The sequence below is a fragment of the Macrotis lagotis genome, chromosome 1 (assembly GCF_037893015.1).
Source record: "Macrotis lagotis isolate mMagLag1 chromosome 1, bilby.v1.9.chrom.fasta, whole genome shotgun sequence".
Taxonomy (NCBI): Eukaryota; Metazoa; Chordata; class Mammalia; order Peramelemorphia; family Peramelidae; genus Macrotis; species Macrotis lagotis.
In genome coordinates this window covers 914,259,908-914,381,803 of record NC_133658.1, presented here as the reverse complement: position 1 = coordinate 914,381,803, position 121,896 = coordinate 914,259,908, and the positions used below count along the sequence as shown (strand labels likewise).

The 121,896-nt window shown below is 40.3% G+C and overlaps 3 protein-coding genes across 7 annotated transcripts in view; all 3 read right to left on the bottom strand.

Annotated features, from left to right (window-relative positions):
* Nucleotides 1-289: 289 nt before the first annotated feature.
* On the bottom strand, nt 290-67,716 carry LOC141509828 (uncharacterized). The gene is given in 9 exon segments (XM_074219649.1): nt 290-10,366; nt 22,873-22,907; nt 36,785-37,063; nt 37,066-37,191; nt 37,194-37,478; nt 59,722-60,525; nt 64,193-64,267; nt 64,832-64,958; nt 67,126-67,716. Coding segments are annotated over 9 exon segments (3,000 nt in total). The 5' UTR covers nt 67,162-67,716; the 3' UTR covers nt 290-9,133.
* Nucleotides 67,717-75,857: 8,141 nt separating this feature from the next.
* On the bottom strand, nt 75,858-93,665 carry LOC141509816 (uncharacterized). Of its 3 annotated transcripts, XM_074219616.1 has the most exons (6): nt 93,557-93,665; nt 88,343-88,663; nt 86,503-86,591; nt 81,212-81,338; nt 80,587-80,670; nt 75,859-79,229 (listed from the first exon to the last, which is right to left on the bottom strand). In XM_074219616.1, exons 2-6 carry the CDS (start codon nt 88,374-88,376, stop codon nt 77,554-77,556), a joined length of 2,010 nt encoding a protein of 669 aa, XP_074075717.1. In that variant the 5' UTR covers nt 88,377-88,663; nt 93,557-93,665; the 3' UTR covers nt 75,859-77,553. The 3 variants fall into 3 exon arrangements, with proteins under 3 accessions (XP_074075718.1, XP_074075717.1, XP_074075719.1); XM_074219617.1 differs by lacking the exon at nt 86,503-86,591 and having other exon boundaries at nt 75,858-79,229; XM_074219618.1 differs by lacking the exons at nt 81,212-81,338; nt 86,503-86,591; nt 88,343-88,663; nt 93,557-93,665 and adding an exon at nt 81,109-81,198.
* Nucleotides 93,666-115,282: 21,617 nt separating this feature from the next.
* The window catches only part of LOC141509822 (uncharacterized), a 14,361-nt gene continuing 7,747 nt past the window's right edge, over nt 115,283-121,896 (bottom strand). For 2 of the 3 annotated variants that reach the window (XM_074219630.1, XM_074219631.1), the window contains one exon: nt 115,283-117,496. In XM_074219630.1, coding sequence (XP_074075731.1) covers nt 116,556-117,496 — 941 coding nt within the window. In that variant the 3' untranslated portion in view covers nt 115,283-116,555. The remainder of the gene's footprint in view (nt 117,497-121,896) is intronic. The other variant, XM_074219629.1, reaches the window with a different exon arrangement.

The window sequence follows — 121,896 nt, the reverse complement described above, 5'->3', positions numbered from 1 at the left end:
TCAGCTACTGTGCAGAAAACAGCTCCTGCCCTTAAGGAGCTTTCATTTTAATGGTAGAAGACACCACTCATAAGGAAGGTGTCTAATGTAGGGACATGATGGGAAAGTCAGGAAGGTTCAGCAGGGTGGGAAATGAAGAAGGCAGGCTGGGTGCCCTCCTAGAATGGAGGTACTGGGAGGGAGGGAGGGACTCTATCCAAATGGAAATTGGTACATTAGATCCATAGCTTCAAAGTTAGAGGTTTCTAGGGTATGATGAAGTCCAAAAGGGGGCAGCTCGGTGGGAAATAGCAAAATAATGAGACATAGCACTTTTATTTTTTAATTCTAAGATTTATTCAAGCAAAGATACATAATTAAGCAAAGATATCCCTGATGTGGACATAACCAAAGTGGCTTTGTGCAGTTTCCAGTAGTTTGCACGAATCTGAGTGTCTTGTCATATCTGGGAAGCTATTGGGGAGCTAGCCAAGGGCTTTTAATTGGTTTAAATTATGTGTCCCTTAACCAAGTCTAATTGTTGGCATTTCCATCAGTGAAATCAGCTGTGGGTCTCAAAGCAAAAATTCCTTCAGGCTTAATGGAAAACATCTAGTGGCCTACTTTAGTCCTATTTCTGTATCTTGTCATAGGACTAAGAACTAAGCAACTTCTCCCTTAACAAATTTGGTCTAGAGCATTGGCTGCCGCTCACCTTTCTTGTGTAGCCAGACACCACCCATTTGGAAAGCATCAGCTAGTAAATAGCTCGGGGAATAGACATAAGAGCCTTAGCTCCAGGTGTTCAGTAAGGCCTCTTTATCCCTATAAACTCCTATTATTCTGCATTAATAGTTTCTTTTCGGTATGTTTTTTCCTTAGTGAGAGATTTTCTGACTAAAGATTCCTGACTAAAACTAATGTTTTCCTCAAGTAAAAATTTGTGGAAGATCAATAAAAAGGCCTTCATTGAAAGCCTTCCCACATTAATTACATTTATAAAACTTAATTATACTATGCATTTTGTTGCATGAATATCAGTTTGACAAGCTTTTGCCAATAAGCCAACATGAATCAAAGAAACAGGTTTTATTATAGAGTGGCATATCCCAATTACATTTGATGGGAATGTATGTCATTCATAATTCAGCTAGTAGTATTTATATATTACATGAAACAAAGGAAAAAAGATGACTGCTCATTATAGTGGAGTTGGATATACAAAGGAAATGTATATTGTTAGCTTTAAGGAGACAGAAAAGGAATGTGCCCTTGTTAGTATAGTTAGTTTCACTAAGTCTACGGAAAGTACATAATCAGGGCAAACGAGCAAATTCCGGAGACTAGTGAGTCCTGTTTTAAAAAAAGAATTTTTTTTTTTTTAGCAATTAAGTCTTTCTGAATCAATTATAGAAGGAAAGATATTGAAGACAACAAGCTGTTGCAGCTAGTGTTTCAGCTCAAGCAAGCATCATACACAGCAAAATTTCAAATGCAGAATAAAATGGAGTGAGTTATAATTCTCCCAAATATTAACTTTTCACAATCCCCTTTGTCCCTAGACAAACCTAGTGAGGATAAGAGTAAGTCAGCTTGTATAGCAAACAGGCAACTTGGTCCAAGGAGAGTTATAACGTTTATAAAAGAAAAATATGCAGAGAACAAATCATTCAAAATTCAGAAACTAATTATCAAATGTGAATCAATAAATGAATCAGTCACACTCCAGTAAATCTAAGAACAAGAAAATTAAGGAAAAAAACACCAGGGCACTGTTAAGATATAATGGAGAATAAATCTCTATTGCCAATGGGGAAACCAAAATAGGGAATGCATCAGAGCACCCACTTACAAAACAGGCTTCTTTCCATCATTTTCAGTTAGCTGGGTAATCCATTAAGTCATCTGCCTCTGGAAAACACTTTCTCTAGGAAATTCTGTGTGAAAGGGGTCCAATCTTGACACTGTCCACAAATTGTCCAGCCTAATCTACTTAAATTCAAAAATGTGCATCCCTGAATCAACATATTTGTGTCTTAAACTAAGGTGTTAGTTATCAAAAGTAAATGGAGGGGCTGCTAGGTGGTGCAGGGCCGCATCAGACACTTAATAATTACCTGGCTGTGTGGCCTTGGGCAAGCCACTTAACCCCATTGTTTTGCAAAAACAAAACAAAACAAAAAGTAAATGAGAGGCAGCCAGGTGGTACAGTGGATAGAGCACCAGCCCTCAGGAGAACCTGAGTTCAAATCTGGCCTCAGACACTTAAAAAATGCCTAGCTATGTGACCTTAGGCAAGTCACTTAACTCCATTGCCTTAAAAATTTTTATTTTAAAAAAAGTAAGTGGAATGGGCCTTTTCACCTTCTTGACAGGGTGGATTTGTAGAGGTATTTCCAGGTTCCAGGTCATTTATGGAGATTCTGTAGATAATTCTGTCTTAAACCTGTTAATGATAAGACTTTACAGTTTAGTAAGGCTTGACAAAATTAAATACATTGGCTTTCCAGTACTTAGTGGCAAAAGTCAGTAAAAGTCTTACAGAGTTAACCTTATTAACATTAGCCCTTTAGGAAGCACACCAAATTATATCACCTGTAATTCATCTGAAAGTAAGAGTTTTTTAATATTCACAAACTATTTTTCTTTAGATGTTTACCTGAAATCTGTACATGGTTGAAGTAGACATCACTACAGACAATACTATTTGTGGGCTAGAAGAATAATATTAAAAGTCTTGAGTACCTGACTTTGTAAAATAAGCCCTTTTATCTCTTAATATTATCAGAGACCTCAAATAAAAATGGAGAAAAAAACTTATCAGTCATTTAGGAATTCCCAAAATAAGATACGAATGTTTTAACACCCATTTAACCATCTTGCTCAGAACAAAATGCTTTGGAGAATAGTTTATTTAATATGTGAGCTTCAACAAATTGAGGCAAACTTTTTTCTAAAGCTAAGTGCTATAGTTTTTTTTTTTAGTAAGTGCTTTAGATTATGTGACTATAAAGACCTGTTATGTTTAATGAGCCTATATTCAACTTGTATGAATTATAGCTAAACATATCAAGGGGATGGGAAGTGATCTTTGGCCAACTGTTTAGGACAAGCAGCAATTTGTACAGAGGAACATTTCCCTGGATGGTTAAGCTACTGGAGCTTTAGTTTTGATGTGTAAAACCATAAAAATATATTGCTTCTAGAGAATGGCAGTATATTTTATCTAGTCACCTTTCCTTTTTCCAGAGTGTCAAATTAATGCTTTCAAAATTTCATTGAGGGGCGGCTAGGTGGTGCAGCAGATAGAGCACCATCCCTGGAGTCAGGAGTACCTGAGTTCAAATCAGACACTTAATAATTACCTAGCTGTGCGGCCTTGGGCAAGCCACTGAATCCCACTGCCTTGCCAAAAAAAAAAACACCCAAAAACCAAAAACCTAAAAAAAAATTACATTGAACTCTTCTTGACATATTATGTGGTTTGTGAAGGACCACAACTATTGCTCTTCTCTTTTCCCAATATATGTAGATATAATTTATATATTTTCAGATATAGTTGTTTAACTTGCTTTTGTAAAGGAAATAGATAACTATTTCCTCTTTAACTTTTCATTTAAAAAAACAATTTAAAGTTTCTTGACAACTAAACAATTCTATAGAGGGAAAAACTCAATTCAACTTGACATATAAACAGGAGATTTTCCAAACATTTAAAGCCTGTGTATTTAGGCATTTGTACGGACAGGTATCTGTGAATGTTGAAATGGACTGAAAGGTCTTATTATTTCCAGGATAAAAATAGAAATCTATCATTTAGGATATCATCAATCCTTGACTTTTCCATTAGTTTTCACTGGCACAACAGCTAAAGTCCTAGGGCAACTAATACAATTACAATTATTGTGAGTCTTTAATTATTTCTTTACCCATTGGAAATCACTTGAAAGTCAATCATACATATCTCAATTTTCAAATGTTTTTGTTGCTTTTTACCAAGTGAAGATTAGTATTTTATTAAGTATTAAAGCTTTTATATCTTTATCCTATTCCACATAATTCACCCATGATATATTTTATTTTTATATAACTCAGAAAGAATGTGACATTTTACGAACATGATCTTATGTATGAATATTTGTTTTAAAACAATAAGCAAAGAATTGACAAGTCTAAGAACTGATTTCTCATAGTAACTTAGATTAGAAAGTTGAAATGAGTAGTGGCCACCCAGTCTAAATAATAAAAATAAAAGCAATAGGGTCCTTCCTACTTGCATTCCAGTATAGCAGATCAGAGATGTTTGAGGATTGTAATACTGAGATTCATTAGAAAACCTTTATAGTTCACCTACCATAGGTACAGAAATTTGCTATGAAAGGGGAAAAAAGGCAGGCCGTGGTTATAACAATATTAAGACATTCCCTCCAGTTTAAGCCTAAAGGCACAGACCGACCTATCATAAACATAGTAGGATAACGTTTTCATTGTTCTGATTTTGAGTAATTTTCATAGTAATATTTTGGGATAGTCAATTATGAAAAAGTTCACGTTATTCACAGGGTATCATAGTCAGACTCAATTTTAACCAAGTGGGAAATTTTGCTATTCTCAAAGAGAACTTCCTGGTATTACCCTTGAATGGTGAATTATTGGCTGAGCAATAATTCAGTTATATCTGAATTCAAATGATAGTCCCAAGAGGTTTAACTCCCTTAACATAGCAAATGCCATCATTCACAGCTTAAGGGAGGACACAGTTCTTGTTGTTGCAATAATATTCAATTAAAATAAATAATTTTTAACATTGTTCCTCAATACTCATCATGTACATACAAAGTACATGTAAAAAACCCAAAACTTTCATTTGTGTGTATGTATATTTTCAGACATCTTGATGCCACAACCAAGTGGTAAATATTAAGAGAATATTCACATTCTGAGGTTTTTATATAAAAAGTGAATGTTTGATACAGTTCATTCAAAAATGAAAAGGTCAGTGGCTTCTGTCAACTTCTAAGGCAAAAAGAAAAATATTCTCACTGGGACTTATACTACAGTGATTCAGATATAACTTCAATGCCTATTTTTCCAGATATAATTTTCTCTAATTTGTTTTTTCTAAATTTCATAATTAGTAATCCAATTTATTATCTTAGAATTTGCAAAGTTCTTACTTGTCACATAAATTCTTTCAACTCTTTCTTCCATGGAGCTAAGATTTTATGATCCTGCCCAAGTTACAGAAACATAGGTACTGGCAAGTCCTTAAAGAATTTCAGAGATAATAAAAATTTACAAGGTCTTTAGGTTTTTGCCAAATTTCAAATAATTTTCATTATTATTCATTTTAAAGCAAAAATATAACCAAGAAATGGTTTTTTTCCCCCATAATGTTAAGAAACTAATACATGATAGCTCAAATTCATCATTTCATTCCATTCAGTTAATCTCCTAATAATATACAAGTGTAGTTAAGTATATTCTAGGTAACATTTATCAAATTAATAGCATTTCTTATATGGTTTTCCAAAATCACAACACAAAAAAATTAGTAACATCATAATTTTTAACAATATTATGGACTTAAAACATGAAATAAAACATTGCCAGCCAAATAACATCAACTCAGTTGGATGCATTCCAAATAATCTTAAAATGAAAATCATTTCATCTATCAGTTTTGGCATTCTATATTAGTTGCATTCAGATATAAGTAGAGAATAATTAAAAATGGAATTATTCTTATAATACAAAGATGGCATCAATAATTACCATTCAGAACACAGATCATGTTGTACTTTCTCCTGATTTAGCAAAAGCCAATATAAAAAAATTTTTAACACTTAATTTCAAATTTTGCCACATGATTCCAGTTACTTTTCTAAATGAACAAGAATATAAAAATTGATGAAAAAAAAAGCTTGGGCAATCATGACAGTCTTAAAATTTACTATCTGAAGAGAAAATAACTACTTCCCTAGATGTAACAATCATTTTAGAGGCATGTTGATTCCTCTAATCTAGACTAAGATTTCACTTTCTATAACACTTTGTTATCTTATTGGTTTTTCTTTTGACCTAGGTTGGGCATCTTGGTAGTTGGCAATGACAAGGACCATACAGTATGGCAAACTAGGTAAAGAAAAATAACTAGTTTTATATTCCTACTCTGAGAAATTGTAACTCTTAATTCCCATTGCCTTCTCAAACTTTATATCCACACTGTATAAGCACAAATGGTCTTCAAATTCCTTTAAATTTCTGTTTACTTCAAAACCGAACCTTGATTTCCAAAGTGATTCAACCCTTCCCTTTCCTTCTCTACTTTCACAATCCTTCAGATAGTTTTCAATATTATCCCACTCCATCCAAAAAACTAATTATTTTTGGTTACTAAAATCTCTCCTTTCTAAGTTAGCATAAGTTTTATTTTACAATTCCAATTTACTGCAAAATTTTTACTTTTTTCCTGATCAAAATTGACAATTTAAGGTCAATCCTTAAATATGCTTAAGGGCTTTCAAATACAATCAATTCTAATTCCTTTTTGAGGGGACTTTGCTTCTAATTAGGCAATTAAACTTTATTAAGTAATTCACGGAACACAGAGGTAAAAGTGAAAACTTTTCCTTAAAATGAAATTATGCTAATTTAAACAAATATTTCTTTCCAAATTGTATAGAAGAGTTAATAATTGCACTACGTGGTTCTTAAGCACCAGATATTTGGAAACAGAAGATTTCAAAACCATCTTTCCTTATTTCTTTTTTTTTAACTATTTAAGTCTTTCTTAGATTTCTCTAGTCAGTGAAATCACCTTTTATTTTTACTTTAAAACAAGAAATCTGTCATACTTCAAAGAAGAGAGTGGTAAAGAGACCTGAAGTGCTGTTTGTATGTGACTTTAACAAAGTTATCATTTTTTTCTTTTACATTACAGAAAGTATCAATCCCCAAAGTTTAGGAGGATATTTCAGCCTTTATAAAAACATCCAAACAATATTTTGGAAATTCACAGTAAAGAAATTACATTTCAGTCACAAATTTAGTTTCTAACTAGTTTACAATAGCATCAATTTATGTAAACGGGCAAAGGATTTTCTTCCCTCTTGTCTATCTCTGAGTGGTCACAACCTAGTTAAAATAAGAACACAGAAATGAAACTCTTATCTTTTAAAAGATTTGAGATGTGGTGTTTTTTTCCTCTTATTTTCTATGGAAAGTTTATTTGGAATGGGACAATTTAACGCTGAAACTGACTATCTTGGATCTTCTGCCAGTGCCAGAGGTAATGACAACACTAACAGATACTAGTGAGAGTTGATTTAAATTCTTTGTCCCCTTCAAGTTCTACAAAATAGAAGTCTTGATCAGAATTCCACTGCAAGGAAGCTATAAGTTGTATCTAGTGATCTTCCTGCATTTGAGTCTCACTCATCTTTACCATTCATTGAAGATAAAAGGATCACACAGAGAGGTTTTGTAAAGGACAATGTTACTATCCCTTAAGAAATAGTATTGCTAGAGAGGAAATGTTTGAGACAAGTGATGGAGTACTAGATAGAAAATGTGAAAAAGAATGCCACAATTCATCCTCTGGAGTGGACAAAGATTCATAAACTTTTCATAATCTGGCTGGCAAAATTTATGCATTTCAGGATATACCCAAATAAATCAATAATACATTTGTTTTGTTAAATAGACATCTATTTTTTTTCCCTCTAGAATTTATAAGGTTTCATGATCATATGGCCAGGGCCTTTCAGTAGATTTAAGTATCTGATGGCCATTTAGTTTAAGAAAGAACAAATTCATACTTGGAGACTAGAATTTTTTTTCCAACTCATCAAAATGGATCTGAAGATTCTCTTCCAGAACAGAAATATCAAACATATCCCATCATGATGATTGACTACTCAAGGCAAAAATGAGGCTTACATCAGCTTTGTATCATAAATGTTTGGGATTTCCCCCCCCCTTCCCCAATTACCTGAGTTTATGGTTAGATGAACTGTTCCCTCTGGCTCTACCCTACCAAAGTACAGTTTTTCCAAAGGCTTCTTGGTATCTTAGTGCCAGATAACAGACCAGATTAAAATTTTAACCAAGAATTTAGATAGGAAGGTTGGCCAAGTCACTGGGTCAAGCACAAAAGACACAGAACCAGACACACAATACAAAAATACACAAAACATTCACCTCTCTCTGGGGAGCACAAAATTGTTAGATTGTGCTCTCATCAATCCTTTCAAGTTTCCCATCTCTAGAGGTTCCTGAATTGGTGAACTCAGAGGTATGTGGCTGGGCAAAGTTCTTAGAGACGGGGGGATCCAGTACCAGTTTGTCTAGCTCTTGCCAACTGACTAGCACAAATCAGAGAAACAGGTTCTACCATATACTCAGAACAACACACTTCACAGTACGTGATTCAAATGTGTCATTTGCATTATTTATACATTGCATGAAACAAAGGAAAAAACCCAGATGGCTGTTCATTACTGTCCATTGGATGTTACAAAGAAAAAAATGTACTTATGAAAGAAACTGTATATGATTAGCCATAAGAGATGGAGAAGGGATGTACCCTTTTTTTAGTATAGCTAATTTCATTAAAGGGAACTACTTGTCAGGCTAGAGAAGGGAGGAAGACATTCCAAAGAGTGGAGTTTTTTTTTAAAAGCAATCAAGTCTTTTTGTATCAATTAAGAAGATAAAAGAAAACACTGAAGAGAACCAACTATTGTAGTTAGTCCTACAATTCATGTGAGGATCCTACACAATGGCCAATATAGAACAAAATGGAGTCAGTTATGTTCTCCAAAAAATTCACTTTCAACAATTCTCTTATGGTAATTAAAAGGTCATAGATATTTTAAGCCCTTCCCACATTGATTACATTTACAGGACTTCTCTCCAGTATTTTTCTAGTATTCTCTATTGTATGCATCTTGCTGGAAGAGCTTTCCAAAGTTCATTATAATGACAAGGTTTCTCTGAGTTTAGAATGGATGTTTTCCCACATTCACTGCTTTTGTAAATATTTCCAGGCATCAAGGAAAGTGTACTACAGCTGAAAGCTTCGAAATATTATTAAATTAATATTTCCTTCTACTACAAAGTTATCTGAGAGATAAATAAGCAATTCACTCTATCAAAAAGCTTTTCCATATTCATTATGTTCATAAGGTTTCTCTTCAGCATGCTTCTTCTGGTGGGAAGTGAGCTGTGTACGGAGTATGAAGCCTTTTCCACATTCACTACATATATAAGGTTTCTCTCCAGTATGAATTCTCTGATGGTAAAGAAAGGATGAATTGTGTCTAAAAGATTTTCCACATTCATTACATTCATAAGGCTTTTCTCCAGTGTGAACTCTCTGGTGGTTAGTAAGGGATGATCCAGAGCTAAATGCTTTCCCACATTCATTACACTCATATGGTTTCTCTCCAGTATGAATCCTCTGGTGGAAGGTGAGGTGTGTGCTATGGACAAAGGCTTTCCCACATTCATTACACTCATAAGGCTTTTCTCCAGTATGAATTCTCTGATGGGCAGTAAGCTGTGTGTTCACTCTGAAGGCCTGCCCACATTCATTACAAACATAAGGTTTCTCTCCAGTATGAATTCTCTGGTGGTAAATAAGAGATGAGTTGGAGCTAAAAACTTTCCCACAGTCTCTACATTCATAAGGTTTCTCTCCAGTATGAATTTTCTGGTGGGAAGTAAGATGTGCACTCTGAATGAAAGCCTTCCCACATTCATTACATTTATAAGGTTTCTCTCCAGTATGAATTCTCCTGTGGTAAGTAAGGGATGTACTAGAACTAAAAGCTTTCCCACATTCATTACATTCATAAGGTTTCTCTCCAGTATGAATTTTTTGGTGGGAAATAAGATGTGCACTTTGCATGAAGGCCTTCCCACATTCATTACATTCATAAGGTTTTTCTCCAGTATGAATTCTCTTGTGGAAAGTAAGCTGTGTGCTCTGATTAAAGGTTTTCCCACACTCATCACATTCATAGGGTTTCTCTCCAGTGTGAATTCTTTGATGGGAATTCAGCTGTGTGTTCCCTCTGAAGACCTTCCCACATTCGTAACATTCATAAGGTTTCTCTCCAGTATGAATTTTCTGGTGGTAAGTAAAGGATGAGTTGTATCTAAAAGTTTTTCCACATTCATTACATTCATAAGGTTTCCCTCCTGTATGAATTCTCTGGTGGGAGTTAAGCTGTGTTCGAAGAATGAAAGCTTTTCCACATTCATTGCATTTATGAGGCTTTTCTCCGGTATGAATTTTCTGATGGTACATAAGGGATGAGCTGAAGCTAAAAGTTTTGCCACAGTCTTTACACACATGAAGTTTCTCTTTAGGATGGATTTTCTGCTGCTCAGGATGATCTTTACCCTCCATTAAGTCTTTTCCAAATTCATTATAACCTTGTGATTGATTTACATTATATAGTATATGATCCTGAAAAAGGTCTGAATTACACTTGAATGATTCCCCACATTCATTTTGCATAGAAGGTTTCTCAGGATCATAATTCCAAACTTTTCCCAACTTGGCAGACTGGTAATCATCGTTTGAGTACTGTTCCTGGGATGATTTGTCCATAACAATGTCAACGTTTGAAATGGATTCCTTTGTTTCAGGCTCAGTTTTCCAATCTGAAATGAATAAATTAAATACCAGTATTTACATGTTTTTCATAATGACAGCTTATAATGTGCTTTCACTCACACACACACATACACACACACACACACACACACACACACACACACACACACACACATATAAAATTTCATGTAATCCTTTCAACAATCCTGTTAAACAGACTGGGATAGCAACTGTGACATTCAGTGCAAACTTAACAAATCTGGAGAATGACCAAACTGCTAATGAGGGTTGATTAGGATGCCACTGCAGATATTCCCACTAGCTTAGTCTCTGGATCCTTCTATGCCACCAAATTGCTTCTCAAGCATTATATTATAGGAAGTCAATGTTGAGAGATACTATATGATCAGGTATTCAAAGTGAATATCCAGAACCAAAAGGATTATATCACAGGGCACCTAAACAATCTGCCAAGGTATGCTAATTTCTGAAGAATCATGAAGAACAACTATGCTTCTAGAAGAATTTTGACAGATGTCCTATTTTTTTTTATGGAGAAAGAGATAGATTCTGAAAACCACAAATGGCAGGCAGTAGCTAGCACTCAACCTGAAATCAGAACAAGTTATTAAACATTTTAGGTTCAGTTTTCTAAGCTACAAAATGGGGATACCAAGAGCTGGAGGGATGTTGTAAGGATCAAATAAGATTAAAGTACTTCAAGTGCTTTGTAGAATCTGAAAAGCCATATAAAAATCACTTACTCCTTTGATATCCATGTCTGATCAAATCATAGAACACATTTTGTTTTGTTTTAGGTTTTTGTTTTTTGGGGTTTTTTTTGCAAGGCAATGGGGTTAAGTGTCTTGCCCAAGGCCACACAGCTAGGTAATTATTGTCTGAGGCTGGATTTGAACTCAGGTAATCCTGACTCCAGGGCCGGTGCTCGATCCACTGTGCCACCTAGCTGCCCTCGCAGAACACATTTTGAAAGTCATGAAGAAGCAAAAATTCAAGCCAACCATTCTTCATTCCTTTACAGATGAGAATTCATTCTATTCTATCAGGAAGGATGCTTTTATCATCATGGAGTTAAATTTCATTGACATATCTGACAAAAATCTTTATATTATCCTTGTTGATTACATAAGGAATGTGTGTAAGAAATCTTTCAGTTATGAGATCTGTGACTGATTGAAATAACAAATCTAATAAGAATCAAATTACTAAGTTTGACAATAATGTGAAATGAAATATCTATTACTACATATACAACAGATTATATAGTTTTGCTTTCTCAAGAGAGTATCCAAACATACTAGATGACATAATAAGGATTTAAGAACCTAAAAAAAATGGAACTATTTGCTAAATAGCTTAAAGTGATTCAAGGATGTGTGGTTTTCTATGTGGATACAGATTACAACCCCTCTATTATTTGGTATTTCACTGTCTAGCATTTTGGTAACCCCAAAATTCAGCATCAGTTCATAGATTATCTGGTGAAGATTTTTACTGAAGCTGCTAGAAAGATCATATCTACAAAGGTCAAGGCTAGACAACAGAAGATTTTCAAACTTAGCAGGATCCATCACAATTTACCCTCCCTTGGCACAGGGTGCCGAGGACCACTGGCATATACTGATGGAAGTATCAGTATAAAACTTCAGTGGAGAATCTCAAGAAACAGGATATGAAATTTAACTGAAATTGATTAATCTTAAAGATCTATAATAATTTAAAGTTCCATGATTCATTCACATCATTTAAAGATGGGTAAAACTTCTAGGAGACAGCTCAAGTGAATCAATAACTATCTGGTGGTTTGATATAATAAAAAGCACAATACACAACAAAAGATAAATTTACATTATTATTATTATTATTATTATTATTATTATTTAGAAGTGGGGGGGAGGTAAGAAAGGCTGTTATGGAACTACATTCCCCTTTACTGGTCAGAACACAGCTGCAGAGGCCCACAATTTAAGAAAGTGACAAAGCAGAACTGGATGAAGATGGGGAAGTTAGTTGAATGATCAGTTCACCATAACTTGAAGACTGGCTAAAAGCTCTGAGAGGTACAAAACTTCAAATAAGGTGTGACTGTTCTTTTAAAATATTTGAAGAATAAGCAACTGGTATGATGAAAATAATAGGAGGAATAGGAAAAGGAATTAATAGCTTGGTACCAGAGGTAGAAAACCTTGACAAAGCAACAAACTCCCTGAAAATAAAAACATGAAACAACAAGAAACATTAAGATAGTCAAAGGGTTGAATAAAACAGAACAAAGCGTAAAGTATCTCACTGTAAAAACTCACCTAAAAAAAATCAAAGATAAAAAAAATTTAAGAATCATTAGACTATCTATCTAGATACCCTCCCTCCCCCTCAAAAAGACTAGTTATCATAGTTAAAAAATTTTTGAGAAAACTGCCCAGATCTTTTAGAATCAGAGGACAAACAAAAAATTTCTGCCTGTCACTTCCTGAAAGAAATCCCCAAATAAAAGCTCCTAGGAACATCAAAGTCAAAATTCTGGGCTTCTTAGTCAAAGAAAAAAATACAAGTAGTCAGAGACAAAGAATTCAAATACCAAGGAACCACAGTGAGGATCACACATGATTTAGTAGTCATCACTAAAAAGGAACAGAGAATTTGGAATATGATACTTTAGATGACAAAGTACCTGGGCTTATAGCCAAGAACAACTTACTCAACAAAACTGAATATAAAGCTACAGAGGAAAAAAATGGGACTTTTCCAGAAACAAAAGATTTCTAAGCCTTCCTGACATAAGGACCAAAACTGTGGAGAAAATCGAAATTTCCACACAAAAGGGAAGAGAAATATAAAAGGTAATGAATGAACAATGACAAAGGATTAAATAAGGATAAAATGCTTACATTCAAATGTAGGGAGATAAAATGTGTGTCAGTCTCCTGAGCCCTATCATCATCATCAGGGTTTATAATTAGACTAGACCTGACAGTGGTTCTGTTAGGTCTTGATGTTCTTTATAAAAGAACAGAAAGTGGGCAACCTGGTGGTGCAACGAATAGAGCACTGGCCCTGGAGTCAGGTGGACCTGAGTTCAAATTTGCCCTCAGGCCCTTTGATACCTTCTAGCTTTGTGACCTTGGGCAAGTCATTTAACCCCACTGCCCTGCAAAAAAAAATTTAAATAAAAAATAAAGAAACTGAAAGAGATGAAAAGGAATAGAGGGAGGGGATGAGGGGAGAAAAAGGTAAGGAAAATTTTCTTATATACTAAGGGTATACAAGTAAACATTTACACAAATAAGGTCAAGAATGGCCAGGGGAATCAGTTGACATTGAACCTCACTCTCATCTGAACTGGTCAAGAGAGAATACACATACTTGCACATACAAGAAGATACTGAAATACATTTTACTCAATGAGGAAATAAGAGGCAAAGGAAAGAAGTATTAGGAGGGTAGATTAGAGTAGGGGAAGTTAGTCCTAAGAAAAATAAACCAAGAATATGCAAAAATATTTAGAACCCTTCTTGAATAGGCAAGAACTGGAATCTGCTAAGGTGCCCATAAAATGAATAGATGAACAAGTTATGATATATAAATGAAGAAAATCCTGCTGAACTCTTTATCAATGTTCAACCAAGATTTTAGATGACTAATGATGGAATAAGCTCCCCGCTGCTCCTGAGAAAGGAGGACTCAGACTGCAGGGACAAATGTTATTTAGGATATGACCAAAATGGAAATTTGTTTTGACTGACTATTCATGATTGAACTTACCAAGGAAAGAAGTCACAGGGAAAAAAAAAATCTAACCTCCTTAAGGAAGGGAGCGGGAAGGATTAAAGAAGGTAACACTGTTATCTATATCAGTTTTTAAAAAGCTCATGAACAAAGTAGCATCATGGTTTATTGAAAAGGACACAGAATTAAGACTACAGAGACCTGGTGTCTAGTTCTCATACTAAATAAGTATGGGGCCCTAAATGTCACTCACCTTTACTGAACTTCAAACTCCAAATGTGAAAAATGGCCAGGCTATTCTCCAGCACAATTTGTCTCATATGTTCTTACAAGGAGAAAATGAGATTAAAACCATGAAAGTATTTTGATAGGGGAAAAATCAATCAGATAAGCTAAGGATGCATGGGAACAGAGATAAGGAAATGATTTTGCACAAAGCAGAGCTGGAACAAGGAAAGACAGAATACCTCTGTGCCCGTGGAGCCAGACTCCTTTTCCTGCAGAAGGACTGCTATCCCTGTAATCCAAACAAAGATTCCTAGGTCTACACCCGAGGCCCACAGAAGACTAGGATTGCCATCATCTAGAGAAGACTCCCCACATTTTGGGCCCATCAAAAGAACCAGACCCAGTACAACCTACAGTTCCCAGAGGCTCCTGCACCCAAGGCCCACTGAGCCCTTGCCTACAAAATGTTCATCGAGGTAGGAGGAAGCCCCAAGGTGAGGCCTGTAGGAGATGTTTCTCATAGAATGGGAGATTCCTTTAGAACACTCCAGTCAGCCCAAGTCTTTGGACAAGAGTGCATAAGACTGGAAGCAAAAAGTCCAAGAATTTTCCCTGGCAAATGTAGGGGAGAACCTTAGTGGTGTACAAATCCCTATGGCTGGGAGTGAAGTGCAATGGGAACCATTACAACTGCTCATGTCCTGGGGGGTGCCCTCACGATCTAGGTTGAGAGTTGCTGTCCACCAAAAGTACATTGTAATGGATGGACTGGCTCTAAATATTTTGTTTTTTACAAGAGTAGAAAGAGAAAGGGAAAGGGGGGGGGGATCATTTTTATGTAAGATATTGACAAAAATGAACTGGTTCTCCCTGGAGTAAGGAGTACCTGGGTTCAAATCTGGTCTCAGACACTTGGTAATTACCTAGCTGTGTGGCCTTGGGCAAGCCACTTAACCCCATTTGCCTTGCAAAAACCTAAAAACAAATTAAAAAAAAAAAGGAAAAGAAAAGATTCTTTACACAGTGTGTAGAAAGAACAGAGGATTCACACTTGCACTATCTGATGATGGCTTTTACCTTGAGATTAATGGAGGGAGTCAATATCAGAGGTAAGTAAAGTGGGAGGACTCAACCTTCCTGGGCTTCACACCTTTAAGTTCAATTAAATAATATATCCAGCCACCCTTGTCACATACACTCCTCACCACCCTTCTAAACATGGGGACTGTTATTTGGTCACATTATATGGGGTGTTTATGTCAGCAACCAAAACCTACCCTGTTATGAAGTACAGAACAGAGAAGAGGCAATACAGGGAGTCCTTGCTCTCCCCATCTGGCAAGCTTAGAGGTCCACAAATGAGAACTGAGGTCTTAGGTCAATGGCTTTTCAATTACAATCACATTCCTGGATGAAAGGTAACTGTGCCCAAGGGATCCTGTAGAATACTAGACCTTCCTCCTCTTTCCCATACCCTCCACCTTGGGAGGTTTAAAATTGTATATTCCCTCTTCCTACAACATACCCTTCCCAACTAACTACTATTTATAAAACTCCCACTTGAATGGGGAAAAACAATGGCCCACTAAAACAATCTCCCCCCAATACTTGTACCCCTTCTTGTTCCTCACCAACCCCTCCCCTCTGCCCAGCACTTAAGAGCTTGGACTCTTGCTCTGAAGTTGCTCAGCAATGGTGTGGTCTTGCTTGGCTTGCAGTTGTTTGGTGCTAGAGTGGTCTTGGGCAAGTCCAGAAATGAAGGGAATCCTGAGGGTGGGACCTGAGAACTGGGAATCTCCTGTGTACCTCACATTCTAAGAGAGAAGATGTCAAAAGGTTTTGATAAAGGCCCCAAATCACTGAATCCTATGTTCAAATGTCTCCTCCTCCACAGCCCTATTGATCTGTGGGACAATGGCAAGTCAGCAAATCTGAGTTTCAGGGTCCTCACCTTCTAAATGGATAATGACCTAGGTGGCTTGGGTAATGCTGAGAGGCAGCAAGGGTATGGCTTAGAGTGGTCTCCATCAGACAGACCAGGACTTAAGATTCTCCACTAACACATCGTAGCCCTGGAACCTCTCACTGCTGGGGACAAGGCCTGGACTGCTCTGAAAAAGGGAGTTTCTTCATCGGTCCAGTTGGAGATCCAGGAACCTTCTCATGTCCCAAGGTCATGAAGAACCTGCAAAAGAAACTTCCCCAACCAGACAGCAGAAGAGAGATGTCACTGCTGTGATTCTGATGCATGTGGTATGTGCGGCCAGCTTCAAGCCAAGGAGCTGAGAGAGCTCAAGCTTCTATTCAAGAGCAATGCTTTGTCTCCTTGTCTAGGAGTTAAAATTCCCTTGCAGGGTCAGAGATATTTTACCTCTGCGATTCCTAAACTACCCTCTTGTTTTTGAAGAAAGATCATGGAAGGAGACAAGTGGGGGCAACAACCCCAGATGTCCTGCTACCAGGGCCTAACCCTGCCAAGTTCTAGAGGCTTGTGGGAGATGTCCTACAGGAAGGAAGCACAGGTCCTGACAGGAGCCTAAGGGGAGGCTGAAGGAGCTTGAGGTCACCCAACCAGGGGCTGGGAATGAACTGAGGAGAATGAATAGCTGAGCTCACCTGTGTGAAGGAGGGGGTGGCACCTTGGGCAGAGGGGAGGAGGAGGAGGGAGGAGAACAACAGAAGAGACAAAGAAAGCAGGATTATTCAGTTTTTCATTGGATTGTTTGCTGCCATTAAGTCAGAAACCAATTGCTCTCAAAGGAGCAAAGAGACCAGGGAGATGTGTTGGGTGTCCCAAGGCATCTTGGATCCCTGGTCTTCTTCAGAACCTCACCTGGGACAAAAGAGAACCACATGCTGAGACAGAGGCTTAGGAGGGTCTGCAAGGACCTAGGATGTTCAACCTGCAAAGAGAGGCCCCAAAAGCAAGAGGAGAAACAATGCTCACATGGAAGGGGCACGGAGGCCACACTGGATTCCATGGAGAGAACAAACAGGGAGCCCTGAGAATCCCCAAACTGGAATGGGGAAGACTCATCACTTCTCAGCTGGGTGCTGAAAGGGATTCCCAGCAAAGAGAGGGTCAGCTCAGCTTCCTGCAACTTTGGAGATGGGGCTGTCAGGCCAGAGCAGCTTTCTTTGAACGGCATGACCCAGCAGATGGAGAAGAATCATCAGAGAATGGGCTTAGAGCAAGGCCCTGGACCAAAGCCCTCATGTCCACCAATTCCAGATGTCTTGTGGACCAGATAGCACAGAATGACAACTTCAGATCTGGGGGAATGAGCAGATACCAACTGTGGAGCAAAATGGATCAACATCCCCCTGGACTAGGGGACAATTACAAAGGACGGCAAAGGAAACCAATGATGTGATCAGATGTGGGGATGATGAGGATGATGTGCCAACAGGGAGTCTCAAGGTCTGCAAAGTGCTTTAGAGAGGTCTCCTGGAGGCAGATGGAGGTGAAGGGACCTGTCACATAATGAGAGTTTGAGCTCAAGTCTCTCTGGCTGCCAGGCCATGTACCTATCAGCCGCCTATATAGGAAATCCAGTTATCAAAACATTTCAAAACAAGTTTGCTGACCCCAGGTTAAGAGGCCCTGTTTCAGAGGTTGGTCTCCAGTGGAGCACCACATACTTCTGCCCTGGACTGTCAGGTACAAGAGGTTTAGGCATGGCTATTTTGGAGAGAGGTCCCAATGCTTATCAACTCTTTGGAAGGCTCAAAGCCGGCAGAGAATAGTTTGGACAAGAGGACCCAGATTGACTAAGGTTTCAGCAACTGGGTACAACAGGTCAAAGTAAGATGAAATTGAATCAGAAGGAATGCAAAACTGCATAAATGAAGTTGTGTTTTTAAAAAAATATCCACTGAAAATCAGTATGGCAGAAACTATTAGATAAAGAAACCAATATCTCACATTTTGTACTAAGATAACAGCAAAATGGATACATAATTAAGACATTAAGAGTGATACTAGGGGCAGCTAGGTGGTGCAGCGGATAGGATACCAGCCCTGGAGTCCAGAGGACCTGAGTTCAAATGTGACCTCAGATACTTAATTACCTAGCTATATGACCTTGGGCAAGTCACTTAAACCCATTGTCTTAAATAATTTTTTTAAAATAATACTAGCAGTGTATTAGAAGAGCAGAGAATAATTTACCGTGAGATCTATGGATAAGGGAAGAATTTAGGGCCAAACAAGATAAAGAAAGTATTATAAAATGCAAAATGAATAATTTCACTTATATAAAATTAAACTATTTTCGCATGAACAAAACAATTGCAACTAAATTAGAAGGAAAGCAGAATAGGGGAAATTTTTTAGAGCAAATATCTCCAATAAGGACCTCATTGATCAAATATGAAGAGAATTCAATGAAATTTTTTTTAGGCTTTTTTTTTTTGCAAGGCAAATGGGGTTAAGTGGCTTGCCCAAGGCTACACAGCTAGGTAATTATTAAGTGTCTGACACCGGATTTGAACTCGGGTACTTCTGACTCCAGGGCTGGTGCTTTATCCACTACACCACCTAGCTGCCCCCAATGAAATTTTTTAAGAAAACAAGTCATTCTTCAATTGATCAATGGTCAAAGAATATGAACAAATAGTTTTGAGAAGAAGAAATCAAAGTTGTCTAATAGTCACGTAAAAATGCTATAAATCACTATTTATTGCAGGAATACTGACAAAAAAGGAAAATGATGGATATTGGAAGGGACATGGGAAAATTGAGACACTAATGCCTTGTTGGTGGAGAGTAATTTTGAATTATGCTGAAAGGGTTATAAAACTAGGCACACCCTTTAATCCAGCAATCTTCTAGGTCTGTATCCCAAAGACATTTAAAAAAAAAAAAAGGAAAAGAAAATGTTTGTACAAAAGTATTTAAAGCAGCTCTTTTTAATGGCTAAGAATTGGAAATTTAGGGGATGCCCATCAATTCATATGAGTTAAATTCTTCATCAATTGAGGAAGGGTTGGACAAGTTATGGTGTATGAATGTAGTGGAATATTACATTCATAAATTATGAACAAGACTGATCTCAGAAAAACCTGAAAAGACTTACCTGAACAGCTGCAAAAATGAGCAGAACCAGGAGAACACTGTATACAGTATAAGCAACGTTATATGAAGAACTGTGAACGACTTAGCTATTCTCAGTCATACAATGATCCAAAACAATCCTAAAAGACTTCTGATGAAAAAATGCTATCCACCTTCAGAGAATGTTGTCTGAATAGACTGGAGTCTACCATTTTCACTTCTTTTTTTTTGAGTAATGGGGAACGTTCTACATGACTGCACATGTTTAACCCATATGAAACTGCTGTCTCTGGGAGAAGGGAATGGTGGCACAGAATTTAAAACTCAGAAGTTTTAAAAAAAACAAATGTTTTTACAGGGGAAAAATATTTTTTCAATTCTTTAACATTTCTATTTGTAGTTTTGAGTTATAAATTCAAACAGGGGTTTGACACAAACAGGGTCAGGCGTGCTCTGTAGATCTCAGGGATCCTCCCCACCCTGCTTTTTTCTGAGTTACAAATTCTGTCTTTCCTTCCCTCCTTGCACTCTCCCCTCCCCTAAGACGACAGGCAATCAGATACAGAAAAATGAAATAGCATTTGTTCAATAAAATACCGGTTGAGATGGAACAACCCCTTAGGAATAAAGCCAATGCTAGGGCACCCGCTCCATCCATTGAGCCTTGTGGTCAGCAGCTATTTGGCTTGTTCTGAGTTTCCCAGGGAACTTGGTGAGGGCCACAGCACGGCGTGGGAGGCTGGCAGGGGTCTGGGCGGCCCCCAGCAAAAGGACCCGCCTCCCCCAAAGCGGCTCCTGCCCCTTCTGGCAGCACCCCGAGGCCCTCCGGAAGCATGGTGACCGGCGCCCACCCCGGGATTCCGGAGGCGGCCGGACAAGGGCAGAGGGCAGGGACCCAGGCTCCGAGCTCCGGGGGGTCCCTGAGATCCACGGCCCCCCACTCACATGCGCAGGGTCACGCGGGCCGAGGAGGGGGAGGCCGAGAGGAGTGGCGGGGCTCAGAGGCGGCCCCGGGCGGCCCCGGCTCCTCACCTGGCTCCTCCAGCATGGGGTCCAAGGCCTCCATGGTCCCGCTGCCCGCGGGCCTCCGCAGCTGCGGGCCAGGAGTGGGGGGCGGGGCGTCCACGGGCGGGGGACACGGACGCACCCCCGGCGGCCGGCCCCTCCGAGGCCGCCCCCCCGCCCCGGGGCCCGCTTCCCCGAGCTCCTGAAGCAACAGGGGCCCCCACGGGCCGGGGCTCCCGGGGAGGCGCGCCTGCGCACAAGGCGGCCTGGGGGCTCCCGCTCCCCATCTCCCCCCTCCCCCCGCGGACTGGGGCAGGAAGAGCGAGACCCGCCGCGTGACCGGGGACCCCGCGCGGGATTCTGGGAAATGGAGTCCTGGGCCTCACCTCATCCCGAGGTTCTGCGGAGCGGCCCAGGGCCGAGGGCCGACGGCCGCAGGCGCCGCTCCCGGAGGAGGCCTGCACCCGGCGGCCCGCAGCCGCCCCAGGGAGACTTCTTTCCGCTCTCCCAGTCGCCTCCGGGGACTTAGACCGGAGCCGAAGGGCAGCCCCGCGCCCGGGCCCCTCCTCTCGGCGGCTCCTGATTGGCCGGGCGGCCTCGAGCCCTTCCTTCCACGTCCGAGGACGCTCGCTCCTGATTGGCTGGCAGCCTTGCCCTTTGCAACTTCCCGCTCCGGGCCTTCATGTGGTTGGGCGCCGCCAGGTTCCCCAGGGAACCCCTACGACCGTCGTTTGTAAACAGGAGCGTGGCCGGACCGCTAGGGGGCGCAGCGGCGCTGCAGTCAGGAAGCCCCCTGGGCAGCGCCCCCGCCTCTGCCTGCCTCAGTCTCCCCGCTCTTCGGAGGGGGCGCCGAGCCCCCGGGAGGCCATCAGGACGAGCGCCATGGCGCAGCAAACAGCCCGGGGCCAGCCGCTCCTCCTGGCCGGCCGCGGCGGCCTGGCAGGGAAGGGCCGGGAGGAGGCTGCCCGCGCCGCGCAGGCGCAGTGACGCGCCCCGGACGGACCCTGGCGGCAGCGGCTCGGCATGCTAATGAGCCGGCGAGTCACGTGGTCACGAGGCCGCGCCCCCCCCTTCCCCTGGGGTGCGGGTGCCGCGAGGAAGAGAGGACGGCGCGAGGAGGGCCGCTAGGGGGCAGTGGGGAGCGCCGGCCTGGAGCAGGAGCGCCCGGGGTCGGACCCTGAGCGTGACCTAGCCGGTGGCCTTGGCCCAGTCACTTAACCCCATTGGAGGAGGGCCGCTAGGGGGCAGTGGGGAGCGCCGGCCTGGAGCAGGAGCGCCCGGGGGCGGACCCTGAGCGTGACCTAGCCGGTGGCCTTGGCCCAGTCACTTAACCCCATTGCCTTGCCAGAAAAACCAGAAAAAAGTCAGAGAATGTCAAGTCTGGAGGTTCCGAACAGTAACTTAGTCACGGTTACCTGTTGGCTACAATGTGACTGTTCCTTTCCTCAGCGGGCCCTGCTGACCTCTGGCGTCAGTTCAACTGAATGTTCCAGATTTCTCAGAAACCTCCTCCATTATTTCTTTTTTTTCTTTTCTTTTCTTTTTTTTTTTTTGCAAAAACTGAAAAAGAATACCCTGGTTTTTTAAAATTTTTCTTGATTCTTCTTAGATTTACTGCAGTATGAGCGGCGGCTAGGTGGCGTAGTGGATAAAGCACCGGCCTTGGAGTCAGGAGGACCTGGGTTCAAATCTGATCTCAGACACTTCATAATTACCTAGCTGTGTGGCCTTGGGCAAGCCACTTAACCCCATTTGCCCTGCAAAAACCTAAAAAAAAAAAGATTTACTGCAGTATGACTGATTCATTTATTGATTGAAGTTGGATGAGTAGCTTTTTAAAAATTGTTATTTATTTAAGGCAATGGGCTTAAGTGATTCACCCAAGGTCACAAGCTAGACTTATTAAGGGACTGAGGTCAGATTTGAACTCAGGTCCTCCTGACTCCAGGGCTGGGGTTCTATCCACTGCTACCCCTGTTGATTAGGTTTCTTTTTAGGTTTGTTTTTTTTTTTTCCGGGTAAATGGGGTTAAGTGGCTTGCCCAAGGCCACACAGCTACGTAATTATTAAGTGTCTGAGGCTGGATTTGAACCCAGGTACTCCTGGCTCCAAGGCCGGTGCTTTATCCACTGCACCACCTAGCCGCCCCCTGTTGATTAGTTTTTAAGAGAAATTTCTGAATTTAGTATGATTTGTTAACTTCGTGTTGCTGTTTCATAACTGCTATAACCTCTTTTGGACCAAGATGCCTATTTGATATACAAGCTGACTTAAAGTCATCTTCATATTAGGTATCCCAAAGAAAAAAATGATTACATCTAGAGACAGAGGAGGAATTGTTAAAATGAATATTTGGGAGAGTTTAACTCCCTCCATTTCATTTCGCATTTGCAATTTTGCTGTGTTTGATGCATGAACTGAAAGACTAAATGCAACATTTGTCATCTTCAGGGTCTTCTTTCCTTTTATAATGGATACAAAGAGATTTAATTGTTTAAAAAAAAGATAATTTTTTACAAGACGACTCAATAGCCTTTGGAACATTTTCCCTTATCTGCCCCGATAGACAATTCCCTCTGACTCAGTGATACTAACTATGCTAACAAGGGCACATTCTTTCTCTAGCTCCCTAAAGCTAACAATATATACATGTTCTTTGTATCACAAGCAGCACTGTAACAGAGTCAGGAAGACAAATAGAAACCTCCAGACCCATCTTTTTCTTCTTTGTTTCATACAACATATAAAATACTATTACTAGCCTACTTATGAATGCTACACATTCCCATCAAACGTAGCCGGGGTATGCCACTCTGTATATGCAACCTATTTCTCCAATTTGTACTGGCTTATTGGCAAAAGCTCGTCAAACTGATAAATTCATGAAACAGAATGCAAACTGTAATTAACTTTTACAAATGTAATCAATGTGAGAAGGCTTTCAATGAGGTTGTCCACCTTATTACTGAGCTCTCAAAATTTTTTACTTGAGAAAAATATCATATTGATGCAAAGGTCTTTAGTCAGGAAATCTCTCACTAAATACAAGACATACTGGAAAGAAACCCTATGAGTTGATGGGGATAAAGGGGCCTTACTGTACTTATGGAGCTAAGACTCTTATGTCTATTCTCCTGGCTTTTTAATCAGCTGATGCTTTACAAATGGGTGGTGTCTGGTCACACAAGAAAGCTGAGCAGCAGCCTATGCTCTAAACCAAATTTGTTAAGGGAAGAATTAGTTCTTGGTCCTATGACAAGATACAACAATAGGACTACTAAAATAAGTCACTGGGGGATGAATTCCTTTAGGTCTAGGGGAATTTTTGCTTTGAGACCCACAACTGATTTCACTGATGGAAATGCCAGCATTAGACTTGGTTAAGGGACAATAACTTAAACCAATTAAGAGGCCTTGACTAAGCCCTTAGTAGCTTCTCAGATTAGACAAGACACCCTGATACACCCTGGAAACTGCTCAGTCACCTTGGACATATTCACATCAGGGAGATCTTTGTTTATTAATTATGTATTTTTGCTTGAATAAAACCTTAGCCTTAAAAAGTGAAAGTGCCATATCTATCTCATTATTTTGCTATCTTCCTTACAGCTGCCCTCTTCTGGACTTCAAAATGCCCTGGAAATAAACCTCTTTAGTTTTCAAGAGCTAGACTGAATGTACCAGTCTTCTTCATCCCTGAAGCCCCTCCCAGAACCTCCATTCAAGGAGGGCACCCAGGCTAGCCCTTTCTTCATTTCCCACCCCTGACTCTTTCTGATTTCTCCATCATGCCCCTGCATTGGACAGCTTCCTTATGAGTGGTCTTCTCCCATTAAAATGAAAGCTTCTTAAGGGTAGGACCTGTATTCTGTCTCTTTTTTATATTCCCCCAACACTTAACACAAGACCTAACACATGGCAAATACTTAATGCTTACAGACAGACTCTAGGAAACCACACGCTGGTCCTCCTGATCTCTAGTACAGATAAGGAGTCAAGGAGGATGAGGCACCATACCTGGCAAAGGGTAGAACTCAACCATATCCTCTCTCTATCCCAATATTCATGAAAAATCAGCTGTAGTTTGAGTTTACATGATGACCCCATTATACATTCACAGTGTTGACCAAGGAAAATCTGAACCTTTGCCAGCTGCCATAATTTATCGTCAGTGATTTAAGTGAAACAACTACTAATATATTAGGAAGACCAAGGATATGACATTCCATTGTTCAAAAGAAATTATATTTATACTCCTGGAGGGGGGTGCAGCTAGGTGGCACAGTGGATAGAACACCAGCCCTGGAGTCAGAAGGACCTCAGACATTTAATAATTGCCTAGCTGTGTGACCTTGGCCAAGTCACTTAATCCCATTGCCCCTTAAATAAATTCTAAAAAAAGTAAAAACAAAAAAACACATATGCTGAAAATGAAATATAAAATAGAAGTTTCTGAAAGGAGGATGCTAGCAACTAGAGGAACGAGTGGTCATAATAGGCTGTGAGTTTTGATTGAAGTCAGTGATTCCATGAGATGATGAGAGGAAAAACTGCATTCCTGAGATGAGGAATATGGGCATGCAAAGTCATAGAGAAGGGAAACAATGTCCAGTACAGAAGATGGAGTGTACCCCAGCCCAAATTCCCTGACTCCCCACCTAGAACTCCATTAGAATAGAATAGCAGGCACAACTGGACCATAAATCACAGAAGAATAAGTAGACCAGTTTAGGAAGAGCACAGTGAGAGTGAAAATCACGAGAATGTGATGAATCTAGAAAGGTAGACCGGAGCCAAATTATGAAGGTGTTTAAAAGCCAAAAATGAGTTTATACTTGGGTTTTGAGGGAAGGAGTCACTGGTTCTTAAGAAAGGTAAGAACTCTGCTTTAAGAGGATCATTCTGACAGTTAGGCTGAAGGTTTGAAAAGGAGAGCCCAGATGCAAGAGACAAAATAGGCTATTGCAATATCCCAGGGCAGAGTGGAAAAGGATAAAATTAGAATGGTGGCTATGTGAGTGGAGAGAAGTTATCTAATAGATAGACCTGAATCGGGTTTGTCTGGTTGTTCTGGAATGAAATGAGACATCTGTATCTATCTTATAAAAATTGGTTTGTGTAGCCATATCAGGAAAAGATAACAAGAGCAGAAAAATGTAGCATGCCCTAAACTCTCGTGGTAAAGATAAAGCTTTGATAGTTGGATGTAACTTCTCTGTTGTCAATATGTTGTTTTAGCAAGCCAAGTGAGGAGCTGGTAAATCATCATATCCTAATTTTTGTGTCCATAGGCCACCAGGAATAAGTCCACACCTTTTAAGGAAAGACTATCTTAGACTGCCTTAGGTAGAGACTTGAAATTTGATCCTATTACATTATATCCCTTGGTGGTAAGATCCCAGGGGATATCCCAGCAGTGAAATCTCTTTCTTTCATAGTATCTTCCAATATAAACTGTTAGCACTAAACAGGAGCAGCACCTAGAACATCAAAGGTGCATTGCAGATGAGGACCTTGTTGCCCAGTTACTGAGCCTCATCATTCAATGGAAACATTAAGAATGATTTTTTTAATGATCAAATTCTATCACTTTTTTCACCCATCTTTCTTGACTTCTCTGCAACCTGGGATACTGTAAATCACCTCTTCTTTAATACTCAATTTTCTCCAGGTTTTAGGGATACTGCCATCTCCCAGTTCTTTAATCTATCTCCAGCTTCTTTGGTGAATCTTCATCCACATCAAGAGATTCATTGAAATAAAATGATCATTTTAATTAATCAGAGTTCAATTGCCCTTTAGTCTTGTTTTCATTTATGTATATATATATATATAGCTTCCTATATTTCTCTAAATGCATAATTTTAATGGTCTAAGACTTTATTTGTAATTTTAAAAATTAATATTTTATGTTCCCCAAATTGCATGTAAAAACAATTAACATTTATTTTTAAAAATTTTGAGTTACAAATTCTCTCCATTCCCTGACCCCTTTATGAGAAGGAAAGTAATTTAACATAGACTATACAAGTATAGTCATGCAAAGCATATTTCTATATTAGTTATGTTGTGAAAGAAAACAAAACTAAAAATACAAGAAAAAAACAAACTTTTAAAATATATGCTATGTATGAAAAATTGCTCTAAATCATTATTTATTAGAGAAATGCACATTAAAGTATCTCTGAGATACCACCTCACACCTCTCAGATTGGCCAATATGACCAGAAAGGACAATGATCAATGTTGGAAGGGATGTGGAAAATCTGGAACACTAATACATTGTTGGTGGAACTGTGAACTGATCCAACCTTTCTGGAGAGCAATTTGGAATTATGCCCAAAAGACAACAAAAAGTGCATCCCCTTTGACCCAGCAATACCACTACTGGTTCTATACCCTGAAGAGATGATGAAAAAAAGTAAAAACACCACTTGTACAAAAATATTCATAGCAAAGAATTGGATGGTGGCAAAGAATTGGAAACTGAGTAAATGTCCTTCATTGTTTTAACAATCTGTGGTATATGTATGTCATGGAACTATTGTTCTATTGGAAACCAGGAGGGATGGGAATTCAGGGAAGCTTGGAAGGATTTGCATGAACTGATACTGAGCAAGATGAGCAGAACCAGAAAAACATTGTACACCCTAACAGCAACATGGGGGTGATGATCAACCTTGATGGACTTGCTCATTCCATCAGTCCAATAACTAGGGACAATTTGGGACTATATGCAATGAAGAATACCATCTGTATTCAGAGAAAGAATTGTGGTCTTTGAACAAAGACCAAAGATAATTACCTTCAATGTAGGAAAAAAAACCCCATTATCTTACTATGTAATTTTGCTATCTCTTATACTTTATTTTTCTTCCTTAAGGATGTGATTTCTCTGTCATCACATTCAACTTAGGTCAATGCATACCGTGGAAACAATGTAAAGACTGGCAAATTACCTTCTATGGTGGGGAGGGAAGTAAGATCAGGGGGAAAATTGTAAAACTCAAAATAAATAAAATCTTTCTTTAAAAGAAAATAAAATATATGCTATGATTTGCATTCAGATCCCATAAGTTCTTTCTCTAAAGGTAAATAGCATTTTTCTTCATAAATCTTTCAGAATTCTCTTGGATCATTGCTCTTTTGAACTTCTTTTATATGAGATAATTTACCCCCATTCAACCTCTTCCTTTCCTTTCTCCCAATACATTCTTCTTTCTCATTGCTTGATTTTATTTTTCTTGGATATCATCCCCATTATATTCAACTCACCTCTGTGTCCTCTGTCTTTACTCCTAACTGGAGTTACAAGTATCATCTTCCCATGTAGGAATGAACACAGTCTAATCTTATTGAATCCTTTATGATTTCCTTTCCCTATTTACCTTTAATGCTTCTCTTCAGTCTTGTATTTGAAAGTCAAATTTTCCATTTGGCTCAGAGTATGCTAGAAATTCCTCTATTTCCTTAAACATCCAATTTCCCCCAGTAGGATTATACTCAGTTTTACTGGGTAATTGATTCTTGTTTACAAACCTAACTCCTTTGCCTCCAGAATATAATAGTCCAAGCCCTTCAATCCTTTAATGTAGAAGCTGCTAAATCTTGTGTTATATTGACTGACTACACAATATTTCAATTATTTTTTCTGGTTCCTTACAATATTTTCTCCTTGGCCTGGGAGCTCTGGAATTTGGCTATAATATTACTGGGAGTTTTCATTTTGGAATTTCTTTTAGGAGGTGATCAGTGTATTCTTTCAATATCACTTTTACCTTCTGGTTCTAGAATATCAGGGCAATTTTCTGTGATAACTTCTTAAAAGATGACTTAGTTCTTTTTATGCTCATGGCTTTCAGGTAGCCCAGTAATTTTTAAATTCTCTCTTCTTGATCTATTTTTCAGGTTAACTTTTTTCCAGTGAAATATTTCTTATTTTCTTCTATTTTTTCTTTCTTTTGATTTTGTTTAATTGTTATATATCTTTTGACAACTAAAAGACACCTGATAAAGTTATCAAAAAATAATTTGTATGGTTCAATTGATGTATTTTCAATATCTTTTAAAAAACACTTTGGGGGCAGCTAGGTGGCACAGTAGTTAGGGCACCGGCGCTGGAGTCAGGAGTTCCTGAGTTCAAATCTAACCTCAGACACTTAAGTTACCTAGCCGTGTGACCTTGGGCAAGCCACTTAACCCCATTTGCCTTGCAAAAAACAAAACAAACCACTTTGAATTTCTGGCAGTGAAAATAATTGTTTCATGATCAAAAATTGAGATTCTAATCAATGAACCATAGGAACCATCAGTTCACAATTGCTCTATTTCGTTTACTTCATCTTTCAAATATTGTTATTTATTCAGTAGCAAATTTTTTTTGAGTTTTTTTGCAAGGCAATAGGGTTAAGTGGCTTGCCCAAGGCCACACGGCTAGGTAACTATTAAGTGTCTGAGGCCGGATTTGAACTCAGGTACTCCTGACTCCAGGGCCGGTGCTCTATCCACTGCGCCACCTAGCTATCTCTCAGTAGCAAATATTTGAATAAAAGTTTAAGACATATGTAGATTCAGGGGGAAACACCCCAGTAAATTTTCTTGATCGTTCTTTACTTACATTGTGAGTATTAATAAAAATTCATGTTTTTTTGTAATGGGATCTGAAAATAAGCCATAATTCATGGCTCCCTACTTTGTTTCTAGAATTTTTCATTAATTTAAATGCTTTATGAATATTGAGATGTAGCATTCCCTTTGGCATACTCCCTAAACTCTCACCCCAAAATTCTGTTCCCTAGGGCAGGTCTGCATGTGGGCCAGCCTGTGGTTTTACTACAGGCTTTAGTAAAGGAAGCTGAAGCCAACTACTGCAGAGCTCTCACTAAAATGCCAAATCAAAATATATTGTTTAAATAAAAATTTTTAAAAGTAAGGTGGGACAACCCTGCCCTAGGGGATGACTATCAGAGGTTCAATGAACTCTTAAAACTATTTAACAAGAACTCACTCCATTTTATTCACTTTTAATAGTAAGCTAATCAACACAATTTAGTTCAAGACAAAAAAAAACATTAATGGACATGGTTTAGAATGAATAGCAGTAACCATTTCCCCCCCATAAACCTGGAGTGTACTGTCCCACAAATATATACAGCATCAGTAGAAAAAGAGATCCCACACAAAGAGCACACAACTAGATAGACACTGGGAGACTATACTTGATTAAAATGATTCACATTTACAGAGCCCTAAGATCTTTTCACATGGTCTTTTCTCCTTATGTATTGCTACCCTGGGTCTACTTCTCTTTGCAATTCATCCTGGAAGAGACACAAGGGAAAAGGTGGAAAAATAATAGAATCTCCTGGACTTGATTCTGTCACCATAATTGGCTACCATCTTGATTTGCAGCATTCTTCTCTCAATTGATTTCCCAGATGACACTCAAGGTGTGGTTAAGTCTTGTAGACTATCATTAGATGGAGTCTGTAGTAGCTTCCTCTAATTTTCAAGATCCTATGATTCTTTTTTTTTTTTTTTTTTAGTTTTTGCTAGGCAATGGGGTTAAGCGACTCACCCAATGTCACATAGCTAGGTAATTATTAAGTATCTGAGGCCGGATTTAAACTCAGGTACTCCTGACCCCAGGGCTGGTGCTCTATCCACTGCACCACCTAGCCGCCCCAAGATCCTATGATTCTACTCTAGAAGAGTAAAGAAAAGTCTGAAAGGGACACAGTTTTGTCACTCAGAATATGAGCAGCTCTAGGTATTATACTCTCTACAATCTGTCAGTGGGCTACTTCAAGCTTTCTGTCCAAGAATGGACCATGCTGAAGGACCATTGAAGATCTGAAAAGGAACTAAGACTGATGTGGTCATTGCCTGCTAACAACCTCTGTGTTTGACCAGTAAGGAAACCAGTAACAGATGAAAAATACCAAGAATCATGCTGGTTCAGAGTCCTCAGTAGAGGATGTATTCCCATTATTCTACTATCTCCTACCTGAGCCAGTATCTATGAAACATGCATGTGTGTGCAATACACATATACCCACATAGAGATATTAATGCACATATACATACACACAGACATTTACACAAGTGCATATGTACACATATGTATATATTATTATTGACTCTAGTTTGTTCTCATTACAGTAATTTCAATTCTTTGTGCTTCTCATATTTAGGAAAGCTTCATTTATTCCTATGCATTTTAGCATTTTTAATAAACAGGTGTGCTGTCTTGTCAAAAATCTTTTTATTGATTGACATTTTTTGTCATTAATGTGGTTAATTATGTTTTTAGGAAATTTAATATCAACCCAGATATAGTTGGAATATATTTGGGGTAGCTAGGTGGCGCAGTGGATAGAGCACCAGCCCTTGGAGTCAGGATGACCTGAGTTCAAATCCTAACTCAGACACTTAATAATTATCTAGCTGTGTGATCTTGGGCAAGTCACTTAACCCCAATGCCTTGCAAAAAAAAAAAAAAAGAGGAATATATTTACAATGGGTTTTTTTTTTTAGGTTTTTGCAAGGCAATGGGGTCAAGTGGCTTGCCCAAGGTCACACAGCTGCATGATTATTAAGCATCTGAGGCTGGATTTTAACTTAGGTCCTCCTGACTCCAGGGCTGGTGCTCTAGCCACTGTGCCACCTAGCTGCCCCACAATGGTTTAATAAACTATATATTACAATCTGTATTGCAGAATTAAATGACTTGAACTTGGAATTTATAAGGTAGTTTTTCTACATTTTATGATGCACATTAAAAAGTACTTTTCAACCAAATACAAAGATGTTAAAGAAGTTTATTTACATCTAAATGAGCTACAATTCAGAGGTACTTTAATTCAACATGAAATATGGAATCCTACCATAATCTAGGTGAGATGCCTAAATTTCTACAGTATAAGTTTAACCAAGCCCCACTGGCTCCATCTTGCCTTGAGATTTGGCTTTTCAATCTCTTTACAAGATGATACCAGATACTTTTCCAGATTTAATACATATGCTCTATTTACTCTAGGTTCTAGCCAGACTGGCCTACTTTTCTGTTCTCTATACACGAGTCCATCTCCATGGTTTTGCACAGCCCACCCACCATGTTTGGAATACAGCTCTTTCTCCCACTTCATGGAATAATTGACGTCATTCAATACTCAAGTGAGATGTCACCTTTTATTAGGGAGCCTATGATCACCACCACCCTGGTTGCTGATGTTTTCTCCTGAGAAACTCATTTTGAATTTAATTTTCAGCTATGTAGTTTATTTCCTCACTAGAGGGAAATTCCTTGAGGATGGGAACTATTTCATTTTTTCCCCTTTGTATATCTAGTAGCAAGAACCAGAAACTTTAGTTTTTAAGGTGCATGGAATATTCAAGGACAACATGGACTTCTGATGTAGAGCTTGCTGAGCCTTTTTTGGCTGCTCATCACCATTGGCACTTAACTTTCTTTCTTTCTTTCTTTCTTTCTTTTGGTCATTGCAAGGCAATGGGGTTAAATGACTTGCCCAAGGTCACACCGATAGGTAATTATTAAGTATCTGAGGCTGGATTTGAACTCAGGTCCTCCTGACTCCAGGGCTGATGATCTATACATTGTACCATCTAGCTGCCACCAGGCACTTAACTTTTACTTGTGGCTACAAGAAGCTATAGTATGCACAGTGGTCATACCCCAGTAAACTGTCTTGGGAGGTAGTTAAAACAGGCCAAGGATAACTAATGGATCTCAAACCCATTAGTGAGCTAAGAGATGGAATGGGTGGATAAGAGTGATTTATTCCAACAGATGTGAAGACAGTTGAAGCAGGTGCAATGGAGAGCTTACAGCTTGGTCAGACATTGAAGATTCCAAAATTATCCTCTGCAACCTGGGGTACTGCCAGTCATCTCAACTTTTGTCTTGTCACTGGGCTTTGATGATTATTTAAGAAAGAATGAGGTTGATGACTTTGAGCAACAGTACCTCACAAATCCAATGCACATACAATTCAAGACATCACCTCCTAATATCATTGGTTGTCTTTGAAAACAAAGGACAGATGACAGTATGTGCCGGCAGAGTTGTCTATATAAATTCTTTTGAACAAATGAAGGTCATCCTGACAGTTTCCCCAGTATAATCAGTCATTTCATTAAATGCCTTCACAACAAAATGGCAACCAACTGGAGTCCAGATTTCCCTTGGATAACAGCAAAAATATATAGTGCAGGTCTTGTATGGAGGGATAATGGGGCTGGATTTTCATAGTCATGGGAATAAAGAAGAGGATATGGACAGGCTCTAACCTTCACCAGCCTGTTGTGGTACCTCTTCCATGACTGTTAGGGTTTTCTAGGGGAGAACAGGTGGACCACTGTATTGAACCCCCTGGAGTCAGACGTTTAATGAACATTAAAACCTTGCTATTGGAAGGCATTGTGCCAGGTACTGTGGATACCAAAAATGGGGGGAGGGGGTGGGGGAGATAGTCCTCTACCTGAAGACATCAAAAAAAAAAAAGAAAAAAGGTGAAAAAGGAGTAAGAGGGAAAGAAGTCTCCAGGACAATGGCATGATAGTGCAGTTCCACTTTGAGAATCTCTCCATTTCATTCACATCTGAACTCTTCTCACCCAAAAGAGGTGCCAGAGTATCTAACTGTACAACTTGTTATGAGAAATAGCCAATCCTACATTCTACAAATTCCAACTCTGAAACTGGGTGAAACGATTACTTGCCAAATTGATCTCAGACCAGCAACTCAGACCTTGACAAATCACTTTTTGCTCCAACTCCCCAAACCCTCCCCTGCTCCTCAGTCCTTGAAACCTATATAAACCTACCTTGAATGAATCTTTGTATCTTCAGGGGAAACTTTCCTCCTTCGCTCAAATTCCATTTCTTGGGCAATGGAGAAGTTTTTTTTTTTTGGGGGGGGTGCAATGGAGGAAAGAATAGATAGGCTTGCAAATGGAAGTTCAGGCAGGAGCCCTCCACCATTCAGAGGGAGAAATCTTAGGGGCAGAGGGTAGTCATAAGGGCTGAAGTAATCTTAGAAGTTGAAGAGGTTTCTAGGGCATGATGAAGTTCAGAAGAGGGCAGATGGGTGGGAAATAGCAAAGGAAGGAGACAGACATGGGACTTTTACTTTTCAATGCTAAAGTTTATTTAAATAAAGATGCATAATTAATAAGCAAAGATATCCCTGATATGGACACATCCAAAGTGGCTTTGTGCAGTTTCCAGCAACTTACATGAATCAGGGTGACTGGCCCCATCTGGGAAGCTGCTGGGGGCGGGGGGGGGGGGTTCTGGCTCAGGAGATGCATTTGATTTGCATTACTTATCCCTGCACCAACTCTGGATATAAGATCCCAGGATTCCTACATAAATGACTGTAAGAACTGGATTCTACTACTTTTATGTGCTGCCAGTATGGAACAAATAAGGAAATCTGGACAAGGTATTACTTTAGGGGGAAACAGGTGCTGCATTTTGGCAATACTGAGTTTGAGTTATTATATTGAATTTGATGGTTTGAGATATCCAGTAAGCAGCTGGTGACATAAGATTAGTGGTGTATATACATAAACAAAACAAGACTTCAAAGAAATGCCTTGATGGTCTTTGATAAACCTAAGAATAGAAAGTACTATGGGAAAACTCATTCTTATGAGTAAAATAGAGGAAAATAGATTGCAGTTAGCAGAACATAGATTTAGTTTACTACATAATACATAACAGAAGGAATCTCAAAGGAATAAACCAAATAAATACAAAAAGGTACTCTATAAAAAGAGTAGGGTAGAATAGTAGGATAGTGGATAGGAAATGAATGTGTAATAAGCCATGAAATAAAGACAATTTTAAAAGATGAGAGAATTTTAATGTATGCAAAAGAAAATCAACACTAACAAAACTTGTGCAAATATAAAATCCTTGCAGCTAGAATAAGAATGGATTGGTCTTGGGATAATGTTTGTAATAAATATCTCTGTTAAAAGTCTGACTTCCCTACCTCTCTAAATAATTGACTCAAATTACAAATCTTAATAAATCATTCCTCAATGGATAGGAACAGTTTTCAAATTAAAAAAGTAAGCTATCTGTAGGTAAAAAAAGTTTAAAAACTACTAGAATCAAGAAAGTACAAATTAAAACAATTGAACATTATATACATCAAAATGGGAGATTTGTAAAAATGGAAAATTCAACTTTGGAGGGGATGATATGCACAATAAATCTTATATAAATAATATAGCTGATGGCCTAGTAATACAATCACTGGTCTTTCTTGCACCCTACGAAAGTCAATGATAACCTCAGACACTTAATAATTACCTAGTTGTGTGACCATGGGTAAGTCACTTAACCTGGTTACCTTGCAAAAAAAACCAAACAAAAATAAAAAAAAAGAAAGTCCATGTAAAAATACAATCTCTTATGTATAAAAATATTCAGCAGCATTAATGGTAATAGCAAGAACTTTAGCATAAATAAATATTGAATGCCATCTAATTGAAAGTGTTGTTAGCCCTAAAAAACACAACAAAAACAAAAACTAGCCATTATATTTTTCTGCTAATCTAGTCTCACATAGATGTGAGACACCCAATGTTAGAAATTCTTATACTTGTACTGAATGATTTATACAGTTTTGTATAATTTGTATGTTGCCTAAAGATCCAAGAACACAGATACATAATTCATTTTTCCAAAGGCTCCTTATTATCTCAATGCCAGACACCAGACTAGATCAGAAAGGCAATTTAACTAAGAATTTAGATTGGAAAATTGGCCAGGACACTGAGTAAATGTGAATAAAAGAAAATCAGACAAAGCAATACAAAAATACACAAACACTATCTTGTCTCTATAGATCTCTTGATTTGGAGCACAAAACGAGAGATTATAACTAGATCATTCTTTCCTGTTCTCCAATTGTAGAAGTTCGCAAATTGACAAACTACTAGTGTGTAATTAGAAAGTTCATAAAGATGAGGACTTGTGAAGGTTAAACTAGCCAGTCTAAGTCAAGGCTGCCAAAACACACGATCTAAATTCTTTTTCTTTGGGACGGGGGTCGGGTGTGGGGGGGGCAACTGGGTTCTGACTTGTCCAAGGTTACCCAGCTAGTTAAGGTTCTGAGGTTGGATCTGAACTCAGGTCCCCTTGACTCCAGGACCAGTACTTTATCCACTAGGTCACCTGGATATCCCTCTGATTTTTCTGATCAGTTAGACTAGCTAGTGCCAATAAGCCAGATGAATCAGAGAACAAGTCCTGTCACACACACAGACAGTAACGCCACCACCAGTAGTTGAGAAGAATGTGTGTCATCTACAATTTAGCTAATAATATTTATATATGACATGAAATAAAGAAAGGAAAGATGGTTGTTCATTAATGTGCAGTTGATGGTATACAAAGGAAAAACCATACCAGCTATGGAAAATGTAAATTGGGGAGAATGACTGTCCTTGTTAGTAAAGCTAAGAAAACTGTCAGTCTAGATAAGGAAGACATTCCAGAAACTGTTGAGACTATTTTTTTTTTCAGTTAAGTTTTTTGGTACCAGTTGGAGGAAAATAAGATATTAAAGAGAAAAGCAGTTGGTCCTTCAGTTCATGCATGTGCCTAAATAGAAAACAGGTTAATACAGAATAAATTGGAGTCAACATATTTGAAAGGACTTAATGCAGTGTAAACACCAAATATTCATTTTTCAGCAATTCTTATAGGAATTAAAAGGTGTTGGATGCTTAAAGTCTTTCCCACATTGGTTTCCCTTACAGGACTCCTCTCTAATATTTTTCTAATATTCTCTAAGGTGAGCACCTGGCTGGAAGAGTTTTCATATATTCAATATGCTCATAAAGTTTCTCTGAGTTCAAAAAATAATACTGTCATATTCATTATTTCTGCAATCTTTCTAGGATAAACATTTTGGTGCTAAGAAGGTGTGCTTCAACTGAAAGCTTTCCAACATTATTACCATTTTCTTCTACTACAAAGTATCTGTGGGATAAATAAGCAATTCAGATGAATCAAAAACTTTTCCATATCCATTATGTTGGTGATAGCTTCTCTTCAGTATGTTTTTTTCTGGTGGGACATGAACTGTGTTTGGAGAATGAAGCCCTTTCCACATTCAATACATCTATAAGATTTTTCTCTGGTATGAATTTTCTGGTGATAAAGAAAAGATAAATTGTGCCTAAAAGATTTTCCACATTCATTACATTCATAAGGTTTTTCTCCAGTATGAATTCTCTGATGGTAAGTAAGGGATATACTTGAGCTAAAAGCTTTCCCACATTCATTACATTCATAAGGTTTCTCTCCTGTATGCATCCTTTGGTGATATGTAAGATGTGTGCTCTGGATGAAAGCCTTCCCACATTCATTACATTCATAAGGTTTTCTCCAGTATGAATTCTCTTGTGGAAAGTAAGCTGTGTGCTCCAATTGAAGGCTTTCTCACACTCATCACATTCATAGGGTTTCTCTCCTATGTGAATTCTTTGATGGGAATTCAACTGTTCCCTCTGAAGACCTTCCCACATTCACAACATTCATAAGGTTTCTCTCCAGTATGAATTTTCTGGTGGTAAGTAAAGGATGAGTTGTATCTAAAAGTTTTTCCACAATCATTACATTTATAAGGTTTCCCTCCTGTATGAATTCTCTGATGGGAGTTAAGTTGTCTTTGAAGAATGAAAGCTTTTCCACATTCATTGCATTTATGAGGCTTTTCTCCAGTATGAATCTTCTGATGGTACCTAAAGGATGAGCTGAAGCTAAAAGTTTTGCCATAGTCTTTACATACATGAAGTTTCTTTTTAGGATGCATTTTCTGATGCTCAGGATGGTGTTTACGTTGCACTAAGTCCTTTCCAATTTTATTATAATCATGAGTTTGATTCATATTATATATTATATGATCCTGAAAAAGATTTGAATTCCACTTGAATGATTCCCCACATTCATTGTGCAAAGAAAGTTTCTCAGGATCATAATTCCAGCCTTCTCCCAACCGGGCAGACTGGTAATTATCTTTTGAGTATTGTTCCTGGGATAATTTGTCCATAACAATGTCAAACTTTGAAACAAGTTTCTTTCTTTCAGGTTCAGTTTTCCAATCTGAAATGAAAAAATACCAGTATTTAAATGTTTTTTCTTTTTCTTTTTCTTTTTTTTTTTTTTTAGGTTTTTGCAAGGCAGTGGGGTTAAGTGGCTTGCCCAAGGCCACACAGCTAGGTCATTATTAAGTGTCTGAGGCCAGATTTGAACTCAGGTACTCCTGCCTCCAGGTCCAGTACGCTATTCACTGCACCACCTAGCCTCCCCTATTTAAATATTTTTAACGAGGCAGTTTATTATATTATTTCATTTAATAAATATATATATTTTATAAAGAAAAAATGCTGTAAGCAGAATGAAAGAATTCAAGGACTGAGGAGTTACAGTCAGGATCACACATGATTTAGCAACTACCACTAGAAAAGAGTGGAGAACTTGGAACACGATATTCCAGAAGACAAGCATATGGTCTTACAGCCAAGAAAAATTTATCCAGCAATATCAAGTATAATGTTGTAGGGGAAAAATAGACCTTTAAAGTCACAGAAGACTTCTAAGTATTTCTGATAGAAAGACCAGAACTGCAGAGAAACTGATGTTCAAAGACAGGAGAGACCCAATCAAGAATAAACTGTTTACATTCAAAGATGATACATATGTTCCCTTTGAATTCTACCATGGGATAAAAGAGGAGGTTCAATTTCATAAGTCAACAACATGGAAGATTCTCCATCAATGATATCTTAGAGCTTCCTCCTGAATGAAGGACTTGAACTGCCATCTGCCTACCTTCTATACACTGGCCTGGACAGGGCTTTCTGGAGTTTTCTCTGTCACCCATCCATGGGATTTTCCTTTGTTCCAGCAGGGAGATCACATATGGTTTGGAAATGGGATACCCTACTCAAAGAAAATGAGAAAGTATTGAGGAAAGAGAATCATCTCAGAAGTTCAACAAGCCCCTCCTTTACCAGGGAAAAGCACCATTTGAGGATGACCAAGGGTTACTGCCAATGTAGACTGGGTGTGAAAGGTCAGGATCTGTGTTCTGTTCTATTTGGTATTTGTGAGTGGGGAGAAAGGGGAGTAGTCTAAGCCAAAGAGTGGTGAATAGTCACAACGAATGTTTAGCTCCTTCCTAGGCATAGAGAACCATTTCACATCTGTACTGAGGGAGCAGCCTTTACCTAAGGCCACAAAGGATGGGAAAGGCACTACTCCAAAGGAAGTAGAGTTCTCTTCCACATCTAGACTTAATTCACCCTGGTCTTGATATATCATGGATCAGCATAAGAAATTAAATGGGGAATTTTGAGGAAGCCTCAGAAAACATGCAAAAGTCACCAGATACAGAAAAAGTTTAGGTACTCAGAAATACATAAAATATATGAACAACATTATATGATATCAACCCAAATTTTGTAATAAGGTAAGAGAAAAAGAAAAATTCAGCCTTTTCCTTTGATATGAAAGGAGAGCCAAAATAATTTACAGGGATTTTCCAGATTTCAGTGTGCTGTACCCATAAACTCCTTGAAGTGGAAGGATAATTATACATTGAAAATGACTCTAATTTTACAAAGCACAAACTATGAAGAGGGAACAAAACAGTATGTCTCATGAATATCATGGAAATAGAGATGTGATTTCTCCTTGTCAAAAAAATCACTATTAATTCTTAATGGCCACACAGGTCCTGCCCACTATGGACTCAGGGGAATAGCTTCTTAGACAGTCAAAGGGAGGTCTCCTCACCCAGAGAGACCAGGTTCCTGTAGTTCTCCAGCATGATGACTTTGTAAAGCTCCTTCTGAGCAGGGCCCAATAGTCTCCATTCTTCTTGGGTGAAGTCCACAGCCACATCCTGGAAGGTCATGGCATCCTGAAACACAGAAAAATATACCCATCTAGGCTCCTTCACTTGGAATGTGGAGGAAAGTGATATTTTTTTTTCATTTTTAAACCTTTAAATTCCAGTTCTCTCTTTTCCTCCAGCTGCTCCCTCACCCACTTCTCAGGGAATCCCATTAACATGTGAAAGTATGCAAAACTTATGTGAAAGTGAAACTGGCACAAAGTTTGGGGAGTGGTCCTGAAGTCAGTGTGGGGACTGCCACCCCACTCTGTGCTGGACCCAGAATTGTGTGACAGCAACAACTGCTATTGACCAGGCTCTTATTTCAAATGCATTTCCTCACAATTCTATGAAGTACAGAAGGAAGCTATAAACCCCACATTTTCTTTAAGATGTTAAAAACATGGGAACTTATGCTCAAGATGTCAGAGAGAAACCAAGCATTGTTTTAGGGTCTCCTAGCTCTCCTTCAGAACCAATATCAATCAAATCTCTTAACAGATTTCAGAACAAAAAAACAGAGGGGATCATCCTCCAACAAGGTCTTTCATGGAGGGAACCTGAACATGGCCAGAACAGAGAGCAGAGGCCTAGCACATAGGCAGCAGGGTGTGGCCAAGGACTAACCTGAAAACCCACAGTAGTGGAAGCACAAGCCTTTGGGGTATGCAACAGGTGGACTGGGAGAGTTTCAGTAGAGCTACCCTGAACACCCATTCCACCAATCAGTTCACAACTAGTCTGAAAGGCTTGTAAGCTCCTGCATACCTGTGGGAGGACCTGGTTTTCTCCAGTACAAACACAGCCCCAGGTATTCTTACCATTCCCCAAGGTCCCAAGGTGAGTGGCAGAAATCCCCCAGCACTAAGCATTCAGAGAGACCCTCTGGCATTTCTAGCCCTACTAGCTCAGTGACTGGGTTACATGAGGATAGCCCAGATCCAGCCCCAGGTCTAGGGAGTGGGCAGCTGACACTCCCAACCCAGACTATCCAGAGAAAGCTCCTACTGGTGGGTCCCCTAAGTAATCCTCTGGGGCTCCTAACCCCAGTAAGCAAGGTCTCTAGGGTTCTCAACAGTGAAGGTCTGTGAACCAGCATCTCCAACATAAGATCCTAGAGAAAGTTACCATCCTAAAATGAAGAAAGAGCAATAGACCGAGGAGAGACAATTTAAGAATCACAGCACTACTTGAAAATCTTGATTAAAAAAAAAAAGCTTACACTCCATATTTCAAGATATAGTGAAGGAGAACTGCCCTGATATCCTAGAACCAGAGGGGAAAATAACCATTGAAAGATTACATTGATCCCCTCCTGAAGGGGATCCCCAAATGAAAACACCAAGGAATGTGACCAAACTCCAGATTGATCAGATCAAGGAGAAAATCCTTCAAGAAGCCAGAAAGAAACAATTCAAATACCAAGGAGCCAGAATCAGGGTAATTCAGAACCTGGCTGCATCAACATTAAGGGATCCAAGGGTTTTGAATATGATATTCCTGAGAGCAAGGGAGCTTGGATTAAAACCAAGTATTCACTATCCAGCAAAACTGAGCCTTCTCTTGCAGGGGAAAAGATGGACATTTAATGGAAAAGGAGATTTTCAAACTTTCCTGATGAAAAGAGCAGAGCTAAACAAAAAATTTGATCTTCAAATAGAAGACTCAAGAGATACATGAAAAGGTAAATAGGGGGAAAAAAACTATTATCCAATAAGATTAAACTGGTTACATCCCCATCTGGGAGGAAGATTCTCATAACTCTTTAGGACTGTAACTCTATTAGAGGGAATATACTTAGTCTAAAGGTATGAACATTCATGGGATGTTCTTGACTTTGATGGAATTATTTTAAAAATTATTTCATTAAAAAGTGGGGGACAGTATAAATAGATAGGAGGAAGGGGGAGATTGAATAGGACAAATTACATCACATGAAAAAGTACAAAGGACCTATGCAATGGAGGGAAAGAAGGGAGGATGTGAGAACTTTCTGAATCTCACTCTCATCATATTTGGCTCAGAGAGGGATTAACACACTCAGCTGAGTTTAGAATTTATTTTACCTTCCAAGTATTAGGAAGGAAGGCAGGGGAGGGAAGAAGGGACTGATTGAAAGGAGGGAAGGAAGAAGAGGAAAGAAGGGAAAGGGGAAAGAAAATGAAAAAAACAGGGATAGAAGAGAGAGAAACACATAGAGGGAGGTGGTATTTGGAAGCAAAACATTGGAGAGGAACAATAAGGTAAAAGAAGGAGTTGGGGTGGCTAGGTAGTGCAGTGGATGGAGCACCAGCCCTGGAGTCGGGAGTACCTGAGTTCAAATTTAGCCTCAGACACTTAATAATTACCTAGCTGTGTCATCTTGGGCAAGCCACTTAACCCCATTACCTTGCAAAAACTTTAAAAAAAGGGGGAAAACAAATGGAGGGCAATAAAAAGTTAGTAATTACAACTGGGAACGTGAACTGTCCCATAAAATGGAAGCAGATAGAGTGGATTAAAAACTAGAATCAATATGCTACTTACATGAAACATATATGAAGCACAGAAATACAGAGTGAAAGTAAAAGTTAGAGCAGAATTATATTATGCTTGAACTGAAGTGAAAAAAGCAGGGGTAGCAATCCTTATTTCTGTCAAAGCAGTTGCAAAAATAGATCTCATTAAAAGAGATAAGGAAGCAAGCCATATCCTCCTAAAATGTACCATAGACAATGAAGCAATTTCAATACTAAATATGTATGCACCAAGAGGTATAGCATTCAGATTCTTAGAGGAGAAGCTGAGTGAGCTATAGGATGACATAGACAGCAAAAACTCTACTGGTGGGAGACCTCAACCTCTCTCAGAATTAGATAAATTTAATCATAAAATAAACAAGAAGGAAGTTAAAGAGGTAAATAGAATCTTAGAAAACTTAAATATGATATATCTCTGGAGAAAACTGAATGAGGATAGGAAATGTCTTTTTTATTGTAGGTATGTTGCACCTACACATTTACCATATATTAGGGCATAAAAACCTCATGATCAAATGCAGAAAGGCAGAAATATTGAATGCATCCTTTTCAGACCATGATGCAATAAAAATCATGTGCAATAAAGGGCCATGGAGAGATAGAACTAAAACTAATAGGAAAGTAAACAACCTAATTTTAAAGAATGAATGGATCAAACAACAAATCAGAAAAAATTAATGATTTCATCCAAGACAACAACAATAATGAGATTCTATACTAAAACTTATGGGATATAGTCAAAGCAGTTATTAGGGGATATTTTCTATCTCTAAAGCTTACATGAATAAAATAGAGAAAGAGGAGAACTGAGCATGCTGCTAAAAAAAGTTAGAAAAAAGAAAAATGAAAAATCCCCAATTAAATATCAAATTAGAAATTTGGAAATTAAAGGTGAAATTAATAAAAACTGAAAGCAAGAAAACTTTTGAACTAATAAATAAGACTGAGTTGGTTTTATAAAAACTAATAAAACATATAAACCATAGGTTAATTTGATTAAACAAAGAAAATAGAAAGCCAAATTACCGGCATCAAAAATGAAAAAATGTAAATTCACTACCAATGAGAAAGAAATTAAAGTAATAATTTGGAACTACTTTGCTCAACTGTATGTCAATAAATTCAATAATTTAAGTGAAATGGATGAATATTTCCAAAAATATAAATTGTCCAGGTTAAAAGAAGAAATTAAATACTTAACCCTATTTCAAAAAATTAATTTGAACAAGCTATCAATAAACTCCCTAAGAAAAAAATCTCCAGGCTCAGATGGATTTGTAAGTGAATGCTACCAAATATTCAAGAAACAAGTGGTTCCAAATTGAACTATTTGGAAAAATAAGCAAAGAAAGGGGTTTGCCAAATTCCTTCTATGACACCAATACGGTGCTGATAGCTAAATCAGGAAAATTGAAAACATAGAAAGAAAATTATTGACCAATTACCTTAATGAATATAGATATAAAAATTTTAAATAAAATATTAGTAAAGGGATTACAAGTTACCAATAGGATAATACATTATGATCAAGTAAAATTTATACCAGTAATGCAGGATTGGTTCAATATTAGGAAAACTATCAGCATAATTGACCATATCAATAACAAATCTAACAGAAATCATGTTATCTCAATAGATACTAAAAAAGCTTTTGACAAATCACAGCACCTATTCCTACTAAAATAAACCTACCTAAATTCTCAGCATTTCTTTATATTACTTACAAGCCACAGCAGCAAGAGATAGAAAGAGAAATCCCATTTAAAAATAACTTCAGACAACATAAAATACTTGGGAGTCAAACTACCAAGGCAACCTCAGAAACTTTATGAAAATGACTATAAAAACCTTTTCACACAAATAAAATCAGTAAATAATTGCTCATAGGTAGGCTGAATTACTATAATAAAAAAATGACAATTCTACCTAAATTAGATTACTTATTTAGTATCATACCAATCAAACTTCCAAAAAATTACTTTGATAAACTAGAAAATATAGTAACTAAATCAATACAGAGGGAAAACAGGTCAAGAATATCAAGGGAATTAATGAAAAAATGCAAATGACTGGAACAGGGATAGCAGTAAATGACTATAATAATCTACTCTTTGATGAACCCAAAGATTTCAGCTTCTGGGACAAAAACTCACTCTTTGATATAAAGTGCTGGGAAAACTGGAAGAAAGTATGGCAGAAACTAGGCATAGACCAACATCTCATACCCCATACCAAGAGAAGGTCTAAATGGGTGGGTGATTTAGACATAAAAGTAATGTTATAAGCCAAATGGAGAACAAGGAATAGTTTACCTATCAAATCTATGGAAAGGAGGAGCAGATTATGGGCAAAGAAGACATAGAGAACATTATAAAAAAACCAACTGGATAATTTTGATTACATTAAATTAAAAAAGTTTTTGTACAAACAAAACCACTGCAAGATTAAAAGAAATGTAGTAAGTTAGGAAACAATTTTTACAATTAGTTTTTCTGACAAAGGATTCATTTCTAAAATATACATATATAAAGAACTGAATCAAATTTATGAAAAAATCAAGTCATTCCCCAATTGCTAAATGGTGAAAGGATATGAAAGGGCATTTCTCTATGAATCAAAGCTATCCATAGTCATATGAAAAATTGTTCTACATCATTATTAATTAGAGAAATGCAAATTAAATATCTCTGAAGTACCACCTCACACCCCTCAGACTGGCCATTATAACTAGGAAGGACAATGATCAATATTGGAGGGGATGTATGAAAACTGGGACACTAATGCATTCTTGGTGGAGTTGTGAACTGATTCAACCACTCTGTAGAGCAATTTGGAATTATGCCCAAAGGGCAATTAAAAATGTGTATACTTTTTGATCCAGCAATACCACTACTGGGTCTGTATCCTGAAGAGATCATGAAAAAGGGTAAAAATCCCACATGTACAAAAATATTCATAACAGGTCTTTTTGTAGTGGCAAAGAACTGGAAATTGAGAACTGGAGAATGGCTGAACAAATTGTGGTTTATGTTTGTGATGGAGCACTACTGTTCTATAAGAAATCATGAAGGACTGGAAAGACTTGCATGAATTCATGTTGAATGAAATGAGCAGAACCAGAACATTCTACACACTAACAGCACATGGAGATGGCAACCATGATGGATTTGTTCATTTCAATAGTACAATAATTAAAGCCAATTTTAAAAGACTTGTGATGAGAAATACCATCTATATCCAGAGAAGGAACTGTGGAGTTTAACTGAAGACCAAAGCTTATTAAGTTCAATTTTTAAAAGTTGTCTTCTATATTGTCACTTTTTTCTGTCTAATGTTTTCCTTCTTCTTTTTGCATCTGATTCTCTCATAACATGTTCAATATTGATCTATGTTTAGCATGGTTATAAATGCAGAACTTATATCTGATTGCCTTCTGTCAGGGGGAGGAGAGGAAGAAAAATTGAAAACTTAAAACCTTGCAAAAATAATAAGACTGGTTAAGAACTACCATTGCATGTAGCTGGGAAAAAATGAATAAAATATTAATTTTTTTTAAATTTTAAAAATCTAAGTATAAGATTTAACATTTCAGACAGATACCATCTTGCCTGACTTATTACTCTGAAACCTATTAATTTTAAAGGGATTGCTACTCCTGATTCTGTAACCTCACAATACTTCTGTCTTCAATGTTTTTTTTTTGCAAGGCAGTAGGGTTAAGTGACTTATCCAAGGCCACACAGCTAGGTAATTATCAAGTGTCTGAAGCTGGACTTTAATTCAGGTCCTCCTGACTCCAGGGCTGGTGCTCTATTCACTGCGCCATCTAGCTGCCCTTCTTCTGTCTTCAATGACCAGAAACAAAAGGTTCCCCTGACTTGAGTCCAGACCCAGTTCAAATTACACCTTCTAAAGAAGCCAGTTCCTTTCTTTGTGAGGTTCCCTTTGATCCACTTTGTCAACTACCTTCTATGAGTCTGGTTATTTAGGACTTACGCTCCCTCACCCAGGAGCTCCCTGAGGACAGGGGCTTTTGCCTTTCTTGGTCACCCCAATGGTCAACACGGAAGCTCACACATCCAAGACGCTTCAATAAATAATACCCTCTGACTTACTGACAAACTGAACTGTGAAGGTTGGGGAAAAAAGTCCGAGCAAGTGGAGTATTTGTGTCAGAGCATCTCATGAAGATACTCCTAAGAATAGCAGCTGACCTTTGGACAGCTAAAAGTTTTACAGAGTGGTGTATGGTTGTCTGGGTCTCAGCACAAGCTCCCCTCGGAGAGGAGGTACTCCAGGCTGGGCTGATAAAGGGGAACATATATCATGTCAATGAATCATTCAGTAAATGTTTATTAAACTGAAAAGCAAGTTACAAACAGGACAAATAGGAAATAATTAACACAAGGAAGATAATGGAATTAAGAGGGATTGGAAACGATTTCCTGTACAAGGTAGGAATTGGTTGGGAGTCGGAGGTCAGGATGGAGAACAACTATCATTCTGGGCACAGAGACATCATCTGCAGATGGCAGGAGGCTCTTCAGTTCCTTTGGTAAGAGGTTCGTGCGCACTCGGGTCCACTGCAGCCGCCCAGTTTGTAACTGGTCGTTCTACACCGGCCTGTTCCAGGCCTGAACAAGGGGTGTGTCTCCACTGATGCTTGTCCTTCATTCTTGAAGAAGCCCAGGGCATCAGGGAAGTGATGCCAGGACTAGTAACCGGGGCTTGAGCGAGGGGAGGCCTCGCTGTCTCCTCCAGGCGTCTGGGTCCAGTGGGGCCTCATAGTTCTTAGAAATACAAAGTGTTCCATGCAGCTGGGGAGCGGGAACAACAGGTCGGCTAGGGCACCGAGAAGTGCCGCCGCTGCGGCGTACTTTAAGCAGCCTCGGGGTGTTCGCCGCCCCGGCAGCCCGAGGGGAGCACTGTGCTTGCTGACCAGCCCCAAGCCGCGGGCCGGGGCGTCTCTGTGCGCTCACACCGGCGCCCCCTCGGGGCAGAGCCCCTCCCCCTCCCCTCCTCCTCCTCGGGTGCCAGGCACGGGCCGGGGGGCATTGCCCTCGGCACTCGGGGAGCCCCCGCTCACCAGCCCCTCGGGCCCGAGGCCCCAGTGCTGGGGGCGTCACGTGTCCCGCTGCCCCGCGCCCCCCCCCACTCCCGGCCCCGGCTCCATCCGGGCTCCGCCTCCTCCGCCACAGGCCCGGCCCCGCCCCGCGCGCCCCCCTCAGGCCGCGGGGGGAACCTCGGGGGGAGGGGAGGGGGCGGGGCCGAAGAACAAAGCCGAAGCCGCCCGCCCCGGCGTTCGTGCGAAGGAAACGGAAATCCTGGCTACGCGTGGCCTTATGGGAGTCGTAGTCCAGAGGCCCGACCGCGGCGTTCTGCGCATGTGCCAGGAAGAGGCCCCGGCGGCCCCGGCTCCCGCGGCGGAGGGTCACGTGCTCCGGCTGGCCTGGGCCCCGCGGGCGGGAGGGAGAGCCTGGCTGGGCGGAGCGGGAGGGTCTTCCTGGGGAAATAAGTTGTGTTTCAGATTGGGCAGCGTTTCCACTTTCTAGACTTCTTGCTTCTCCCCTCCCTCCTCCCTCCTCCCTCCTCCCTCCACAAAAGCAGGAAAGAAATGACAGAAACACTCAGTAATGGCCTGGCTGGGTGACCTTGGGCAAGTCACTTAACCCCACTGCCTTAAATAAGAAAATCAATCATTTTAACTCCTCCAGGCTGGTGCAGAAATACAACCTCGGGCATACATTAGTCCCTCCATGGCCCTGGGGCACCGCCCGGGTCATGGCCGCTGCGTGTGGCCTCTGGGACCCGGGCCCTCGCGGACCGGACAGTCGCTCCCTCCGCCTCCGCGTGTTTGCTACAATGTTGCCGTCCCTTACCCGGCCTGGCCCCGGCCCTCCCGCCATTCCTCACACCACGTGTTTATGTTCAGCCATTCGCGGCTCCTCCCTACAAAGCATCTGCCACAGATACAGAGAGGGCGCGGGGGGCGCAGAGAAGGGTCGGACACAACATCCACAAGACTGGGCTCATTTCTCAAGCCACGAGGAAAACCTCGACTAGTATTTCCATGTGGAGAGTCCTACAAATAGTGTCTAATGTACCCCCTTAAATGCAGCCTCGGTTTTACTCCCTACTTCAGATTCCTTAAGTCACCTTCATAATTTCCCCTTCTTTCTTATTTTGTTAAAGATCTCTTTTCTCTCATTCTGAACCTTGGTCCTTTTTACATAGAAGGCAGAGATGGGAATGCCGCCAGATCCAGAGGTCTGCTGCTGGTGGGCAGATCCTAGTCAGCTGGGGTTCTTTTAAGTGAAGAAATCACAAAACCCTCTGAATTAGGGGTTTAAGAAAAGGTATACATTTTAATTCACAGATTACTGCAAAACGTTCACAGGTTAATTCATAGCATTCTTTAGCAAGGTAAAGAAAGTGAGTTTTTAAGGAGATAGTAAATTAAAAAAGAGAAGAAACAGCTATAACCTAGGCTGGGGAGATCAAAGACCATTAAGAAAGGAAAAAGGGAAGGGGAAAGGAAATAACCAAGAGGCAGGTAGATGGGCTGGGATCACATGGATCCAATATGGAGAAGAGCTTAGGCAGAGCCCAGTCCATCTCCTATGCAGGGAAAAGTTAAGGGGCACCAGGAAAGACCATGGAGTGGCTTACTATATACACAAAGTTGTATTTCTGCACAAACCTAAAGGAGTTAAAATTAGTGATTAATGCTAAATTCTTTAAAAAAAACTTTTTTATTTAAGGCAATGGGATTAAGTGACTTGCCCAAGGTCACACAGCTAGGCAATTATTAAGTGTCTGAGGTCACATTTGAACTCAGGTCCTCCTGACTCCAAGGCCGGTGCTCTATCCAATGTGCCACCTAGTTGCCCCCTAAACTTAAATTTTTAAAGTCGAGAATTTATAGCAGCTGATGGCATCAATTTGACTGAGAATTAACAATCTGACTTTGCTAAAACTAGGTTTTCTTAAGGAATTTATGATGTAAAACCTTCTAGAAGAGCCTGTTGAGATAACTTGGAAACAGTAGTCTAGATAGAATTACACAACAAACTTGTATAGAGTCAATATAAGGAAAGTTTAACAGTTTCAAAAAACTTACTATTTTAGCAGTGTCTATTTGCTAGGTACATTCCTAGCTTATATAAGTTTGCTGGTACTACAATATTTGTCTCTTAATACAGAAAAAAGGGAAAGATAACAATATTTCTTTTTGCAGAATTTCCCTGCTTCAAGAAGTTGGTCACCATTTTCCTGGTCACCAATTTTTTTTAATTTAATAAGGTTACAGTAGTGGCTAGGTGGCACAGTGGATAGAGCACTGGCCCTGGAGTCAGGAGGACCTGGGTTCAAATCCGGTCTCAGACACTCACACACCTAGCTGTGTGACCTTGGGCAAGCCACTTAACCCCATTTGCCTTGCAAAAACCTAAAAAAAAAAATAAGGTTAGAGATTGTTCCATGTATTGTTATCTTCCCCTCCTAGATACCTAAAATCTGTTCTGAGAACAATTGTACTCATAGTTCCTCTTATACAGATCCCCCCCTCCATGGTTTAGCCTTTTAAAAAAAAAATGATCAAAACGGCTTAACACACACATGAATTAATATTTCTCTAAATTTGCTAATTATGAAGGTGTGAGTGGACGGCAGGTGTGAGGGTTCTGACCAGAAAAGCAAACCTCCAAGGATACAGCTTTGAAAGATTTTCTTTAATACAATTTCACTATCAGAAGGTGGGATCTGAAAAGCTACTTCTGCCTTGTCCATCAAAGGAAGGGAATGGCCTTCAATTGAGGATGCACCTGGATATAAGACACAACTACTAACAGGTACATCCAGGAGGGAATACCTGGAGAAATGGCTTCTCCTAAACCAGGATCTTTATGTCTTTTCAGTTATGTCAAGACCTCCAAAAGTGCAAAGTGAATCTTTCTCCTTCAGGACGTTGGCACACCTAGTGACTCCTGATGCAATGGAATTAGAGACCTTCAAATTTTATGCCCATGGGATTTCCTAAAACAAGAGCTGCCATGGGAATAAAGCATTGTAATTAACTGTTGCTGAGTTGTAAATTGATGAAAGTATTCTGATAAACAAATCTAAACTATTCAAGAAAAGACACTCTTGCCAGGAGCTCCACTTTGGGCTCCTTCAATTCCTTTAAACAAAACCATTCATAATACCATGATTTGTGATAACAAGAGGCTGGAAAGAAAATTTTTGCTCAACAATATTATCATGAATGAACAAATTTTGGCATTTTAATATATTGAGATTTTATTGTGCAGTAAAGAATGATAACATGACTGTTCACCAGAGTGAGAATGCAAGAGGAATAGGGAAAATCCTTCCAAAATATAAAATATTATAATTAACAGAAGACCAAAATAATACATGTATCCTTTTTTGTGTTAAATAGTAAACTGAAAAATTGGCACATTATCAGACATATTCACTATGACAAAACTTTGATGTTTTTAGGGGGGGTGTATTATTAGGAGGAATGTTTGAGTATTTGTGTGGAAATGTCTATTGGGTCAAAACAAAATAAGAAAAAACAACTCCCCTCACCCCCAACTGACTGCATAGGAAAATTATAAATATTAAGAAGCCTGTAGGATTCTCCTCCAATAAGAATTCAATGATAGTGTTAACCTTAAAAACAAAATCTTAAAAATATGGGGTTAAAATAAAATGACAGAAAAATATGTTAGACATGAAGTTTTATTCTCTGGGATTTACCACTGACCTATAGGTGGAGGCCAGGGAAGCTAGGTGGTGCAGTAGATAGAGCACTGGCCTTGGAGTCAGGAGGACAGAAGTTAGAATCCAGCCTCAGACGCTTACCCCTTACTAGCTGTGTGACCTTGGGCAAGTCACTTAATCCTGATAGCCTCGCATCCAGGGCCATCTCCAGATGTCCTGATTCATATCTGGCCACTGGACCCAGATGACTCTGGAAGAGAAAGTGGGGCTGGTGATTTAGCACCCTCTCACTCAAATCCAGTTCATATGCTTTTCATGGCATCAGCTCCCTGATGTCGTGGTCTTCTTTGAAAATATGTAATACTAAAAAAAGAAGTGTTTTTTAGGCTGAAAATTTCAAAATTGAAAAAGATGGAGGGATGGAGCCAATATGGCAGAGAAAAGGCAGGGACTCACCCAGTTCTCCCCCCAAACCACTCCAAATACCTTTAAATAATGATGCTAACCAAATTCTAGACTGGCAGAACCCACAAAAAGACTGAGTAAAACAATTTTCTAGCCAAGCAACTTGGAAGATTCACAGGAAGGGTCTGTTGCACCAGGGTTAGAAAGGATTGGCAGTACAGTTCCAGCCACATCTGAGGGAACCCGGCGCAATCATCCAGAAACAGACGGAGGGGTGCCTGGTCAGTGGCACTGGTGGCAAGTTTCCAGATCTCTTGCAAGGACAGTTTGAAAGGTCAGCAGGAAAACTGTCACAGGAGGGTGAGAGTAGAGCACAGTAGAGTTCAGGCCTTAGCAGAGCAGAACCCGCCCCAGAGACCTAGAGCAGGACTTGGAGCCACTGAATCTGCAGTGGCATCTGCTTCCACTGTGTTCATCCCACAAATGGTAGTGGGGGCAGAAGAGATTGCAGGGATCTCTTTGCTTCACTGGGGCAAGACTTTGGTGCTTTGTCCATACTCAGATCCAGGCTACGCTCTTGGGCTTTAGTCCCAGGAAAAGGGATAGAAGCACCCAGGAGCTTACTGACTTGGTGGAGCAATGGACTCTCCTCACAGTTTCAGAGCCAGTGATCACCCACAGACCGGAATATAAGCCAGGACAGTAGTCATAGTCCCTTATAAGTTGGAGCTATTTAAAATTTGTCTCTGGAGGAGAGAAGGTATCTTAAAATAGCTGCAAAGATCCTTAAAAGCTTGGGACAGTGCATCGTCCACCCTGAAAACGGACCCTCACCTTAACAAAGAGTTAAAATCAAGTCACAGGCTAAAGAAATGAGCAAATAGCAGAAGAAGAAAAAATTCACCCATAGATAATTACGTTGGTCATATGGAGGATAAAAAGACACAGAAGAAGATAACAAAGTCAAAGCTTCTATGTCCAAAGCCTTCAAGAAAAATATGAATTGGTCTTAAACCAAGGAAAAGCTCATAAAAGAAAATCAAGTAAGGGAGGCAGAGGAAAAATTGGGAAGAGAATTGAGAGCAATGCAGGAAAATCATGAAAACTGAATCAGCAGCTTGGTGAAGGAGATACAGAAAAATAATGAAGAAAATAATGGCTTAAAAACTAGACTGGACCAAATAGAAAAGTGTCTTCTATAAGAAGAATTCCTTAAAAAACAGAATTGGTCAATTGGAAAAGGAGAAACTTGGGTGGCTAGGTGGTGCAGTGGATAGAGCACCAGCCCTGGAGTCAGGAAGATCTGAGTTCAAATTTGGCCTCAGACACTTAACAATTGCTTAGCTATGTGACTTTGGGCAAGCCACTTCACTTAACCCCATTGCCTTAAAAAAATTTTTTTTTAAAAGGAGATACAAAAGTTCACTGAAGAAAATAATTTCTTAAAATAAACTGGACAAAGGGAGGCCACTGACTTTTTGAGAAATCAAGAAACAATAAAACAAAACCAAAAGAATGAGAATGTAGAAGAAAATGTGAAATATCCCAATGGAAAAACAGCTGACCTGGAAAACAGATGTAGAAGAGATAATTTTAAAATTATTGAGTACCTGAAAGTCATGACCAAAAAAAAAAAGAGCCTAGATGTCATTTCCCCAGGAAATTTTAAGGAAAACTGCCCTGATATTCTATAAACAGAGACTAAAATAGAAATTGAAAAAATACATTTATTACCTCCTGACATCCCAAAATAAAAACTGCCAGGAATATTTTAACCAAATTACAGAACTCCCAATCAAAGAGAAAATATTGCAAGCAGCCAGAAAGAAACAATTCAATTATTATGGAGCCATAATCAGGATAACATAAGATTTAGCAACTTCTACATTAAGGGATCATAGGGTTGTGAATATGATATTCCAGAAGGCAAAAGAACTTGGATTACAAAAAAAATTTTACCCAGTGAAAATAAACATGCTCTTTCAGGGGAAAAGATGAATATTCAGTGAAATAGGGGACTTGCAAACTTTTCTGATGAAATGATAAGAGCTGAACAGAAAATTTGATTCTCAGATATGAGACTCAAATGAAGTAGAAAAAAGGTAAACAGGAAAGGCCAATTATAAAGGGCTTTAATGATGTTGACCTGCTTATGTTCCTGCAAGGGAAGATGATACTGATAAATCATATAAACTTTCTCATTTACTAGGGCATTTAGAAGGGGCATATATAGACAAGGCACAGGAGAGAGCTGAATTTGAAGGTATACTATACTTAAAAGATGGAGTTAATGGGTAAGAGAGGGAGAAAATGGGGGCATGAGTGAGCCTTACTCTCATTGGAATTGTCTCAGAAAGGGAATAAGATACACATTCAATTGGGTATAGAAATCTATCTTGGCCTAAGGAAAATAGAAAAGGAAAGGGAAGGGAGAAAGCGTTAAGTGGGGGGGGGGGACAGGTGACAGATAGAAGGGAAGGTTGTGGAAGGGGATAGTCAGATGCAAAACACTTTTGAGGAAAGACAGGGTGAAAGAAAAGAGAATAAATGTGGGTTGGGGGAATAAGATAGAGGGCAATACAGTTAGCAAAATAATTGTCGGAAAAGATATTGAAACAAGTTTCTCTGATAAAGACTTCATTTCTCAAACACAGAGATATGAATCAAATTTATAAAAAATAAGAGCCATTCCCCAATTGATAAATGATCAAGAGAGGAACAATTTTCAGATCAGGTTTTCAATGCAACCTGTTTAACTCGTCAAAGAAAAAAGTCTTAACTATTGATAGGAGAAATGCAGATTGGAAAACTTCTGAGATACTATCTTATACCTATTGGATTGGCTAATAGGACAGAGGGAGAAAAATGACAAATGTTGGAAGGGATGAATGGAAATTGAGACATTGATGCACTGTTGGAGGAGTTGGGAAAGGATTCAACAATTCTGTACAGCAATTTGGAATTGTGCCCACCAGGCTACAAAACCATACCTACCCTTTGATCCAGCAGTGCCCCCACGAGGTTTGTATTCCAGAAGAGATGAAATGCAGGAAGAAAATAATCTATATGAATTGGGATATTTATTGAAGCTCTTTTCTAATGGTAGGGAGCTGGAGATTGAACTGGTTAGGGAATGGCTGAACAAAGTGTGTTTTGTGATTGAGGTGAAATACTGTTCTGTTATTGAATACGATGAATAGGATGCTCTCAGTTAAAAACTTACATGAGCAGATACAATGGAAAATGTACTGTATACAAAGTATACAAAAATACTGAATACAACAGCAATATTGCAGGATGATAAGTAGTGAATGACCTGCCCTTTTTTCAGCAATACTGTGATCCAAGAGAACTGAAGGACTTATGATAAAGAATGCTATCCATCCTAAAGACAGAGCTGATGGTGTCTGCATACAGATTGAAACATACTTTCTTTTTCACTCTATTTTTCTTGAGGTTCCTCTTTTCCTTGGGGGTGGGTTATATTTATTTTTACAACATGACTATTGTGATGTTTCTCATGATTATACATTTTTAACCTATATCAAGTAAGTTGCTTTCTTAATGAGGGGGAGTGGGGTGGGAAGAAGGGAGAGAATTTGGAACTCAAGGTTTGGGGAAGTGAACATTGAAACTTACTTTTGCATGTAACCAGGGGGAAAAATAAAAAAAAAATAAAGATAAGAAATAAAAAAGGATGTCTCAATAATTCTCTTTTTTTTGGAGGGGGCAGAGAGCGAGATCCTATAGTGGATGGAGTCCTGGGTCTGGAGTCAGAAAGGCCCGATTTCAAATTCCACTTCAAACACTTACTAGCTCTGTGATTCTAGACAAATCACTTGACCTCTGCTACCTTAACTGCAAATTGGAGATAATATTAGCATCTACTTCACCTGGTTGTTAGGATAAAATGAAGTATTTGATACAGTACTTAGCACAGTGTCTGACATATAGTTGGCACTTAATAAATGCTTATTCCCTAGTTCTTCCATTTTTGATTATTTCACCTTTTTTGGAGGGGGAGGGGGTACTCTCTGCCTATCCTAGATTGGACTCCTAGCCCCACTGAGTGGTTTAAAAAAAAAGAAAAATGGAATCCTTGTAATAAATATGCATATTTAAGTAAAACCAATTTCCTATATTGGCAGAAAAACTTCTCATTTGGAATCTTCAGCCTCTTCACCTCTCTTTCAAGAAATGAACAGGGGCAGCTAGGTGGCACAATGGATAGAGCACTGGCCCTGGAGTCAGGAGTACCTGAATTCAAATCCCACCTCAGACACTTAATAATTACCTAGTTGTGTGGCCTTGGGCAAGCCACTTAACCCCATTTAGCCTTGCAAAAAAATCTAACAAAAAAAAAAAAGAAATGAACAGTATCCCAGTTCTTAAAGAGGGGGTTCTCAAAAATCTTAGAGCAATTTTGAGCTTTAATAGTGATTAGAACTATTAAGGTATTGAAACTTAGATTTAGACTGACCTTTGGAAAAGTTTGTATATTTTGAATATGAGACTTTAATTTTTTTTTTTTTAGGTTTTTGCGAGGCAAATGTGGTTAAGTGGCTTGCCCAAGGCCACACAGCTAGGTAAAATTAAGTGTCCCAGACCAGATTTGAACCCAGGTACTCCTGACTCCAGGGCCAGTGCTTTATCCACTGAGCCACCTAACCACCCCCTGAATATGAGACTTTATAAAAGAAATGTGCTGCAAAGAATTTTTCCCATTTAACTGTTGCCCTTCTTAAAAAAAACAACTGTTGCCCTTGTTTAGCTACATTGATTTGTATGTACAAAAATAAATTTTATATTATCAACATTATCTATTTTATCTTTGGTCATCAACTCTATTTCTGATTTGATCATGCTCCTTTGTGGAGCACATGTGCAACTCAAAAGTTTGCAAAAGGAAGAATGTTGAAAACTATCTTTGTAGGTAATTGGAAAAAATAAAATAAAAACTTTGTTAAAAATAAAAAATAAACATTATCAATCTGTTTCAGCAGCAAAAGCCTCCAAAAATAAAATAAAACACAATAATTTTTGTCTAAATAATGTATCCATTTTGGACTTATCTTATATAATGTATGATCCTTGGTTTATACTTGCTTCTACCAGACTACTTTCCAATTTTCCTAGAACTTTTTTTGGTCATTGTGGGACTTTAATTTAATAATCGAAATTTGAGGGTTTATCTAATATTTAAGTGTTTTGCTTCTGAATGTTGTGTACCTAATCTGTTCCACTTGTTCTGTTTTTTTAACTTGTATCAAATCATTTTGATGATTAGTGCTATGAGATACCCTTTGAGAGGTTAGGGTTTAGGGTTAGGGTTAGGGTATTTTTATAACAATAGTCATGAAATCATTTCCTTTGAGGACACAAATTCTCTTCTTTTGGATTTATCTTTTCCACTTCTCTCAGTCCAAGCTATTTCTTCCATTTGTTTGGCATTTTCCTTTTTCTTATCTCCATTTTCAATTTATTAGGAATTCACGTAAGGGTCAATCTTTGCTCCTGTATTCCTGAATGGTGTATAACTCTGATTCTGATTTTGGTAGCTAAGATTAGCCCTCATCTTCTGTTGGAATTGAGTGATCTTGTCTCCTGTTATATTTCAGGTCCAGGCTGATTGGATTTAGGTCTGGTGCTGTGTCCTAACATAAGGCGGGGTTCCTGGGTCACTCTTATTTTGTGTGCTGGTCTGTCCCCATTTGTCTCAGATTGGGCCCTGGGGAAATTCCATACTAGGCTCTCCTACCATGGAAGGTTTTAGTTGGCTAACCTGAGCTGGGTCCGGACACTGGACAATGAATCTTTCTTGACTGTACTGGTTGAGCCCTGTCTCTTGCCTCAGATCTGCATGGGGTCTCTGGGTTGCTTGTGCTGGAGTGTTCTGACACTTTCTACAGATGTGACGCTGGGTTGTTTCTCATTTTACCTTATTCATACCCAGCTTGTCACTGATCCACACTTCCCCAAGATTCAGCAATCTTTTTTTGTGCAGTTCTTGGCCAGATCTAATAGTTTATAGTGAATTTGTTGTTTTTATCATTGTTTTTTTGGAGGATTTTTTAAGAGTTTTACTGGGTAGACCTGGGCATTGCCACCTTCTCAATATCCATTAGAAATTCAGCTCAGATATTTTCTTTAAAAATAAAAACAAATGAAAAAAATTCTTTAGGAAAAAAGTCTGCTGGGAAAGAAAAGCCCTTTCACCCAATAGAAATAACCTAAACACATATAAGAATCCATTCTTGCATTTTCTTGAGTGAAGAAATCTTTTTATGGCTTTTCTCTTAAAATAGCCCACAAAAAAGTATGGCAGATTTGCCTAATATCCATTAAAGTAGATGAAGAGATTGCCTCCTATATACTGGTAGCAATGAATTAGTTTTAAAGAAAATTTTATTGATGGCTTTTGTTTTTATATCATGTAATTTCTTAACAATTTCCTCTTCTCTTCTACCCAGTGAGCCTTCCCTTCCAAGAAAAAAGAAAATTCAACAAAACCACCTAATACATTGACCATATCTAATAACATATTCAACATCCCATGCACATTATCTATCTCCCCAATGAAAGGAGGAATATTTATTTCCTCATCTTTTCTACAGGGGCAAAACCTGGTCATTATTACACAAAGCATTCCATTTTCAATTGTTTTTGTCATTTACATTGCTTAAGTTTGATTTTCTTGGTTCTACTTACCTCATTCTGCATTTTGGACAAATATTCCTATGGTTCTTTGCATTTCTAATTATTTTGACAAGGCAATAATATTCCATTACATTTATGTATCACAATCACTTAGCCATAGTTAATAGACATGTACTTTTTATTTACTTCTTTCCTATCCATAAAAACTGGTGTTATGCAAATCTTGGTATACACCGATTCTTTTTTTGTCTTTGACTCTTTAGCATAAGCCTAACAGTAACATTTCTAGGTAAAATGGTATGAATATTTAAGTCACTTTTTCACATAATTCAAAACTGTTTTACAGCTTGAACCATAGCTCCACAAACATTATTGTGTCTATCTTTCCAGTCCCTCTAACAATGATTATTTCCATCTTTTGTTATCTTTGCCAATTTGCTGAGTGCAAGGTGAAACCTCAGGTTTATTTTAACTTGCATTTCTCTTATTAGATTTGGAACAATTTTTCATAAGCTTTTTAATAGTTTGTGATTCTTTTGAGATTTTTCCAAATTCTTTGATCCCTTATCTAGTAAGGAATGGATCTCAGTCGCATACTTAGATAATCTCCTATTTATTTAGACATCAGACCTTCATTAGAAAATGAGACACAAGGATTCTTCCACTGGTTGAGTTACCTTTTATATTAGATGCATTGATTCTGTTTTCTTTTCTATTTCAATTAAAAGTCTTATAGGCTTCTATTCCTTACTGTTATGACTTCAGTTAGGAAAATATTTCTATTAAAGTTATATATGAAATAACCACACATTACACACTTTGAAGCTGTCTCCATGTATATTGTAATCATCAACATGCATACTACCCTTTAGGCTATACTTTCATTCTTCATCACTTCACAGAAGTTTTTGCATTTTCTCTGAATTCTTCATCTGTATCAATATCTTTATATCATTATCTATATATACATTTTCATATATATTTGCATGTATATACACAAATGTGCATGTGTGTGTGTAAAGAGATCTATAGAAACAGAAACACATATATAAAGGTTTTTTTGCTTTTGTTAAAAGTGCCCCAAGTATTTTTCTTCATTAACTTTGCAAAAGCCTGAGGAGCTTTTAATAGTCATCCCCTTTATCTGTAGTTAAAGGCTTTTGCAGAGTCTTCTAGAAATAAAATATAAGCCTGGCCCCTGGATACCATACAGGAGAGACTCTGGAACTAGGGAAAACTGAAAAGGTTGCCATAGTCCACATCAAGAAGTCAGATTTACCCTACATATAAGGAAATATCAGCAATCTTCCTCTGGGCTGCTGCTTTCTCTGTAGACCTACATCTCAGCAACTGGCACTTACCCCTATTCTCTATCTTGATATGAAGTCAAGAAGTCAGTTAACTAAAACCAAAATTCAGTCCAACATATGTGGCTTAAATTCATCAGTTTTGTGCATAAGCTATCCTTCATGTCTTTGTTGTGGTGCTGAGTTTTCATAAAATTACCCTTTTAGAAAGCCTTTATTGCTAAATGATGGGAGAATAACCATGAAACTCCTGTCCTAGCTGCAACAATGCTTTTTGTTATCTTATATTTTCAGGGTTACTCTACAATGACATTTCTTGTACCAGGTAAGGGATTAGCTTCAAATGAAGGTAATGCCACATTCGGAAATCTTCCTTAGATGAATGTTTTGCTAGCTATGTTCTCCAGTCAAAAGCTGTCTAACATTGATTACACTCATAAGGTTCCTTGCTAATATGAATTTTCTGTTAGGAAGTAAGGCATGGTTTACCCAAAGGAAGGCTTCTCCATATTTATTAAATTAATATTTCTCTCCAGTATGAATTCTCTGATGGTAAATAAAGGATGAATTATATCTAAAAGCTTTGCCACATTCATTACATTCGTAAGGTTTCTCTCCAGTATGAATTCTCCTATGGGTAGTAAGCGGTGTACTCTGGGCAAAGGTCTTACCACATTCATTACACTCATAAGGTTTCTCTCCAGTATGAATTCTCTGATGGGAATTGAGCTGTGTTTTTGACCTGAAGGCCTTCCCACATTCACTACATGGATAAGGTTTCTCTCCTGTATGAATCTTCTGGTGGTAAGTAAGAGATGAGTTGGATCTAAAAGTTTTGCCACATTCAGTACATTCATAAGGCTTCTCTCCAGAATGAATTCTCTGGTGTGATGTAAGCTGTGCTCGGAGAATAAAGGCCTTTCCACATTCTTCACATTCATAAGGTTTTTCTCCAGTATGAATTTTGTAGTGATACTTAAGAGATGAGCTGCAGGTAAAAGATTTCCCACATTCTTTACATTTATGAAATTTCTCCCCAGTATAAAATCCCTGATACCTAGTAAGATGGATGAAGGCTTTCCTATATTCATCATATCCATAAATTCTCTCTATAATATCAGTTATATGATCCTGATAAGGGTTTGAATTATAGTGAGAAGACTCTCCAAATTCATTCTGCTTAGGAAGTTTCTTATCATCAAAATCCAAGTCTTTTTTCAGTGTCGAATCCTGGCAATTATGTCTTGGGTATTTTTCCAGGGATGGTTTATCCGTGCCAGTACCAAGCTGTGGAACTGGTTCCTTCTTTTCAAGTTTAGGTTCCCAACCTGAAATACATTTTTTTAAAAAATCACTATTCCATTTCCTGTTAGAAGGTTATCTGATGCATTCAATTCTAGAAGAAAGAATATTGTGCATTCAAATCTATTCTTTTTTTGGAGCTGTGAGGTGGTGCAGTGGCTAGAGCACCAGCTCTGAAGTCAGGAGGAACTGTGTTTAAATCTGGTCTCAGACACTTAGTAGTTATGTGATCCCAGGCAAGTCACTTAACCCTGATTGCCTCCCCCCAAAATCTGTTTCTTCTTCTACCAAAGATAATTATCTTCAAACTTGAAAATAAAAAATAATAAATCCATCACATTTACAATTATATAGTGATTATAATTTATAAAGAAATATATATATATATATATATATATATATATATATATATATATAATGAAACCAAGGCTCAGAGTAGTTAAGTAATTTGCCAAAGACCAAAATAATAACACTGAACACTAGAACTATAAGTGGGATCTTCTGACTATTTATTCCATTGTTCTTTCCATATTGTCACATTGCTTCTCAAATATCAGATAAGGAAACAAGTCTTGGCTTAAAAGATGGCATGATAATACTTAAGTAACTTATTAATAATGAGTTCAAATATCTAAGCCTGATACATATCAAATCTGCTGCCAAACTGTCCTGCCATTTCTACCTTTGCTACATCTCACTTCGACTTCCCTTTCCCGCCATTCCCTCAGTCACCATGTATAGGTCCTTAGTATCTTATTCCTGAACTAGAATGGCTTTGGGGTTGGTTTCCCTGCCTCAAATCTCCCCACTCCAGTCCACCCTCCAATTAGCTACCAAAGTGATCTTTTTAACTTAAGAAAAAAAATTTTGTAAGGCAATGGGGTTAAGTGGCTTGCCCAAGGCCACACAGCTAGGTAATTATTAAGTGTCTGAGGATGGATTTGAACTCAGGTACTCCTGACACCAGGGTCAGTGCTCTATTCACTGTGCCACCTAGCCACCCCCAAAGTGATCTTCTAAAGGGCAAATCTAACCATGGTGTCCCCCACTCAATAAACTCCAATAACTTCCTATCCCCTCCAGAATCAAATGTAAAACTCTCTATTTGACCTTCCCCATATTTAGGGCTTCCTACCTTCCTAGCATTCTTGCACTTTTCTCTGTCCTCTATGATCCAATTATACTGATTTATATGTGATTCTTGCACATGTCTCATCCCATCTCCCAACATACTGCCATCCTCAAATGCTTTCCTTCATTGTACCCTTCTGGCTTCTTTCAAGACTTAGCTCAAACTCAGTGCTCAAAGTCCTTCCCTTCTTGTCCCCTGCCCCATCCTGGTGCCATCCCCATGACTCTCTATAAACTTTTAAATGATCTACCCTATGAGAATGTGAGCTCCTGAGGGAAGGTGGTTTTGCCTTTTTTAGTATCCTCAGCACTTAGCACAGACTGAGCATAGTAAGGACTTAGTAAATGTTTCTTGGATGATGTCACAGGATACTAATAATAACACTTTATATGGGCTTATGGGGCAACTAAGTGGTTCAGGGTGGAAATAACTGGGCTTGGAATCAGAAGACTCATTTTCCTGAGTTCAAATCTGGCCTCTGACACTAAGTGTGTGATCCTGGAAACTGAACTAGAGAACAGAATGGTAAATCACCCCAGTTTCTTTACCAAGGAAACAACAGAGTCACATACAGCTGAAAACAACTGCATGATAACAACAATATATGGCTTTACAAATATCTTGTTTAATTCTCAAAATGTGCCTGGGAAGCAAGTGCTATGATTAACCCCATTTTACAGATAAGACAGGCAGTGGTAAAAGTGACTTGTTCAGGGTCACACAGCTAGTCAGTACTTGAAGCCAGATTCAAGCTCAGGTCTTCTTGATTCCAGGTCCAGCATTCCATCCAGTGTGCCTCCTTACCTACAATGACTTGTGTATATGACTGAAAATCCTAGAGAAAAAGAGAGGTTCTGTAAAGATGGTAAAAGAAGGGGAGAAGTGGAGAGCAGAGCCACAGGGAGGATGAGTGGCATCGGTCTTGGGACCAGAAAAAAAACAGGTTTCCCTTTCAGTTTCTGGTCCTTCCAAGCTGGGAAATCAGGGCAAGGAGAGATGAGGCTGCTTTATCCAGTCAATCACATCTCAAGAGATATTGCCAGGATCAAAGGAAATAAACTTTTTAGGGGGCTCTGTCAATCCTTCCTGGAACTATAAATATCAGCTATAATTATCATTTCTATATCAAATTCAACTGTTTGACTTATAGAACAAGCAAAGAAAGTATGACATCAGGTCATAGCAAATAAGCCTCATTTCTTAAAATGAGTGGGAAGTCATCCAGCTCCATTAGAATACTCTAGTCATGATGTATCTAGACTTCACAAATGTCTTGTTTAAAGTCTTTCATGAAAACTTTGATGATGAGAAATGACTGAGTTAACTAGGTGTCTGATCAAACTCTCCTACCTAAGGATTGAAGCTCAAGGGATTGATATCAACTTGGTAAGAGACCTCAGGTACCTCCCATACCACAATGCCTTTGTTCCCTCCTTGAGAAGACAAAGCTTACCAAATCCGATGATAGCATCAAGCCAGGAAAGCTAGCTAGCTACTACTCCAGGAGACAGAATCAAAAAGACCTTGACTGGATGAAATTTTGGACCAAAAGCCAAGATGTGTGATTTCCTGGGTGGATCCTTTCAAAGATCACTATTCCCCTATAATCAGGGCCATCTAACCTTACTTTTAAAAGTTTTTATTGAAACAATAGACAATGTGTTTTGATTTGTCATTTTTGTGAGAGCCCTGCTGTAGCTCAGCTTCGTTTACAAAAGCATTTAGTAAACTCATAGGTGGCCACATTTTGGACAGCCCTGATTTAGTAGTCCTCCTGAGGTCTGTGTTGATCCGCCATGGTTACTTTGAATATAATCCTTTCTGAACTTATTACTCAGTGAGTTCATTAACCACAGAAATTAGTGGTTTAGTAATAGAAGGTTTTTAAGCTTGGTAAGACCTGCCAAAGATTACAATCAGTCCTCTAACATAGCTTTTCATAATCTATGGTCCTTTCTGTGTCATAAGAAAGGATGTTTATTTGCATTTTCTTTTGTCTATCTTAAGTTTCTAATCAGCCACACTCACCCAAGTGTAGAGAATATATTTTTCTTTACCTTGTATCTACATCAAGTCCTAGGACAGTGCTAGAGGAAATGATTAGGGAAGGAGGGGTAAGTGATGCCTGCTGTGTAACTATAGAAATAGAATCTCTGCTGTGGCTCTATAGAAATGGAAAGAGTTTTCTTTTGCTGAGGACACTGCTTTCTGGGAATAGAGACAAACATGAAGGAATAGTTCAAGAAAAGTGGCCTGTTAAAACTCTGACATTCAGGGTGGCTAGGTGGCACAGTGGATAGAACACTGGAGGATCTGAGTTCAAATCCAGCCTCAGACACTTAATTATTACCTAGCTGTGTGGCCTTGGGCAAGCCACTTAACCCCATCTGCCTTGCAAAAATCTAAAAAGAAACCAGTTTGACATTCATTTGAGAACACAAGGAGTTTGTGCTCATCAGCTTTAGGCCCTCTGCAAGGGCAGGAGGAGAATTCCCTAAGCTATCTAGGGTGCTGACTCCGGACTTAAAGCAACAGTTCCTCCCTAGCTCCCCCACACTCACCCATACAGGGGCTTCTGGAGACTTCTCTCCCCAGCATCCATGGCATTTTCCTTTGTTCCAGCTGGGAGATCACATCTGGTTTGAAAACAGGAGACTCTACTCATGAAAAATGAAAAAGTACCAAGGCCGGAGAATCACTTCAGAATTCCATTATAGGACATTCTTCTCTAGGGAAAAGGCGACATTATAGGATGACCAGAGGGTGACACCAAGACCCTCTGAAGGCTGCTCTGTGATGTGCTCCTGGGGAGCAGGTTTAGGTTGGGGGTTGTTGCTGTTATGGGTTTTTCTTTTTTGGGAGGAGGGGGTAGATGGGAGGGGAATGGCTATATATAGTTCACAAACTATGCTTGGAATCAGAAAGAAAATCATTTCATTTGTTCTTTTTCTTTTCAAAAGAACAGACTCTTCTACATGTTGAGATATCTACCCTGGGGAATTACCCTTGATTTAAGGCAACAAATGATAGGAAATGGGCTTTCCCACCTCAGTTTTACAAAGTAAAAAACCTGTCATCTAAGAACAGGGAGCAGAAAGAGTAGGGTTCTCAATTCTCTCCATTTGTCAAACAAACATTACCCAACTCCCTAATGGATCCCAGCAAACATGTTCTGAGTCACCAAGGGAAGCTGTCCTCACCTAGGAAGACCAGGTTCCTGTAGTTCTCCAGCATCACGTCCCTGTACAGCTCCTTCTGAGAAGGGTTCAGATGCCTCCACTCTTCCTGGGTGAAGTCCACGGCCACGTCCTTAAAGGTCACTGACTCCTGAAACAGAGCCGGTGTTTCTGCTTAGCCAGAGGCTGTCGCTCATATGGATGGAAGTGACAGGTGAATTTGAAAGTTCAGTCCTTAAGAGGACTGAGGGGTCTGAAACAAAGGATTTCTTGAGAGCACTTAGGAATCGCCTTCCATTGTGCAGAGGAAAGGAAACCAGCATTTATTAAGCACCTGCAGTATGCCAGACCCTGTGCCAAGAGCTTTACAAATATTACCTCACTCCATCTTCCAAGACTATTTCTTACAGTAAGAAAAACTCAAACTTACTGTCATTTTATTTAATCTTAACTTAATAAGCACCACATAAAAAGGGCATTTTCAGAGAATAGGACAACAGAAGATTGTTTCTGAACCTGTGGATCTCTATATACATCCCTTTTTTCTTTGAAGCATATGCAAACAGAATGATACAAATAAACATGCATGTACTCACAGTTAAACATCTGTAATCAATCCCACATATACTACTCCAACCTGTTCTATCTGTCTGATGCTTTCTGACTTCTCTTCTCTTCTGGTATCTCTTATGTATGGCTCTTTGGTTTACAAGTCTCCTCACCTTTCTGTGGTGAGGTGGAGCCAATCTCTTCTTACAGAGAGCTGAGCCTCTGGGAAGACAAGTTCTTTGCCCAGTCATGTCAGAAAGGGGACTCAACTGAAGGCTATTCCAAGTCCCAGCTCACTCTTAACTCCACCACATAATTCAGAGCACCACCCTTTGGTTCAGTCTCACTCTGACAGATTCTGCCACTCGTGCCCTTCCCTCTTAAAGCACAAACCCCACAGCTACATAACATGAACAACAGGGAACATGGTGCAAGCAGGAATTTCCAGAGGCAACACAGTGAACACTCTTCTTAACAGTTAATTACCATTCCTTTGAAATAGCAAATGCTCTTCCCAGCAATGTCTTCCCAATTATACAATTAAATATTGTGAAATTAAATGTGCTTGCTTCACGGAGCAACCCCAAATGGCTCTTGTTACTTTATTCAAGGATCTCCTATTATCTAGCCTAACACTTGGGAGCCGTCACACTGGGTTTTGTTCACAGTTGCTATTTCCCAGAACATTTTAGTCCGTTTTCCTTTTATTCACAAAACTATACTCAATTCATAATTCTCGGTCCTACTCCCATCGCCCTCCTCCCCTCATCTAAGTCTGCCCTCCCTTTTCCATTATAGCTGACATTTCTATGACTCTAAGTGGACAAAGAACTTTATAGCTATTCTCTCACTGGAGCCTCTCAACAGCTGAAGGGCTAACAATCCTCATTTTGCAAATAGCTTCAGAGAAGTTCTGAGTGACTTGCTGAGGGTCACACAGGTAGCTCAACCTTAAAGCGCTGACATCCACAAATCAATGAGCTTTATATGCGTTCTTTGTATTTTTCCTTCACCTGGCCATCTACGTCTCATCCATTTTTACCTTAGGCACCCAGCCCCGATGCTGAAACCCACCTCTGCTTAAACAAACACGAAGCCAAGCCAACGGATAGGGAAAATACCAGATTCCCAGCGGACAATGCAATATTCCATCTAAGAATTTAACGACTGTGAAGTGTTTCTACCAACTTGTTTTGGATACTAAAAATCAACAGTGAAGTAACAAATATCAGGCCATGTACACTTCTTTTCAGTAAAGTCCAAGGGCTCCCTATGGTCTCCAGGATCAAATAGAAGATCTTTTGGTTGCCTTTTTGCAAGCAGGCCCTAGACACGGAGGACACAACGGAAAAAGCGAACCATTCGCAGCCTTGCAAGAGCTGCCGAGGAGACAATGCAGAGATATAATAATAAGCGATAATACATTCGAGGCATGGGGGAGAGGAACTGGAAAAGGTTTCAAACAATAAATCAGTTAAGGAAGATGGAGGGTCCTACGCGGCCTCCGGGAGGAGAGAGCGCACTCCGGGCGCCGTCCGCGGGCTCCAGCGAGTGCACAGGGGAGCGCGGAGAAGTCGCCCCTGTGTTCGCCGCCCGCGCCCCCGGGGCCCGTGGGGCAAAGGAGGGGTCCCGGGCAATCAGTCCCAAACCCACCGGGGCGGCACCGAGGGTGAGCCCAACTGGGTCCCCTGAACGCCGGCGGCTGATGAGAGGCCAGAGGGAAGGGCTGTGCTGGAGGCCCCCGGCCCTCGCGCAGGTCTGTGTCTCACCTGGCGGAGCCAGCTGGACAGGAGCACGTCGGCCATCCCTGCTCCCGGCTGTCCTCCGGGGCCGCGGCTGCGGGAGCCTCAACACCTGCGGGCCGCCGACGGGGCTCCGGGGGCGGAACCCCAACTCTCAGTCACGCCGGCCTGCTCTGCCGCCGACAGAGGAGAGGGCACACGCGGGCCGCTCGGAGGGCATCACGTCCCGGGCGCCGGCAATGCCCGGCTCTCCTCGGGGGTGCCCGCCGCGGGCCGGGCTGGAGACGGGCACAGCGGCAACAGGCGGGGGGCACCTGGGCCGCCAAGCTTCGCAGTGACAGATGACCCCGGGTCAAGGGTCAAGGGTCTCGGTGAGGCCGGCTGCCGGGGGCGGGGCTGGAGGAGGAGGGGAAGGTTCCAGAAGTCGGGGGTCAGCCCGGCGGGCGCGAGGGTGCGGACTGGGGGGGGGGGCCCCCCGGAGGAAGCGCGGGAGATGGCCCGGGGGGGCGTCACCCGCACCTGGGCGCGCCCCGGCCTCTGGTAGGCGCTTCCTGCATAGCGGCTCCGGCGGGAGGCGGAGGGGGAAGGGCGGCCCGGGGCGCTGCGGAGGGGTCGAGGCGCCCGAGCAGGCCCCAGGCCCAGGCGCCCCCGCGGCCCGGCCCACTGGGAGCGCAGGGGCGGGACCCGGGCGCCCGGAGCCGCCGCTGATTGGCCGAAGCCCAGCACCGGCGCGGCGGGGGCGGGGCCGGCGGCGGGTCTGGAGGCAGCGTCACGTGGTCGCGGGGCAGCTCAGGGAGACTCACCGGGAGGAGCGAGCGATCGGGAAGGGCCGCGAAACAAAGAGGGAGCGCGGCGGAAGCTGCCCGCGGGGGCGCGCGGCGGAAGCTGCCCGCGGGGGCGCGCCTCCATCGGCTGAGGCGGAGGAGGAAGCGGCCGGAGCCTCGGCCGCAGCGCCTTCTGGGAGTCGTAGTCGCGAGCCCCGCGGGCGCTTCTGCGCCTGTGCGCGCCGAGGCGAGGCGGGAGCGGAGAACGGGCGGGGCGCGGGGGAGGCGAGGGCGAGGCGAGGGCCCGCCTCGGGGCGCCCCCTGCTGGGGCCCCTCCGCGCCCGGGCCGCGCCGGGCCTCTCCGCCTGCAGTGGGCGGGGAAGAGCCGCCGCCGGAGGGGAGCGTCGGCGGGAGCAGCGCCCCCCGGCGGCCGGGGGGCGCGGCGCCGCTCTGGGGCCGGCCGGGCCGAGGAGGAGCCGCGGCTGTGACCGCCCCCCCGGCGTCGGCAGCGCCCTCTGCTGGCCCAGGGCAGCTTCTGCCAGGAAAATAGAGTCAGAAGTCTCCTTGTTACCGCACGCCGCGCCGTGCCGCGCCGAGGTGCGCCCGGACTGGCGTCCCTGAGGCCCGGATGCCCGCTGAATGCACGCACAACGCGCTCGCTGAATGCACGCAGAACATGTTCGCTGAATGCAAGTAAAACATGTTTGCTGAATGCACACAGAACATGCTTGCTGAATGCACAGAGAACATGCTTGCTGAATGCACACAGAACATGCTCGCTGAATGCACACAGAACATGTTTGCTGAATGCACACAGATGCTGAATGCATGGAGAACATGTTTGCTGAATGCACACAGAACATGCTTGCTGAATGCACGGAGAACATGCTTGCTGAATGCACACAGAACACGTTCGCTGAATGCACACAGAACACGTTCGCTGAATGCAAGTAAAACATGTTTGCTGAATGCACACAGAACATGCTCGCTGAATGCACATAGAACATGTTTGCTGAATGCACACAGAACATGCTTGCTGAATGCACACAGAACATGCTTGCTGAATGCATGGAGAACATGCTTGCTGAATGCACAGAGAACATGTTTGCTGAATGCACACAGAATATGCTTGCTGAATGCACGGAGAACATGCTCGCTGAATGCACACAGAACATGTTTGCTGAATGCACACAGATGCTGAATGCATGGAGAACATGCTTGCTGAATGCACACAGAACATGCTTGCTGAATGCACGGAGAACATGCTTGCTGAGTGCACACAGAACACATTTGCTGAATGCACACAGAACAAGTTTGCTAAATGCACACAAAACATGCTCGCTGAATGCACACACATGCTGAATGCACACAGAATATGCTTGCTGAATGCACACAAAACATGTTTGCTGAATGCACACAAAACATGTTCACTGAACGCACACAGATGCTGAATGCACACAGAACATGCTTGCTGAATGCACACAAAACATGTTTGCTGAATGCACACAGAACATGTTTGCTGAATGCACACAGAACATGTTTGCTGAATGCACACAGAACATGCTTGCTGAATGCACGGAGAACATGCTCGCTGAATGCACGGAGAACATGCTTGCTGAATGCACACAGAACATGCTTGCTGAATGCACACAGAACACATTTGCTGAATGCACACAGAACAAGTTTGCTAAATGCACACAAAACATGCTCGCTGAATGCACACACATGCTGAATGCACACAGAATATGCTTGCTGAATGCACCAAAACATGTTTGCTGAAGGCACACAAAACATGTTCACTGAGCGCACACAGATGCTGAATGCACACAGAACATGTTTGCTGAATGCACACAAAACATGTTTGCTGAATGCACACAGAACATGTTCGCTGAATGTACACAGAACATGCTCGCTGAATGCACACGGAACATGTTTGCTGAATGCAAGTAAAACATGTTTTCTGAATGCAAGTAAAACATGTTTGCTGAATGCACACAGAACATGCTTGCTGAATGCACACAGAACACACTTGCTGAATGCACACAAAACACACTTGCTGAATGCACACAGAACATGCTCGCTGAATGCACACAGAACATGTTTGCTGAATGCACACAGAACATGCTCGCTGAATGCACACAGAACATGCTCGCTGAATGCAAGTAAAACACGTTTTCTGAATGCAAGTAAAACATGTTTGCTGAATGCACACAAAACATGCTTGCTGAATGCACACAGAACACATTTGCTGAATGCACACAAAATATGCTCGCTGAATGCACACAAAATATGTTTGCTGAATGCAACAGAACATATTTGCTGAATGCACAGATGCTGAATGCACACAGAATATGCTTACTGAATGCACACAGAACATGCTTGCTGAATGCACACAAAACATGTTTGCTGAATACACATAAAATGCTTGCTGAATGCACCAAATGCTTACTGAATGAATGTAAAATATGCTAGCTGAATGCATATAAAGTATACTTGCAGAATGCAAGTATGTTAGCTGAATGCTAGCTGAATACACTTACAAGTCATGCTGAATCCAATTCAGGTGAGCTGCTCCTCCTACAAGGTCCAGTAACAGATGGTTGTTTTGCATAATCTTGAAAGTGTGAGTCTTTGTGTGACTGTATGTAAGCATTTGTTGATATTCCCACAAATCCATTTATATTCCATGGTATAATTGTGTTGTTGCAAATAGACATGTCTATATAAATAGGTTTTCTATATAAATAAAAAGGTTTTCTATATAAAAAGGTTTTCAAAAATAGGTTTTGGGGGTTAGAGGTGGCACTGGAGCATTCCAGAGTCTTCTCAAGCTCATATCCACTAGTGCCTTCCCTTATTCCTAGATCTCTAACTCCCTTCCTATGGTCCTTCTTTTCCCAGTGAAAAATTTTGCAGCTTGTATACTTTATGCTCAAGTATATCATCCAGTGTTTTGAAAAGGTGCCATGGGATGCTGAGAATTCTGTATTTTTAAATACTCCATTCAGAAGTCCCCACAGAACTTTGAAACCCAAGTTTCTCAACTGCTCTGTGTTTTCCTACTTGTTTGTATTTTTGGACTGGATTTTTTTCAGCTCTGAAAGGAATTTTTAGAATTAAATTTTTATTAGCACCTTTTTTATTTTTATATTATCCTATATCACTAGCTTTATCTCCTTTCAGAAAGTCATCCCTTATAACAAAGAAAAAAGGACAAGAAAAAAGATTTCAGGAAAACCAATGAATACATTAAAAAACCTTAATGTTGTTTGCAGTGTTCGACACCTGTGGTTCCTCATCTCTAGAAAGGAGCATAGCTCTTTAGGGCCAAGCTCTGAGAAGAATATGAAAGTCTGCTAATCTTATTGTATTTTTTATTGCAATTTGCCTTACTTTTAAGAACATAGATGCTATTCCATAAATAGATAAATATTTCAATGTATTCCTTTCAGATCTAGACCTAATAAAAGGTAAGAAAGAAGCTGATGACCTAACTAGAATTTTTGAAAAGTTATAAAACATAGATCTCTGACAAATTAAGGAATGGGGATCAAAAGAAGTACACACACACACACACACACACACACACACACATATATGTATATATATATATATCTGTATATATATATGCATATATATTGTTTTATATAGTGCTTTTACAAAAATTGACTTGTCCTAGGACATAAAAACTCAAATATAAGAAGAAATATTAACACAACCTTTACTAACTAAAAAAAAACCATTTTTAATCAATAAAGGAAATCTGAAGAAAGAATTCAAACTTAAATGATAACTAACATAATCCCCAAGAAAATGTAGATGAAATTTTAAAAAATGTGTGTGCTTTTGTGTGTGTGTGTGTGTGTGTGTGTGTGTGTGTGTGTGTGTGTATGTGTGTGTGAGGTATACTATTTGCCTGGATATGTAGATGAATTCTCTTTAATCACAGTGGTCCAGCTTGACCAGATGTAATACCCATATTTGGACATTCACTTAATAATGGTTATATAATCAGGTCGGACATCCTTATATAAGAATCCAGGTAACCAGTTACACACCCTGTTTATACTTGATGACACTAATGTAATTCCCTGATTTGGCATGATGCTGGCTTTGTTCCAGGCCCTTATAAATGTCCAGGCTAGGGGGCAGATCTTGTGGACAGCTGGCATAGGTGGGCAGAATAGATAAGAAATGGCAGATATGGAGCAGCCTAGACAAGGGAAAGAAGTGGGCTAGGAACTTGGGGACCAGATAAGCAAATGGGCTGTGCAGATAGATTTATATGTGGACCCTGCAGCCTCCCACCATCAAGGCTATACAATAAAAAGGTATAAATCTCTCCCAGCCTCCTCAGTATTCCTTTGGTCTCTCTGAATAAAGACCTTGCAAAGTAGGAGAGGAGAAAAACAGAATTCCTGCCTTATAATTGATATACCTGGCAGGATTTGTCTGAGGCTAAAATCTCCTGGTCCTGTGATTGGCAGCAAAGATGGGATTTGTTTCATATACCCTACTCCCCTAGATTAGATAAGGACTGAGATTTGTCATAGTTTTGACAGGATTAGCCTGATTTATATTTGGCTTAGAAATCAGCAGGATCAGATTTACATTTGACTCCAGTCAGCAAGATTGGCCTGACTTAACAAATAGTCATTAATTTTATTAAAGGAAATTACAAGAAGACATCATACCAGATTTTTACGTTACACCCAAAGCAATTAGGGGAAAAATTGTTATCTCTAAACACTCATCAATGCAAGAGAGAAAGGTCAATGAATCAAGAATTGCAAGTAAAACAGCAAAAAATAGAAAAATGTATCCTAGCTTCAAATTCAGTATTATTGTATTATAGATCTCATATCTTTTCATAATATTTGTCTTTTTAAAATTTTCCTCTTCATCTTTCATTTTTACATTCCAATTCGGTTATCTTATTTTTCAGAGAATGTTTTGTAAAGCTGTAAATTTTGTTCTAGATTTTTTGTTCTTGCACTAGACATTTCTTACTAGAGAGTTCTAGTTTCTGCTCCTATTTCTTTGACATTTTCACTTAATTCTTTTATTGTTTTTCTGGTCTTCTGAAAACTATGGCTACACTGTCATGAAATACTTATTCACAGTAATAACTCTTTTGTCAATTGTTATCTGCCATTCTGCTGATTTTTTTCCTAGGGTGACCTTGCTATAACTATTCCTTTTTTTAAGAACCCTTCCCTACTGCATAACTTTGAGAAGGGTCCAGAACTGTTGTTCTCCCTCCCCCTGACCAGGAGAAGGAGTGACAGCTTGGGTCAAGACACCAGGGAAACTCCAAGAGAATAATAAAGCTTTTCTCTCCAGTATTTTCTCTCTTCTGAAATTGATTCCATAAGTAAGGGAGAGAGAGAGAAGAAAGGAATAAGCATATTATCTATCTATCATCTATCTCATCTGTATATTTATCATCTATTTATCTATTATCTATGTATCATCTATCTCCTTGTCTGTATATTTTATCTATCATCTGTCATCTATCTCCTTGTCTGTATATTTATCATCTATATCATCTATCTCCTTGTCTATATTTATCTATCATCTGTCACTATCTATCTATCTATCTATCTATCTATCTATCTATCTATCTATCTATCTTCCTGTCTGTATATTTATCTATCATCTATATCATCTATGTCCTTGTCTATATATTTATCTATCATCTATATCATCTATGTCCTTGTCTATATATTTATCATCTGTCATCTATCTATATCTATCTATCTATCTATCTATCTATCTATCTATCTATCTATCTATCATCTATCTATCTATCATCTAGTATGCAGGGGTCATCCCCAGGCATTGTCCTGATCCATATCTGGCCACTGGACTTAATGGCTCCAGAGGAGAGTGAGGCTGGTGACTTTGCACAGCTCTCCTTCACTTAAATCCAATTTATTTGCTAGTCGTCATTTTCCTGACTTCATTGTGTTGTAGTCCATCCCCCTTGTGATGTTTTATGTATGGAATCCCTGCCTTTGCCCCAGCATGTTAAGTTCTCCTCCTCAGGAATGGGGCGGGGGTATTTTCCTTACTCTGAAATTATTTAAACTATTTGAATTCCAGACACCCCTTCCTCTGGCCTGCTTTGTTCAGTCATCTCCAAGGACTCACAGGTTAGAGGCTAATTCTCCAGTTGACAGAAGAGATAGTGGCCGAAGTTATGGAGTATGAGTTAAGAAAAGGGCAGAGAAGAGGAATTTCTCAATGAATGGCCTCCATTTTTTTCACCAAATGATGAGAGGGTAGGAGTAAGACGTGTGAGAGGTTTAATCTGGACCACCATCATGCACTGTCCACTTCTGAGATGAACTATCTGTTCTTATAGCCCTACAGACCAATCCCCTAAATTCAAAGGATGACCACTCCAATCCCCTCTTCCTTTCCCTGTCCTGGATTCTGTTGGGATACATATTTGTTCCCTCCCCTTCCCTGATCTCTCATGTGTCTGGTTCAAGGAATAGAAAGGAGAGCCCTCCCAGATAGGTGGACTCAACCACCATAAACACCTAGAAGGCACCAGTGAGAAAAAACAAGGGGTCCTCCTAGACTGTAAGCAGAATGAGCATTTGTCAGGAATATTGGGTAGGGGGTTTCTGTTCTGGTGGTTTACTCTCAACTGATGTATCTTGCTTTTAATCTCTTGGCCTAGGGAATCAAAGACCCTGCTGTCACACTTAAGGACCCTCTGAAGCTAAATCAGTATTTATTATTAATCATGCAAGTCACTATTAATAGCATTTATATAGTGACTAAAAGTTTACGAAGAACATATCTCCATGTGCCCCATATCCTACTAAGCATTCAGAAGACCTTTAGCTCTCAAGCCATTTACAATCTGGCTCGGGAAGAAGTAACTAGCCCACCATAAAATTAAACACCATTTTAGCTCCTAAAGTGGGGATTGGGGTAGACCATTGTCATAAGAAAGGCTACACAGAGGCAGTCGCTTTGAAGAGTAGTTAAGCAGTAGTTAAGCAGTATTTAAGCAGGCAAGGCTGAATAGAGGAAGGGGACCCACTTTACAGGCAAGCTGATAAAAAGAGCACCACAAGCATGGAAGGGAATCAATCATTCTATCTACCATTAGATTCACAGAATAGTCCTAATCTTTTTTTCTGGGCTTACCAACTTGCTCAGTCTTTCAATCTTGAGTGCAGATAGTTCAGGGCATCTTAAGATGGGTCTAAGGATTAGCCTACACATTTATATATTGGAGGTAAACTTAACAGTGACAGCTTAAAGACAGGATATACATGTGGAGTATAAGTTTGTTTTTTTTTCTGGACTTGCTAACTTGCTGAATCTTTCATTCTTGAGTTCAAACAGTTCTGGGCATCTTAAGATAGTCCAAGGACTACTCTACACATTTATATATTGGAGGTAAACCTGACAATGACAAATTAATGATAGATGATTTTTATTTATGTGGAATATTTGTTAATTTTGTTTTGAATCTATTGTAGTGCTAGTGGATGTATGGGGATATATGAAAAGGTAGGCAAGTTAGAGGGCAGCCAGGTGGTACAGTGGAAAGAGTGCCAGTTCTGGAGACAGACCCAAGTTCAAATCTGGCCTCACTAGCTATATGATCCTTGGCAAGTCCTTAACCCTGTTTACCTCAGTTTCCTCACTGTATAAAATGAATTGGCGAAGGAAATGGTGACCCACTCCAGTATCTTTGCCAAGAGTGTCCCAACAAGGGGAAGTTAGAAGAATCCCAGTTCCTCAGATGAGGTTTTGCTCTAAGTAGGGAAGTCCTTGTCTAACAGAAGAAAGACTTGTGAAAAGCATATGAATCTAAAAGAAGTAGGGGTGGGGGATTCAGGGGAAAAGGTTGAGGACTAATGGGTTCTAAGTTTTTACTGTGTATTTGCCCACGTCACTGGACTAGAATGGGCAAAAAGCATCTTCAGATCCACCAATTTCATGCTTCCACAGGGTCAGAACAATTCCCAGTCATTTTGAGGATTTCGGTAAAACCACCCCTCCCCTCCACTGGTTCCTTATAATCTCCAAAGACACTGATCCCAAGTCTCTCAGATCTTTTCTGTTTCTCTTCTCTTTCCCTTATAAGAAACAGAATCCAAAAATACCACCCTGGGTATTTCCTCCCCCTTCCTCTCCCCAGGAGCGGGACAATGCGATCTCTGCGGCATCTTCTCGATTCGAACCCTCAAGCAGGACAGGATGACAAGTTATAACAGAACCCATTTAATAACAGAATAGTGCAAGGACAATCACTTGGGCTCTTGAGAGGTAAAGATCTGTCCAGGATTACACAGGTACTACGTTATATAGCCCAGGGATTCAAACCCAGGTCTCCCGATTCCAAGTTGAGTACACTGCCCACTACATCATGCTAAACTTACAGATAAGCCCAGTCTTATTTTTTAAACAACATACAATATCAGACAGTATCACAACCAATTAAACTTGCTTTGCAACTATTTACATTTAAATAAATGAATTTCAATGCAAATAATGTCATAACTTTCCAGTCATTCTCTAAATCTTCCTCAGGACTCTCGCTGACAATTCTTTTGACATAGTTAAGTGTACTCCATTCTTCTGGTTCTGCTTTTTACAGTTTCAATTACTTCATTAAGATCTTTTCAGATTTCTCATTTTGCTTATACTTCTCAAGTTTAGTGACATCATGATGTTTCATCACATTAATGTAAAAGAATATTATTTAACCATTTCCCTGTCGTGGAACTTTAGGTTACTTCCATTTAAAAAAAATTAAAATAATCCTGCTATGGAAATCTCTGACAATTTTGAATAACATTTTAAGGTATATTCTCAACCACAGAATGATGACTCAAAGGGATGATTATTTTTGTAATTCTTCATGTGAACTGCCAGAAGCTTTCCCAAAAAAGATTCTTTAAGATGAATAGTCAGAATTCAGACAGGCAGTCTCCATTTTAAGCCATTACCCAACTTGAGGCAAGAAAAGTCACCTTGGGTAATTTCTCTATAATCTTTTATTTACAATTAGAAAGCATTTCAGTGGGTTTACTAGACAGGCAGCAAATGGTAGTGGAAAATGTTATACCTGGAGTCAGGAAGACCTGGATTCAAATCCTCCACCCTTTTATTGCTTTGCAAAGATGGGCAAATATTATTTACTGTCTCAGTTTCCTCATTTGTAATACAGGAATATCCGTAATAGCTTCCTCCCAGATAGGTTTTGAAGCTCCAATGAAATAATGAATGTAAAGTGCATTACAAGCTTTAAAACCCTGAATGTCAGCTATTAAACAGATTTTATTAAAAATCTTCAAGTATCTGAGGAAGAATGACCTACATAATCTTCATTGCGTTGATTGGGCTTATCCCTAGTATAAATTACCTAATGTTTCTTAAAGGTTAAACTTAAGCTGAATCTTTCCTAACTTATTGCATTCATAGGATTTCTTTTTCCTTTACATGATAGTTTTTTCCCACATTCATAGTATCACAGATAAATGCCTGGAATGAATCTTAGTGGTTCTCTACAATACCACTTGTGAGGGTTGAAAAACAAAAACAAAAAATAACCTCTTTTTTATGAATGAAAGAAGGAAAGCCCCAGAGTGTTTGCCCCCATGTCACAGATTGAAAACAGCAGAGCTGGAATCTGAATCCACACCTTCAGACTCCAGGTTCAGCCATCTTTCCACGATATTCTACATTCATTCCTTTTGTGTAGTTTCTCTCCACTATGAAGTCTCTGGTGATGAATAAAAGAAGACCCGTGAGTGAAGGCTTTTCCACACTCACCACATTCAAAGCATTTCTCTCCAGTGTGAATCCTCTTATGTTCAGTAAGGTTTCCTCTCTGGCTGAAAGCCTTCCCACATTCGTTACATTCATAGGGTTTCTCTCCAGTATGAACTCTCTGATGATTAATAAAGGTTGTTTTGTGGCTGAAGGCTCTCCCACATTCATTACATTTGTAGGGTTTTTCTCCAGCATGAATTCTCTGATGTTCAGTAAGGTGACCCTTCTTGCTGAAGGCTTTCCCGCACTCACTACATTCATAGGGTTTCTCTCCAGTATGAATTCTCTGATGGAGTGTAAGGTTGGAGTTTTTGCTAAAGGCCTTCCCACATTCATTACATATATAGGGTTTCTTTCCAGCATGAATTCTCTGATGTTCATTAAAATGTCCTCTCTGGCTAAAGGCTTTTCCACATTCAGGACACTTATAAGGTTTTTCTCCAGTATGAATTCTCTGATGGAGAGTAAGATTTGAATTCTTGCTAAAAGTTTTCCCACATTCACTACACTCATAGGGCTTTTCTCCTGTATGAATTCTCTGATGATAAATAAAGGATGTCCTATGGCTGAATTCTTTTCCACATTCATTACATTTATAGGGTTTATCACCATCATGCATTATTTGATGTTCAGTAAGATGTCCTCTCTGGCTGAAAGCTTTCCCACATTCATTACATTCAAAAGGCTTTTCTCCAGTATGAATTCTTTTATGTTCATTAAGATTTCCTCTCTGGCTGAAGGTTTTCCCACAGTCATTACATTTATAAGGTTTTTCTCCAGCATGAATCCTCTGATGTTCAATAAGATGTCCTTTCTGGCTAAAGGTTTTCCCGCATTCATTACACTCAAAGGGTTTCTCTCCAGTATGAATTCTTTTATGTAGGGTAAGATTTGATTTCTGGCTAAATGCTTTTCCACATTCATTACATTCAAAGGGTTTTTCTCCAGTATGAATTCTCTGATGAAGAGTAAGGCATGAATTGTTGCTAAAGGTTTTCCCACAATCATTACATTCAAAGCGTTTCTCTCCAGGATGAACTGTTTTATTAAGGTTTACATTATGGTTGAAAGCTTTCCCATATTCACTGTATGCAAAGGGTTTCTCTTTTGAATTTATCATCTGATACTGAATAAGCCCTGAGTGGTAACCAAGAGGTTTAGAAAGATTCTTCCCCAAGATGGTTTTGTTACATTTAATTAGATCTGAAAATTCTTTAATGCTCTTTCCAAGGATATCATAACTGTGAAGACTTCTTCCTGAATGAACTCTCTGTTGTGGAACAAGGATTGACCCAAGTTGAAAATCTCTCCCAAATGTATCATATTCAAGGACACTTGCCTCATTTAGAGTTTTTCTGAGAGCAATTGTTACTTGTTTGGATTGTTTCTCCTCATCTTTCTGATTCTCTAACATTATATCATGTTCCCAAACTTTTCCCATATCAGAATTCCAGTTACCACCAGCCTTTGTCATTTTTTGTTTAGGTGACATTCCCATGAAAATGCCTCTCTTTGGAGCTAGGTTTCTGGTTTTACATAAAGATTCCTGACTGATGGAATCTGAAAAACAAAACAAAACAAAACCCAAAAAATGTCACCATCAACTTCTATTCTCCCCTTGATATAAGTTGGGTAATGTAATATCTATGTGGGTTTGTCTTAGGTTGCACAGCTTTACTTGAAAAGTCTTGGCTTGTCTTTAATGTTGTGCTTCAGGGATCTATATTTTGGCCCTATCCTGTTCAAAACTGTCATCAACACACTTCTGATAAAAAATATAAGATGTATATACCCTTATTCATTTCTTACTGATGTACAGATGTGAGAGACAGCCAAAACTTTGTGTTTTTAATGTAATATTTAAAACCTCAAAAGGCCAGAATTGGGAAAAAATAAGGTGCAATTTAACAAGAATGAATTTCAAGTTTTGTAGTTATGTTCAAAATATTAATTTTTTTCGTACAAGCTTGGGGACCTCAGTTTTGATGTTTGAAAGACATGAAATTTTATTTTAACACAGATGTATATCATTAAAAAATGATGTGGTGCCCCAAATTAATAAAGTTTTTTGTCTGTATTAATAGAGATATATAGTGTCCAGAGTATAACAAGTACTAGCCTCTTTTTTCTTGATTCTATGCTAGGCTATACTGAGAGACCTATGTCAGAACTTGGTAAAACAATTTTGGAGAGACATTAATAAACAGCAATGAATTCAAAGAGATTCTAACAACATGCTGAAAGATATGGGAACAACATAGTGAATTTTATAAAGAATGGTTGAAAGGTTTGAAGAGAACTTGGAGAACAAAAGATTTGAAGTGCTGGTTAAAAATGGACAAAGGCTAGGAAAGGTTGAAGGAAATTAAGATTTAAGAAAAGATCCTTGGATTTGGATCAAGGGGAGGAAGGAAACATGACTGTTTATGAAAGTGTAGACCAAAGAGTCAGAAAACCATAGTTTAAAACAAGGTTGACACTAAGACGTGACGATTAGAGTCAAAGTCTGAGTCTCAGACTCCTTATCCATAAAATAGTGATAAGAACATTTAAGTTATGATGTTTATAAGGCATTACTGATGTAAACATAAGAAAAATCACTTTGGCAGCTCTGGGGAGGATGGATGGGCATGGGGGTCTCAAGGCAGGGAGATCAATTAGGAGGGCAAGAGGTAATAAGGGATTGTATTAAGGTATGAGTAGAACAAAGGGGTTTGATGGGATCCAGTTTATAGGAGAATGGGCAAGAGTCAAAGGGAGAAGGGCATCGTCCTTCAAGGGAGAGCTAGCAGGATAGTATCAGGTTTTCTGAATAACCCTGGAAAGATGATAGTCCAATATTTCAAAGATGCTCCCTTCTAAGCAAACAACATTTTAGATTATGAAGGCTATGGTCTCTCTGGCTTTACTCACTCACCTGAAAGAATGCCTCCTTCTGACATCCACGGCACTTCTCCACGTTCCAACAGTAGGATTACCGCTGGCATGGAAACTGGAAGCCCTGCTCAAAGGGGAATGAAAAAGAAAGGGATGAGGTCAAACAATGATCCAAGAATTCAATCCTAACCTCACTTTCTCTTCTGGGAAAAGAGATATGCTAGGAAGTCCCTGTCAGTGGTACAATGGACTTATGAAGAATGTTCTATTCTCAGGAAGTTTGGCAAATAATTCCCAGAGCTGCCTTGTGAAAGCAGAAAGAAAATTGGTTTGTCTGTGATTTGATATTTGCCAAAGGAAAATTGTTCATGTACTTACATCGTACTTCAGAGGCAATCTCTGACCTAAGGGAACAGAGAGCAAGCATGATCTAATCTTTGGGTCAGTACAATGAAGCTGCTCATTGATAATTCTATACAACAAAGACCTTTTGCCTTCCAACAGAAACACACTCTCTCAGACCTTAATTTAGGAATCTTTTTCCATTATGTCTTCTACATACCAAGCCAACATGTTGTTTAAGCTCTTCAGACTTTAGCAAATGAAGATGCAAAGATGCTCCAATGAATAAGTTCTGAGGCATGAAGAAAGCTGTCCGTCCTTACCAAGGTAGACAAAGTTCTTGTAGTTCTCCAGCATCACATCCCTGAATAGATTCTTTTGGGAAGAGTTCAGTTGGCCCCATTCTTCCTGGGTGAATTCTACAGCCACATCCCTGAATGTCAATGGTTCCTGAAACAAAAGATCCTGCTCAGTCCAGGATCACCTCTCACAGGTACAATGGGTATAGGGCAGGGAGTTGATAGGACACAGAGAGAAAACAATTACCAGATCCTGGACTTGTCAAGGATGAGAATAAGGCTACAGGCCTCACTCTGAACTATTCTGTAGCCTGTGGCAAACACTTTTAATTCTCAAGTGAGGCCTCACCCTTATTTTATGGCTAAACTATGTATCAATACAGTCAAAATACATCTTAAATAAGTAACACACATTTAAATTTCTAATCCTAACCTTTAACTAGACACATCATGTTGGTCAAATTTAGGACAGAATTCGGGGAACAAGCACCAAAGTCCCTGAAGTTCCCACCTCCAGCTCCAGATGCGAGCATGCTCCCTCTTCCAAAATACTATTTCCTTTATCCAGTTATTGACAGGGCAAAATTCCTAGCCCCTGCTCTAATGGCTCCTTTAAATATTTATCAATAGGCATTTCCTACATGGAAGGCACTAACAGATCCTGAAAAGATCAAGTCCAAACTTGATTCCCTCATGTAGCTGATAATCAAGTAAAAGGGAATGGTACATTCAGAAATAATGGCATATTAAATAATTACATTACATATAAGACCAGTAACATGCAAAATAAGTGCTCTGGCAGTGGGGAAGAGGGAATGAAAGAAGGTTTCATGGAAGCGTTGATATCCATGCTTTAGAGGGCAGTCATTATTATTAAAGGTAGAAAGGCAAGGGGCAAGAGAAGGAAAGGGATAGGGAAACATATGTGAGGTTCACAGGAAGGACAGTTTGGCTGGCTCTCCAGCATGGAAGCTAGCATTTGGTTTTATTAGAACAGATAACAATAGAGGGATCAGAGAAGAGGCTGCCGGTGGTGGCCGAGAGGGCCGAGGCAGTTGAGAACAGAGAGGCCTATTTTCTTCCTCCTCACCCACTTATGTGGATCCACGAGGACTTAGATGAATTTTCCAGATGGAAGACAGACTGCATTAAGGGAGATTACCAAATCTTAGAAAAGAAATGGAAATAAGGGTGACTATAATAGATCATTTTATTTCTTTTACTAAAAAACAGCTAAGTGGTAGAGTGGATAGAGCACTGGACCTGGGCTACTAGACCAGTCACTTTGCCTCTATTTGTCTCCATCCCTGGGTTGTGAGGAGCAGAGGAGACAATCTTTGTGTAAATAATCTGTCCCATCCCTTCCTCTTTCCAAATTTAAGAACCCCCCCCCCCAAAAAAACCCCCGAAAGACCTTAAAAAATCATACCCTCATAGATAGCTCCAGAATGGGTCAGATTGGCCCTACCTCTACGAAACAGCTTCTTTTGTTTGGATCAATAGCTTCTTAAGAGTTCGAAACTGTTATCATTAGTTCATCAAAGTCTTCTTTTCTAGGAAACTATTTCCTCATTTTTCCTCACATAGTCATATTCAGATGGTTAACAGTCTCTACCACGTCCTCTTGGTTTCTAATTTTCAGCTTCCATAAAAAGAACTACTATATATATATATATATTTTTTTTTTTTATGCATATGAGATACCTTCCTCTTTCTCCATTTTCTTTTGTGTGTAGTTCTATATTAGCTGGGCTCATGGTTAGTAACTTGGGCAGAATCCAAATCAGGGATCCTCAGGGACCTGGGGTTTGTGAATTTTAAAAACTTTCTTATAATTATATTTCAATATAATGTTTCCTTTATAAGCAAAGAGGAGTCGAATTTTGGGTATAAGGGACAGCAAACGCAAAGTCTGGAAGTTGGGAGGTGGAGTATCTTGGGTGAGTCTCCTCAGGAAAAACATCGGGGGGGGGGAGGAGGTGGTAGTGGTGGTGGTAGTGGTGGTGGAAGGAGACTGGAGAGACAGGTGGATGAGAATGGCTTGGGAAAGCCAAAGAGAGGCCTGTACATGAAGTTCTAGAGATAACAGGGAGCCAGTGGAGCTGATCAGACTGGCACATGAGGAAGCTTGGAGAGTCCTGGTGCAGCAGTCTGGACTTCAGGAGGTGAGGGCCAGCTCTGGGAAGCAGCAATGTGAGAGGAGAAAGGGGGAGCTATGAGAGACTGTGACAAGGTGAGAGTTTAGATACTGGGGCGGGGGGTTGAAAATGAGGAGTCAGGGATAACATCTGGGTTGAGACAATAGTGATGCCCTTAAAAATAACAGGAAAATTAGGACTAGGGGAGGGATTGGTGGTAAGAATAGGAGGTTCAGTTTGGGACATGTCTACCAGACATCTAGTTGTAGAGGCCAGATTGGAGGTCAGGAGAGAGAGGTTGGACAAATAATCTGAAAACTGACCCAACCCCTCCCTAAAGCAATTTGAATTTTGCAAGAAAAATTAAGTAACTGGAAAGCAATCTGGAACTATGCCCACACAGTTTCAACCTATGCATCATGTAATGTTACAGCCTGTTTCCAATACCCACTTCATTCATTTCCTTTTTATGTCCTTTCTTCCTAATAGACTTGTAGAACTGGAGCCTTTGGGGGTGAGACAATATCATCAATTGTATTATATTGACACAGCTCAACCATGAGCAATCAATACTATCTCAGTATGAAGGTCTTTCTTTTATTTCTGGAAAAAGGGTTTTGTAGTTGTATAATTCCATAAAATATAAATTGTATCAGTAGCGGAATTCCTAAATATGTAATTATTTTTAATTTTTTTTTTTCAGTGTACAAAAATTTCTCTGCCTCCCCCCACCCCTTCATGTCTAGAATTTTTGGTGGGAGTAGAGTATTTTAAAAGGGAAAAGAGAACCTAGATATTCAGAAAAAATGTACCCAAGATACTAGATAATTAGAAGTACCTATAAAGGAAATAATTCTGAGCTACCTGGCTTAGGCACAATCATGAGGAATGACCCTAGGTCTAGGGAACCATAATTAGATCAGTTTAGAAATAAGAGGGAAGATATTAGTAAAGCAAGTAATAACATCATCATCGTCATCATCATCATCATCATTAACCACTATCAGTTGTACTGGGCTTGAAGGTTAACGGTTAGGTAATCAGAGAACATTTATTCAGGGCTTTACGTGCCAGACACTGCATTGAACACTGAGGATACAAATAAAAAGCCCAAACATGGCTTTTCTCACAGCCTTTCTCACATTCTAATGGGGGAGAGAAAGTAATTAGGTAAAGAGAAGATCAGATACAGAGAGACAAGTTGAGGAGTTGAGAGAAAAGCAGTGAGGGGACCGCCGCAGGGTGGGATTTCAGCAAATCCAGAAGGCAGCCAGGAAGACCACCAAATGGAAGTATTGGGGATAACCAGGACAAAAGCATGAAGATGGGAGACGGGGTGCTGGGGGCTCCAGTCTGGAGATCAGACATGGGATGTGTGGAAGGGAGCAAAGGGCAGGACTTGGAAAGGAGGAAGGGGCCCAGCTAATCTGAGCTCTCTGTTTACCAAGAGGATCTCACCCGGTCCTCACACAACTTTAAGAAAGGCACTGCCATTTTACAGCTGCCCCCTTATCACCTCTCCTGACAGGATCTCTGGGAGTTCAGATTCAAACCCAAGAGCTCATGCCTACTTCTTCCGAGCCTGATACCTCTGCAACTCCTGGGGAAGTCAGTCTGCTCATCTCTGGAGCTCCCAGCCTAGGCCCATCCCAGATGACTGGTGTGGGAGTCAATGCAAATGCCACTCTAAGGGCTGGCTGTGCTGTTCAAATGCCAAACATACAAAAGACTGTTTTATGGAGAACTCACACAAGACAAGTGCTAGGGTCAGAAGTCACACAAGAACACTTTCAAGGTCTCTCTGCACAACCCTGAACAACAGACTGTGTAGCCTGGGAGACCCTGGCCTGGACCCCTGGCAGGATACCCTCATAAGAGAGGAGTTGGGCAGAACTGAAGCAGCTCAAAGATCCCAAGTGTTCCCATGGACCATTTGTGCCTGACCTGTGGCAAAGCATCCCAATCTCTTATCTGGATGATCAGCCCCAGTTGGACACCCTGTATGTACCCTGTTCTCTAACACAGTGATGTCCTTCTTGGTCCCAAGAGTATTCCTCCTTCTATACTCATCCTCCAGCGCCAGATGAAGACATAGGGCAAACAGGATGCTGGGACTTGCCAGGGTCACATAGCCAGCAAGGTCTGAGGCCAGGAGCCTCTCCCCTCCTTCCGCACCTCTTGTCACTGGGTCATGAACTGCTAGGAGGAAGCACGTCCCTGCCCCCTGTCCTCAAGGGCCCTCCAGAGATGCTGGGTGAAAGGGGAAGCATCTGTCCAGGAACATGGTGAAAGGGAGTGGAGGCTGTGCATGTGGGAGGTCCAGGCGCGTCCAGACGGCATGAAGGCCCCTCAGAACCTGCTGAGGGGCTTCTCTGTGCCCCTCCGGGCCAGCCCCACATAGACCTCCTCTCTCCCTGGGTGGTCTTGTCTGCCATCCATCCTCCCCAGGCCTAGGCTCAGTGGCCACACAGGCCTGAACTGAGACCTCAGCACCCAGAGGTCTGAATAATGATAATAGTGTTGAACATCAACAGAAGGTTTTAGGGTTTGCTAAGCACTTGACAAATATTATCTCATTCGATCCTCATATCTACCCTAGAAGGTCGGGTGCTGTCATTATCCCCATTTTATAGGTGAGAGAACAAAGGAAGACAGAGGTGAAGTGACTGGCCCAGGGTCACACAGCCAGGAAGTTTAAGGCAGAATCTGAACTCAGATCTTCCTGCTTCCTAGGTTAGCACTCTATGCTCCACCAGAGTTTCAAACCGCCCCCACCCCTCAGGATGGTCTGAGTCAGATTAAAATGGAAGTGGGAAATCTTTGACAAAAAAATAAAACTATCATAGAATGAGCTTTTTCTAGTCCATTTATGAGTTTGCCCTCCTTGACTAAGTAAATAACAGGGACGAGAGGAATTGCTACAAAAGTCCAAGCAACCTGGGTCTGAGACCCTGTCTGCCAGCCCTAGGTCTGTCCCTCACACTGCATTCCCTTTGGGCCCAATGAGGGAGTTGGAAGAGATGATTCCTAAGCATCTAGGGACTCTAAGGCAATGACATTATCTGTTGAAGAGAGCAGGGTCTTGGAAAGAAAGCCACTCCTGGGCCTTGGCCCCAAAAGAGGACTTGGACAGCAGAAACAAAAGACAAGGGGAAGATGTGGCCACAAACAACTCACCTGGAAGTTGGCCGGCCCACCTTTCTCCTCCTTCTCCTCTTCCTCCTTTGCCCTTTCTCTGGGAAGGCTGGGATTGTGAAAAGATGGGGCTACAGGAGAAAAAGGAGTGATGAAGACCGTGTTGTGGGGGAAATCTCTAGAAAACAGTCCCTGCCAACAGAGACTGGGGGGGGGGGTCACTCCAGAAGAGGAATTGGGACATGGGGCAAGGCGGGGTGCTGTCCATAGTCCTGGCCCTCTGAGTTATCATTCTACTATCAGATGGGCGGTGTGGTGTGTGGACAAGGGCCCAGAAACCAGGCCCCCACAGATCTGGATCCTCACCCGGCTCTGCTACTGACCAGAAGGCAGTTGGCAAAGACCAACTGATCTGTCCCAGGGAGCTTTGAGGTCCAAATGAGATTATACAAATGGAAGCATTGGACAGTAAGCCCTCCTCCACAATCCCCAGGACTCAGGACTCTGGGGGGAGGCAGAGCAACCTGCCACTTGCCCTAGAAAAGCCAAAAGGGGAACTTGTGTGAGGTGGTTCCCACCAGGCCCAAGTCCAGGCCTGTCCAAGGTGAAGCAGTCAGAAGGTGAACCAGTCTGAGGTGTGAAGCAGAGCCCACTCCAACACCCCCACCCACAGGGATGGGCCATTCAACCCAAAAATAGCTTGGGAAGGCCTTCTGGGGAGGCTGGCAGTCTGACTCCTTAAAGTCTCCTGGGGAGTCCAGCCCAGGAACTGCATCTGTGGGGGGAACTGGTTTCCAGCATGGAGATGCCTTCCTTCAATCCATGTCAAAACCCCACACATGCCTCTTTTTGCCTGATGTACTGAGGGGGAAGCGGTTTGCCGCCAGGCCCTCTCTACAACAGAGGCAGGTAACCTCTAGACTGTGCCTGGGGGAACTGAGTCCCTCTGCTCTCCATGCATCCTTAGCTTCAAGCCACCTCAGAGGTAGAATATAGAGAGAGCTGGAAATGGACCCAAGAAGACTTGAATTCAAATCCTGCCCCAGATACATACTAGATGTGTAACTTTGGGTAAGTCATTGAAAAAAGGTCTCTGCCTCAGTTTCCTCAACTGTAAAACAGAGATGATAAAAAAACAGCACCTCCTTCACAAGGTCACTGTGAAGATCAAATGAGATCAAATACATAAAATGTTCTGTAAGTCCACATTCATGTCAGTGATAATTAATTTCTTATATATCATAGACTTCAGACCCTTGATCAAAGACCTTGATTTTGTTCATCTTTAAAGTTTTAAAAAGTTAAATGGCTTAACTAGTCTTCCTTTTGTAATGCCTTCTCCCCTAGCCACAGCTGCAGAGGGTTCCTGGCCTTGCTGTTCTGGATTCTGCTTGCAGATCCACCTTGAGCTGGCTTGGTATAAGGAAGAAGGATGGTGGAAGATGCTGCTCTAAACTTCATTTCTGTCTAAAGGCTTCCTTGGTCCTCTCAGTCATGAGGTGGAAGGAGGCACGAGTGGTCAAACATGCGAGTGGAAACCCAGGGGTTTGGCCAAATGGCTAAGTTGGAAGGGAGAAGCCCACCTGGGAGCAGGAGGGGTGTGTCACTGGATTTCCTTTGACTCTCTCTTACTACTTTAGTAGAAGATTCTTTTAAAAATGTTGATCCTGGACAACCAGACTGAGGCAAAAGGATGTAGGCAGAGATAAAGCCATATCCTGGGGCAGGGGAGGGATGGGGAACAGAACCCAGAAAGTGTTGGTGTAACTGACCCTCAGATTATATGTATGTTGGGGTCAGGTGGGAAGAGGAATATGTTCCTGTTATGGCCTCCAGTGGCCCCACTGGTGGGCTTCCCCCCGACCCCCCGTGCCATTCTCACCTCTCTCTCCAATCCTGAGAGCCCTGTTCTCCATGGTCACCCCTTTCTTGATGACCCGATTTCAGCCAAGCCCTGTATCCCCAGGCTGTAGGGTCAGAACCCACAGAAGCTCCAGGATTTGCTTGTTCACATTAGTCTCTGCTCAAATGTTCTGATCAAGTCCCAGAGAAGGTACAGCCTTCTCCTATAAGAGAATCCTGTCTTCCCCACTGTCTCTGCCCGGACCTCACCACATCTTCCCAGCCAAGAGCGCTTGCAGACTCTCCCCAAGGGCTGCTGGGGCCACACTCCAACGCAAGGCCCGTAGAGGTGTCACAGACCCTAAAAAAGACAAATGGAGGCATGCTGAGTGTCATTAATTCAACAATCCTTCGACAAAGACCTAAAGCAAACCTCTTATGTGCAGATCCAACAGAAGTGCTTAAAATCAGGGCAGCTAGGTGGAACAGTAGATAGAGCACCAACTCTGGAGTCAGGAGGACCTGAGTTCAAATCCAGACTCAAACACTTAATAATTACCTAGCTGTGTGACCTTGGAAAGTCACAAAACCCTACTGCCTTAAATAAAAGTGCTTAAAATCTCATGCAGGGTTTGGTAGAACTCACTTAGAGAGTCAGAAACAGGTCTAAAATAAAGTCTGTATGACTGTTTATGGGGTGTTTATCTCCAGATATTTCAAAATACATGATTTTACCATCCTATCCACGCAGATGACAAATCTCTTGCTTTAGAAAATCTCTATCAGCTCCTGAATCAGTTTAATGATCATCTCATTGACAACTCAGGCCCAGGCTCCTCCTAAAACAAACACTGCAAATGATCTGGTGGAATTTTCATTGAAAGTCCCAAATAAGAGTCCAACTCAGAAGATCCATAATACAAGTTTCTCTTTCTCCTCAAACCAACTCTTCTCCTCAGCTTTCTTAGCTCTGTTCACAGCCTTTAGATATAGTTAATCAGTTGCCAAATCTTGTGTTTTTCCACTCCCAGAGCTTTTGCATACTTTTCTTTCCCTGCTCAACCAGCTACCATCCCAGGTTAGGAAGTAGGTCTTCTCCTTGACCCTTTTTACCTTTCCAGGCTATTTACCCTTGACTCCTCTCCACAAATTCAATTCAATGAGGAAGATCTTTGCTCTTTTTTTTTTGCACAAACAAGGTAATGAGGTTAAGTGACTCACCCAAGGTCACACAGCTAAGTAGTTATTTATTAAGTGTCTGAGGCTGTATTCGAACTCAGGTCCTCCTGACTCCAGGGCCGGTGCTCCTATCCACTTAGCTGCCCCTGATCTTTGCTCTTCCTCTAACAGATATTCCATCCTCCCACTCTGAGAGTTTCTATTGGCAATCTCCCTTACCTGGACTGTTCATTCTCCTGATCTCTATTTTCTGGCTTTCTTCAAGTCTCCTAACTAAAAATCCCACCTTCTACAAAAAGTCTTTCCTGGGGTCCCACTTAATTCAAGGCCTTTTGATTCATTTCTAAAATACAGAGAACTGAGTCAAATGTATAAGAATACAAGTAATTCCCCAATTGATAAAATGGGCAAAGGGTATGAACAGGCAGTTTTCAGATAAGAAATTAAAGTTCTCTATAGTTATATGAAAAAGTACTCTATAATTTGGAAGTACGCCCAAAGGGCAACAGAAATGTGCATATCCTTTAATCCAGCAATACCACTACTGGGTCTATACCCTGAAGAGATGATGAAAAAGGGTAAAAACATCACTTGTACAAAAATATTCATAGCAGCCCTGTTTGTGGTGGCAAAGAATTGGAAATCAAGTAAATGTCCTTCAATTGAGGAATGGCTTACCAAACTGTGGTATATGTATGTCATGGAACACTATCGTTCTATTAGAAACCAGGAGGGGGGCGGCTAGGTGGCGCAGTGGATAAAACACAAGCCCTGGAGTCAAGGAGTACCTGGGTTCAAATCTGGGCAGACACTTAATAATTACCTAGCTGTGTGGCCTTGGGCAAGCCACTTAACCCCGTTTGCCTTGCAAAAACCTAAAAAAAACCAAAACAAACAAACAAAAAAACCCCAGGAGGGACAGGATTTCAGGGAAGCCTGGAGTGATTTGCATGAACTGATGCTGAGGGAGATGAGCAGAACCAGAATATTGTACACCCTAACAGCTACATGGGGGTGATGATCAATCTTGATGGACTCACTCATTCCATCAGTGCAACAATCAGAGACAATTTGGGGCTATCTTCAATGGAGAATACCATCTGTATCCAGAGAAAGAACCATGGAGTTTGAACAAAGACCAAGAACTATTACCTTCAATTTAAAAAAAAAATGCATTATCTCATTATGTAATGTTGCTATCTCTTATACTTTATTTTTCTTCCTTAAGGATATGATTTCTCTCTCATCACATTCAACTGAGATCAATGTATATCATGGAAATAATGTAAAGACTAACAGAATGCCTTCTGTGGGGGATGGGAAGCAAGAAGGGGGGGGGGATGGCAAAACTTGAAATAAATATCTTTTTTTAAAAAATGAAGGCCAGTAAACTGGAGCTTTCTCTTCTTCCCTCCATCACCCTTGTCCTTGCCAAGGCCAACACGCCTATATCTCCCTGGTCCTCTTGTCAAGGTTGCTCCTCCTCAGTCAGTCAATAAACACAAATACCTGCCAGGTGCCAAACTGAGTTAAGTCCTGGGGATTGGGAGAAAGGGAAAGGCAGGCCCTGCTCCCAGTGTCCAGGGGCAAAGCCCACCAGAATCAGAGAGTCCAGTCAAGTCACAGGCAGCCAGGGGAGGTTCTCCAAGCGAGGACAGGCTCTAGAATTAAGGAGGAGAGGGCCTGGGGGAGGTTTGTCCTTGGCCTTCATGTCCTCTTCTCAGGCTCTCCTCTAGCCCTTAGCAATCTGCCTCCCAACCTCCTCCTTCAACAGCCCTCTCCAAAATTATCAACAACCTTACCGCAAAGTCCATGGGCTTTTCTTGGTCCCCAAGCTTCTTGATGCCTTTACCACAATTATTGCTGTGGATCCCCTTCTCCTCTCTCAGGTTTTGTGACACTGCTCTCTTGGTTCTCCTTGCTCATCTGAATACTCTTTTTTAAGGCTGCTTGGCTGAACCTCCATCCTGAGGACCTTGTGGGAGCTTATGAGATTCTATCCTAGGCCCTCCACTCTTTCTAGACTATCTCATCAACTCTCATGGATTTGATTTACTAAAAATTTGTTGTGTATAGAAATTGAGTTATAATTTTATCTTTTAATTTTAAACTAGAAGCATTAATTTCTATAACATTAATTATGTATGTATAACAAGAAAGGTTATGTGCACAAAACATATTTCTATGAATTATATCTTATACACACAGACATGTATATATCATACACACAGAATCACAAATGTGTGCTTCTAACAGACATAAACATACATACACACATGAACAAGCACATATGTAAATGCACACACACCCTTTCTTTAGTTCCCTGGCTGCTGGTACCTTCTTCTCCTTAAAACAATCTTACATCCAGGTGTATACTGTTTCCCTTACTAGAGTTCTAGCTCCTCCAGCAATGTCTAACTCCCTTGTGTCCTTGTTCAATGTCTAAGCTGGGTAGGAGTTTAATAAATCAGCAGGAACCCCATCCTGAATCTCAGCATTTGCTATCAAACCCCTTGGATAACTGACAAAGAGCGTTGCAAGTCCATGCTGGGCCTAATCTAACAAGGTTCCAGGGACATGATCTTTGAGAACTTTTGGGTCATGCCACAATGAAGAACCAAAGTGGAAAGGTAATGATAAACAAAAAATTATCTTCTGTCCTTTTGTACATTTGCGTATACATTTTTTGCATGTATATAAAATTGTATGCAAATATATCCAAGAATGTATATATTTATTTATTTTTTATTTCTTGCAAGGCAATGGGGTTAAGTGACTTGCCCAAGGCCACACGGCTAGGTCATTATTAAGTGTCTGAGACCGGATTTGAACTCAGGTCCTCCTGACTCCAGGGCTGTTGCTCTGTCCACTGTGCCAACTAGCCACCCCTGTATACATTTAATTAAAAAAATGCTTTTTGGTTCTTCAGACCAGTGAGATTTCATCAGTGTGGTAGAATTCTGTAAGGACACTGCATCCGTTAATATAGAAGGGGAACTCGCTTATCATTACCTAAGAGAGCAGCCTAGGCCACCGAGAGGTCGGAAAACTTGCCCACAAGCCCCCTTTGAGGCCAAGTCATTTGTGACGTTTACGCTAGGCCTCTCCGTCGTCATCTGCCCATACAATTTTGCTTGGATGCCAGTAGGCTGCACACTGATGAAGAAGTCCTCTTCGAAGGAAAGGCTTCTGATCTGGAGATCTGAAGGCTGTTATCAAGAACTTGGGAACCTCCATATTATTCTGGGGGAAATCCATGCAAATCTCTATTGGAAGGGGGTGGCTAGGTGGCGCCGTGGACAGAGCACCGGCCCTGGAGTCAGGAGGACCTGGGTTCCAATCCGGTCTCAGACACTTAATAATGACCTAGCCGTGTGGCCTTGGGCCAGCCACTTAACCCCCTTGCAAAAACAAAAATCTCTATTGGAGCAAGAGCTTGCACCGGGCTTGGTAGGAAGCGCAGCCACACCATGGAACAATCATGTCTGTGTTTTTCTTAGGTTCTGCACGGTGATTATGAAGTGTCTGAGGCCGGCTTTGAAAGGTCTTGGTGTCCAAGACTGCCTGGGGGTGGGGTGGGGTGGCACCAGGTGCCCTTGGCACCAGAGCAGCCAAGGGGCGCATTCAGGACAGCTGGGGGACTGGGGGGAAAGCAGGGAGCTCAGGAGGGGCCAAAGAGGAGTCCATGAAGAGGGCTCCCGGGGTCCTGCAGGAGCGGGGATGGGGGCTCCGGGGCCCCCTTGTGCCCCCCTCATCACAGGCTCTCCTCCCCCCCTCAGCTGCCACCCCCAGGCCCCAGGCTCTTCTCCGCTAGCTGCGGCCCCGGGGAGCCCGGCCCCCGCCCCCAGCCCCCCCCGGGCCCCCCGACCCCCACGCCCAGCCTCCTCTCGGCAGACCCCCCTTGCTACAAGCGCCCGGGGCGCGCCCCCCGCGCAGGCGCACTCGGCTCGCCCAGCCCCCGCCCCGCGGGTCGAGGACAAAGCGCCGGCGGAGCCGCCCCGGACCGGCCGGGGCCGGCAGCGGAGGAGGGCGGCGGCCAGCAGGCGGCCGGGCCGGGCCCCCCGCCCCCACTCACCGGCCCCGGGTGCCACCGCCGCGCCCGTCCGAACGCCGCTCGCCGGGACGGCCACAATGAGCCTCGGAGCCGGCCGGCCACCGATGGCGGAACGCCGCCCCCGGCCTGTGCGCCTGCGCACCGCGGGGCGGGCCCGAACTACAGCTCCCGGCGGGCCGTGCGGGCGGGGCGGGGCGGGGCGCGGGGCGGGGCGCGGGGCGGGGCGGGCGGTGGGCCGGGCCAGAGCCCCCCCCCGGGGCCCCCGCGGTGCCCGGGAGGAGGCGGAGGCCGAGCGGCGCCTGCGCGGCTCTGCTCGAGGGCGGGCTCCCGGGCTCCCGGGCTCCTCCGCGCGCCGCCATCTTCCACCGCGAGGCCTTCTCCCTTCTTCTCGGCGCCCGCCCGCAGGGCCCCGAACCCCGAGGCCCGGCCCGGCCGGGAGGAGCCGCGGGCAGCCCGGGCCGGAAGAGAGGCGCGACGGCCGCGGCGCCGAGCTGTGCAGGAGCCCGGGGCGCGGGGAGCAGCGGAGGCCGCGGGGCCGCTCGGGGCCTCCATGACCAGCGGGGCCGGGCCCCGGGCACGGAGCAGAAGGAAGAAAGTCCGCCTCAACCCGATCAGCAACGGAGACCGGATGGGCCCCCCGCGCCCCAAAGTAGCCAGGGGTCTGTGTCCCTGCTGCTTTGCGCATGCTCGGGGGGGGGGGCTGTTCTTGCTCAGCAGTCCGAGGAGTGGGCGGGAAAAGCTTGGCTGGGGACCCCAGCCAGTGACTGGCACCAAGGGAGGACCAGCCTCTCAGAGCGCCCGTAGCACCCAGCCGTTGTCTTATGTTCTACATAATTATGTTTTATTTTTTCCTCAAGGATATGATTTTTCTCTCAACACATTCAGTTTTGGTTAATGTATAGCATGGAAACAATGTAAAGATTGTCAGACTGGGGGAAAATTGTAAAATTCAGAACGTTACAAAAAATGATAGGTAGAAGCTACTATTGTGTATAATTGAAAAACAAGATATATTAAAAAAAAGCAAAGAAAAAAGATGCTATCCATCTAAAGAGAAACAAATGATAGGAGAAAATAAGCAGGGTATGGTCTTTTATATGTGTGTGTGTGTGGGACTATAGAATTTATACGTACACACACACATACATGTATATATGTGTGTATATATATCTCAAAACAATTGTAGGGGTGGTTAGGTGGTGCAGTGGATAGAGCACCAGCCTTGGAGTCAGGAGGACCTGAGTTCAAATGTGCCCTCAGACACTTAATAATGACCTAGCTGTGTGGCCTTGGACAAGCCACTTAACCCCATTGCCTTGCAAAAACCTTAAAAACAAATCTTAATTGTAGCCTTTTTGGGGAGTGATTAAAGTAAAAAGTTCAGAGCAGAGAACAAGAGGAAACTACAAGAAAGCAAAGAAAAGCTGGACAGATTTGAAAAAATACATATTTTATAGGTTTCCTTGAAATGTAAATTTATTGTTTTATATTGAATCCTCTCTTATGATCTGCTATGGACATGACAATTTTTTTCTTTTCTCATTTTGTATTTAAGTACAAAATAAAATTTATATTAAAAAAACAAACAAAAAAGTTTATTTGGAATGTAACTTATTTAGAGTTTCATCATCCTGAGTTCAAATCTTGACTTCAGATACTTAATAGTTCTGTGACCTTGGGCAAATCTTTTAACCTTGTTTGCCTCAGTTTCCTCATCTCCACTTCAGTGTCAAAAAACTCCAAAAGGGGTCACAAAGAATGGAATACAACTGAAATGATTGAACAACAACACCACATATAAAATTTTATATTCATGGGCAAGACATAGGCCTAATAAGAATAACTTGTTAAAAATAGAACAAACATTTCAGAGGGCATAGTGGAAAGGTAGGGTTGAGTTACAATGTTAGAATGGGGCTCGTATAAATGACTGAATAAAGACGAAGCGATTGAAACTCCAGAGAATGGAATTTTGGCTTGTCTAGCCTATAATACAGAGGCACAGTGGGTTTATAGGGCTGTAAATGGAGGGAGGTGGGATGGAAATACATATGAGAACACAAGAATTGCTAGAGACTTCATAATAAGTTTGCTGTTTTCAAGTTCGTGTACAATGATCTTTGGGATTCCCTTTGTCCCTTTTCCTAAGCTATTTTTGTGGAGTCTTTTTAAATTATATTGTTTAGGCATTTAAAATTCTCACTCTCAATTCAATCCCCCTTCTCCCTTTAATCTACCCCTGCCTTTCCAATTCCAGCAAGTGAGAACTAAAAACAAAATTCCCTGTTATAAAAAATAAAAACAAATTTCCACATTGGCCATGCATCCTTCACCTCTCTGTTAGGAGGTAGATAGCATGTTCCATCCTTATTCCTCTAGAATCCTAGTATATCATTACATTGATAGGGATTCCTAATTCTTAGTCATTTGTCTTTACCATATAATTGTCCTGTAAATTGGTTCTGTTCACTCTGCATCAGTTCATAAAAGTCAACCCAGGTTTCTCTGAATCCATCCCCTTCATCACTTCTAACATAATAGTGTTCTATTGCTTTTTACCTTTGTTAACACATTTCCAAATTGATGAGTACAACCTTAACTTCGATTTGCCATTACAAAAAGAGCTCTTCTATTTTTGTCCTTAGAGACTGTTGTCTTAGGATTAATGCCTCTGTTCACTTACTCTCTCACTCTCTTTGCTATCTTTTCTCCTTTCCTTCCCGTTTCCCTGTTTAGTGAGATGTCTTTCAGTACCCAACTGTATATGTATTCTTCCCTTCTTTGATCACCTGATGAGAATGAGTGTCAAAATGTTAGCTGCTTGGGGTAGCTAAGTGGTGCAGTGGATGGAGCCCTAGCCCTGGAGTCAGGAGGACCTGAGTTCAAATATGGTCTCAGACACTTAATAATTACCTAACTGTGTGACCTTGGGCAAGTCACTTAACCCTATTGCCTTAAATAAAAAAAGTTAGCTGCTCTCACCTTTATTTGAATAGTTTTCTACTTATACATCTCAATTATGGGAGAAAATTTTCTGAACCTTCTGTTTATACTTCAAAGTTTCTAGTACATTAACGTTTTTTTTTTTTTCTCATTGTAGGATAATACACAGGCTTTTGGGATAAGTTATTATTCACTGGAAGCCTATATTCTTCGCTGGATCTGGGATCTCTTCTTTCCCTAGTAACCTGGACTAAACATGTCCAAAATGAGCTCATTATATTTCCTCCAAATCCCTGTAGTTTTCCTGTTCACTGTCAAAGGTAATACCATCCTCCCAGTGTCTCAGGTTTGCAACCTATGAAGTTTGTGGTGTCATGTGTTCCAGGCTAAGAGCTATGAAGGGTTAACACAGAAATAGCTATGTGCTTTAACAAGCAAGATGTACTTCAGAGCTTAGATAAGGGAGTAGCTGCATGTCTGAGCTAACAAGATGTATTCCCAGGCTCAGATAGATAGCGCATTCTGAGATAATTACCTTCTGCACTCTGCTTATCAAAACACTGTTTGGTTCTCAAAACAATCTTCACTCTGTTTATCAAAACACTGTTTGGTTCTCAAAACAATCACCTAAGACATACACAAGCTATGCATGTGAAAAAAAATGCTTGCTAAAACGCTTATGTAATTGGTTACATAAATGTAGAGTATAAAAGTATGTATCCTGTGATCAATAAACGAACCAGCTTATGCATCATATTGGTGACGGCACTGAGTTCCCTCCTAGCGGATTTAACAGATGTTGGTGGAAGTTTTACTTTTGGGATTACTTTCAGGGGGTTATTAGTGAAGTCTATTTTTACCTTGCCCTTTGGGTCTAAGATATAGACAATTTTCTTTTATGATTTCTTGAAATATGTCTAGGTTCTTTCTATTTTGGGGGGGAGGTCATGACTTTTAGGTAGCACAGTGATTCTTACATTTTCTTTTCTTGAATGTTTCACATGTCAATTGTTTTCCCTATGGATTTTTTTGTTTAGTTTTTTTGTTTAGTTTTTTAATTTTGCAAGGCAAATGGGGTTAAGTGGCTTACCCAAGGCCACACAGCTAGGTCATTATTAAGTGTCTGAGACCACATTTGAACCCAGGTACTTCTGACTACAGGGCCGGTGCTTTATCCACTACGCCACCTAGCCGCCCTAGTTTTCTTTTTTTTTAAGTATTTCTTGTATCATTGAGTCATTAACTTTTATTTGTTCTAAGTATCAGGTAGTATATCTGCTGTATATATGAGTATATTGCTTAGGCAAAATTTTATGTTTCAGTTGCCCTCCTTATGTGAATTCCCTTTCCAATTCTTTTTCATTTTTTTCCTCCAGTACTTCCATTTCTTTTATTTAAAAAATTAAAAACCCTTGTTTTCTTTCTTTCAGGAATTCTATTTGAATTTATTCCCAAGCTGTTTGCTGATAGCTCTTTTGAAATTATTGTGTTCTGGGTTTTTGTCTTGTGCATCTCTGTCATCACAATGGATTTTCACAGTAAAATTCTTTTTCTTTGCATGTTTTCTAGCCTTTTTCTTCAGTTTATACTTTATGTTATGTTCTGCTACACTTGTGGAGGGAATGTCTGAGGTGGTATTGTTGGTGTTTTCTTGGAGGTGTTGGAGTAATGTATTATACCAGGATCTTGATGGGGACCTGTAAGCTTTCAGTGCTCCCATAGTAGTCTTATTCAGGTTCAAATCTGACATTGGTCCTCTGATCTGAGCTTTCCAAGTTCCTTACCTGGGATGTGTCTGGGCAGCATGCCTGTGGACTTACTCTATTTGAAATCTCAGTGGATTTCTACTGGATTCAGTCACCATCAGTCAGCTGGAAAATTCTGCTAGTTCAGAATAACAGAACTGAAGATTCCCCTTTGGGCTGAGATCCCTATCCTAGCCATTCCTCTTCAGACTTCAGAATAAGCTGCTCTACAATCGGGGTCCAAGCCCCATAGTGCTGCTTGCTTCTGAACATGCACTGCTTACCTGGAAACACCACACCTCAAGGCAGGTCTCTCTCTCTCTCTCTCAGTCTGCACTGGATCTGTGACCTCAAGCTGGGCTGCCACCTTGCACCCTATCCAAGTTTAGGTCCCATCTTTGCTGAATCATTAAGGAGCTCAATATATTCCCCCAACCTCCATCTCCCCGCCAACTCCTATTTAGCTGTCAAAGGCAACAACTCCCCCCCTTTCCCCATGCCTGAAATGCCCTCCCTCTTCAACTCTGCCTCCTACCTCCTTTAAGTCTCAGATAAAAAAATCTCACCTCCTACTGGAAACCTTTTCCAATTCCTCTTAATTCTGGGGCTTTCCTTCTTGCTCCTGTCTCTATATTCTTTTGTATATAATGATTAACCTATTGTTTCATGCATTAGAGTGTGAGGAGACTGTCTTTTGATGGGTGTTTTTTTGTATTCCTCATATTTTTAGCCCAGTGTACCCAGGAAGTATTTAATAAAGACACCGGACTGGTTTGCCATTTCCTTCTCCAGCTCATTTTAGAGATGAAGAAGAGGCAAAGAGTTAAGTGATTTATTCAAATCCATCTAACTAGTGTCAGAGGCCAAATTTGAACTCAGTCCTTCTGACTCCAGGCTTGGCACTCTGTATCCTTGATACCTCCTAACTGCCTTTTATTAAGTTCTAATATGGGTCAAACATGAGGCTAGGCACTGAGAATATATAACCAGTGACCTTTCATTTATCAAATCTAAAAGCCTTTTCTCAATTTTTATCCTCTTTTACTGGATTGTTATCTAGATCATACTAATTATGGGTGTCCCCCAAGGCTCACTCCTAAATTCTCTTCTTCCTTAGAACAACGGTCAGCAAACTGCCTTCAACAACTATTATTGATCATTAAGTGACTTTGAAAATTATCTTAAAAACATTTTATTGGTGTCTTGTTTTTTTTACATCATCATAATATTCCCCAGTATTCCTCCCTCACCCCAAGGAAATTAAGTTTTGCTGAAGAATTGCCTTTCTTAATGAATTCAATCTTAAATTCCTAGGAAAAACTCATAATATATAAAAATTATACTATGGCAAAATCAGTTCCCTGAAAATTAATGTTGTTTGGGTCATAAATAATGTCAAGCTGCTATCTGTCTATCTGTCTATCTATCTATCTATCTATCTATCTATCTATATCTATCTATCTATCTAATGTCAAACTGCTTTATATATATATATTCTCAGGCTATCAAAAGGTCAAACAAGAAGTGAATTCTTGATTCTTACACAAATTGTTTGCAGATATATTTCCTGAGATCAAACTAAAGTTCCAACAGTGTTTTGCAGACTCTATGCAAGTGCAAGGGGAAAAAATGAATTTCAGAATACATTTAGTTGTGTAATTGAGGAGTTTCCATATAACTTTGAATTGAAAGTGATTTATCTGTAATATCATGTTAAAAGGCAAATAACAAAAGAACCTAATAAAATTCTATAAATGCCTTTTAAATGATGAATGTGTTCAATTAAAATCAAATACTCATGAACTAACACCAGTATTTGTCAGTACCTCTCTATAAAAAGATTTTTTAAAAAGATGAGTACATAAAATCTCATTCGAGAGACATATTAACAAATGAACATCTGTAATTTATTTTGAGGATATAGAACACCAACTTTGGACCCTAATTAAATGAAATGTTATCTTCTAAAAAAATTTCATTATTTCATCTTTTCATCTCTATTTCCAAAAAAGTACTCATTCAATATTACACTTTTAATTTCATCAATATAAAATTTATGCAAATATTTTCTCTTGTTATATAAATTCCTATATAATATCCTTGAATTTGTCTTATGGCCAGCAAAGCTTAAAAGATTTACTATTGGGGTGGCTAGGTGGTGCAGTGGATAGAGTCCCGGCCCTGGAGTCAGGAGTACCTGGGTTCAAATCCGACCTCAGACACTTAATAATTACCTAACTGTGTGGCCTTGGGGCAAGCCACTTAACCCCATTGCCTTGGAAAAAACCTAAAAAAAAAAAATTACTATTTCTAGTCTTTTACAGAAAGGTTGCAGACCCCTTACTATAGAATATAGTATTGGGAATCAACTTTGATGGATCAGTTACCAATCATTATGAGGTGGTTCCTAGATCTGCTTATCCAGCCCTAATCTCTCTCCAGACCTCTAGTCTCATATCTCCACGTATCTATTGTATTTCTTAACTGAATGTCTTGTAGACATCTTAAATGCAACATGTCCAGATTTAACTAATTATCTTTCCCTTCAAAGGCTCCCCTATCCTAAATTTCCTTTGTGAAAAGGTGGCTCCATTGCCCCCATATTCCCAACTGTTAAGAGCTCCACATTCCCTTGTCACCCAAATGATATCCCTGACTCTTTACTATCATCCCCATATACAATTTGTTGCCAGGTTCTGTAATCCTATCTTTTATTTTTATTTTATGGTTTTTTTTTTTTAGGTTTTTGCAAGGCAAATGGGGTTAAGTGGCTTCCCAAGGCCACACAGCTAGGTAATTAATAAATGTTTGAGACAGGATTTGAACCCAGGTACTCCTGACTCCAGGGCTGGTGCTTTATCCACTGTACCACCTAGCCGCCCCTGTAATTCTATCTTTAAAGCAACTCTTGCCTTTAAAGCAACTCTGATATGTCTATCGTGCTGGTGTGGGCCTTTGTCACTTTGTCACAATGGTCTTCAGCCCTGGCTCTCCTTATTCCAGTCCATCCTGCACTCAGCTGCCAAGTGAACTTTCTAAAGTGCAGGTCTGTCCAGATATTAGGGACACCCTCTTTTTCCAGAACTAAGGCCCCGCAAGCAAGCTGAGCCCTGAACTTGGTCTCCCAACAAACCTCTGCCACCCTCTGAATGATCTGGCAGAATCACCCACTTAATGTGCTTTTGACCTCTGAGTTCGACAAGCACCGGACAAACTCTGGTCATGAAGTCCTGCCATGAATCAAACTTGCACCACTGTTGTGGTTTCCCCTCATTGTCAGGGCTAGAGCTCATTGGACAGCCACTGCATAAGTATTGAGGGCTCCCCACCTTGCCTTGGGTTCCCCTCACTAGGGGTGGGGCCCTGGCACAGTGTCTGGATCCCCTCCTTGTTTGAAAGAGATCCCAAAATGAAAACTCTGAAGAACTACATAGTCAAATCCCAGAGCTTCCAGATGAAGGAGAAATTAAGGCTGTTTTGCCAACAGCCAAAAAGAAACAAGTCAAATATGGTGGATCTACATTCAAGATTATATTGGATTTGGTAGCTTCCACATTAAAGAACCAGAGGGGCTTGGAATGTGGCATGCTGGAAAGAAAAAGAGTTAGAATTACCACCAGCAAGCACTTAGTCAGAAAAACTGAAAATAATTTTTCCGGGGGGGGGAATAAACATTTAATGAAATTTTAAGCATTTCTAATTAAAAAAACTAGAGCTGAATAAAAAAAATTTGACCTCCAAATACAAGATTCAAGGGAAACATGAAAAAGGTTTTTTAAAAAACCAAGAAAAGAGTGGGAAGGGTGGGTAGAAGAAAATTATGTAACTTAAAAATATGCATATGCATGTGGAAGAATGTTGAAAAACTTTTATAACATGTAATTGCAATAATAAAATAAAATAATAATGAAAGAAAGAAGGAAAAACTCCAAAATTCAAAAGGTTAAATAAACTATATTTCTATATGGCAAGGTGTAGATATAAGGTGACTTTGATGGGTAATATTCCAAAAAAAAAAATACAGGGGTGAGAAAATTGCAATGGAAGAAGCAGGAGGTAAATTATCCCACATAATAGAGGAATGAAAGAACCATCATAATGGAGGGAAAAATGGGATTGGGGGTGGCAGCCAAAGCTTAAACCTTATGATCATCAAAATTGGCTCAGAGAGGGAATAACATACACATTCATTTGAATATAGAAATCTTTAAGGAAAAAAAGGACCATGATAATAGAAGGGAGGGTGGGGACAGATAAAAGAGAGAGTATATTGGGGAAGTTGGTGATCAGAAGTAAAACACTTGTGAGGATGGAAAGAGTGAAGGGATAAGAGAGAGATGAGGCTAAACAAGAGAAAATAGGATGGAAGGAAAAATGCATTTACAACTATAAAATGAAAGGGATGAACTCACCCATACAATGAAACCAGATAGCAGATTGGATTAAAAACCAGAATCCTGCAGGACCTTTACAAGAAACACATTTGAAGCACAGAAATATACACAGAGTAAAGATAAAAGGCTAGAGAAAAATCTATTATATTTCAAATGAAATAGAAAAAATAAAGCAAGAATATCAATCCTGATCTCAGACAAATCAAAAGCAAAAATAAATCTCATTAAAAGGGATAAAGAAGGAAACTATATCTTGCTGAAAGGTACATAGACAATGTTTTTTTTAAATTGTTTTGTCCTTCATTTTCAAAGAAGCCCATGACATCTGGGAGGTGATGGCATGACAAGCACACGAATTGGATTTGAGTGAGGAGGTGCTGGGCTCAGTCCCCAGCTTCACTTTCTCCTTCAGAGCCATCCAGATCCAGGGGTCAGATATGGATGCAGGACGACTGCAGCTGACCCTAGATGCAAGGCAGTCAGGAGTAGTTGACTTGCCCAAGGTCACACAACTAGTAAGAGTCTAGTGTCAGAGGCTGGATTTGAACTCCCCGTCCTCCTGACTCCAAGGCCAGGGCTCTATCCACTGCATCACCAAGCTGCATCCATAAATAATGAAGTCATACCAATACTAAACATATATGTACCAAATGATATAGCATCTCAATTTTTGAAGGAGAAACTGAATGGGAAATAGATAATAAAAGTAGAATAGTGAGAGATCTCAACTTACCTTCAGAACTAGATGAACCTAACCAAAAAATTAACAAGAATGAATTTAAGAAGGTGAGTAAAACTCTGGAAAGTTAGCTATGCTAGATCTCTGGAGAAAACGGAATGAGAATATAGAGTAATATACTTTTTCTCAGTAGTACATGTCACCTACACAAAAATTCACCATGTATCTTAAGACATAAAAACCTAACAATCAAATATAGAAAAGCAGGCATAGTAAACATATCCTTTTCAGATCAAGATCCAATTAAAATTACATTAAAAAATATAAACTGGAAAGAGATATTATACTTGAGAATTAAATAATAGTAAAAAACAAGTCAAACAAGTCGAAATAAATCATAGAAAAAACTGACAATTTCATTAAAGAAAATGACAACAGGGAGACAACATACCAAAATTTATGGGATACAGCCAAAGCAGTATTTAGGGGAAATTTAGAGCTCTAATTGCTTAGATCAATAAAATGGAGAAAAAAACATATCACTGAACTGAGCATGCAACTAAAAAAAAACTAGAATTAAAAGTCTCCATTTAAACATCAAATTGTGGAAATCAAAGGAGAGATGAATAAATATGAAAGAAAATCATTGAACAATAAATGTAACTAGAAACTGGTTTTATGAAACCCCCCCAATAAAATAGATAAACCATTGGCTAATTTGATTTAAAAAAGAAAGAAGAAAACCAAATTACTAGTACCAAAAATGAAAGAGGTGAATTCACCACCAATAAGGAGGAAATTAAGAAAATTGCTAGGAGTTATTTTATCCAATTATCTGCCAATAAACTTGACAATCTAAATAAAATGGATGAATATCTATAAAAATATAAGCTAAACAGATTAATAGAAAAAGAAATAAAATACTTAAATAATCCAATATTAGAAAAAAGGAAATTGAACAAGTCATCAATGAACTTCCTATGAAAAAATTCTCACAAACAGATGTATTCACAAGCAAATTCTACCAAACATTTAAAAAACAATCTCAATACTATTTAGAAAAATGAGTGGAGTCCTACCAAATTCCTTTTATGACACAAATATAGTGTTCATACCTAAATAAGAGCTAAAACAGAAAGCAAATTATTTCTTTCATGAAACTGATGCAAAAATTTTAAATAAAATACTAGTAAAGACATTATAGCAATATATCACAAGGATCATATACCATGACCAGGTGATTTTTAACAGGAATACAAGGCTGGATCAATATTAGGAAAATTATCAGCATAACTGCCCATATCTATAATAGATTCAATAGAAATCATATAAATATCTCAATAGATGCAGGAAAAAAAACCTTTAAAAATACAGTACCTATTTCCATTAAAAACCACTAAAGAGCATAGAAATAAATGGAGTTTACCTTAAAATGCTAAGTAATATTTATCTAAAGCCATCAACAAATATTATCTGTAATGGGGATTAGATAGAAGTTTTCTCAATATAATCAGGAGTGAAGTAAAGATGCCCATTGTCACCTCTACTATTTAATATTATACTAGTAATCTTAGCTATAGCAATTTGAGGGAAAAAATTAAAGAAATTAGAATAGGCAATGAGGAAACAAAAATATCCCTCTGAAGATGGTATAATGTTATATTGAGAAAATTCTAGAGAATCAACTAAAAAAGCACTTGAAATTATTAACAACTTTAGCAAAGTTGCAGGATACAAAATAAACCCACATAAATCATCAGTATTTTTATCACTCCAGAAGGAAGAAATAGAGAAATTCCATTTAAAATAATTGTAGAGGGGCAGCTAGGTGGTGCAGTGGATAAAGCACCGGCTCTGGAGTCAGGAGTACCTGGGTTCAAATCCGGTCTCAGACACTTAATAATTACCTAGCTGTGTGGCCTTGGGCAAGCCACTTAACCCCGTTTGCCTCGCAAAAACCTAAAAAAAAGACCAAAAAAAATTAATTGTAGACAATATAAAATACTTGGGAGTCTTAGCTGCCAAGACAAACACAGGAATATGAACACAACCATAAAACATTTCTTACACAAATAAAGTCAGATCTAAACAACTGGAAAAGTGTTAATTGCCCAATGGTAGGTTGAACCAATATAATTAAAATAACAATTCTACTTAAATTAGTCTATTTATTCAGCTCAAAGCTAATCAAACTATCAAAAATAATTTTATAGAGCTAGAAAAAATAATAAAATTAATTTGGAAGAACAAAAAGTCAAGGATATTAAAGGAATCAAAGGAAAAAGATGTGAAGGAAGGCAACCTAGCCAAACCAGTTCTCAAACTATATTATAAAGTGGTAATTATTAAAACAATTTGGGACAGCTAGGTGGCAACAGTGGATAGAGCACCGGTCCTGGAGTCAGGAGGACCTGAGTTCAAATCCAGCCTCAGACACTTAATAATGACCTACCTGTGTGGCCTTGGGAAGCCACTTAACCCCATTGCCTTGCAAAAACTAAAAACAAAACAAAACAAAACCAAAACCCAATGTGATATGGCTAAGTAATACAGTGGTGAATCAGTGGAATAGATTAGGTAGAAATTACATTTGTTCAATGAAGACTTTAGTTCTTCTCAGCTTTGAAAAAAACCGGTTGCCTAAGTTGCCTTTGCTCTTCTCAGTGATAGTGGTCCAAGAGAATCTGAAAGAAGTAATGATGAATTCTATTATCCACCTTCAAAGAAGTGATATTGACTGAATCCAGACTGAAGCATACTATTTTTCACTTTTTCATTTTTCTTTAATTTTTCTTCCACAAAATGACTAAATATGGAAATGTTTTACATAACCTCACATGTGTAGCCTATTTCTGACTGCTTACTGTCCCAAAGAAGGGACAAAGAAGGGAAAGAGGCATAGAATTAGAACTCAAAATGTTAAAAGAAATTTTTTTAAAAGTAAGAATAAAAAAATGCCCAATCTGATCCATGTAGTAAGGGATGTAGAATATTGGCAGTTCATTGTCTCCCAACATAACCTGGGACAATAAATAGGATCAGCTCCAGGGCCGCATTGTGGATAAAGACACATCCTGCACACTCCTATATGCATCACCAACCTGGGTTGCCAGTCATAAAGAAGCTAAAATGTCCACATCCTTTTATATACATGGATCTAGGCCGTCAGCCTGTACCACCGTATACTACATGTCCCCTGGTCTTCCAGCCAGGACCTCTCTTGCTGACCTCCTTTATTTCTCTCCAGGCTTTTCTCCACACTTTGTTCCCGGGTCTCAGCTATCTCCCTTCCTGGTTTCCTGGAACATCTATGGGCCACAATGATCTTTTTGCTTGGGAGTTTTCCACCATACTGGCTTCTTTCCCCTTTGGGAGGCATTTCTTAGACCTTCATTTTGTGGAGGGACATTCTTCATTCTCCTATAGGTTTTGCTCCCGATTTCCAGATACCATGCTCCTAGAGGAGTATTCCCTCTCCCCTTCTCAGCTCCCATATTTTTATGTTGTCTTCCCCTAGGATCATGTAAACTCCTTGAAGGAAGAGACTATTTTTTCTTGTGTTTGTATCCCCAGCCATTAGCATAGGTCCCATACCAAGAACTTAATAAATGCTTTGTGACTTGCCTAGCTTTGCTGAGAGCCCCATGGGAGGGGATGCCTGTTCTTTGCTCCTAAGGCACTATCCTCTTGCAGGAACAGGATAGATGTGACTGCTCTCCTCAGAAAGCAAGCTGCTTCCCAACAATGACACTCCTCCTAAATTCTTTAAGCCCTCCCTAGGAAAGAGTTATCTAATGATCACAGGAATGATATGGTAGGTAGGTAGTTCAACTGATAAGATTCCCTAGCCTGGAGTCAGACTCATCTCATTGAATTCAAATCTGGCTGGAGACACTTCCTAGTTATGCGACTTTGGGCAAATCCCTTAACTCATCTTTCAAGGAACTGGAGAAGGAAATGGCAAACCATTCCAGTCTCTCTGCCAGCACCTGAAACGGTCACAAAGGAGTGGACAGGACTGCAAAAATGACTGTACAACAAAGTCTTCCCTCTGAAATGTTCCCTCAAACTCATCATTTCTAGGTTGTGTTCCCTGAGGGATGGCTTCTACAGGTCAGACATCAATGGGAAGAGAGAACATGCACATCAGATCTACTAAGAGACTGACATCCCATAGGAATATAAAGTGATTCACACCTGCAAAGCCCTGATGTCTTTTCTCATGACTTTGTTCTTTACACGTGACTAGTCTTAGGTGCAGTGCCTCTGATCCCCTTTGGAAATCAGTTTTGAAAGAGGTACAAGGGACAAGGTAGAAAAACAATTGCTTCTCCACACACATAGATTTTTTTTCCCCCGATTTTGATCTTGAGGCTTATTTCCAGTCATGGAATCACTGGGTCCAGGTCAGATATGAGCTGAGTGGATGGCCCTGCTGTTGCTGAGTTTGTGCAATGACCTGAAGTCCACTTTCCTCACCTGGGTCAACATGAAGTTGACCTAATTTTGCTTCAGTTTCTGTTTACTCTTGGCTCTTAGGCAGGTGCTGGGGACGGCTGTGATTTTGTGACCTTTAAGAGCTAGAACTTGTGCCAGTGACCTGTTTGAAGAGGAGGAGCAAAACATTATCTGCGCTAGGTGATTTTCTACTCACATGTAGAGGAGCAGGTAATGACAGAGATCAACTGTTTTGCCATGAAATATAGCCAAAACAGAAAACCCTTAAGGATTTGTCCAAAGGAGTCAAATAATCAAATGCACTGAGTTTAGGAATGAATAAGATGAACTTTAGGTCCCAATGTAAGTAGGCATATTTGGCTTCATAACTATCAGACTTGAAGGATGAAACCCAATAATGGTTCCAGATGAGTAGCCCTTGGTTTAAAAAAAAAAAACCAGGATGGTGAAAATGGATGTACAGTGGAATTTATTAATGTAGGGAAATATAAAAAAACAAGAGTTTGATTATATACGGTCAAGAATATTTAATTAAAGTTGCATATAGAGAAAAAGGAAAATAATTTTGCTATCTATAGACTAAGTTCCCTAGACAATCTGGTATTAACTTTGTTCTGTGAGGGCTGCTTTCCACATTTGTTGTCCACCTGAGCTACCCAAGAAGTTCCAAGTAGCATATACAAGTCACACCCTGGTAAACCATTTTGACAGAAATCCAGCAGTGAGTTTGGGGGTATTTACCCCAAGCATGTGAAGACTTGCAACTAGTGGAAAAGACAAATGAGAATATTTATTGCAGTGGTCATGGAGACAGCTGAAAGCAAGCTCTGAGGAGTGCTTAGAGCTTGGTCAGGCATCAAAGACACCAAGGTCATCCTCAAGCCATCACCAGTTGTCTTGACTCTCTCTTACCACTGCAGCATGATGACTCTGGAAGAGACAATGAGGCTGATGACTTCGTACAACTTTGCCTCATAAATCCAATTTATGCATGAATCTAAAGACATCACTCATACCATTTTATCATTTTTACCTATCTCAAAGTTCTTTGCCAACAGGCAAGTTAAGGGGCAGCAGGTGAGGATACACTGGAGCTGTATCCTAACACAGGCAGCCCAGGCCATAGGGTTGCTTCTCAGTGGAAGCCAACATGGAATTCAGCAGCTTCTTGGTTATCTTAGCAACTTTTAAAGAATCACACTACTCACTTCCTGGTGTGAGGAAGGGGCTAGAAAAGGTGCTCTAAAAATGGTCTGTTTACCTAGTCCTGGCCTGATTACTGCAGCAAGTGGGAATTTGCCCACTGCAGTTGAAACAAAAAATTATGAGTCCATTCGCCATCAGTGAAACGTGCAAACACTCAGAGACAATACAAGATGCAATAGACCTTTAAGCCAAACACCTCTTGTTGCAAGAACTCAACAGGTACCATGTTCAAGTAGCAGCCTTGAGTGAAATAAGACTAGCAAATGGAGGTCAGCTGACTGAAATTGGAACTGGATCCATGTTTTTCTGTAGTGGCCACAGTGGAGCGGAATACCATGAAACTGGTATAGGTTTTACAATCAAAACCAATGCAGCCAGCAAACTTTTATGCTTACCAAAAGGAATGAACTACAGGTTCATGACAATGAGACTGTCACTCACAGGAAAATGTCAAGCCATCATCAATACTCCCACCATGACAACTGATGAGGTTATGAAGACCTGGAGACCAATGGAGAGCAATGCACCAAAAGAGGACAATTCTGGTGACTTTAATGCTAGAGTAAGTTCAGGTTACCAGACATGGCAGGGAGTCCTAGGGAAGAATGGAGTTGGAAACAGGTCATGATCTTTTCATCACTAGCAATAAAAGTTCCTGGATACATCCTTGCAGCAAAACACTGTCATTTAAAAGACCATGTGAAGAAGAGACACAGGATATAAGAGTGACAAAGGCAAAGTCCTGTGTGCTAGACTGATCAGACTCTTCTCTGAACTAAATATTTGCATTTAACAGAAGCAGCAGCCCCAAGGCAAAATGACCACCAGAATTAATATCAACAGAATAGAACACTTCTCTGAGTGGAAATTGTTGCTAACTTGGAGGGAAAGTTGAGCCAACACAATTGGCAAAAGTGGATCAAAAAAGGAGTGGGCAGCTTTCAGAGATTTGGTGTGCTGTATTGTATTTGCTCATCTGGGTCAGACCACTTGCAAACGTAAAGACTGGTTGATGAAAATGATGGTGAAATTCAGAAGCTGCTAAATGTCCTTACATTAATAAATTCAGAAACTGCTAAATGCAGGATAGTTCATCCACCTCTAAAAAGGCAGCATTTAATTCCATCAAAAGTGAAGTACAGGGATGGCTAGGTGGTGCAGTGGATAGAGAACTGGCCCTGGAGTCAGGAGTACCTGAGTTCAAATCTGGCCTCAGACACTTAATAATTACCTAGCTGTGTGGCCTTGGGAAGCCACTTAACCCCGTAGCCTTGCCAAAAAAAAAAAAGTGAAGTACAAGTGAGGTTTAGAGAGTTTCAGGATTTTTGGCTTGGTAAGAAGGAAGATGAAATTCAGTTTTATGAGGACAGTAAGAATCCAAAGAACTTTTATGAGGTCCTAAAGGTTATTTATGGACCAAAAAGACCTATGGCACATTACTCAGTGCTAATGAAGTCACACTGATATAGGGGCATAATCCTAGAGTTGGGCTGAACAATTCCATAGTATGCTGAACAGACCATCAACAATCAATGCAGAAGCCATTGACCATTTACAAAGAGGTTTTGAATGCCATTAGGCTCCTTTCATATGGTGAAGCATCTGATGCTGATTCTATTCCATCTGAGATCTACAAGGTGGGGGGTCCATTGCTTATATAAAAACTGACTAAATTTTTCTAGGTTATAATGGCAAGAGGAGGTTATCCCTCAGGAGTTTAAGGACATTTCCATTGGCCATCTCTATAAAAATAATGGGAACAGGGGCGGCTAGGTGGCACAGTGGATAGAGCAACAGCCAGGCAGTCAGGAGTACCTGAATTCAAATTTGGCCTCAGACAATAATTGCCTAGCTGTGTGACCTTAGACAAGTCACTTAACCCCATTGCCATGCCAAAAAAAAAATAATGGGAATAGATTGTACAATCACAGTGAGGGGGAACCTGTTAGTCATTGTTAGCAAAATTCTTGCTAAAGTCCTCCTTACTAGGATATCCTTTACCTGGAAGATGGTCATCTGAGAACATGTGTGACTTCAGAAAGGGTTAAGGAACAGCCAATATGGTGGGTTTTGCTGCCTCACAACTTCAGGAGATGCCAGGAGCAGAATGAAGGCCTGTGTACAATGTTTGTAGATCTGATCAAGGCCTTTGATACCGTCAGGCATGAAGGCTTATGGAAAATTGTCAAAATTTGGTTACCCAGAGAAATTCATCAGCATTGTATGACCATGGTGCCATGCTTGCCTAGGTTCTGGATAATGGACAATGCTCTTGCAGTTTCCTGGTTACCAGTAAAATGAAACAAGACTGTGTCCTTGCTCCCATGCTTTTCAGCATGATGTTTTCAGACATGTTCATCTTCAACGAAGATGAACATAGTCTCAAGGCCAGCTACTGTACTGATGGCAAATTCTTCAACATGAAAAGACTACAAGCAAGACCATAGTGGAAGGAGTGTTGGTGCACGATCTTCTGTTTGCAAATGATTGTGCCTCAATGCAGCCTTTGAAGCTGAGATACAACAAAGGGTGGATCTATTCTGTTACTTGTACTTGTTTTGGTCTAATAGTTAACAGCAAAAAAGTGCTCCATCAGCCAGCCACACACCATCCACATGAATAACCCCATAGATTATGGCAATTGGAGAAGTTTTGAATACTGTGGAGTTCACTTACCTAGGCAGTATGCCTTCTGGGGATGTACATATTGATGAGGTTGCCACACGCATTGTCAGAGTGGGAAGCTCCAAAGGAAAGTGTGAGAGAAGAGGTATATATTGCCTAGCAAACCAAAGACCTACAGAGCCATGGTGTTGATCTCATTGTTGTATGTGAAAGTTGGACAGTCTACTGGTGCCATGCCAGAAAACTGAATCGCTTCCGTCTGAATTGTCTTAGAAAGATCCTGAAGATCATCTGACTGCATAAGATACCAGCCGTTGAAGTCATTTTTCAAGCTGAACTGCTAAGCCTAACTGGAGAGCATAACTTTGATGAGTTGGCCACATTATTCAAATATCAAATGTACTCTTGCCAAAAAAGCTATTTTTATGGAGAACTCATACAGGGCAAGCATTCACATGATGGTCAGAAAAAGCAATACAAGGACACTCCCAAGGTCTCTCTTAAGAACTTTGGAATTGTCATGGAAGACACTGGCATTTTGTATCCTTATCAGAGGTACTATGTTTTCTTAGCAACGGAGAATTGTAGTAACTCAAAAGAAATAGGAGGGCAAATTTAGAGAATTCACCAAATCCACCCCAAATGTTCACACAACCTATTTTTACCTGACCTAAGGTAGAGCATCCCAATTATTCTGATTAGCTATAGTCAGACAAGCTGTAACTGACTGCCGGTCAAGCTACTTTGAGGGAAACCCCTATTTACCTAATGATAAGATGTAAGATGCTTGACAGGAGGGACTGAGTTTTGTGTTTTGTCCTAGACCTAGTCACACAAAGTATTTAAGTAGTTAAGGATTTTATCCTTTGACAGGTAGAGACTCAAAGAGAAATTCTATTTTGGGTCAAATTTCAATAATTTTGAGAACTGGTTGTAGGTAAGAAAGTTGGAACTGTGAGGTTCCAGCAAATGACCACTTCCTTCTGCAAGTTTATGACAGGAGAGGCAGGAACTTTCTGATATATAGTTTAGATTATATGAGAACAGATTTAAAGGACAGTTAAGAGGATCAAAATTTGTCCAAAAATGATGAGAAACTTGCAAAAATGAAATTCTGAAGACACATCAGAATAAAATTCCAAGGAAGGGAAAAAGTGGGAGCTGTCTGAAGTGATCATAGATATAACTTACAGACCAACTGAACTTTTTTTCAGATGACACAAGAAAATGCAAACATTGTTTCTACCAAATGATACTACTACAGGATGTATACACTGAGGTTAAAAAAGAAAAATTTAAAAAAAGGGAAAAAACCAGAGACAGAAATATACAAAAATATGGCAGCAGTTTTTTTTATTATAAATAAAGTAGCTGCCCATTGATTGGAGCATGACTGAATTAAATGTTGTATTGGAATATAATTGTGCTATAAGAAATGAGCAGACAGTTTTAGGGAAACTTGGAAATATTTATAAGAACTAATACCAATCAATAATTGAATGACAATTTATAGCAATACTGAAACAATCTTGAGAAACTTAAGAGTTCTTGAGTAATGCAATAATCAACTAATGAGCAAGAAATGCAGTTGACTGATACTGAAACATCATCTCTACTGCCTGATAGGTCATGGTTTCAAAATATAGAATAAAGCATGTCTTTTTGGATATGGTCAAAGTGGGAATTTGTTTTGCTTCACTACATGTATGCTACAACATTTTTCTTTTTTTCCATCTGGGGCAAAGGTGGGGGGGGGAGAGAGAGAGAGAGAGAGAGAGAGAGAGAGAGAGAGAGAGAGAGGAGTAATTTTTAAAAAGGATGTTTTTTACTGCAGAGGAACAAAATGAAAATAACCTCTGAAAAGAAATTTCGAAAGTTATATATAGCGATTACTATGTTTTAAAAGAAAAGCTGAATATAATAGGTCCAATTTCATGTACAATTCTTTTTTATTCTATGTACATAAAATGCACATTTTATTTGGTATTTGCTAAATTGGGAAGAAAAAATGTTAAGGTTCATAAAGAGAAAGTAAAAATCACCTTTTATTCCGATGATCACATCTTCATCCAATGATCACATCTTCATCCTATGACCACATCCTCAGATATTGAAACAAAAGGAATTTTCCCCATAGAGGAATGGTCAATACAAATAGTTAAAGTTTCAAAGGGAAAAAACCCCAGCATCAACATCCATATAATGTTGATGTCGTTTGTCCTTTGATCTTGAAGACCATGGTACCAAGGAGGTGATGCCATGGCAAGAACATGAACTGGATTTGAGGGAGGGGGGCTGTGCTGGTGACTACCAGCCTCACTTTTTTTTCCGGAATCATCTGAGTCCACTGGCCAGATATGGATCAGGATGACTGGAGATGGCCATGGATATGAGGCAATGGGGGGTTAAGTGACTTGTCCAAGGTCACACAGCTAGTGTCTGAGGTCAAATTTGAACTCAGATCTTTCTGACTTCAGGGTCAGCATTCTACACACTGCACCATCCAGCAGTGGGTTAATAACCATCACCTTATAACAACACTCCAAATTACCAATAGAGTAATATAAATCAAAGTAGCTCTGAAGTTCCATCTCACATCCATCAGATTGACAAAAAGAATGAAAGATGAAAAATGACAGACTAGGCATGTTAATTCTGGAAAACAATTTGGAACTATGCCCAAATTCCTTAAAGTGACCATACTATTTGACCCAGAAATATACTACAATTGGATCACTAGCCCCAAAGAAATAAAAGGAAAAGGACCTATAATATTTACAATGTTAAAAATGGGAAACCAAAGAGGTGTCCAGAATGGCTAAACAAAATGCTGCTGGGTGGCACAATGGTTGGAGCACCAGCCCTGGAGTCAGGAAGACCTGACTGCTTTTACTAAAAACTAGTAAATTAGTATACTAATTTAACTGATCTTCTTGGCTTCTAAGTGACACAGTGGATAGAGGGCTAGACTTGGAGTCAGTGAGAACTGAATTCTCAGATACTAGGTATGTGAACCAGGACAAGTCACTCTCTCAACACCTCAGTTTCTTTATCTGTAAAATCGGAATAAGAGTAGCACCCTACCCCACAGGGTTGCTGTGTGTGCATGTAAAGCTATCTGTAAACCAAAAAGTGCTACATAATGACATAATGACTGGCAATCACTGTTGTTGTGTTTTAAGAAACGACAAAGTGGACAGTTTTAGAGAAAATGGGAAAAATACCCAGCAAAGAGAGAACTAGAACTTACACAGCTTGACAATATTTCGGAGAAAAATAATTTTGAAAGCCTTTAGAATTTTATATAATAGAAACAATGTAATAAAATAATAAAATAATTCAGGATTCCAGGGGACTGAATAGAAATCATTCTTGATTTCCTGCCAGAGAGGCAACAGACTTAAAATGCAGTATAAAATATACATTTTTGGTCAAGGAGATAGGGAAATTTGTTTTTTTGGATGAGTTTTCTTTTTTGTTGTTGTTGTTCAAATGGGAGGACTATAGGAGGGACAGATAATGCTTATAAAACATTTAAAGAAAACCTGAAAAGTGATATTTGAAAGATTAAATAGGAGAACTAGAGAGAAAGGCAAATATTATCCTTTAAAATTATAGATGATAACATTAGTAAGATCGTGAACAACTAAAAAGAAAGGGCTAATCAACAAAAGTGAGCAAGACTAAAACAAGTTGTGGCAGCCTGGCCATATATTCATTTAAAAATTATTTAATTGATAAATAATAACACCACAGACACCATTAACCCAGATGATAGTAAAGCTTTTAATAAATTTTTCATGACATTTTTATGGAAATGATGGAAAGATTTGGACTAAATTACAATACAATTTGATACATTTGAAACTGTTTTGGATAACCAGTCTCAAAAGGCAGTAAGGTAAAGCAGCAGATCAAGCACCAGACCTGGAATCAGAAAAATTTGAGTTCAAATTCAGTCTTGGACATTCAGTGTGTGATTATAGGCACGTCTCTCAACCCTTGCCAACCTGTTTCCTAATCTGTAAATGGGGACAACCGTGCCTACCTCCCAGGGTAGTCGTGAGGCTCAACAAGATTTGTAAAGTGCTTTGTCAACTTGAAAACACAACGCAAATTCTAGTTATTTTATTAGCATTATTATTTTGCAGTTGTTTACGCCAGCTTGGCAGGAGGCCCCCAGTGGACTACCCCAGAGATCAGAGAGTGTATGATTTACTACTCAGTTGTTCAACAACTATTTCATGATCACCCAGGCTGATAGGACATACAGGGGGTATACTTCTTTGACGTCAGAAGCCTGTCATTCAGATCACGGCTCTGCTACCTCAATACCTCTGGGCCTCAGCACCTCATTATATTTTAGTGTTGGGCTAGGGACCCTGTAAGATCCCACTTGGCTCTCAATCCAGGGTCCCTGGCCATAACGAGCTTAATATTGTTTTTAACCAGTGACTAAGATAAAAGCATAGCCTCTATCCTTATCAAGGCCAGCCGGGACACAAAGCTAGTTAGGCTACAGAACTCATCATTAAGAAAACCCCTTCCACAGATAATGCTAGGATGAGGGAGGCACAATTGACAGTAGATCTGGGGATCTGAGAGGAATGCAAGCTCAATCACACCACTGTTTGGGAAGGCAGGCAAAGCATCCATGGTGATCTTGTGCTTCCCAGGGACAGAGTTTTCCAGAAGGACAGGATCATTGAACGCCTGTGCTTTTCCACTCAACAGCACCATCATGTGTAAGAGCCTCAATGTTTTAACTCGAAACAATTTAGTGTTCAGTAATTTATTCTGTCTGGATGAAAATGTTCCCATATTCATTCCATCTAAACTATTCTTCTACAGATAAATAAAAGAGTCTTATGGCTGATGCTTGTTTCATTATGAGAATTTCTCTCCAGTTTTTATTTTCTCATGTTCAGAAGTATACTCACTTTCTCAAGGTTTTTCCACGTTCATGCCATTTATATAGTTTTCTCCAGTATGAATTTTCTGATGTGCATTAAAGTGTTCCCTCTGCTTGGAGGTTTTCTCCACTCATTCCACTTATAGGATTTCTCTCCAGTATGAATTTTCTGATGTATATTAAGGGTTCCCTTCTGGCTGAAGGCTTTCCCACATTCATTACATTTGAAGGATTTCTCACCAGTATGAATTTTCTGATGCATATAGCAGCTTCCCTTCCAGCTGAATGTTTTCCCACATTCATTACATTTATAGGCCTTCTCTCCACGATGATTTTTCTGATGGATGTTAAGGCTATTCCTCTGCCTGAATGCTTTCCCACATTCATTACATTTATAGGATTTCTCTGCTTTATGAATTTCCTGATGGATAGTAAGATGCCCCTTCTGTCTAAAGGCTTTCCCACAGACATTACACTGATAGGCTTTCTCTCCAGTATGAATTTTCCGATGTCTATTAAGGCTTCCCCTCTCTCTGAAAGCTTTCCCACATTCATCACATTTGTAGGATTTCTCTCCACTATGAATACTTCGATGGACAGAAAGGCCCGAGTTAAAGCTGAAGGTTTTCCCACACTCATTACATTTGTAGGGTTTTTCTCCAGTGTGAATTCTGTTATGATCAGTAAGTGTCCTCCTGTGTCTAAAGGTTTTCCCACATTCATGACATGTATAAGGTTTTTCTCCAGTGTGAATTTTTTGGTGAATAAGAAGACCTGAGTTGCAGTTAAAGGTTCTTCCACATTCATTGCATTTAAAGATTTTCTCTGCAGTAAGAATTTTCTGATGCATAATAAGGTGTCCCATCTGATTGGTTGATTGATTGATCTGCTTTAAATTATTCTTCACTATGAGATTTTTCTTAGATGATTCTCCCATACCATCACCCTGCTTCAGAGTAGAATTCCTGGTTTCACAAGTACTCACTTGACAAAGGGGACCTGAAAGAAAGGTAACAAGGTCAATATTCTCAATTCTTTATGTTGAGAGAAAGGAAAATACAGTAATTTGACAATTTCCCCTAGGCCATTAAGGAGAATACTAATCAACCTGGAAAGAACAAAACAATATTGTTAATAGTTAACAGCCAACTGGAAAGGGAATGCAACTCAGCCAAAAAATTAAAATTAACCAACTGGAAAAGGAAACACAAAAATTAACTGATGAAAAATAAAACCTTAAAAATTAGAACTGGACAAACAGAAACTAATGAATCTTTGAGATACCAAGATTCCATCAAACAAAGTCAAAGGCAGAAAAAATTGAAGAAAACATAAAATACCTTTTAGGAAAAACAAAAGACCTGGAAAATGGATCCAGAAGAGATAATTTATGAATTACTGGTTTACCAGAAAGCCTAGATCAAAAAAAAAAGATGCTGGAAAATATACCAGATCAAGAAGACAAAATAGCCCCTGAAAGAATACACAGAGCTCCTCCAGAAAGAGATCCCAGGATAAAAAACTCCAAGGACTCTCATAGCCAAATTCCAGAATTCTCAGATAAAGGAGAAAATACTGCAAACAGCCAAAAAGAAACAATTTAAATACAAAGAAATCGCAATCAGAATTACACAGGACTCATCAGTTTCAACATTAAAGGATCAGAGGGCCTGGAATATGATATTTTGGAGAGCAAAGGATCTTGCGTTATAACCAAGAATTTACTACCCTGCATATTCTGTCAGAGGAAAAATGGATATTCAATGAAATAACAAAATTCCCTGATAAAAAGACTAGAACCATACAGAGAATTTTATGTTTGAATACCAGTCTCAAGAGATGCATAAAAAAGTAAACAGAAAGGGGAAAAAACACAACTGTTAGTCAAGAACATTAAATTGTAGACAACCCTACAAGGGAAGATAACACTTGTCACTCTTGAGAATTGTATTTCTCTTAGAATAGTTAAAGAGTTGAAAATAGATGAAGAGACTGTACTTGGAGGATATGAGTATGGCTGGTTCTTGACTTTCATTACAAAATGACATCACTATGTTTGAGACAGATTCCAGTGCATACAACTGTGGCTGATTGGACCAACGTGAGCTCATAATGCTCTACTACAGGTTGGGCACAGACAGTCCATGTGAATACCTATGGTGTTTACTCTAAAACTTAAGTACCTCACATTTCCTTTGAGCTACTCTGAGTTTGCCTTGCTCATAGAGTACAGCACTTTCTCTGAAGAGGATGATCCTGTGTCAGTGTCTTCCAAGCCTCACAATCAAGGCTAAAGTTTTTAAGAAAAAAAAAAAAAGAGGGTCAAAAGCAAAACCTTGGGAGACATCAATTAGTAGGTATGCTGTGTTGAGAGGTAGGGTAGACCTGGGGTCACAAAAATCTAGAGAAGATGGTGAATGCTGGTATTAAAGCCTGCAGAAAGCTCCAAAAGGATGAGAAGATACTGTAGGTATTAGGAATTTAAATATCAGAAAGGTATGCAAAATCAAAATCAAGATATTTTTGTAGATAAGATAAATGACAGAACAGCTAGGAGATTTGGGGATGTTTTATTAAGCTTAATAAAACAAGTTTATGGCTACTAGACTGATGACAACCTAGAGGAGGTCTTTATAGTTGGTCCTGCTCCATTTCATATTTTTATCAACACCTTGGATCAGAGAGTATAACCTTATCAATTTTAATGAGAACACAAAATCCAGTTGGATAGTTAAAACATTCCAAACCAAGCTACCTCATACTGGAATTTCCTTCAGAACCTGAAGTCTCCTCACCCTGGAACATGACCCTGTAAGGCATGGCTCTTTTTCCCATTGGTGAGTTCTTTTTGAGTTTCCACTCTATTGAGGTGCTATGCCAGCCTTTATTACTATCCCAACCTTGCAACTGGCTTCTGGACTTCAATGCCTCAATAAGGTCATAAGCAGAAAGGAATGATCAAATTCCAAAAGGTTCATAGTAGCACTTCTTGTGATAACAAAACCCCCCAAAGTCTGAAAATAAGCTCTTATCAGTTGGAGAAAGGTTAAAAAAACTTAATATGAACATAACTTCTCCATGAAAAATGATGGCAAGGAAGAATTCTAAGCATCATGAGAAGACTGATATTAAAAAAATTTTTTTGGTTTTTGCAAGGCAAGGGGGTTAAATGATTTGCCCAAGGTCATGCAGTAAGGCAATTATTAAGTATCTGAGGCCAAATTTGAACTCAGGTCCTCCTGACTCCAGCGCTGGTGCTCAGAGAAGACTGATATAAACTGAGGCTGAATGGAAGTTAAAAACTGAAGCAAAAAGAACACCAAAAGCAAGGCAAATGGAGCAAGGAGATCAGTGGCATTGGATGATACAGAACATAGAAAGCAGTGAAGCACACTAAGATGGGGAAGGTAGAAAGGCACAAGGTTACAGAGGGCTTTAAAGCTAAACAGAGGGCTTTATTTGATGCAGGGGAGGCTAGGAAGCCCCCGGAATGTCCTGAGCAGGGAGGTAACATGGTCAGTCAGCTTTGTAAGGAAGACTGCTGGCAGCTGGATGGAGGATGGAAGGAATGGCTGGAGGCTCCTCCAGTAGGGAGGGACTGGACAGAGTGGCCAGTGAGTGGAGAGACGGGGGCTTACATAAGAGATGTGGATTTGTGAGGGGTTGGTGACCCCACGATGTTGAGCCTGGATAACTTGAATGGAGGAAAGAAGTTATGAAGAAGGAAGGGTTAGGGGGAAGGGGAAGCGATGAGCCATGTTGTTTTAAACAATTCTGTGTTTGAGAGGTCCCCAAGGCCCAAAGCTCAGAAGAAAGTTTAGGACAGGATAAGGAAGACTGAGCATCATCTGCAGAGATGGGATAACTGAAATTCAAGAGGGTTGGCACAGAGCTGTGGAGGAGGGTGGTCCCAGAAAAGAAAGGAGGCAGGAAGAAGGTGACCTAGGAGAGGGCACTGTCATTAGAACTCAGAAAGGAGAGAGGGGCTGCGGAGCTATCAGGGAGGCTTGGGATCCAGAAAAGGCTCTCAACTGTGAGTATCCCTGGTAACTGGGGACTGCTGGGGTCAGGAAACTACAGAGAGTTTGGACTGAAGTGAGAAGGGAGCAAGGAGAAAGTCCCCAAGGAGTTGAGCCATGAAAAGGGGAGAAGAAACAGGAACACACTAACGGGGATATAGGATCAAAGGAGGGTTTTTTGAAGATAGGGGAGACAGGGGCTGTTCGTAAGCAGCTGGACATTGGCCAGGAAACTGGGGGAAACTGAAGCTATGTGAGAGTGGAGATGAGAGAAAGTCATGTGAGTGGTATAAAGTGGAAAGACTTGGATTTTATTTGGTGGAGTATGAGGCAAAATCTTCAGCTGAGAGAGTTGAGGGGGAGGACACGTGGAAGGGCTGGAGAAGGATGGAAAAAGGTTTGGAAGAATTTCTCTGTTGAGCGGTATAGGAAAAAGGATGGATCACCTTGTTGTGGTGAGAGCCTGCTTGGGAGTGAAACCACAGGATGGACAAGTGAGCCAAAGGAAAAGGGGGAAATTACAGAGGAAATTCAAATCCTGAATTTAAATTTAAAACATTAACTGCTTAAATGTATGATTAAGCAGGTCTGGGGGGATTCAGAATCCCTATTTTAACTGACCACAAGGTCAACCACATTCTTAGGTACATGAAAAAAAATCTAGCTACAACTCAGTCTAAAATAACAAGTCAGTCCTTAGCCCTTCTCATACCAAGAGAGCACATCAAAGAACTGATTATTTGGGAGTGTGCATTGCCCATGCCTTAGTTTTAAAGTCTGACAAAGGTGGCATTGGGGAAGCGCTAGATGGTCCCTATGCTCCCAAGCCTCAGTGTCCCTTTCTGTAAAAGAGGAGGCTTGGCCTGGATGGTCATTTGGTTGCCTCCAGCTCTAAACCTGCAATTCTATGAAGTTGAAGCAGCTGAAGAGGAAACCCCATAGTCAGCAGTCTAGAAACATCTTATGAAGAATGTGCTTAGCACAGGGTCTTAATACATGTTCAGGGACTGGAGTAGCTAGGTGGTACAGTGGACAGAGCACTGGTCCTGGAGTCAGGAGGACCTGAGTTCAAATCCAGCCTCAGACACTTAATGATTACCTAGCTGTGTGACCTTGGGCAAGTCACTTAACCCCCCCCTGCCTTGCAAAAACAACAACAAAAAAAAACATGTTCAGGGACTGAATGAATGGTTAAAAGCATGGGGAAAGTTTAACTTTAAGAGGAATCCATTTGCTTCTCTTTAAGGGGGCTAAAAATGTCTGAAGAGTCATCAGTCTTAGATATCAGACTGATTTTGAGTTCTAGGTTAACCATAGGAGGTATCTATTTAGCACTTGCTATATACTATTCCTTGGCTATATTTTGTGGGAAGAGATGAT

What these genes read in the sequence shown, in the direction of transcription:
- LOC141509816 (XM_074219616.1), bottom strand. Translation starts at nt 88,376, where the DNA reads ATGGAGAACAGGGCTCTCAGGATTGGAGAGAGAG. An exon ending in CAAGAACTTTGTCTACCTTG is followed by an intron (nt 80,671 to 81,211) that starts GTAAGGACGGAC and finishes CCCTTTGAGCAG; the next exon opens with GGCTTCCAGTTTCCATGCCA. An exon ending in AGAAGGAGGCATTCTTTCAG is followed by an intron (nt 79,230 to 80,586) that starts GTGAGTGAGTAA and finishes TTTGTTTTTCAG; the next exon opens with ATTCCATCAGTCAGGAATCT.